Source organism: Eublepharis macularius, chromosome 6 (genome assembly GCF_028583425.1).
Source record: "Eublepharis macularius isolate TG4126 chromosome 6, MPM_Emac_v1.0, whole genome shotgun sequence".
Classification (NCBI taxonomy): domain Eukaryota; kingdom Metazoa; phylum Chordata; class Lepidosauria; order Squamata; family Eublepharidae; genus Eublepharis; species Eublepharis macularius.
This window is the reverse complement of record NC_072795.1, coordinates 44,718,078-44,862,256: the sequence shown is the minus strand read 5'-3', so window position 1 is coordinate 44,862,256 and position 144,179 is coordinate 44,718,078. Positions and strand designations below refer to the sequence as shown.

Genomic DNA, 144,179 nt, shown 5'->3' with positions numbered 1-144,179 from the left:
AACAATAGTGATATTGCAAGCCTGGCTGGTTTTAACTGGCCAGATCTCCCTTTAATGGTGGGGGGAGGGGGTGTCTACAATTTATGGCTTCAGAGCCTGGATCAGCAGACAAGCAAATATAACTCCTAAAAAAAAAAAGAGCAGGAAATCTTGAATGCATTGATTAACCAGCATATGAAGAGAATGGCAGGCAATTATTTTTATGGGACTAAAGGGCTTCTTAGAGATGCTTTACAGAAAGGGAAATGATAGAGGCAAACAATTGCCAGTAACCCACATGCAAACCATGCACAGATTTATGTCAGTGCACTAAACAATTGCCCAAGGCACCCCTGTGTATATTTATTACTTATTGTGAGATATCATATGTGACTAGCAACCACCAGTGTTTAGGTTGCAGAAACTTTGTGGACTGTCAATCAACATCACAATGATCTCTACTACTGAGTTGTGTATTTTCAGTTTTGCAAATGGATGCTCACACTGGCCCTTAGTTGATCTCGTATTCAGATTTTTGACAAACTTTGGCCCTTCAGTTATAAAATGTTGCTGACCCTCCCTGCTTTACACAAATAAAAAGAAAAATCAGCCTCTAAATGTAAACTAGAATATTTAAATCAATTAACACATGCAAATGATGCATGGTACCCTCCTCCCTTGGGGCAACAGCCAAAACTAATCCATGATGGCCCATAGCAAAGCTGATGAACCCAGGGGCAACAGACTTTTCTCCACTTGACTGCAGAGCTTTAGAAATTTTGTTCTCCTGTACTAAGGGTGGCTTCATCATGAAAGAATCTCTGGGGCCCAGCATGCAAACTGCACTTCAGTTGCAGAAATCCAGATTAAATCCTATTACTGGTGTGCCATCCTCACTGCTTCTCTCTGCTCTTCTGCTTCTTGTTTCTCAAATGGTTATGACTTGACAGGATAGACATAACAGGTATTGCAAAACTTCTTTGCAAATTAGGAGTGCTGTATTATAAGCAATATTTTGCTCACTTAGGAAGCTCCAGCAGAGTCTTCTAATTTAAACAGGAGTAAAAGTGATGTAACCATTCCTTGGAAATACCTGAATTTCCTAGATGCAAGTAAAACAGGCTCCCGATTCCCACAAATCCCTTTCCCAAGCCTATTGCAAAAAAGGAAACAAAAGATCATTCCGCTCCCAATTTTGCTAGGATAGTATGTGCTGAAAAGCAGCTCTCTGGGGAACTCCTGAAGGAAAAAGAAAAATCACACAATACAGCAATTATCCTATTATCAGTAATTGCCACCTGCTTCCCGTTTTCCTGCACAAGTTTCCCACGTGGGAGTATGTTAACAGCCTATCTTATTGAAAACTCTAATTTTCCTAAGTGTGAATGTAGTACAGCAGTTTGCCCTGTTTAGTCTGAGGGGTTTCACCAACAATGTCATGTGCTTTTGTACACAGAGCTTTATTCTTTTAGCTTTATACACTCCACACAATTTCTGTTCTTTCTGTGACTATTTTGTTAAAAAAAAACCCACAGTGGGATAGCGACAGAGGAATGCCTAATTGAAAAGATGTTTTGAGGCACGAGGGACCATAGTCCCATTATTAAAATACACGGCTTTGACAGCATCACAGCTCAAATTCAGTTTCAGGCATCACCAGCTAGAAAACTGAAGATTGCAAAGCTGAGAAATATTTGTCAAGTTAAAAATACTGGGCCAGCAGTGTATCCTACTTGTTACATATTTTTAACTCCCACATTCAACTTGCTCTTTTAACACATCCCTGTCCCAAAGTTAATTTTTCACTGCATGAAAAAAACCACTGATCAGCACACAGTCTGAGAAGGGGAATATGTTTGGGTTTTGTGTTATTACTGATTTAGTTGCCATATGTTGGGTCTTTTTCCATCTGATTCTGAAGCTACTTGCTTAAAAATGTAGGGTGTACTACCATGAGGGCAACACTGAATTAAACATAAAATTGGTAAAGCAATACTTCCTAGGAGCTGCAATTCAATAGACAGAACATAGCAAAGTCAGTTAAAGTTACATCAAGTTGTTAAAATGGTTCCTTAGAGCAATACCATTTGATTTACAATGCACAACTTTTGCATTTGTTTGTACTTAATTTCACTGCAGTGATTGCTGTATACTAGTCAATGTTTTCCTTGATCAAGTGATATTTCTCTATGTTTCTGTATCATCTGATGTTGTGTTTGAGTTCAAAAACAAAAAATAAGTTAGAACAACAATTATTTCATGCTTTAGAACAGAAAACTCAAGCTAGCCTTATGAGAAAAGCAAGCACCCCATACCATTTCAAGCCATTCTTTTGATTGTCCTTCAGCCCTCATTTTCACCCCATGCAACAGGCCTTGGCACCTTTTCCAACTGGTAATTTATATGACAGCTGGCATTGTGTGATTCTGTCTGTCCCTCTACGTTCTGCTTTAGTGGTTCACTGGAGCCTTAAACACTTGGCCTGGTTTCTGATTCTAACAGCAGCAACTAAACTCCCCTGGATTGGCCAGTAGACTAATTGGGAATAGAGGCCCCAAAGAATAAAAGACAGCAACATCTGTGTGTACAGTACTTAGCACAATATAATCCCATGGCCCAATATGGGATCTCTCTCTCCTGGGACATATCTCTAAAGTAAACGGGGAAAAGGAAACATATCACTTTCATATGGAAAGTAGCAAAAATAAGAAATTGTTATTTTCTCTCCGGTGCATAACTAAAACAGCACACATGAAAAAATATGCATAGATAGTAAAATAATTCAAGAGTACTGAGTGGCATTGGAAGATGTTCAGATGATCCATTTCCAGCTGTGTTCCTGAGTTATATCTGAAAAAAAAAGACTGCTACAGGAAAAAGTCAACAAGTAATTCAGTTTTTAGATAGCCATGATATTTCATAATGGTTGCAATCATATGGAAAATATGGCCTTGTGTACCTCCAGTTGCCCATAAGCCAAGAGTCACTTTATCCTGTTGCTAAGATTATTAAGAACATGCTTTGATTTTTTAAAAAAACTAAGTTTATTTTGTACAGGTGACATTACCTATACAAAATAAATGTTATAATAAAGAAGACAGTCAGCTGCATTGGTCCAAAGGAACCAAACCCATAAATAACTTTTTATTAAAACCAACCAAAATGACACAAAATGGTGTACTAGCTTTCTACAAAACCCTTCATCAGGCTAGATGTTAAAAAATAAGAAGGCAGGGATGTGGGGAAGCAGATGTAAGGAACTCCCCATGTCACAGCGCTTCAGAGATGGACCGCAAGGTTTCCATGTGAAAACATTTTAGTTTTATAAACTGGTCCCTTGGAAAGTCATGATCTTAAGACTTGTCAGTAAAATGCAAAATCCCAAGACTTTTTGCTTCCCAGTGTCTTTTTTCCCCCTTTTTGTAACATGCAGCCTGACAAACTTGTACCCTCTCATCATTTTTGTTGGTCCTAAAGAAAAGCATTAATGGTTTTTGTTCTTGATTTTGAAATCAAGTAACATATAGTACTACAGGAATGAACATGACCCCAAATGCTTTACAAACTATTTATTACAACTGACCAGCTTTTTCAATTTTGCCTACATTGGGCCAGATTCCTTGAATATTGTGTTTAGAAATTCCTTTAGTAAATGTTAAGAACTGCATTCGCACACTCAAATACTCATTCCTGAAAGTCTGAATCACCGAAATCTCCCAGCACTTTCAGTAAAAAAAAAAATCACTTGAAGAAAAATGTGAAATACCAATTCCATCAAAACAGAAAACCTAGCTAGCCTTTAGGCAGCTGGTGTCAAGACAAGACCTTTGTACTTCGCAGTCCACAAGAAGAATAAAAAACCCCTATTAATTAAAATTTTGGAACTAGTTTTTAAAGACTGCAGCAGACATCAAGCTTCTAGAAGCATATATAGTATAAGGAAAGATGACTTACTTGTGACAAATACTGTCAGTTCATAACAATACAAGCGGGGATGGGGGCGGTGAATGTGTTAGTTGTATGTAGCATTTGAAGGATCTATTTTGGCCAAGCCATTTATGTTTTCTTGGAATGCTTCCAAAAGACCCTTAGCAATGCTGCAAACTGATGTCACAATGGATCAAAGGAAGGTAGGAAGCATGGAAATCTCTTGCAAAAAACTTAGATGCCAACTGTGCCCTCACAGACATTCAAGCAACTCACTCACTGGATGGAAAATCAACAATATCATCTTGGCATCATTCACTTACTTATCTTGCAAAACACACATATGTCGACATTGCCCTTTGACTTGCTATCTTGGACAAACAAGTCAGTCTCGGTGCAAAAGAATAAATGGATATAATTAGGGACCTGGGATTATAACGCTTAATTAGGGACCTGGGATTATTAACACACTATAGGTGCTAATATCTTGCATATCCCACCTCTTATAAACATTAATTAATATATGCCATCAAGCTGCAACCAACTTATGGCAACCACTCAAGCAGTTTTCAAGGCAAGAAATTCATAGAGGTGGTTTGCCATTGCCTTCCTTTGCATCCCAACCCTGATCTTCCTTGGAGTTCTCCCATCCAAATACTAACTATGACCAACCCTGTCTATCTTCCAAGCTCTGATGAACCCAGGCTAGTGTGGGGCACTCAGTCTGGTACTGATGTTAATTACTTCTGTTATAACCTTGAAATTGCTTATTGTATCTGCATCTCTCATTGTATCTTGCACTAGACCTTATATTTTGCCTATCTCTCAACAATTGTGAGCATGTGACACCTATTCCTAATGACCTGTTCATATTTGATTGGCCACACTTTGTTACATCCCCCTCCGCCTTTCTGCTGTATATATAAATTGGCCCGATGGATTTATATGCACGGGCATCTGATGAATTGAGCTATAACTTGGAAAAACTTATGCTGCAATATAATGTCTTTAAAGTTCCCATTCCCATTTTATTCTGTTGTCAAGAGGAACTTGAAGGAGTCAGTCCAGTCTCTGTGTAATCTGGCATCTCAAAGATGAACCTGAACACACACTAACATAGGGTACTTGGGTCTGAGCTGGTAAGCGATCCTGACTAGGTATGCTTGCTTTATGAAGCGCATGGTTGGACCACAGGGATTTAAGGGGAAAAGTAGGCTGTGCAAGACTGGAGTCAGCCCATTGCTGCTTTATACAACCTAAAAGAGAAGGATGGTTTGCCTTTGACTGAAAGAGACGCGGGTTGAATGGTCACAAGCAATCATGGTCTTTCCCTCTGCCTTTCACACCACAACTGAAAATGTAAGTTCTCCATGAAAATTTAACCAACTTAGTTATCATCCTCAACAGAAGTTAAATTTAAAAGACATGACTGTATTTGTTAGCATCTTTTCCCTGCCACCCTAGCTTCTCTAAATTTAGATTGTAAGCTTCTTGGGACCACGACCTGTTTGTGGCTTCTGTTACTCTAAAGTACCATTTGTACCCAAAGTGCAGAATAATTTTGTTTTGCCCCATAGGTGGACACTTCCCTCTTAAGCATTTCGCAAGCCATCCTTTGATTCCTAAATAAGCACAATGCCACAGCAATGTATTGAGGCCCTTGTCAACTCTTTCGATCACCTCTTCCTCACACTTCATTTTCCTGCAAACTGTTCACATAGCTGCTCTGAGTGAGCTGTGAACAAGGAAACATTAGATCAAGTTAAACTTAAGTCAAAAGGTCACATTGCTCAAATCCCTGGGGAGAAGCCATGAATACATACAAGCTACCATAGTAACTGCTCTTTTTTTTTTTTTTTGCACCGGACAGGTTAGATCATCTAAAGAATCCATCACGTGACTCTTTCAATGCTTCTCATTTTACAAGCTATGGAATACTGGTTGTCTTCTGCAAGTACATTCCACATCTAGATATTTCTCAGTGAGAGAGAAAAGTAAATGTGTGTGAATGGCTGAGAAAGTAAAAAAGAGACAAAAATAAACTGTTGTCCAGATTTTTTGGGGAGAGGGAGGTTGGTAAATGAGGGGGGAAGGGCATAATTACTAATACAAATTTTAGGCTGTAAACTCTTCAGGGCACAGCCGTACTTTCTCACACTTTTTATGGGCAGTGATGGCACTAAGGAAAACCTGGAAGCCTTTAAAAATAATTATTCTGAACAGAGTCCAGAATACACCAAGATCGGAGTGCAGTGGCACCTCAGAGACCAACAAGATTTTAGGGCTATAAGCTTTTGAGAATCAGAGCTCTCTCTTTGTCAGGTACCATATCTGAAGAAGGAGCTTTGACTCTCGAAAACTTATACCCTGAAAATCTTGTTGGTCTCTGAGGTGTCTCTGGACTCAGATCCTGCTGTTCGACTGTAACCCATCTCGGCTCCCTGTCAGAATTCACCAAGTCACTAACTGAAGTCCCCTTTTCCTCAAAATGACAAACGTTCCACATGCAAAACACTTAGGGCTGCCAAAAACACGAGAGAAAAAAACTTTAAACAGAGGTTTAATGAATGGAAATAGGCAGCTGAAGTTTTTCAGGGCATGGAGGTCAAGAACATCAACTGACAAATAAAAACCCAGTAAGGCCATTTTCCCCTCCAGGCTGTTGGCAACCCTAAAGCAGTTCCCAGTAGCGCTTGACCTGGAAAGAAAGCGGCCGCTTCCAGCCTCCTTCTCTGCCCGTCCTTCAAGAGCCCCCCCCCCCCGCCCTTGAGAGAAGCCTCCAGCCTTCGGGGCCACCCCAGCTGCCGCCCCTCGGCTTCAAGCGGGCCGTTCCCTCCGGCCGGGCCAGCTTCATTTAAAAGGCAGGAAGGGAAACACAGGACCGAGTTCAAGGCGGGGAACCAGCTGCTCTCCGCCGCCTGGAAACCGCACAACAAACCATTCGCAACCGGCTGCCCCTCGCCCCCCGTCCCCGCGCGCGGCCCCTCGCCTACCCGGCTCCCGCCTTCATGATGCCGGCAGCCGGAGGGAGCGCCGGAGCATCCTTCGGCTCCTGCAGCAGCAACAAGTGGCCCCGGCCCGGCGCCCTCCGCCCCGCAGGCTCCTCCTCGGCCGCCCCCTCGCGGACGTCACGTTCGAGGCTGCGGAGTCCACGTGGGACGGCGGAGAGGGCGGTAAAGAGCCGCGGGCGTCGGGCTCGCGTCTGCCGCGTAACGGTGGGGTGGGAAGCACCCGGGGCTGGGACCCTGCAGACGCGTCTCTCAGCTCCGCGCCGTCTGAAGCCTCAAGCTGAGCGCCAAATGCGCCTCTTGCGGAGCTCTCGCTTTTTTCTGCGCGCCTGCAAGTGTTCCATGCACGTGTTCCCAGGTTGCCAGCTGCGGGTTGGGAAAATCCTGGAGACTTGGGGGTGGAGGCTGCGGAGAGCGGGTTCGGGGAGGGGAAGGATCTCAGACGGTATAATACTACCCTCCAAAACAGGGGAACCGATCTCTGTAGCCTGGGGATCGCTTGTATTTCTGGGAGCTCTCCAGTCACCACCTGGAGGTTGGCACCCATACAACACATCTCTCACTATCTAGCTTCTCACCTATATACAGGCTCAGGGATCTTTACTCCTCCTGGATCTGAAGAAGGGAGCTTTGACTCTCAACAGCTAATACCCTGAAAATCTTGTTGGTCTCTAAGGTGCCACTGGACTGGAATCCTGCCAATCTCACTTCTGTTACCTGCTGCAGGTGAGCATGTTCACTGCCAGAAGAGGCCACTTTGTAACAAGACCTAAAGTAGTCTCCGCTGAAAGTAGTTGTTTGTTTTGACTTACTTGGAAACCAACATCACTAAAGAAAAAACTCTGTCATATTTAACAAGACAGGGTTAACATACCTGTAACTTATGTTCATCGAGTTCTTCTGTGCCGACACACATGGGGTACTGCGCACGCGCAGGCCAGCCGCCGGAAGATTTTTTACCGCTTTCCCAGCTCCGAAGGGGCCGTTTGCCGCGCGCCTCAGCGACCGTTTCCCGCCCAAACGGTCACATGCTCCTCCAGCGGCCAACGGCCCCTTCCCTCAGTTCTCCCTTGCCGCCGCTCATCCAATACACAGAGCCATAACCCCGACTAAAGACTAGAGCCATAGCCCAAAAGTACAGCAATCTGCGTTGGAGTTCACAGCGGGGTAGGAGGGAGGGTTGTGTGTCGGCACAGAAGAACTCGATGAACATAAGTTACAGGTATGTTAACCCTGTCTTCATCTTCGTTCTTCTGTGCCTCCACACATGGGAGAGTACCAAGCTTCACACAATAAGGAAGGTGGGGTGAAATCCAACTCAATTTTATTATACAACAGGAAACAAGAACAACATATATACACATATACACATGTGGCAAAAAAACATACCAACCCCACAACATCCAACAAGTATAAATATATATATAAATACACTATATACAGCGCCTCCACCTCCCCCATTGGAGCATATTAATCAGCATTCTCCTAGGGAAACAAGGAATGGAGGACGGCCCTAGCAACAGCCACATCCTCATTGGCATTTACATCAACAGCGTAATGCCGTACAAAGGTATCAGCGGACGACCAAGTTGCAGCCCTGCAAATATTAGCTAAAGGTATACCCTTGAGCAGTGCCGAAGATGCCGCCTGGGACCGTGTGGAGTGAGCCCTGACACCCAAAGGACAGTCCACCTTAGCCGTGGCATAGGCCTTCACAATGGCTGTCACAATCCAACGGGACACCGTCTGTGCAGACGCCCTGCGGCCCTTGTCCTTCGCCCCGAAACACACAAAAAGGTAGGGACTGTTCCTGAACACCCTTGTCCTCTCCAAATAAAAAGCCAAAGCCCTCCGCAGATCCAAACTGTGGAGGTCCTTTTCCCCTTTAGTAGAAGCTTCAGGGAAAAATACAGGCAGAGAAATCTCTTGTGAAAGGTGGAAGGTTGACACCACCTTGGGCAGGAACGAAAGACACGGTCGCAAGACCACCTTATTCGCATGAAAGCGAAGGAACGGGGGGTCTGCCCTAAGAGCAGCCAGCTCGCTGACCCGTCTGGCAGAAGTGATCGCCACGAGGAATGCCACCTTGTAGGAGAGCAAGTCCAGAGGGCACGTAGCCAAAGGCTCAAAGGGGGGCAACATCAACCTAGCCAGGACCAGGGAGAGAGACCACTGGGGCACAGGGGGTGACACAGGCGGGTAAAGATTAAGCATCCCCTTCAAAAACTGGCGGGACTTATGGTGAGAGAAAACCGTGCAGCCATCCACCCGATCATGGAACGCAGAGATGGCCGCAAGGTGCACTTTCAGAGACGCCACACTAAGGCCCTGGTCCTTCAGCTCGCAAAGATAATCCAAGACCATCCCCAAGGGGCTATCCAGAGGCGCCACCTTCCTAGAGGCGGCCCAAGCCTCAAACCTACTCCACTTCGCCTTGTAGGCACGCCGTGTGGAGGGCTTCCTAGCGTTCAGTAGGACCTTCTCGACTGGCTCAGAGAAGCCTAGGGACGGGGCCGAATCCGCCAAGCGGTCAGGTGTAGTTTCCTGGGCTCGTGGTGGAAGAGCTTCCCGTGTAGGAGGAGATCCCTCCGGGGCGGAAGGGCCACGTAAGCTCGGCCGGACATCTCCAGCAGCTTCGGGAACCAGAGCTGCCGTGGCCAGAACGGAGCCACTAAGATGCAGTCCGTGTTGTCCCTCTCCACCTTGCACAGCACTCTGGGTATGAGAGGGAAGGGCGGAAACATGTAATGTAGTCCCCGGGCCCAAGTAAATTGGAAGGCATCCCCAATAGAGAGGGGGTCGCTTCCTGCCCGAGAACAAAAGATCTCGGCCTTGGTGTTCGCTGATGTCGCAAACACGTCTATGCTCGGGCGACCCCATTTCCGAAAGATCGGCCCAACGTACTTTGCGTTGAGCCCCCACTCGTGATTCAGCATGTGCACCCTGCTGAGAGTGTCCGCCTGCACATTGTCCGACCCAGCTACATGAATGGCGCAAAGCGTCACCCCATTCCTGATTGCCCATTCCCAAATGAGCGTGGCCTCCCTGCAGAGGATCATGGACACCGTGCCACCCTGTTGGTTCAGGTAATACTTAGCGGTAGTGTTGTCCGTCTGCACCAGCACCTGATGGTTCTGCAAGATTGCTGTGAATGACATAAGTGCAAAACGAACAGCCCTCAGTTCAAGCACATTAATATGGAGACCCCTTTCTCTCTCAGACCACACATCCTGAACACATAGCTCCCCACAGAAAGCCCCCCACCCTTGCAGAGAGGCGTCCGTGGTCACGGAGAACTCGGGATGATGGAAACCAAATGGGGTCCCTTTAAACAAATTAATATCCGACAACCACCAGTCAAGAGAGGATATAACGGCTCTGGGAACAGAGAATTTAGCAGTCGGAGGATGCTGTAAAGCATTGTATCTCCTCACAAACCAATTCTGGAGCGGGCGCATCCGCAGCCTCGCAAAAGGGACCACCGGGGTGGCAGCAGCCATATGCCCTAGCAAGCATTGAATCATGCGCACTGGCTGAAAACGATTTCGTTTAAACAAGGACACCAGGATCTTCAAGGAACGTGCCCGCTCTGGAGGCAATAAAGCCTTGGCCTCCAATGAGTCGAACACTGCCCCAATATAAGGCACAACACGGCTAGGTGTCATCTTAGATTTTTCAAAGTTAACCAGGAGGCCCAAGCGTTCGCAAGTGTCTAGCACCAATGCCACATCTTGCAGCAGCTTAACCTCCGAGCCCGCTGTTATAAGCCAATCATCGAGATAGGGGTAGATGGTACAGCCCTGCTCTCGAAGAAAGGAAACCACAGGAGCCACGCACTTAGTAAACACACGTGGGGCTGTGGAAAGGCCGAAGGGGAGAACCTTGTAACGGAATACCCGCTGCTTGTAAACGAAGCACAGAAATCTCCTGTGCTCCTCCAAGATCCCCACGTGGAAATACGCGTCCTTTAAATCCAGGACAGCGAACCAATCCCCCCTCTTCAAAAGGGCAATTACAGCAGGCAGTGTGATCATCCTAAACTTGGTGACCCTTAGAAAGGCATTTAGGCCCCTAAGATCCAAAATCGGACGTAGACCCCCATCCTTCTTAGGGACTAGGAAGAACCGGGAAAAGAAACCCCTCTCAGACTCCACAAAGGGCACCTCTTCCACAGCACCCTTAGCCAAGAGGGACCTAATTTCATCCTCCAGCTCAACCAAGGTATTATTCACCGCACTCAGCGGTGAAGTACACATCGGCAGTTCAGTGAATTCCAGCCCGTACCCCTTATCAACAATCGTTAGGACCCATGAGTCAGATGTTATTGACTCCCATTCAGACAAAAAAGGACTGAGTCTGTCCGAAAAGTTCAGGGCTGCCGCAGGGCCGGGTCCTCAGAACTGCCTTCCAGCCCCTTGCGGATCTTTTTGCTGGGGCGGAGGTTGAGACGAGCGGGGCTTGAATGGCCTACGCCTCCTGCCCTGGTGTTGCGCTGGGGTATACTGGCGCTGCGAGGTAGGGTACTGCTGATAGTACGGACGGGGTTGATATCTGCTGCGGTACTGGTAGGGATTATACCTCGAAGAGTACCGAGGCTTGAACGTGGACCTGTCCGCCGGAGTGACCCCCAGGGAGCGTGCCGTCTGCCGGTCCTCCTTCTTCTTTTTAAGCGCCTCGTCGGTGGTGGTAGAGAAGAGGGAGTCACCCTCGAAGGGCAGACGTTCAATCTTGGCCTTCACCTCCTGCGGGAGGGCAGTCGACCGCAACCACGAGTGCCTCCTCAGAAGCACCGCTGACGCCATACCCCGAGCAGCCGTGTCAGCCGCATGACTCCCGGCATTCATCTGTTGTTTGGACAATCGTACTGCCTCCGTCTGCAGCAATGACACCACTGACTTCTTGTCAGCAGGGAGGTCAGCGACATAGTGTGCCAGCTTCTCCCAGAGGTAGAGCTGATAGCCCGCCATAATCGTTTGATAGTTGGCTATCCGGAGGGCTAAAGCTGCAACCGAGTACTGACATCTACCCAGTGCGTCCATCTTCTTTCCCTCCTTGTCCGGTGGGACGGAGGAGGACCCCGACCTCTTATGCTGAATCTCCTCGGCTATCAGGGATGACGGTGGAGGGTGCTTAATGAGAGACTGCCATGTCCCCTGTTTAATCTTATACATCTGTTCGATGCGTTTGGACGTGGCAGGCAGGTCCGATGGAGACTTCCAGACCTTGTCGATGATCTCCTCCAAGCCCTCCAACATAGGAAAACCTACTGTAGCCGGGTTCTCCCCGTAGATTCTGCACAGCAACTTGTCCTTCGTCTTCGGGACCACAGAAGACACGTCAATCTCCAAGGCCTTGGACATGCGGGCCATTTGGTCTGCATAAATCCGCAGGTCCTCAAAGGGAGAGCTGGTGGAAGGGCCAACATTGTCGTCTGGGGATGGCTCGGAGAACGACTCAGAGCGGTAGCCGGACCTTGCATCCTCGTCATCCTCATCAGATGCTGGCGCTGACATTTCCCCTTCTGGGAAGGGTGGGGGCAACCATTCACGATGGCCAGATGACGATGGCCCCGGATCCGATGGTCTGAAGCCAGGTGGAGCCCCCTTCCATTGGCACCGATAGGCCTCTGGCATAGCTGAAGCCTGTTGGTGACGCGCAGCCACGGACTGCTCGGATCCTATCCGCTCGGATCCGACACTCCCCTCGGACCAACACCGTTGGCTACGGGCAGAGTGGGCAGGCGACGGATCCCTAGTCGCCGCTCGGATCCGACGACGCGGAGCCGGGCTCGATTCCGGTGTTGGCGAACGCCGTCCGCTCGACAAGACCACATAGGCCCCCTGTTCCGGCACCACTTCCTCAAGGAGGGGACGGTCAGGGGAGTCCAGGTGAGGTGATGGTGTAGGCGGGGACACCAGGACCACTTCCTCTGCAGAACGGCGCCGAGGGGACCGAGAGCGATGCCTGGTCTTCTTGGTCTTCTTCTTCTTCACAACCGGCTCGGAGGAAGCTCTCGGAACCGATGCCCTCTTGGTCGACGCCTTCTGCGCAGCCTCCGGTCCCGGTGCTGCCGCAGGCTCCTCGATCGATGCTGGGGCTGACCTTATCGGATCCGATCCGCTCGGATCCGGTCTCGGAGCCGACCTCCCCAGTTCCGACCTCACCGACGCCGACTTATGTGGCGACTTCAACGACCTCGCCACTGAGCTTGCCCTCGACGCCGACTTGCTCGCCGGGCGGGATGCAGCCACTGACTTGGAAGAGGCCACAGAGCCTGCCCGAGACCACCCCCCGGCATGGGTCGGGGCGCGGCCAGCCTTCTCCGCGGCTCCCGGCTTCTCCGCCTCGGAGGGCCCAGGGGCGTCCAAGACCCGCTGCCACAGCGAAGCCTTGAGGCGGGCGGACCGTTCTTGCCTGGCCTTGTGTGTGAATCCCTGGCAAATCTTGCAAGTGGGGACTACATGTTCCTCCCCCAGGCAAAGCAGGCAAAGGCTATGCCCATCCGTTTGGGCCATTTTAGCACGGCACTGGGCGCAGTGCTTAAACAGGGCCGTAGAAGCCATTCCGAGGGGCAAGCCAAAACGAAGTCAAATACAGTCCGGGTCAATACACACCAAATCAGTCAGTCCAAATCACGAAGCAGAAGAAAGGTCGAGTCCAAAATCCAAGTCAAGCACGAAAAAAGGCAATCCAAAGATACAAGAAGCACGGAGCTACTAACGGAACGTTCTCCTCAAGCGGCGGCAAGAAGAGAACTGAGGGAAGGGGCCGTTGGCCGCTGGAGGAGCATGTGACCGTTTGGGCGGGAAACGGTCGCTGAGGCGCGCGGCAAACAGCCCCTTCGGAGCTGGGAAAGCGGTAAAAAATCTTCCGGCGGCTGGCCTGCGCGTGCGCAGTACCCCATGTGTGGAGGCACAGAAGAACGAAGATGAACAGTTGAGAAATCGTTTATGGTACTCTGCTAAGTGCCTGCTGTGAAGGCTATACTGGGCATGACTTACGGTTGTATTCTGGCTGCTTGATACCAAGTGTGCACGTTCCTGAAATGGTTTATTGATCTCTTGTAATGGCTCAAAGTAATGCCTTTGAGGTATCATGTACACACCTGCCATTATGCACATACCTGTTAAGCACTACATCAACTTATTTTCCATGACAGCCATGCTGAAACAAGGACAAGCACAACATATACCTCGGATTAGACAGGTCTCGATTTAAAAAATGTTGGAATTCATGAAAATTCTACAGTGGGCACCAGATTTTGAACAATGGCCTTTGAGTTCTGGATGGTGAAGTTTCTTCCACCCAAACTGCAAGACAAGCCAATGCTTTCATCATGCCGAAGCTTCCATTTTTAAAACATGGCTGAAGAAGTAAGTTCAATCTAGTTCACAAAGACTTTCCTCCGTCTTTTAGGTGCCACAAGACTCCTCTGTTTTGGCTGCTTTATGCTAACACAGCTACTTCTTCATCAGTGATTCTGGCATCTGCCTTGTGAAATCAGTCTTGAGTCCCCACCCCAATAATCAAAAACTTATGTTGGGAGTACATAGATAAAAAATAATTAAGTTAGCAAAAAGACAAGGGCTTAGCAAGAAGTGGTTTTCACAATGTGTCAATTTAATTAGGACCAAATTGCTCATTGAAGGCAATTTCGTGACCCCTCCTCCCCCACCCCATTAACAAAGAAAGGGCCATAAGAAGGCTAAAATCTTGAGGAGACCTTTATGTTTCTCCGTGAACGGAAACAGCTGGGTGGGAGAAACTTTGGGCAGAAAAATAGGAGAACATTCATTCTCCCCACTGGTCCATTGGTCAAGAATCCAGTTGCACAAAGACACTTTTCTCTTAGAAAAATAGAAAACCCATCAATACTCAAGCAACTCTGCCTGCCATGTAGCTTGGCCCTGCCTGCCATGTAGCTTGGCAACTCTGCCTGCCATGTAGCTTGGCCCTGACACTCATAATACACAGAAACTGTTGTACTAGGTACTGTTCAAGTTTGCAAAACATAAAAACAAACATCCTTGATAGATGTTTTCTCTGGCCTGAGTCAAATATGACTGCAAATCCTACATTACGTTTACAGTGAAATCCTAAGCAGAGTTACTTCAGTCCAAGACTATTGATTTCAGTGGGCTTAGACTGGAGTAACTCCGCCTGAGATTTCTCTGTTAGTTGGGAATACTTTTTGTTGGACTTCGTAACAAGGGCTACAATGGATAGTTTATAAATTGGTTAGTTCATTTTAAGAAAGTGTTTCTAATTACAGGGAACAGATTAAATATTTATTTTTAACCAGGGCTTTTTTTCTGGGAAAGGTGGTGGAACTCAGTGGTGGAACTCAGGACTGCACAATGACACCACTTTGGGTCAGCTGGAACAAGGGGGGAGTTTTTTAAAGTTTAAATTGCCTTCGGCAAAAATGGTCACATGGCCGGTGGCCCCACCCCCTGATCTCCAGACGGGGGAGTTTAGATTGTTCTCCGCGCCATGGTGCGCCACTGGCCATGTGACCATTTTCAAGAGGTGCCGGAACTCCGTCCCGCCGCGTTCCAGCTGAAAAAAGGTCCTGTTTTAAACAAATATAATTGTGGATGGCAGGTGCCATTATCGAATAGACATTCTTCCTGCTTTTCACCTACTTGGGGAATGCTGCTTCTAGCACGTGTCTGTGCAGTGGTTTAATACAAGAGTACAATTTTCCTTTGTCTTTTTATTCCCACACAAATGGACAATTTTAATCAAATTAGCTCAGTTGACTAACAGTGAAATCCTAAACAGAGTCAATGGGCTTAGACTGCAGTAACTCTGTTTAGGATTGCATGGTAAGATTTCTTGAACTGTGCAACAGCTCCCGCTTCGGAGTAAATGGGCTTAGGATCATGTCGCATGGAGATCACCTTTCCTTTCCCTGGTTTCCTTGTTCACTGTGTCTTGTTCAATTCATCTGTAATTTTTGGCCAATAAATGGCCGAATCCACACTTCCCTACCTTCCGCTTTTCATGTGCATTAATCGCGCTGGATTCTATCCTGCAATGTCCCAGTCTGTGTTCACATCCCTTCTCTTACTGCCGCTGCTTCGTGCTATACTTCGTCCACATCCCTGGTAGAATCACACAATACAGGACGGATTTAGATCCGACATCGCCGATGATGACATTGCATTCATTTTTTTTTCAATTTTTTCATCAGATTTCTGCTATAGCATTTTTTTGCTAAATTGCTATGGTGAGGCCACACCCCTATGATGCCTGTGATTGGTTAATGTTATTCTGTGCCTTCTTCTTTGAAATCCATTGGACTGTTATTCTGGTGGGCTAATTTGAACTGATATTGGGGGTGTGGGGGTGATCCAAACTCTCCAAACGGGCAGACTAATTATTTGACGCTTGAATGTAATGTTAGAATGATGGATTTCCGCTATAACGGTAATTTCAACAGTTAAAAAAATAATTTTAACAGCCACCGATATTTCCGACTGTTCGACATCCTAAAAATGACACGGAAATGGAAATGACGCAACCCCTTGATGTCTCCGTGGGGATTTTGGAGCACCCCGATTAAGATCTATGGCCGGGATTGTGCAACAGCGCTGGGAAAGTACACCCCCCCCTTTTTTTAAAAAAAAAAAAAGGGAAATGGCGGGCGGGCAGGCAGGCATGCTGCAGAGAGAATGGAAAAGCTTGATAATTGCATGGCAAAGAGGGATAGTGTTCCAGAAAGGCTGCAAACACGGAAGTGAGGTGGTTTGAAGGGGGCGGTCTCCTTGTGAAATGCTTCTATTTGTCCCCATCCATCGTGAGAACCACGCAAGAGAAGCATTCGAATGCATGACAAATTCGTCTGAGGCGCAATGCAAAAGACATGAGAGAATGGTGGGATTGAGGTAAGAGTATGTAAACAGCCCTCTGAGAAGTGAATAATGGGCGCAGGGCTGGCTCCAGAGGTTCTGGTGCCCGCGGCGGCGCGCGCGCTCTGCATGCGCGCACACCACGGACTGCGTGATGATGTCATCGCAGATGTCATCACGCGCCGCAGGGGGGCTGGCCAGCGCGTGGAGGAGCGCCGAGCACAGAAGCTGCGAGCTGCTGCTGGGGCAGCGCGTGGAGGCTGCTCCGTGCACCGCCCCAGCAGCAGCTCACGGCTTCTGCGCCCAGCTGGGGTGGAGGAGCATGCAGCGGAGCTGGTGTGGCTGGCTGCAGCTGCTGCTGCAGCCAGCCAGCCAGACCCGTGCTTCCGCCGCCGCCACGCGCCCCAGCCAGGCGCAGAAGCTGCAAGCCGCTGCTGGGGTGGTGTGCGGAGGCTGCGCCCGGCTGGGGTGTGGTGGTGGCAGAAGCACGGGGCTGGCTGGCTGCAGCAACAGCTGCAGCCAGCCACGCCAGCTCCACTGTGCGCTCCTCCGCCCCCGACACCCCCTCCTGCGCCCCCCAGTGCCCTCGCGCGTGAGGCCAGTGCCTACCTGGCCTCAATGGGCGCGCTGGCCCTGAATGGGTGGGGAAAAAGCAGAAAATTTGAGACGTGGATTCGGCCAATCTTAACACAGAGAAGGTATCCTGATGCAGAAGTATGAAGTTGGCGCCACGAAAAAATTAGATTTAATATACATTTAAAGAAACACTCTATCCCCACCTCACTACAATCACTCGCCAGAGATTTTTGCTTGGCTGATACTTCTACAGCGTAATTTTAGGAGTCTTGATAGATTACTTCTCCAATAAATCAGCCTCTGTCATAATAGGATAGTATGTTCTTGTCATAATATTATGATGGTAAAGGACTGCTCTGTCATTTACACCGCCTCAAGTGTCATGTCAGGTAACTTTACAGGAATGTGAGTTCTGTGGAATGTAACAATGTTACTTTTATCTAAAACATTCCTGTTTCAAGGGGAACACGTCAATCAAATCTTAAAGTTACTGAAGCACACCTCTTCTGTCAAGGCGAAAGTGCTCAACAATTCAAATACAAAACCGAGCAGCCTTGTTAAAAAGGATTAGCAGCCTGTATGAATAATAAAATATGTTGATAGTTAAATACATAGAGAAACCGAGCTGTGATGCTTATTCTAAAACAATTCCATATTCTTGTGGAACTTATATTATCTATAGCCTACATTAGTCTATGCGGTTTTGAAATTCATCTGATTCACACAATTTTCCTATGAAATGATCCTCTCTTACTGAATGTTTTCAATTTTTTTGTTTTTGGCTAATGTATTTAGCAAGTATAGTATCATGGAAGTTTGACCCCACAACTCTTCTAAATTATTTGGCAATTCTTCCTCCATGATGACGAACTGTGCTCTTTGAGAGCTAGTAAGAAAATTGTAATGTCCTGTCATAAGTGTCCTGTTTGTGCAGTATAAACAGCACTGTAGTGATACCTAGGGGCAGAACACAAGCATTACATTCTATGCAAGCATCAGGAAGAAGCACCACATTCAAGTTCAGATCAGACACAGAACTAAGCCAAAACACACCCTGCTTCACCAACATGTTTATGGGATGAAAAGACGGGGGGGTAGTGCATTCACAGAGTGGCAAGCAATGGCACTCATCTTTCCCCTTGTAATCTGTGCCAGAAAGTGGAAACGATTGACCTCATCATGAAGCCACATCTGAATGATTCCTGCCTGCACTCTTGAACAGATGAAGATAAAAAATACTGCTGAGCAGGAGGAGGAGGCAGTTAGTTATCCTCACTAGACATTTAAATAAACAGCAAAGAGCCAACTAAGGGAGCTTTTATTTTTCATCCCCTATTTGAGTATAGGTTTGGCAGTCATCTAAATCTGCCTGGAAATCAGATAGAAAGGCAACTACATAAATTGGATCATACAAACCCACACTTTGGGGGTATTCAAAATATTAGTTTTGCATAGGATCACGTGTGGTTTTGGTGCACTAATATTCCCTGCACATCTCCTCACACACCTATGCATTTACCTTTCAATGGTTATTCTGACAATACGACAAGCTATGAATGTGCTGCAGGCAGTAAAGCTAAAGAAAGCATATAATAGTGCAAAGGAAATAAAGACGTACCTGCGTTTGGCACAGATCTTATGCCAAATTCTTGTATTATGCATGCCTAAGAGCAAGACAAGAATTTTAAAGGATTTATATCTGGATGCTTACTCTAGCAACGTAATTTGTAATCTGCTCCAGAACAGAGTTAACCCCCCCCCCACACACACACAAAACCACTCTAGGACTCATATCAGCTTTGTAAATGAAGAAATTGATTCTGTAGCTCCATGTTTGAACAAACTGGCAGATAAACTCCCTCTCCAATTATGGCACCATTTAAACATTGGAGGGACCATACCAGAGCCTCCTATCTGATGAGCATCACTCTTCATAATCTCAGAATAGCATTTAAAATTGTCCAGTTTCAGACCATGTCGACAGCTGTTTGACGGTCACTATTCCCAGAAACATCAGCATTATGCTTTGTATATGTGGCGCTCTGGTTCTGGAGGACTGACCCCATGACATTTTGTACAGTCTACTCTACTCAGAACTCTCAACCAAATTTCTTGCAGCACTTTTGAAAGGCTTAAACTCTTCCTAAGAAGCCGAGAAGCTTATTTTCCTTCTTTTGGATGCCAACCAATCCATATCATACAGAGCATTGCTAATTGCTTTGACAGCAAGGAAAATACAATAGAAAGTTGCATCTGGAAGGTTGTTGTATTTTAATATGAGAATTGTTAGACCTGGATATTTTAGTGTTGATATAATTTTCTTTTAACTTACTGTGTGTGTAATAGCTTTTGACTACATACAATAAATACTTTCATACTTTGTATTTTAATACGTAGTTATCTGATTGGTATTAACTTTGGGCAAAACAAGAAACTAAAAAAATTGACTTCCCAAGGTGCAAGAGTCCACTTGATACTGACATCCTCAAAGCACTTCATTTTTCACAGCTTTTAAAATGCATCAACTTACACCCAATCTTATGATTCTTTGCAGAGTGGGAAACTTGCCCTATGGTGCCAGCAGAGAGGTCCATCCAAAACCAATTGCTGTTGAAGTAGCTCTTGAAGTAGCTCTGCTTTTAATGAGTCGGATCATTGGCCTACCAAGGTCACTCACTACAGTCTATTCTGGCTGGCAGTGGCTCTCTTTCATATTACCTGGTCCTTTTTTTGAACTGGAGACATGAGGGATTGAAACTGAGACTGTCTGCATAATACTCAGTCTGGATAGGACTGTACACCCTTAGGAACTTTCATGGCTGAATGGGGATTTGAACCTAGGTCTCCTTAGCCCTAGTCAGATACTAATCACTACATCCTATTAGCTCCATTTTCACTACAGCTGCCAAATTTCAGACATATACGTCTACCAGACCAAATTACAGTTAAAATATGATGGCCCATTGCCAATCACGGGACTGTATGCATTTGAATTCTTACTGTACAGCAGAAAGCAGGACCCCCCTCTCCACCAGAAAAATAAGCATATAGTATGCTAACAAAGTACGTTAATTGGTAATGTTTATGACCAAACGACTTGCTTCAAAATAATGTCAACAGCAGCACCAACTTTAGACTGCTTCTTAGGCTGTGAAGCAGGCACCTCTTCACATCACATGGGGTAGTTCTGATGACTGAATGCTTCTCCACGCAAAACAATTTGCACACAAAACTAAACATTGAAGAGAATGGCTGTCACCTACACTTCAGCGTGCTTATTTTCTCACTCCCCCCGCCCCGCCCCCCCCCAGGGGAACACTGCATGGCATCTGAAGTGGAACAGCCCAGTTACAGAATAACCACTTCCTCTACCTGTTTGGGAGACGTACGTATTCTCATTAGCGTATTTATTCCCCAGGCTAGGATGGTGTTTTCCCCTGTAGACCAAATGGGAAACCTTTTGACAAAGTTAATAAAAAAACAAATTAAACTATCTGTACTTTGATTGTAAACTACCGTAAGTCACACATGTTGATCTTTATATATTTAGTTGAAAACAAACCCTTCCAAATTCAACGGGATTTAGTCCCAAATAAAGAGTGTTTACGATTACAGCCTTACTTTATTGCATTATTAGTCCAGCTTTCTCAAAAAACTTCTCAAATAACTCTTAAGTCTATACTTTTTTCCTGTTGGAATCTAATCTGAGTTTAAGCTTGCTTTAGACAGTCATCCAAAGCCCTTTTTTACAGTAACTGCATCCTGGGATCAGTTTTCAATTTATGAAGTATGTTAGCCTTTTTTGCACCCTCACTAGTTTGGATTTTTTGTGGTTCATCTTTCTTTTTAAAAAGAAAACTAAAGAGTTAATAACCTAATAGGGTTGTTCTGACTTGCTAAATATGTATGTCTATGAAGCACTTCAAATACTCGGAATGTACTATATATAAATTGCTACAATAATGAATCAATCAGGGAGTGAGGAGTCGTCAGCTTATTTTGTGTGTGGTTGCACTCCCTTCCAAAAGAGCAGGTTCACAGTTTGGAGATGCCATTATATCCAGGTCTAAAGACCGAGACTCGAGTCTCCTTTGAGGCTGTTGGCACCTTTAGTCAAATTTAGTTGGCTCAACAGCTGTGGGTCTTCCTTGCAAAGCATGATCCAGCTATGGTTGAGCTCTGAGTATAGCCAGGCAGGATAATTGTAATGTGACCTACAGGCTGCCCTTGAAGACTATTCAGAAGCCGCAGTTAGTGCAAAATACCATAGCATAAACGCTGACTGGCAGTACATTATAAAGAGTATCTGTGGTCAGCATTAAAAGAGCTACACCGATGCCAATTGGCTCCTATGCCCAAGTCAAAGGAATAGTTATTGAACAGCCTAAGAATAAAGTGCTTAATGGATTGCCTACTCCCATCTGAACATTATCTACAGAAACAACCTTTGGGGCCTTTGTTCTGTGCACACTCACCTTCTGAAGTGAGGTGAGGGACCCCAAAGGGTGGGCTTTCTGTTATGATGCCTTGATATTGGAATGCCCTCAACAAAACCACTCCCTTGGTGCTGACTATCCAGTATTTTCTGGACCATTTTTATCCAAGTCTTTTCTGATTTTTTTTTTGTGACAAAACCCAGTTGTACTTATAGCACCCGTTTTATGTTTTATACTGCAAACTTTTAAAAAATTATGTGTTTTATAGGATGTATGTTTGCTTAGATTTTAGTTACTAACGTATTTTATTGCTGAGAGTTAAGGTTTAAAATGTGTATTGTTTTATCATCGTAATGTTCGTGTGCTTGTAGGTGTCTGGTGGGTGGGTTACAATATTTCATGAAAGCTTAAGCTGAAATAAATTAATCTTTAAGGTACCCCAAGACTCTTATTTTGTTGCAGCAGAACACTCCCCCCCCAATAATGTCACTGTATTAAACAGGCATTTTTGCATATTCGTGCATACAAATATATTGCAGCAGTTACCTGTGACATATTCACAAATGGGCACAATTTCTCCTGTACCAGAACTGAAAACAGAGTTGTGCTTACCGTAACTACTGTTCATTGATGTCTTCTGTGCAGACACACATGGGACTGCGCCTGCGCAGGCCTGCCGACCGGATTTTTCTTTACTAGTCAACGTCCACTAGGGGGCGCACGTCCGATCCAATGCGCATGCGCGGCAGTTTCCCGCCCGAGCGACATTGGGCGACGTCGCCCCCTTCCCCTCAGTTTCTTCTTTGCCGCCGACCAGTTAGCAGCTAGCTGTCGGTTGTGAAGAAGTTACTTCTTTTCTGTGAGGAGAATCGAACTGTTTGAAGGAGATGGCTGACAAGGCCTTGTTTAAACGTTGCGCGACGTGCTCTACAAAGATGACGAGGACGGATGGACATTCTGTTTGTCTGGAGTGTTTGGGAGAAGGTCACATCGTGGAGAAGTGTGAGTATTGCTGGCGTTTTACACCTAAGGCCAGGGCTGAGAGGGCTAATAGGTTGAACGCCCTACTTTGGAAGAGGGCTATGAAGGCGTCCGGGGCCCCGGGTACCCCTCAAAAAGGGCCATCGCCGGCTAGTGGGACGGTCGAGACATCGGTGCCCGTTCAACCTGCCCATAGCTCCATCTCCACTCCCCGATCCCGTTCTCCTGATCGGCCCTGTCAAGCGCTGGCTCCGACCTCGGATCCGAACACCACCGTCGGATCCAACTCTGATCGCGGGAGACTGTTGAAATCGGATCCGACTCGGAAGCGTCGTCATCGGTCCAGGTCTCCCTCGAGGTCGGAACCACCTCCTCCATCGGCTCCGAAGGTTCAGAAGAGGACATCATCGGTTCCAAACATCCCTGCTGGGTCGGTTCCTGAGCCATCGGATCCGACACCGCAATCGTCCTCTTCGGTTCTGAGGCCAGCCGATCCGACTGGCCTCAGTCTCGCTTCGAACCTTACTGTTCGACCGGATCCGAATGCTTCCAATCCATTGACATCTTCGGATCCGACGCCATCCGTCCTCATCATCTTCGTAGAGCACGTCGCGCAACGTTTAAACAAGGCCTTGTCAGCCATCTCCTTCAAACAGTTCGATTCTCCTCACAGAAAAGAAGTAACTTCTTCACAACGGACAGCTAGCTGCTAACCGGTCGGCAGAAGAAACTGAGGGGAAGGGGGCGACGTCGCCCAATGTTGCTCGGGCGGGAAACTGCCGCGCATGCGCATTGGATCGGATGTGCGCCCCCTAGTGGACGGTGACTAGTAAAGAAAAATCCGGTCGGCAGGCCTGCGCAGGCGCAGTCCCATGTGGGGCTGCACAGAAGACGGACAGTGAACAGAACATTCAAAAAGCAATGTGGATTGCTAGATGAATTCAATGTTTCTAAGTAACAGGCTCATTATATATTAGGCAAAGGAGGATTTAGATCACTATTCCCTACAAAATCCAGAAATTCTTTAAGCTGCAAGTCAATTGGAAATGGTAAATGTAAAGATAGGAGGGGGGTTGTTTATGTTCTGTATGCCACAAAGGAAACAATTAGGCACACCCTACTATATAAGGAAATTCTAAGGTGAAGCTTTATCAGGTTACACTAATGTTACTCTACTAGCTGTTACTACCTATTTACTAAATCCTGTCAAATTGCAATTACTATTTTAGGAATCTCATGAAAAAAGGAAGAGATTTTGTAGCACATGGACTACATAAATGCCATTTTATTTTGGCATATACAGTATAATGAAAACTAGCACGATTCATATCCTTTGGGGAATAATTCTGGTCTTGAAAGCACTGGACCAAATCAGATCTTGCAGCTTCCTGATGAACCACCCTGAGAGGGGAAAACATTTGCTATAAGAACTGGAGATGTCATTAAGATCAAAGTAACAATATTTATTGCATTTTTAAGATTGCATTTTAAAACAGTAAATTAATAGTGCACAATGGCTTCACTTGAACCTTCTCAAAAGTGGGAAATAAAAAAAAGCCACAAACCTCCTCTACTTCAGGAATAGAGTGTAAGCTGATGTACTTCTCCTAGGGACAGTATCTAGTTTAACAAATTGCCATCCCTGTGTTCTAATACATTTGAATTAATGCTCTGTGTACACTAAATCCATTTATTTTAAATTTGTTGTCTACATTGAGTGAAATAAAAACATCGCTCTGTTAAGTCCACCATGAGCAATGAGTACAACAGCAAAAAATATACAGTTTATACACAACTGATTTCTTTTCCATTTCTCCTATAAAGGAACCAGAGTAAACCTAATCTGTCTATAATCTGGAAAACTCAAAATTACAAGAGGGAAGGCCAAATATTACAGCCCATAACTGTGCCCAAAAAAGATTCCTGATTGTATTATTAGCTGGAAGAGGAGTGCAGATGGAGAAGTAAAGCATGCTAAAACCATGTTCTCAGGTCTCTATAAGTTTGCCAAATATTTAAATTAAATATGTGTCTAAAGAAATGTTCAAAGCAGAACAGTAGTACTGGAAATTTAGTCTTACTAGCTGTGTTTTTCTTGTAACCCAACGTATACAATGTGCAAAGGGCTAAGCAACACTACAGAAAACACATTTACATCAACACTGAAGATCCGGGGAAATGAAATTCCAACAATTTTATTTTTTAATGAGCTGTATTTTCTAAATTTGTTTTTATTTTTTTCCTGTTTTCATACAGTATTGAAAACAAAAACGCGGCACATTCACATTTTCCCGAGGAACTGTAAGGATGATCTCTACAGGGATAAACGCTGAGAAGCTTGAAGCTCAATCAATCTGATGTCGAAAACTCCCCGAAGGAGAAAAGGCTCGATCTGAATGGTCTAGAACATGTATTGTAATTTAATAGAAGAGATGGTCGTCTTAATATTTAATGATTTAAAAGAACTTCCCAGTTCATGCGAAGAGTACAGTCCAAGAATAAATCATATGTGAGGAACACATTTTATGCTACGTAAGTGTATACTTTGCGGTCCTCAGGTGTTCGTGCCAAATATTCTCGCTCAATAAGTCCTTCAATACGCTTTTTAATAACAACTGGACTTGGTAGGAATCGTGCCTTCAGTTGCTGAGTTACCTGGAACATAAGAAAAATTGTAAATTGTTAGTAGTTAAAAGTACTGCAAAAATATACAGCAAACTGAACACTAAGGCTTTTCTACACAAAGCAGAATGAAGAGGGATATAGTATGCCTCTCCAGCTTTTTTCACAAAAGCCAGATGCCACAAAATCCAGAAAAAACAACCAAGCATTAATGTCAGGAGGTACAAGTGACATCTCCCAAATTTATCAGCTGTCAATTTACTTTCATGACACACATGAAATGGCTCAAACATTTCTAGTAACTTTGTCCTCTGTTTTTTCGAGATGATTCAGGTGATCAACATTTAACCAACTGACATGACCATGAAGTAAAATACTTCCTAATGGCAAGTCTAGCTCATAAATATCTGTTCCCTTCACCACTCTTCATCATTACATGTAATACACAACCAGAGCTCTCAACAGTGACAAACTAGGTTTTTCATGTTCTAACAAGATGTGATCTATTTTCAAGATCACACAAGGAAGACCCACAACTACAAAAACATGCTCAGCTGTGAGTATAACCACCAGTCTATTCGGCAAGATGGCTGCCTGATGAATTATAACACTTCAACAGATGCTATAGACAGAGCAATCACATTCAACAAGCAGCATGAAACAGGCTAAGGTTCAAAGTTACTGCTCCTGGAAATGGAATGAGATGTAGTTACTGCAGAGATTTGGAAGTTTCACATATAACAGAAGAGCAGATTATATTTAGTATGGATCATAAATTCAAGTGACAGAGAACTCTCTTTTATAGTGCTGTGACCTCTGAAGGATTACATCAGTTATGAATACTAGGAAATAGATTGGCTGCATCAAGTTTCTCTTAAGTGAACACGAAGAGGCTTCTAGAGGCAAGGAGGAGAACTGTTGTCAAAGAACATCTTGCCAGCTGCATATCATCTCAGCTGGGCCTTTTGTCTTCTTGTTTGCAGGCGTAAGTACTCAGCTGGCCAGGGGCATGAACTCTTATTCCATGGCTTGTAGCCTTTGCCTTCAAATGAGCCAGATGCTGTATCCAGGACTGGCTTAGGACTAGAAGATGGTTTGTTTACTGGTTTATTTATATTATTTGTCTTCTGTTGTAAACCACTTGGATCCTCTTTGAGGAGACAAGTAGGATTTATATTTTTCAAATAAAAATGTAAATTCTGTTTTGCAGAGCTTTTAAATCTAGCATTAAGAAAGTTCTGAGAAATGTAGGTCATAAGCACACGACAAAAATTCTTATACCGAGTTTATATCAGTTAAATTCTTCTTAATTCCTATGAAAAATCCTGGAAATTTTATTCTGCTAAACATGTTAAGAATTGTGTTCAATACCTGTCCACCTCACAGCATTATTCTCCAAAAGGAAAATAAATGATGATTAAGACTGTAGTACAGAAATGCAAAGGAATCTAAAGCAAACAACAGACTCTGCTTCCCCATCCACCCAGTGAGCGGGTTTACCTCTGCTACTAGCACATTATGCTGCATCTTCTTCCTAGATTTCATTATCCGCACTATAGCAGCCTCTATCTCATGTTTTCTGTCGTCATCTACTTTCTGTCTTGTTTCTTTTCTTTCTGGGTCCGATTCTCCTTGTTTGGCAGCAACTGAAGGAACAGCAGAAAGACCACCAAAGTTAGAAATATCTTTAGAATTTTTTAAGGTATCTTTTTGTTACTTGGAAATAAGTTAGAAACCTTTTAAAACAATTGTAGCATAGTGGTTAAGTGGTTGGGTTGCAAATCCCACTACTGCCACGAGCTCAGCAGGTGGCCTTGGGTAAGCCACTCCTCTCAGCCCCAGTTCCCTAGCTGTATGTGGGGATAATAATGACACTAACTTTGTTTACTGCTCTGAATGAGGCACTAATCTGTCTAGAAGAGCGGTATATAAGCACGCTATTATTATTAAATGATCATAGAACCATTTAGAAGAATATGGCAAAAAGTGCAGCAAAGCAAATAAATAAATCTGGAACATTTATTAATATAATAATCTTAACTTGTGTTTTTATGAAAGGCTGATGCTTCTTACAGGACTTGTTGCTTTGGAATACATTGAAGTAGACTTAGAGACGGCTTCTTTATCAAACCACAGTTTTGTTTAATACAGGGCTGCTTATATTAGTCAAAGATTATAGTATGATAAAGCAAAGGGAAGAATTAACTCAAGGGTTACACAAGGTTTTATGGGCAACTCACAAAAGCCACCCCCACGGAAATACAAAATCAAACGTCTTTTCTGTCACTAATTGTTTCTTGTAGTTCCATATGTCTGTTTCATTATTGCCTCTTTTGGTTAATTTCCATCCACTTAAGCTCAGTCATTTTGACTCTCAATCCATCTAATTGATACAACTCTTTTTTATTTTGTGAAAAAACTGTGTATCACTGATAATCAATTTAGCTGTTTATTTACCAAAGCTGAAATTAATCATGACTGTTTATTGGGATTACATAGACAGTAGACATGGATTCCACCCAAAGATTACAAGGAAGGTGAACCAACTAACTTGAAGGGAAACAGAGTCATCTGGAAACATTTTTCCAATCAGGCTTCATGGACTAAGGATAAAAATAAACATACCTGTTTGAATCTTGACTCTGTGCAGTTTTGACGTGAACTGGTCATTCACTGTAAATATATGTCCATTTTCTATTTCTTTTGATTTGGGCTCTTTTGTGAGAACTCGTTGTGTTGGTTTTCCACACGCAAGGGACTGTAAAGCTCGTACAAGCTCTCTTTCAGGGATATCTGTCTCTTGTTGTATTTCCTACATTAGAGACAGGATACATTTATGCGCCATTAAAAGAAGCTTTAAAAAAATCTGAGCAGCTTCAAAAATTCCTTCTCTCTCTACTCAAAACTGTGTATTCTCTGATATTTGAGAAGTTCAGAAAACATCTGGAGGCAGGTGTAAACTTATGGTGCATGCCTGGAAATGTGTTTTATTTCAAATCACCACGGTTGCCAGTTAGATAAAAAACAAGGAAAACAGTGCCAGTTCTAGAGTATTAAAAGCAGAATTGTTTTTACTTCAATTGCCCAAAGGGCATTAAAAAGTAGCCTTATCTACATAATGCAGTTACCAGAAAAGACTCCTAAACAGTATGCAATCCATAAAACAGAGTTTTATGAAAAACAGAAAAATCCAAAAATATAAACTGAACTCCATCTCAATGGAAAGTCAATCCAGTTGACCATATGCATATAACATATAAAATATCAACATAAAATTTTATTATTCTTTTGTAAACAGAGAAAGCAATAGAACGAAGCTGGTGGAGTGCTCCTTAGCACATCAATTTTAATCGCAATATGGGCTCATGCACATGATAGAACTATCAAGATTTGATAGAACTACCACCTTTGGTTTCACTATTAGTCTGAATTGAAGCAAATGAGAAAGGAGAGATATAGACAGAAAAAATGCCACATCCTCTTAAATGTCATAGCATACTCTACAATTTGTGAGTTGATGTAATTGTTGGAATGATAGCATTAACTGTTGGCAGAAAATTAAGAAATTAACACCATTTTAATGCCTCTATGATGAGGATCTCTTAAGCATGATTTGAAAACACACTTAGAAAACATTAAGATAGGGGAGCCTCAAATCTCTCTCGGGATCCCCTAGTTTCTTTAAGCATTGGAAAGAATAAAAAAAAAAGGGAGCATTAAAATTGCAATCCTCTACCTACAGTCCACAAACGGATCCTTTAATTTTGGGTAATGTGGAATCACTCTCTTAGTATCTATATAAAATTGTTTTTTATACAAAATGAAGTTTTATGACTGCTTTAACTTAAGTAAATGATAGAACTTTAAAATAAGGTACAGTAATTAGAAATATCAAATGGATTACATATCCACAGAAGCTGCCCTTTAAATAGTACATTTCAGAAATTATTCTGACAACTAAGCATCTATTTTCCATTCCATTCCATGGCAGAGGCAGAATTTTTGAGGAAAAAAACCCCCATGCCACACAGAATATGCTGTTAACACTAATATCAAGTATTACAAATAAAAACACTGATTTTGGCTTTTATCAGCATATTAAACAGAACAGAAACATTTATCTTGCCTTAAAAATATTCAGAACACACAAAAATATTTTTAGAGAAAGAACTCAAAATACATTTAAGTATACAATGAATTCTGAACACTCAAGACTGTCACAGGCAAGGGCTGATGGCACTGAACGAGGAGGGGCTGTCAGATTCACAGATGCCTCTACAACCAAAAGTTCAGGAACTTCCTGTTCAGCCACTGAAAGAAACGACTAATAGATGGGGGAAGAGATGAGAGCGTATTCAGGAGATAAGATGCACTTTTTACAGTCACCACAGAAAGCCACAACTCATACCTCGAAAGTGTATTTTTCTCTGTTGTTAAAGAGCATTAGTATTGTCATCTGGAACGTGGAGACTTGCAATATGTGCTTCCGTGTGTTAGAGCCGGTTACTTGGGCACCTCCTACACCAACTTCTGAGCCATCTTCCTGTTTTAATTTTAGAAAGTCAAACATCATTCAAGGAACATTATGTTTTACTCTCTGATTAAGCTTGCCTATGTACTATCAATTGGTTTCGGCACACAGAAAAAAAAAGAAACTGTCAAACTGTAAGCATATGATAACTAATCTTATGTTATAATAAGGGTTCCCAAAATGGAATGGCTAAGAGACATACTTCATACTATGGATGAAGGTACAAATGTGAAAGTTGATAGACGTGGAAGCAAAGGTTCTGAAGAGATCCCAGTTATTTAGTCAGTATATTATAGGGTGCAGCAGCAGGCCACTGTCCTCAATGGTATGGGGTAAGAAAGAGAAATCATATGCATATGGGCCCTGAACTCCAAAAAAAAAAGAAAGAAAGAAAAAAGAAAAGCTGTATAAAGTGAAGACTCCTGAAGACTGATACAGAATATACACTTACAATACTATTTATTCTTTTTTTAAATTTTCACTGTTCTCCCCCTGTGGGAACCCGAAGTGGCTTACAATATTCTCCCCTTCTTTTTTAATCCTAACAACCTTGTGAGGTAGGATAGGCTGAGAGTGTGTAAAGATAAATTTCCCCAAATACAACCCTTTAAATAAGGCAGTAAATAAATGTCAAGTGTTATGCTAACTAACTTGTACACAAAAGATGGAAACGAATTTGCAATCAAGCTGATTTTTCATGAACAGTCGATGGCACAGAATCTCTCTCTAGTGAGACTATTTACCTTTTTAACAGGACCATAGAAGGTGGCATTGAGGTCTGCTGATCCCATGTGATGCTGGAGTGTCAGCTGTCGTCCACTGTGTTTGGCTAAATAAAATCTATGGACAATTCAAGATGTGGAAAGGTCATTTGATCATTCGTATTTTAAAATATTACAAGCGAGCAGAAAACAAGGTTGCACTTAACTGTAACTGTTCATCCAGTGGTCACACGTGCAGCTACACATGCATACTGTGTGCACACAGGCCTATTGTGGAGAGGTTTCTGAAGCTCAAGAACACCTCCCCCCCCAATGCTGCTTCCCCACCTTTTCCAGGTGTTATGAGGGGAAGGAGTGCCCTTCCCCTCAGCTCCTTACTGACACCACCAGACACAGGTGGACTCACTCAGTAGAGCTCACAGCAGAGCAGGGAGAAAGGATGTGTGACTGCATAGGAGACTGCTTGATAACTAACAGTTATAAGTAAGTGCAATCATGTTTCGTTATTGTGATACCTGTGCAGTCACACATGCAAGAATGGCAAGCTGACTTACCAAGACCTGGAAGGTGGGTGGTGAGGGCCTAACTGAGTAAGGACTGAAGCACTGCTCTGCCAGCTTCCACATATTTCATGGTGTCAATGTCCATGGAGTAATACTTTGCAAATGTGCAGGAGGAGAACAAGGCAACACCCCTACAAACTGCATGTATAAAAAAGGCCACGACTAATTGCAGCAGAAGTCAATTATTTTGGGGTGGAACGCACATTGAGATGTAAAGGATAGTCAACTCACAAAAGTTTATAACATAAATGAATGCAGGAGACTATTCAACTGGAGATGGAGTAGGCTGAGACTTTGTAACCTCTGTAGGAAATGAATCAGTTTGTGTCTTTTCTGAAAGGTTTGGTTCCATTAAAACAATAGGACTATGCACATGGGCAATGTGTGGAGAGCATGCTCTTTATCATCAAGCGATTGAGGCAAGATGGTACCTTGGTTCAGATGGAATATGGAGATTACTTTAGATAGGAACTCAAGAGACAACTGTAAAATCACTCCGGTACTGAAAAGGGAGGGTCATGTCAAAGAGTCTGGTTTCACCAACTCTTTTGGCAGATGCTATTGCTACTAGAGCATGGTGAGTAGGTGAAAAAGTAGGTGAAAAAGGCATTGGTTCAAAGGGCTTACCTATCAGTTTTGCCAGTACAAGGACTGCACTCCAGTCTACTGCAGGACTGGAGAATGAGAACAGGGAAATAATGTAATAGTTCTTGTGAGAACAATTTAGACTCCCTTTGAGCAAAAACAAACTTCCCCTTAAGGGCACGGAAACAAGCTATAGCTGTCCAGTGGACCCTGGATGATAGTCCTGTTGGTTAGATGTAAAAGGTACTAAAAAATCTGCCCTAAGGAGCATGAGACTGGGTTAATGCTTTTTGGTTTAGTCCAGGAAGAAAAAATATCTCCATTTTGAAAACAGGAATGTCAGGTCACTGGTTTATTCTTGTTGAGTATGATTTTACTGGGTCTGAAAAAACCTGGCTTGAGCCATGTTTTCAAACGTATGCCAGAAATGTTTGGATGTAGGAACAGTCCCTGAAAGAGGAGACTGTTCTCTGATGGGAGGGCACGATACCAACCTTGGGACATTGTTAGGGGTGTGGGGAACCATGCCTGCCTCAGCCAAAATTGGGACTATCACTAATGGTCTCATGTGCAGAAGGGGGCATAATATTGACCTTCTGTCCCAGGCTGCTTGGGGCCTGAAGTGCCTGCACATTGTTTGCATTAGTGGCAAACAAGACTATCCTAGGTATGCACCATTGCCAGAGCATAAAGGAGAAATAATCTCCATTCAGTTCCCATTTATATGGGGCTAGAAAAGTACAGCTGAAAAAATTCTTCAAAATGGGTTGCTGGTACTCACTGTGAACAACCTGGATGGTGGCCCAATTCAGGATACCTCATTCTTATATCTGGGCTACTAGGTGATAGGAGTCAACAATCCGTGTCTCTTTGTTTGTTAAACTAATACATGGGTATGAGTTTGTTGGTTGCCACTTGAATATTTTTCCCTATCACATGTGAAGAATAAGCAGTCCTAGATAAATAGCCTTGATGTTTATGTAGGATAGTTTCTCTTGAATAGATCAAGCACAACTGACTGAGATGGGTCCTACACAGGAACCGCAACCTTTCAGGGATGTCTGTGTAGACAAGGGAGACCTGCACATACTTTGGTGCAGACTGCTGCATTGAAAGTGGAGATATCTGATGATTTTCTCAGATTTTTACACAAATGCATCTAGCAAGCCCAGAGTCACAAAGCAAGCCCCCCAACGTAATAGAGGACAGCCAGCCAGCGATTAACAACATTCTGATTTTTTTTTTACTGACAGGAAATTGTTCAAATTTCTCAAATCAAGAACCAAAACCCTACGTGCCTTACAGCCACCCTTGTTAATGCTTTTTTTCTGAGGGGGGAGGGGGAGCTTGACTTCTGTCAGAAGTTGAGGAGTGGGTGAATTGGGGAGAGGAGGAGGGTTGTCAGGGGATATCAGAAACTTTGTCATATACCCTCTGGAAACTATGACAAGAACTCAAAGGTCCCAGGAAATATCCTACCAAAAGATGCAGAAAAGGTTCCCTTCCTCCAAACTTAGCAACTCTGGGCATGGGTTGTGATTGTTAAAAGCTGCATAGAAGTGGGTTGATTTTGGGGATTGAAACCTGGATTTTCCACTGTGTTGGAAACTTTCTAGACTGAGAAGGTGATTGATTGAAGCCAGCTGGGTAACACCTTGGGTCAGTCACAGCTTCTAGCTCTCTCAGCCCCACCCACCTCACAGGGTGTTTTGTTGTGGGGATAATAGTAACATACTTTGTAAACCGCTCTGAGTGGATGTTAAGTCATCCTGAAGGGCGGTATATAAATCGAATGTTGTTGTTGTTATTATTATTGGTATGGAGGTCTATATGTGGGAGAAGAGTGTGGATTTTGATGGCCTCTACTCCAAAAACTTGAGTGGTAAGGCTCAAAATATGAACTAGATCTTTGTGGGGATGTTGCCTGAGGGTTCATACCTAAGGTCTTTGCTGTAAATTCATCCTCTCATTTTGTGCAAGACCTCATCATTTTTGCTACTGAATAAATCTGTTCCCTCAAAGGGGAGATCCTCAATCTTAGCACAAGTCTCATCTGGAAGTGATGCTGAGCATGGCCAGAAGTAACAATGAAGGAAGATTACTGCAGCAAGGCTGTGGGCCAAGTAATCCATCACATGCTCAGGTGAGGGAATTTTATGCTTTGAAAGCTTAGAGGCCTTCAGCATGAATTTTCCTTAGAAGTTTCAGGTAGGGAGCTATATCCTCCCATGACAACTACTAGTATCTGACCATTATGCATTATTCATAATTGGCAAACTTAAAGCCCAAAGGAAAAAAAAGATGTAAAATTTCATAGTTCATGCCATCACGTTTATGGCCCCATTGATGCAGGCTCAGTGCCCTTATGCCTGCCTTGAAGAGTCTTTCACTAATGAATTGGCTGTAGAGTGTTGAAAAAGAAAGGGACATTCCTCTTGCTTTGCTCTGTATTTGTTTTCTATTCTATGGGCTAACGGTGGAACCCATGCCTAGCTATGACCTCCAGAAAGGCATACATTATGGGGAAAATGAGTGGGCCAGAAGATCCTGGGTGCATGACTTTAAACACTGGATCCATAGCTCTTGGAGGAACACAGGAGATGTCAATTTCTAAAAAGCATATCACTCATATTAACTGTTAACTATAATCCTCAGCGGGTGAATATATGGACACAACATCTTGGATAGGTTCAGAAACTGGTCTTTCTGGAACAGAGCCTTGAGAACAAAAACATGTTGGGGTCAAGGTAGCCCTGGACGATTTCAGCAATATTATATCAGAACATTTATGCTTGCGTCCAGCCTTTTTGGTGGCAGCTCTGAGGCGATATGCCTCGGTTTTGCTGAAATGGGTGTCTGGGGCTTTGTGAAAGCTTTAGTTGGCACTGAAGGCCCTGGAGTTGGTCTTGGAACTGTCAGAACAGATGACACTTTATCTGCTTTATCTGCACCATTATGCTAGGGCGATTTTCCAAAGCAGTGCCAGAGAAAGTTGTCTCTCAAAAAGCAGCCTTAAAACATGAGGCTTGACCATGCCTCATCTTAGGCGTCAACTGTCTACATACCAGGCACTTGGAAGCTTCATGTTCTGCGCCACAGCAAAGCAGACAAAAGGTATGATCATTAGCATGAGGGATGGTTGTTGTGGGTTGTGCGTTGTGCGGCAATACAGCCCGGAAAACCGACAATACAGCATGAGGGATGTTTACTACGGAGACCATTTGCTCTATAATACATATATTTCTTCTGCAAATATATTTTGTCAACTTGTTTGTTGAACCAGAACCAATTTTAGGCTTCTTTCTTCTCAGGAAAAAATCTTCAGTGAAGGAGCTTTGGAAAAATAAACTTCTTGCAGCAGAGAGAAAACTGAGCAAAGGGCACTTCTCCCCTCCTTATCACACTGGGGAAGGCAGGAAAGCAGCACGTGGGAAAGGAAAGTCTTCTGGTGTTTTTGCACTTCAAAAACCTCTCTGTGGCAGGAGTGTGCATATGCAGTACCCATGTGGGACTGCACAGGTATCATGACAATGAACAGTCACTGTAAGCAACGAAGTTCGGGTTCATATATACATTGCTTTAAAAAACATCATGTTGGAGATCAAGGACAGTTCTGATGTCAAATAATTTTCCTATCAGTGTCGGGGCAATTTAGTCCACAAAGTCTTACAAATTCAGTACTAAGTACAGACTACTGGAATTCACTGGTTGGGAGGAGTTTCTGTACCAAGCCCTCTTTGGGGGACCCCTACAATGAGACAAGGTGCTATTTCAAGAGGGGATCAACAAAGCCCTGATCTGCATGAGTAGCATTTGGTGTAAACCTTTAGACTCTGAGAATATGTGGTATGTTTCAAAGCATTCATAGAAACTTCTTTGTCATTCCTTACCTCCTAAATATTTCAAAAGCGTGTCTGGGGGCTGGGGGGATGTTGCACTTTGGTGTGGCCGACTGCGTAGGCCAGTAGCCTGTTGTGAGAACCCGCACTGTCAGATCAACACCACCTAATGCGACCTAGAGAAACAAAGGAAAAAGGCATTGTATCCTCTTATGATGGACTAAAAGAGTTCATTTTTCTATCTTTACATACAGGAGGGACATTTATTTTCATTAAAGAAAAACTGAGGCAAATGTAGCAGCCCTGGGGGAAAAAATATCTTCAAGAGTGGATACGAAACTGGAAGTTCCATCAGATTCCTTGAATCCATCAAAGAACTGTGGAACTGGGTGACACTGGAAAAGAAAACTGAAGAGGAGAGCTTCTACTTACACTTCCAGCAACTGGGAACAACATTTATATCTCCAAGTAAAGAGTTTCAGCGAGTACTCTACATGCTATACAGATCTAAATGGAACACTTATTGGATATTATATACAGTCTAGCAAGAGATAGTAAGTAACAATATTCTTTGAATTATACCTTTTTAAAAAACCAGCCTAAAGCCTAAACATAATGATATTATAGAATACTATTTTTCAATTTTTTTCAAATTTTGTTTACTTTATTTGTACTCTGCCTTTGTCCCCAATAAAACCCAAAGCAGCTTACATTAATTTTCCTCTCCTCCATTGTGTAAGGTAGGCTAGGCTCAGTGTTGTGACTGGTCCAAGGTCACCCAACAAGCTTCCATAACTGAGTATAGATTGAACCTTCACCGTACCCGTCTGTTTTACGTAATTCTCCTAGGTTTCCTTGCATTATACTGCAACAGATTTTGAACTTCCAACAAATAAATCAAGATGGGTAGCCATGTTAGTCTGTCTGCAACAGTAGAAAAGAGTAAGAGTCCAGCAGCACCTATAAAACTAACAAAATCTGTGGTAGGGTATGAGCTTTTCGTGGTATCTGAAGAAATGAGCTGTGACTCTTGAAAGTTCATACCCTCCCACAAATTTTGTTAGTATTATAGGTGCTACTGGACTCTTGCTCTTTTCTATTCCAACAAATATGTCTTCCCCTCTATTCTTGAAAGGAACTGTATTAAGCCACATTTGATTTAGAAATACGTAATTTGGTCAAGACGTTTATTCTTTTTGATACCTTAGGTATAAAAGAGTTAAAGAATGCAGAATTGCTCAATTATACATTTCCTAGATTATGGCATTCAGATTTCCTAGCTTTACACCTAACTTTGCATATAACTCAGACCACTGCCAGACATCTATTCTGGACTCCAGAAACATAGGCAAAGCACTGGCTCAAATTAAGCTCAGCCTCGTGATGATGAGTAGAAGGATGAAAGGACATCTATGAAAATCAACACATAAATTCTCACATACAGTGAGATATGGGAAATGCAGCTCTGTGATACTGTTTTCTTCCATGACAGTATTCTGTACTTTTATTCTTAGCACACATGAAGACAGTATTATACCCTTTATAATGAACACAAAAATGCAGTGGGTTTGAGACTCGGCCAATTTAACCCTGACCTTCCAGTTCTTCTCACGTTCCCAAAGTCCCATTCTCTGTAAAGCCAGCTCTAATTTTAAGGGGAGTAGATATCACACAAAGGGTTTTCCCATTATAAGACAGATCTGCTACGCTGAGACATTAAGATTTCTAATAACAGCTGGCTAGCCATGAGGAAAACTTCCTTTTAATTCTTTATTCTCTTTCAGACCAATATGCATCCAGGCAAACACTGAGTAGGCTGCAGCAGGAAAGGGAAGTTCCGTTCCATAAGCTTCATTTTGCTTGCAGTTTATTGGATACAACTGATGTCACATTTATACAAGTCTACGATGCAGCCACACTTGGCATATACAGCTGGCTGCCAAACCTCAAAAATGGTATCACAGCAGTAGAACATGTCCAAGAAAGGGAAACACCATGGTCAAGGGATTAGCATACTTTCCTCAAGGTCAAAAGTGGGTCTGTTTAGTTATATACAATTAGAGTTTGGACTCACTGAAATAACCTGACTTGATTCAGGTCAGAGAATATTTTTCCACACAAAGTTACCAGATATTGTAGTGGCTGATATTTTCCATGCTTTTAATGCAAATTAGCTATTGGGCCTAATTGCTTTCCAAAGCCATCTGCTCCATGAATTTGTCTAAGTTCAACCTTCATGTTCAGAGGCAGTGTGCTTCTGAATGCCAAATATCTGGACCCAAGCTGAGAAAGGTTGTTGCCTTCATTCAGTTTGTGGGTTTTCAGGTAAGTATATAGATATCCATAATGTGAAAAAGAGTGCTTGATTAAGCAGAGATGTTCTTATGAAGTTTGTTTTTGTAAATGTAAGCTTACCCCAGACAATGAACAGTTCACCTTAATCCCACTTAACCAATGCACCATTAACAATGTGACCTGGTTTCCATTACAGGACTACCAAGCAACAGGAAAACACACAATTCCAATATTTAAACTGACTACCTACAAAAGCTACATCCACACAATCTTGTAGCTTTCAAAAATAATATTGCCATGTAAATTCAAAAGTAAAATATCAAATGATTCAAGGGCAATTTGACCAAATAATCTAGTGCATTTAAGGATCCATATGAAACTCTGATGACCTAAAAATTTGGATTATTTTTTTAAATGCACGAACTGTGAGCATATAAACCATGCAACAGAGACAGAGTGGCACAGGTCTTTTAAATAGCACACCAGATTACCTAAGATACCATCAGACAGTCAATTATTTAGGCTGTGTCACAAAAAGCAGGTGTATGCCACCTGGTGGTGAATCAGTTCTGCTAGTATGATTACTTAAGTAGCATCCCAGATCTTTCCCAAATCAAAATACTACAAATTTTGTACTGGACCCAATGGCCACCGATCTACCTCGCCTTGAGTTTTAAATGGCTTTCCTCATAAAATACTGAAGAAGACTTGCATGTAATGTATCCATGGTGCTTATCCACTTTTTGCTCTACTTGTTAGGGCTTCCCCACCTACTCATTCCTAGTTCAGCGTTCAAGTGTTTTCTCTCCCTCTGTAGCCCAGAAAGAAACAAGTGAGCTTTGTGGGGAACAGTTATCAGCACTTCACAATGAGCTTGATAGGACTCGTTTTCCCTTTCAGAGACAAAGGTTTTAAAGATTTGGGTTGGAGAGAAAGAGAATACCCTCGTTATGGCTCTTTGGATTGAGACTTATTAGCTCTACAAGGCAAAAGGAAAATAAGCAAAGTGATCAAGGTCAACCCCCACAACCCTTTCTCCCCAAGTCTTTCAATCTATTAGCCCCTGTATTATCCTCAGGGTTTGGTGGGTGCCTCTAGTGGTTTCACCATGGAAGCCATACCCATCATGGTTTCTTCCTCTTTGATGATTATCTCTACTTTGCTTCTTGGAGATTGCAACATCTATGTTGATACGTTCTTTGACTCAATTCCCTCTGCTCCCTAACCACCTCCTTTGACTTTCAAAAGCACCCACAGATTCAACAAGATTGAGAAGTCCTTTTCTACTGGATTATCTGAGCCTGCAAACCCCCGTCCCTGGTTGGTGTCCATCACAGACCTATCCTAGACCCTATTCCTATCTTATATCTCAGAGGTGGCCAAACTAAGGCCCAGGAGCCACCAGTGGCTCTTCTAGACATATTGTGCAGTTCCCGGTGATCTCTGAGTATCGCCATGGCCATACATTTTATTTTAGTTTATTTCCCTTTCTCCCCTATGTTCTTTCCATGTCTTTCCCCCTCTTTTCCTTTCTTCCTTCTTTCTTTCCATGTCTTTCATATTTTCAATAAAAATGTTCGGGTTGCCAGGTTTGACTCAGAAAATACCTGGGGACTTTGAGGGTGAAGCCTAGCAAGGATGTGACATCACTTTTGTGATATCACTTCCAAGTCAAAGGTCAGGTGATGGCTCTTCCCAAACTCCATCCCTTTTGATGAATGTCACTCCCAGCATACTGCACCAACCCCCTCCTTCCTGTGATGTCACTTTCAGGACACTCCCCCAAACCCACCTCTTCATCTGAAGTCACTTCAATGCATCATCTCTTGCGGCTCTCAAACATCTGACGTTTATTCTATGTGGCTCTTACATTAAGCAAGTTTGGCCACCCAAACTTATATATCTAATACTCAACATAACCCTCAGTGGGCAGATCAAAAACCAACTCAATGTGGCCAGGTACAGATGCAGTATTTTTCTGCAGACCATGAGAGATGCCCAAGTTTGCGAGAGAAAAAAAACCCAAAACCTCAACACACACACACACACTCCAAACTCAAAAAACAGATCTAGTAGGCCTGGATCACAAAGCATGTGCTACATGCTATCTACTCCAAACTTCTCCCCATCAATTTAGTGACTGGAGGAGGGGCCTGGGGCTGTACATTCCCCTTCAACCCACTCTTATCAGCTGACTGGCAGAACCAATAAAAGGCTTCAAGTGGAAAGTGATTTCCATACCAAACTTCCCATTCCCCCAGATGATCACTGTCTGTGTGTGGGGGGGAGGTTGCTCTAAACTTTCTACTCCCTCACCCAACTAAACGATGTTAGTGTTACAAGCACAGACCCCAAGCAACTGGGTGAGTAGGTAGTTAGAAAACAGCAGGGGAGAGAGAAAGAGGAGGTGATGGTAGGATAGGAAAATGTGGCAAGTAGAAGCACTGGGGAAGGAGAAAGGCTGCAGGGAGGAAGACTAAGAGGAGCTGGCAGAGGTGCTAGTCGAGTGTGTGGAGAAGAGGGTGGTGGCAGAATAAGAGGCTTGGAACACAGAAAAGGAAATTCCACACTCCTAATCAGCTTGGGAGAGCATGGAAGAGAAAGTGCATAGGATGTGCTTTGTGCTCCAAACTAGAGATGGGCACAAACAGCAATATGAACTAAAAAAACCCATGAACAACCCAATCTGCTGTTCGCGAACAAGTTGTTCATGAGGCCCCATTCTAAACGAACAGGTGGTCGTTGCAAGCCTCATTAGTTGCTGTTCGTCAAGCCAGACAGTCTGGCACCTGCAATCAATTTCACGGCAACTCAGGCAGGGATTGTCTGAACTCTGTCTGAACTCCTGCTGTTGCTCTGGAAACCCCAATCTAAACCCAATTTAGCTTGATAGCTTCCTTCCAAGTGTGGACTGGAGCTCCAAATTTGTTACAAGAGGAAAAGACCAGGGGGGAGGGGGGCTCTCGGCTCTGGCTTTCAGGGAGAGACAGCTGCTGTTAGAGAGACAGGGTGAGTGCATTGGAGCTTGAATTTTCTTTGTGTGTGGTGGGATAGGGATCTACCCCCTCAGGTTCCAGGCTGCTGCCAGGCTCTGGGGCCAAGCTATTATTTATTATTGGTACCTTTCCTGCTGCCTGCTCAGGTAGGGTTTCTGGGAGTGGTGCAGTAGGGATCTTGATGGCTGGAGGAGAGCCTGCTGGCCCCCATGAACAACGAACATGTTTGTGACAGGATCATGTTCGTCAATGTTCATTGTTCGTGGATGGCAACGAACACATTTGTTTGTTTTTCTGTTCGTGCCCATGACTACTCGAAACTCCACCCCCACCATAACAACAATTTTTGCACTCCCCACTTGTATTTCAAATCCCAGTACCATCTATATGCCAATGATAACCAGCTCCACCTTTCTACCTCACAACCCCCCTCCCAATCCAATCCCACTTTGTCACCTGGTTGTCTGATAACTGTTGCTTGAATGTTAGAAAAGAGCAAGAGTCCAGTAGCTCCTATAAAGCTAACAAAATTTGTGGGAGGGTATGAGCTTTTGTGAGTCACAGCTCTTTTTCAGATATGCCGTGACTCATGAAAGTTCATATCCTACCACAAATTTTGTTAGTCTTATAGGTGCTACTGGACTCTTGCTCTTTTCTACTGCTACAGACAGACTAACATGGCTACCCAATTTTGTTGCTTGAATGTTCATCACTAGCTCAAGTTGTGCATCCAAGACTGTATCTTTCCTCCAAAGCTTTGTTCTCTTCATATACTATCTGTACTGATACTGTGGAACATTCACCTTGCTGATCAAACACAGCACAGTGGCTTTATCTTTGACTTCTTTTTTGACAATGCTGGTTCACATTCTGATTTTCTCCCATGCTAACTACTATAATATTTTCCTCTTTGTCCTTCATTGTTATTCCTCAACTTTCTTACCTCTATCCAGAACTCTATTAAAGTAAGTACTCACTCTCATTGTAAAGATCATGCAAAACCCTTCCTTAGTCCCTATGCTGGTTTCCCAAATGCTCTCGGATCCACAATGTGCATCTTGTTTTTATTCCCAAAGTCTTCCATGACTCCCCCCCACCTGCTTATCTCTTTGCCTTCATAGCCAGATATATCTGTGCCCAGGACCTTTGCTCCTCCACCCTTGATTATCCAAAGGTCTCCTGCAAGAATTCTTAATTTTCTTCCTCCTTCCTTGAACTGCCTCCCTGAATACATGTGTGATGCTTCCCTTTTATTGCCAGAAAGCACACTGGCAATACAGATTTTGCACCCCATCTCTTAGTCCCTACCTTGCTACTGAAACTAAGCCTAGATACATATATTCTTCCACAGTTACCCTTGTTTCTATCTTCCTCCATACTTTAGGAATTAGATAAATTCACAGAGGGATAGGTCTACCAATGGCTATTTGAAATGACAGCTAAATGGAAACTACGGTCAGAAGTAGTTTGCAATTTAACTGCTGCTTCTAGGAGGCAACAGCTAGGGATGACTATCATCTTCTTGTAGATTTTCCATAAACAACTGATTGGGCAATGTGGGAAGCAGGATACTAGACTTGATGGACCTTTGGTCTGATCCAGCAGGGCTCATATTCTTTGCTTGTTCTGGTATTGACGGCAGGCCTTTATGTTATACATTTTTTGTATATGAGTGTGATTGCTTAGATTAAGGTTATTGCTACAGTAGAAGTTGAAATAGCACTATACTTAGTATTTCGAACAAACATACTTCAGAATAACTGAGTAAAAACTAAAATGAAAGTGTCATAAGATTCTGTCAGTGACAGGTATGCCTCATACAGCTGAAATCAAAAGCCATCTGTTCATTTCTTACCCCTGTAGCCTGTAGATGTTGCCTAAATTCATCCATTGTTGTGTTTGAGATGCTCATATCTCTGAACATTCCTTCCAGTTTAGATGTGAATTGACATCCACATTCAGTCTGCAAAAAGATATTTATAATTATATGACTTTATAATTATATACAAATTATTTAAGCCAATTATCTAAGAATCAAAGGATTATGAAGTAGAGCAGATTTATACCATTTTCCTCCAAATGATCCAAGTTACAAAAATGGGAATTCCATACTGCACAAACAGAATGCTTGGTTTTAGAAATTAGCTCAACACCAGGCATTAGAAAATACCTAGTTAGTAATGCAAAGGTACACTATGATTTTAACAGGCCCCAAATAAACCAATCAGCTTCAGAGCTAAGTGGTGTGGTATATACCAAATGTGGTATAGAAGGTAAGAGTGGTGACCTGGGATTGAGATCTAGGTTCAAATACCTAGATCTCAATCCCAGCTCACCACTCTTACCTTCTATACCACATTTGCTCTATAAAAAAACTAAAGGCAATACTGAAAACTTTATCCCTGAAGAACTCTCCAAGCGCTCTCAGCTAGTTTTACTTAGCGCATTCCACATTCTTGAAATCCCATTTCATATCCAGCTGCACTAGCTAAACAACCATATGCTATAACTTGAGATCTGAGGCTTGCTTCAAGGAAAACTATCACTGTAGTGAAGATCCTAGGAACTGATGTTAGACCAAATGGCAGAGTGCTGAACCGGTAACGATCCCTACACCATTCGAAACACAGGTACTTTTTGTGTAGAAGGAAAATGGGAATGTGGAGGTAACCCCCTCCTTGAGGTCTACAGATGTTATTAAGTCCTCGGTCTTTAGTATCTCTGTCTTGAATGGTTTGTAGACAGCAAATATGTTGAGAAATTTTAGGTCCAAGAGGGCCTTCCAGTCCTCGTTCTTTTTGGGAACAGTAAAAAAGCTGGAATAAATGCCAGTCTGCCCCTAATGCAAGAGAACTGAACATACTCAGTGGTGTAACCCTGCTTGATAGTGTGCTGTACCCAAGAGCCAGAAGCTGAAGCCCAGACTAACAAACTGTTAGTCTTTTCCCCCTTCCCCCCCCCGGCCCCAGCAGAGGCCTGGTATCAGATGAGTTATTGACATGGTTTGTTACTCCTACTGCCTGAGTTCTGACTCAGAATGGATTGAGAGTTGGTCCTGAAAGAGATCTTTGGCTTAAACCAGGCCGATCTTCTGTAGTCCGTATGAAATCTGGGGGGGGGGGGGAGTCCTATAGGTACATAACAACAGAACCAGACCCCTTCTGGTATCTATCCTCTTTTCTGATGGAAAAGACATGGCCTTTTTTCCCTTGGTCTCTAGGTATACTGTACAACGTACTGCCAAAAAGCTTACCCCCTAGAAAATGCCATATGGCTACACCAGCCTGTCCAATTTTTTTTGCCACTACTGTAGAAGCCAAAACTTTTGAGGAAGATTTCATAAGAGTCAAAATTTACATCAGCTATAAACAACAAAACCCTCTAAAGAGTCTGGAGAGGTTACCAGTAAGCTTTTTAAGTAAGTCAGGAATTTCCCTCAGGAGATGATGGAGCCACATGTTGAAAGCTCTTACCATGAGAGGTGGCAGCCAAAGCTCTAACCGAGTAGACCATTGCTTTGTGGGTTGTGTGCAAGTGTGACACAAATTTTTTTGTCTATAGAATCTTTAAGGAGCTTTATACCACTTTAGGCAAGGCCATGCCTAAAGCCAGGCTGGCCACCAGGGCATCCTACCACTGAAATTCTGAGAACAACCATGAATTTCTTGGTATGCTCATTGTGGAATTGTTGACCTGACTGTTCTGTCTTTTCTTCTTTTACCTCTTTAGTGAAGAAGCATAGAAAGGAAAAGGTAGAAGATTGTATCAAAGACCTCTGTAGCCCAATCTTCATTCTCACTGGCCTCTGGATTGCGCGTGAAGAATCTTTAGGGCTCTGTATAATATGGGAGGTAACTCATCATGAGATGAAAAAAGCTTATGAAACTGGGGGGGGGGGGGTCTACTGAGAAGGGTCTTCATTTGAGAGTCCCCTTCCTCTCTGTCCAAATCTGACTCTGAGTATTCAGAATCAGGGTTGTAAACCTCCTCCATAAAATGGGAAGATCTTGGTGATGAAGTCTGAAAGGATGGAATGGAAAAGCATTTTTGTGCCACTTTAATAGAGGTCTTTCTGGTAGGCTGAGTCCAGAGTCCCCTGGGTGGGATACCTTTCCCCTCCACCAGTAGGAGGATTCACTGAGAATCCTGTTACATTCTTCCTAGAATTGCTCACAAGAGTGGTAGGAAATCAAACTGCTATTCCAAAGCACTGTAGCTTAAGGTTTTCAAAATGGTATGGGAATACTGTCACTAAACAATTGTCCACTAAAATGAATATTTAGTTATCAAGCCTTTATAGTTTAGAAAAATAGTTAGCATCTCTCAGAATTTAAAATGAAGTAATGTTCACTGGTAAGTAACAAAATGAAACTGCAATATCACATTGTAGCCATAATTGCACCAGCAAGATGTTGGTTGAAAAAAAAGAAAAAAACGAACCAACCCACCCTAAGTACTATGGAACAGATGAGAGTGAAGAACTGACATTACCTTTAACTTAGATATCATATTTTTCTCCGAATCATCTGAAACACTTTTGTTTGTCAGAAGCCTCCTCGCCAAGTGCTGCTTATAATATCGTTCAAATACATCTTTTTCTTGCATGAATCGAAACAGAACCATTGCCTTATCCAATATAGTCTCTACTTCTTGCTCTGTTAACTGTAAACAAAAACAAAGGAAGGTATTATATTTCAAATGACTGATGTCAAAGTGACATGATAGAGAGCCAGCACTGAGCAGCTTCCTGCTTCATACGACAATCATGCTGTAACCAATTGTTTTATCCTGCCTCATTAAAGCTTCCAAACCGTTCAGTTCTGAGATTTATATCCCAATTCTGAACAGCTCCAAAGGCTTTAGGTAATGAGACCAAAAACAGGGATCTTTCTTTAAAGAATCTGTTATTTAGTACAAATAATTATTATGGGTTCTCCTTGTTTTAACTCTTTCCATCAGGGTATACAGAGATTTCTTTTAGAGTTTAATGTTTACTCTTTATTGAAATGAACTCTAATCTTCTTAATTAAGCAAGATACTAAAATATAAAGGATTATACTTAATGAAGAAGAACATGCAACAAGGATTAATTCTCCTAATACCGGCGCTCACATAAATCTGATGTAAAATCAGCTCTACTGTGAAATGCACTGAAATGGAGATGTGCAATTGGGGTTCAGTATTTAGTAAAAATTACTGAATTTTACCCGACTTGGTAAAATTCAGTGTTACCGAACTTCGATTCTGCCAACTAAATTTGGCAATACCGAACTTAAGTTTATTGAATTTATTCGGTTAAATTTGGTAGACTTTAGTAAGCTCAGCAGTGCTGTTCCTTTGCTAAGGAACAACAAAGAAACACTACTTCCTGCCTTTTTTACCAGATGTAAAAAAAGGTGAGTCAGAGGCAGAAGGGGGAAGGGAGGGGGAGTGAGTGACCAATCCTTGCAGCAGCTCTCCTTCTCTGGCCAATGAGATTCTCAAGAAGGAGAGTGTCTTTTTAAAACTGCTGCAAGGAGTTAAATTAGGAGGAAGTTAGCCTCCATTTTGCCCTGGCTTGGAGAGACACTGCCTGGCTTGCTGTGTACTGGCTGTTGCTTCTCCCTCTGTGGTCTGGGCTAGGCTTCTAGATGGCCTGCTTTAGCCTTCTGCAAGTGCCTGTATTTTCCTGCTGCCTGGATTTTCCTGATGCTGACCTGCACCTGGAATTCTGCACCTGAGGAACTGATTTGAGTCGCTAGTCTCACTGGGATCTCTCTCTCTTTGGGGGGAAGGGTTTGGCCTAGTGTCTGGGAAGGGAAAAGTTTTTTTAGTTTGCATTTTAAAACCTCCTTTTTTGCTGTGAGGGGAGTGGTTTGGTTGCGCTTTTGTGTAGGGAAGGTGCTTTGGTTTGGCCTTTACTTATAATTAATGTTTATTTTGCTGTTCTTCTGTTTTATCCTATTGTTGGAATACTTTGTTTTATAGGTTTTCCCTTGTTGTTGTGCTGTAAATTTTTGCAGTTCTCGGGGGAGGGATGTTTTCCCCTGTGGCTGGGCCTGCTCTTTCTTTCTAATAGTTTGATTGGTGTTTCTGTTTTCTGTTGTCGGAAGTTTGGCTTGTTTAGTGTAGATTTCTGTGAGTTGGTTGTTGTTCTTGGGAGGGGGGATGTGGGTTCACTTTTACTGAGTGGTGTTTGGGTGGGTGTACTTTGGGTAAGGGTTGTGTGCAAACATTTTAAAACTGTTTTTAAGATAGACTAGTTGTAAGTATTGTAAATCAAAACTTAATTGGTAGCTTTTAGGGACCAAAGACAATTTCCCTCTCTATAATATTTCTCCCCATAGGAATAATGGAGATTGGATGTGGCTGGGGGCACCTTCTTTGGGGGGGGCATACAATGGCTCCTGGGGTTCAATCTTTATGAAACTTGGGTGGTAGTTAAGAGGACAGTTACAAGTAGGTTCACCACAAATTTGGTCCAAAAATGACGCCCCCCACCCCGCAGGCTACCAGAAAATTCTGAATTGAGTTTCCAATAGGAAACAATAGCCAAATTTCACCCAATTTGCTCTATGTTACCGAACTGGAGAATAAATTCAGTATTCGGGGAATACCTATTTTTTCCCAATTTGGTATTACCAAACTGAATCAACCAAATACTTTTCCAGTGCACACTCATACACTGAAACTGCTAGGAGGTCATTGAGGGCTTCCACTGTAGGCTTCCACTATGCACATTCAGATGTCCCTCCCAATTGCAGCTGTTGGCATCTTTTTTTTGAGATTGGGAGTTGTGACATTTATGAAAAGAGAGTCCGACTTCCTAATCCATTCTGTCCTAGTCAGGTACGCTATGCGAGTTCTCTGTACATCGAGGTTGTGCCACTCCCTCCCTTTAGGGTGAGTTGGACTAGGCCAGAAAGATGGTAAGTAAATTTCCTGAGCCCTATGAAATCTTGAACTTGTTTTGGGAATGAACGTCAGGTCAGTACGTAGGACTACTTTGTCTTTGTGAAAAACGTGCAAGTCCGGCTTTATAGATTGGTTCAAAGGGAGGCCTAGTTAAGGCTGACAGGACTACATGTAGTCTCCAAGAGGGAAAATGATGAACCACAGGTGGACTTAGCGAAGTAGTACCCTTGAGAAAGCGCTGAATGTGGGGATGCGTGGATAAAGTGAAACCCTCAAATGGAGAGATGACAGAAGCCAACGCTGCTACCTGTTTTTGTGGAGTGGCTGGTTTGAGTCCGGAGTCTAGGCCATCTTGTAAGAAATGGAGGATGGCTGATAGCGGAGGCTGCAGATGGTTCACCTTCTTCCTCCTGGCCATCGAACAAAGGCCTTCCAAGCAGTATTGTAAATTTTGATTGTAGATCTCCGCCTTGACGCCAACATGGTGTGGACCACTTGTGGAAGGTAGCCTAGGTCAGTGAGTGAGGACCTTTCAATTTCCAAGTGGTCAAACACATCCACTCGGGATGTGGATGCCAGATCGGACCCTGATGTAGCAGATCTGGGATGGAGGGCAGTGTGAACAGGTGGGATGTTGCCAGCACCAAAATTGTAGAGAACCACGGTCTCCTGGGCCACCATGGAGCGATCAGTATCACCTCCTCTGTCTGATCGGCGATTCTCCTCAGAAGCTTGGGGAGGATAGGAATCGGCGGAAAGGAGTACAATAGTCCCTTGGTCCATGGAGAGTTGAGAGTGTCGATGCCCTCCACCCTCGGATGACTGTACCTGGAAAAGAATCTGGGTAGTCGATGATTGGAGGGGGAGGCAAAAAGATCCACTATTGGTGTCCCAAAATGTGAAGTCACTTGTAGAAACACTTCCGCTTTGAGGAACCATTCCCCTGGTTGCAATTATTTGCGGCTCAGCCAGTCTGCTTGCATATTGTCGATCCCCTTGATATGCTCTGCTTGAATGGATCTCAGTCGGCCCTCTGCCCAGGACAGGATCTTGACTACCTCCTTGTGAAGTCTGGATGAACGAGTGCCCCCTTGCTTGTTGATATATGTCTTGGCCGACGTATTGTCTGTCCGTATCAAGATGTCCCTGCTGGTCGAAATGCAAGAGGGCCAGGTGGATCGCCTGTATCTCTAGAAGGTTGATGGGAAGACGGGATTCCTCCTTCAACCAGATACCTTGAATCGGTTGTCCTTGCAGCGTCGCTCCCCAGCCCAAAAGGCTGGCGTCTGTAAACAGTTGTATCCGTTGCAGGGAGAGGAAAGCTTTCCCCTGATGTAAGTTGGTGTCTTTTGTCCACCATCTGAGGCTTTCCTTGACTTTCCATGGAACCCTGACCGTTCTGTTCGATTTGGCGATGATCTGGGCTTGGAAAGGACGAAGAAAGGAAAGGAGATCTCTTGTGTAAAGTCAACCCCAGTATAAAGCCTTGCAATTGGCGACTAGTGTCTCCATCAGCTTGGAGAGGGAGGAAGAACCTATTCTGAAGCACAGCACTGACGAGTTGCTTGGTCTTTTGAACTTTCTCATGAGGGAGGAAGAATTTTCCTTCCTTGGTGTCGATCGTCAAACCAAGACGCAACAGCTTCTGTGAAGGAGTGAGGGAGCATTTGCTCGTGTTTATCAAAAAGCCATGGCTCTGTGGGTATTCGATTGTTTCTGCAGTGACCTGGAGAGATCTCATCTTGGAATGCACTCTGATTAGAATGTCGTCTAAATACAGGTGGATGTGGAGACTTTTCTCCCTTAGATCCATGGTGGGATTTATGAGGACATTGGAGAAGACCCTGGGGGCAGTTGCCAGGCTGAAGGGAAGTGCTCTGAACTGGAAGTGACGACCACCCACACAGAACCTCAGGAATTGGCAGTGAGCAGGGTGCATCAGCACATGGAGATACGCCTCCAAAAGGTCTACGGATGTAAGGAACTCTCCGGATCATAAGGCCTTGGCAATCGATCTTAAGAGTCATCATGTGGAAATGTTTTGTCTTTATGAAACGATTTACAAATTTTAAGTCCAAGATTGCTCACCAGTCCCTGTTTTTCTTTGGAACGGTAAAGAATATTGAATACACACCACTCCTCTCCTCCTGAGGAGGAACTAATTCTATTGCCTTGATGTCTAGCAGGTGGCTTATGGCTTTTATGGTGATGAGTCTTCTCTGGGGGTTCTTGAGAAGCAGGGATTTTATGAAACAATCCGGTGGATAGGATTCAAACTCTATGGAGTATCCTTTGGAGACTACTTCTAAAGTCCATGCATCCGCCTTTGACTCCATCCAGGCTTGATGAAACTGAAGTAGCCTCCCTCCCACTGGGCCCCGATCAGAGTCAGGATTTTGGAGCTTTGGCTTCAAACTCCTGTCTTTCCCCACGAGATTGATTGAACCAGGTGGACCTGGCTCCAAAGGTGGATAGTTTGAAGTTTGGCTTGTTGTTCCAAGAGGATCGTCTGGAGTCCTATCGAACTCTAGCCAAGGAGTGATGGGTACGAAAGGACTGGAAGTTGACGTACGCCTATTGAGCCTCCTAAGCGACTTGGGTAAGGCTTTCTTCTTATCTTGAGTTTCCACAGGACTTTTTCCAGAGAATCTCTAAAGAGTTTGTCACCCTGGAATGCGTAGTCCATGAGTATGAATTTGGAGTGAAGGTCCACCAGCCAAGCTCTCAACCAAAGGATCCTCCTCACGACCACTGAAGAAGCTATGGCTTGAGACGAAAAGGTCAGAACGTCTAGGGTGGCATTAGCTGCGAAGGTGTTGGCCTTTAAAATCCTATTTGCTCCTTCCAGGAGACGTCTATGATTCCCTGGAATCAGCTGAATTAGTTTGTGAACCCAGACTACCGATGCTCTGGTTATGATCAAAGCAATGGACGAGGCTCTTATGGCCATAGCTGAGGCCTTGTGAGCCCTCCTGAGGGCTGCCTCAGCTTTCCTGTCCATGTTGTCTTTGACAGAAGCTTGGCCATCCTTGGCTAGGAGATGCGGCGACTGAAGGGCGGCAATCAGTGCATCAATGTGGGGAGCCTGCAACAACTCAATAGCATATGTAGGTAAAGCATACAATTTTTTAACTGCAGTCGGGTAAGATTTGCTAGTTGCTGGGGCCACCCACTAGGCCTTCAACTGCCTCTGGAAATACTCAGGAAAAGGGAAAACCATTTCTGCATTGTAAGCTCTAGGGAAAAATTCTTTACAGCCTTTAAGTCTAGAGGTCTTGCCCTGCTTAGAATCCTTCCCTTCCCCAGGAGGGGCTTCTTGGAGGGCAGCTAGAGATTTAGAAAACAGGTACTGATAATCGTCAACCTTGAACAACCTGTCTGGCTGATCTGGCATGCTAACTATCTCCTCTTCCTCCTCTTCAGAAAGAAACTCCCCATCTTCTCTATACTCGCTATCAGAGGAAGATCCTCCCCCCCCCCAAGTCTCAGTCCTGTCCCTGGTGCCGCTGGGGGCTGATTTTTGTGCCAGTTTAGTAGGCCACGTATTGGTGATGCGACGTTGTTTGGGGGGGGAGGGGGGAGAAGTTGCCTTGCTTGCTGACCTGGGTTGACCTGGCACAACCTTAAGAATTCCTCCCTCATGGTCTGCCTCAAGAGGGTCATGAAGTTGGGCTGGAGAGGAGGGGTAGCCCCGTCAGGCATGTTACCGTCCGACGCTGGGTCCAAAACAGAGGTCTGCGGGGTCCAATTCACCCTGAAAGGGCCCTCTGTGGATCCTCTCGCCGGGAGGATGGCAGGCACGACTTTGGATGCCGCACGCGGCTTCAAGTGGGCTCTGCCGCCATTTCCCTCCTTTTTGTTTGCCATCGCCTCTGCGGTCTTCTCTGCCTCCGCTGTCGATTTGGAGCCAGATTGCTTTTTATTATGTTTGAAAAGCGTACACGGCTCTGAGGCTGGAAAGGTGCCGGGATTCCATTCCTGCTGTGCAAGCAGAACAGTACCGGGTGGCTCGGCATCCCCTGCTGTTAACGCCACTGTAATTAGTCTCCCCTCCTCACCGTCCATAAAACTCCCATCGAAGTCTACCGGCTCCATAGCTTGTAGATCTTGCTGGTTGTGTAGATCAGCAGAGGCAAGAACAGAATAAGAAAAGCAAAGCAGAGACTGTATAATGAAGAAGCAAATAATGGAGAGAGGAAGGCTGAGTAAACGGAAAAGTGAAAATGAAAGTAGTGAAGAGAAATGGCAGAGAGCTCTGCCAGAGCTGCTGCTCTCCCTGGAGGCAGGAAAGAACTGAGGGAGAGGGTGTTCCCACAGTCAACAGGAAAGAGGAAGAAACTTGACTTCCTGCCTCCCTGATTGGGCAAAGGGAATCACCCAAGATGTCCTCTGCCTCAGAGGAAGAACCTCTCTAATCAGCAGCAAAAGAAGAACTGAGGGTCGGGGGTGTTGCTCCTCCCAGAGAGCGGGGACACATGACCCCTAAAGGAAATTTAGCTGAAGAACCTACGTACCAATCAGCAGGCTTGCACATGTGCAGTCCCACATGGGACTGCACAGAAGAAAGACAATGAACAGGCAATAACTGATTGCACTTTCTCAATCATCACGGGATCCAAAGGTTTCACACCACTAATAGTGGAACCTTTCTTCATGGAAGGAGTCTGGCTAAAGAAGTGTGCTCTGCTGGTGAAAAGCAACTTCTGACTGAACAAGGCTTCTCTGTTAGCAGAATAGAACCTTTGGATTCAACTCTTTATGTTCTTTATTTATATCCATGGTGGAGCTGAAAGCTAATTTTCTGATGTGAATGAAGTTAGACAATATACATTAAAAAGAAAGTTTAACGTGCCCCCTCCTCACAGATTAACATAGTTTCAACTGAAATTATACTTACTCCTTTGACACCTTTTTTCAACTTGTCGTCAATAAATAATGAGAGATATTCAGGAGACCTGGAGTTGAGGTTGAGGAAATACTCGAAGTCTCCTGCAATAGTTTGTTTGAAAAGCCTATCATTGTTGAAAGATTCTTGGAGGAAACGGTCAAACCGACTCTTCAAATCAAGTAAGCCCTTGAGCAAAAAGCAAACAAAAAACACCCCTTATTTTTTTATTTTCCATTATTTGTACAGAGATTATAATATTGTTTTTTCTATGTGATCCAGAATCTCAAACTGCTATGTTAGAATCCTTTGTTACACAAGGAACCAATAATTATTTTAGTGAAAATTCAGTTTGAATATTTCCATTAAAAGGATATACTGGTAAATGAGTGATTAGACTTGATCACTGCAGGAATACATGATACCCAGAATTTTCTCCTTGCTTGCCTCTGATGTTAAAAGCTATTAGAAGCACATTGGAAGCTCCCTTAAGGAAATTCTGTCTTTGGTGTGATAGGGGGGAAATGAACAATGGAGGAATCTTTCAGCTACCTGAATATAGTCAACTGGATTCTTTCCTTCACCCTCTTCAGATACAAGCGCTTTACCTTGTTCCCGCAGGTAAGAGCTCATACACTCACACATTGTCTTTAAACCATTTGGCACACGGCTGAACAACTTGTACATACAAGCAAGATCTGTAACAGGAAAGAAATTTGCTATTGATATGTACTATCATAATACTTTACAAATGAGCAAAATACAAGTTCCTAGATTTGTAACATTCTTAGTTCTCACTGCAACATGGAGTGTAACATGAGACTCTAGATCTTTTTTTGGCACAGACTTCTGTAATTTTTTCCAACAAAGGTATATGACATTTTAATATGAATATAGTTCTAGCAATGTATAGAACTCTGCAACTTATATTAAGAAATTTTTAGAGTATTTATTTATTTAAAAATTTATTAGTCATCTTTCCACATTGCAGGAACTCCACGGTAGCTTACAATATAAAGAAGATAATAAAATGAATTTTAGAAGTTTAAAAACACACTTTAGGACTGCCAATTAACAGAAACACAAAGTTAATTAAAAGCCATCCTAAATAAAAATGTCTTCAGTTGTCTCCTGAATATCAGCAGTGAGGAGTCAGGTACATCTCCCTGGGATGCTTTTCCATAAATGTATAACTGTCATTCTCTTGTGTACCCACCAAGTGAGCTTCTTTAGCTGATGGGGCAGTCAGGAGGACTCTCCTTGTGATCTCAATTCCCAGGCAGGAACATACGGGAGAAGACGGACCTTCAGATACTCTGGTCCTGATCCATGTAGGGCTTTAAAGACCAAAACCAATGCCTTGAATTGTGATTGGGAGTGAACTGGTAACCAGAGTAATTAATTGCTAATAATATTGGGTCATATGCTTTCAGATAGCTCACCCCAATCAGCAATCTGGCCATAGCATGCTGCACTAGCTGCAGCTTCCAAATGTTCTTCAAAGGTAGCCCCCAAGTACAGCACATCGCAGTAGTCCAATCTTGATATAACTAAGCCATGGATCAGTGTATCTAGATCTGACTGAGCCAGGAATGGGTGCAGCTGACATACCAACCAAAGCTGACGCACCAACCAAAAGCGCTCTGAACCTCCACAGCCACCTGGTTTTCTAAGGTGATTGCTGTGTCAAGCAGCTCTTCCAAGCTGTGAACCTGGCTTTTCAAAGGAAGTATAACCCCGTCCAAGGAGAGATCTCAAGTTCCTGTCTTTTGACTAACCCAGAGAATCTCTGTCTTGTCAGGATTCAGTTTCAGCTTGTTTGCCCTCATCCAGCCAATTACTGATTCCAAGCACTCGTTCAAAACAGTATCCTTGAGTGGAAAAGAAAAGCAGAGCTGGATATCATTTGCAGATTGGTGACACCACAGCCCAACCTTCCGGATGTCCTATCCCAGTGGCTTCATATAGATATTAAATAGCACGGGAGTAAGATTGAATATTGTGGAACCCCAGAGGCCAATAACCAAGTGGCAGAGCAGGAATCCTGCAGCTCCACTTTCTGAGACTGACCTCCCAGATAGGACTCGAACCACCATAACACAGAGTATATGCTGAATTTCCTTATTAAAGATTAAATGTCATGAATTCATTACAAGAGTTAAACCAAGGATAATCCCAAGTGACTGATTTTATATGTAAAAGTTGGTACAGTTTTGAATCTTCAGCTAAAATCTGGCTACTGTTAAGTAACCCTGACGGTTACAGGCTGGATCCTGACAAAATTTCCACAGGAACAGGGTGAAATTTTTACCAATTCTGCCCCTCTCACAGCAGACCTCTGACCATCTCCCCTGCCCCCATGTGTTCCTGTAATTCCCCAATATTCCATGAATACAAATTCCTTCCGTCAGTGGAAATTTTGGCCAGAATTCAAGCTAACATTTTATTTTATAGGCTTGGGAGATGTGCAACTTTTCTGAAGGAAACAAATGAAGTGAAATGAAATTGAGCTTTCAGTCCAAGTGAGCCATCCACAGATTAATTCTTTAAAATCACCACCTAGCATTTCCATGCTGCATGCCAAACTTTCAAAGGGCTTCATATTCAATATCTTCAGAGTCTTTGTAATAGCCTGTAAGGTAGGTTGCAGCCCTAATAAAATTTTCTTGTGTAGTACAGCATCTACATATTAGTTGAGTCAGATTCCATGAAGCCAAAAGGCTCACAGAATCATTCTGAAGAATAAGACTGTAAAGAAATATGTAGGGAAACTACAACGTTGACAGCTCATAGAAGGATACAGCATGCTGAAAGATAATTTTCTGGAGGGATGCTGCATTTTACATGTCAAAATTATACAAAGCTTCTGCTAATCTACACCAACTGATGAAAAGCTCTACAAAAGATTCATATTAGTAAACAACATTGAGAAGAACTAATAGCTTTTGTTAAGTTAACTGGCATTTCTAACAACGTAATGAATCTGCAGGAGTTATCTGAAGCCCAATTAATCACCATAATTAGACTCTTGACAGCTTTGGACAGAATGGAGATGCTGAGGAAACAGGAAATGCCAAGTGCCATACACTTTCATTCTCTGCCCTTTCTTCAAAACTAATGCTATCCAATAAAGTCAGAGTGTTCACATGACACATTGCTAACATTTCAGAGGCATCATTCAAACTTACCTTCAGTTTTTCCATTTTTCAGCATATGAACCAGCCCAGAGTTTTCCATCTCCACTATTGTTTTCATATGCTTGGAAATAAGCTCCCTCTCAACAACTTTTACAATTGGCTCCTCAGTTGATTTATCAAGGCAGTGCATCACACGTTCTATTTCTTCATTAATTCTAGCTTCTACTTTCTTTATATAAACTGAAGCACTATTTTCTGCTAAAAATTTCTGGCTTTCCATCTGTAATGAAATATATACATAAGGTAGTTTTACTCCACTTATTAGACTTTTACTCCTATTAATTTCTGTTGTTTGTACGATTCATATAGTTATATTTTAGATAACATAGCTTCTTTTACATTTCTTGGCCTCAGAACCAAGAAGCTTAAAAAAAAATTCAATATCTCGATGTATCAACACTATTTTAACCCTTACTGAGTCCTTTGGGGCAAGGCAGGATGTAAATTATTTCAGATAAATTAATATAAATAAATAATCCCATCAAAACAAGAATAGATTACAAAGAAATTTGAAACATACAGATATACTTGAAAGCTACAACATACCTGAAAAAATTCTGCTGACATCTCTAAGAAAGGAGCTTCAAAATCTTCTTCATAGACTGATCTTCCTTCAAGGCCTAAAATCATTAACATCTGGCAAGCATTTCTTATTGCTCCTCTGTCAAAATATTAAAACAGATTTAAAGATTGTATTTCTTTTAGAAGAAACAGAATTTGCAAAGTGATTCAACGATAGCTATGATTTACACATAAGAGCTCACTCATATCAAGAAGAGTGGCCAATACTGTTGTTCTATGCTAGTGAAAGACCTGATATGTAAGACCTACACCGATTTTTTGACATCTACTAGTCTGTTGGAATTGCCAAGTGATAGGAAAGTTTTTTTCTCCCGTTTGTCTTAAATGCAGATATTTGATACATGCTCAGAGTTGCATAATGAATGATTTACTTAGCATTATTAAATATTCTTGTTTATTAGTTTATATAACTTCCTTTGTGAGAGACTTTTTATCTTTGCATTACCTAGGAAATCCCAAATTAAAAACACAGAGGCTCTCATTAAAGGCAAGCATCAAATAAGAGAAGAACTAAGACAATGGCAAATACAACATTCTTCATTGTTATCCAAAAACTAAATAACATACTTCTGTCATGGAATTTAACATAAATGATGCCAAGTATATAGAATGTATGTATAATTATAGCCCTTGCTTCATTAGTTTGCATAAGTTAGTCTGAACAAGTAGTAGCTCATTGAATCTGCTTATGTCTTTCTGTAACAAGCATTTTTCATTCCGACTGCTCTGATGCATGGTTAGTGTCCTTGTGAAGTTTATTCAGTTAGCACCAGTGAGTTCTGCTAACAAGGGAAGTAACTTCTTATGAACAGGCACTGGCTGCCCATGCAAATCCTAAGAAACAGAACACTAACACTGAAATTAGCAACCTGTACTGTGTCTTCCATCTGCAAAAGGATCACTTGTAAGCGCAGACGAAAATCATGAAATTAAAAAATTCAACAGAAACATGTTTTTTCTCCCACACACTATATATGCTCCTGGCATTATGTGCCATATCAACTTCTTAGATCTAGATTCACTGAGGAGATCTCTTCTGCATATGGTTTTGTACCTTTGATGCATTAGATTTAATTTAGGTAGAATAGGAATTTCATATATGTTCATTTATTTTAATAGCTTTAACATATGCCAGCGTGATTTGTACATCTATAATATTCCTTTATTTTATATTCTCATGTTTAGATTACTTTTAATTAAAGTTGTTAACTAAAACAATTAGTTGTTATTGGGCTGGGAATTTTTTCCATTCAACCTGGAATGAACCTTTGGAAAAAACATAGATCCAGAGGAGTTAGCCGTGTTAGTCTGTAGTAGCAAAATCAAAAAGAGTCCAGTAGCACCTTTAAGACTAACCAATTTTATTTTATTGTAGCATAAGCTTTCGAGAATCAAGTTCTCTTCATCAGATGCCTGATCCGAACAGTTCGGATCAGGCATCTGATGAAGAGAACTTGATTCTCGAAAGCTTATGCTACAATAAAATAAAATTGGTTAGTCTTAAAGGTGCTACTGGACTCTTTTTGATTTTGGAAAAAACAGAAATGTATTCTCTTCTGACCTAGTCCAAAGGCTGAGGCCAGTAAGTGTTGAATGCCAAAGGGAGCATTATCACACCACATAGCATTGTGACTTAGCGGTTTGGACTGTTGCTAAAATTCAACCAAAGAGACTTCTTAAGTATCCATGTAGTTACTATTTTGGCAACACCCCTTCACAAGTGTTTCTCTTAGATCAGCACACTTTATTGCAAATACAAAAATGTATACCACTTCTGGTTTTCAAGAGGCAGTCTTTTGGCAGGCCACTTACAGGCTGTAATAAAGGACTCTGGAGACTGACAGTGCGCTGCCTGCCAATCTGGATTTGACAAACGTTGTGATTTTCAACTGCTAAGAGAACCAACATAATACGCAAGTTAAGTGAGCTGCTAACTTGGTTCAACTCTCTCATCCGCCATGAATGTGTCAGGTAGCTTTCAGCAAGCCATTGTCATTCAGCCTGTCTCCAATGTGGAGATAATACTGACTTACTGTACAGAGATTATATGGATCAATGAGAACTGCCACCAGAATTGTTCACTGGGCCCATCTCAATGATACTATTTTCTTACGTTGTGTTCTCCAACAACCTTAGCTCAATTTAATTATAAATATCACCCAGTCAAACTCTTAGCCTCCCAGTGTTTCTTAGAGGATAAAATAGACGGGGAGAACCATGTATGCAACAGAGAACAGTGGATGAAGAACAGGATAAAAATGTGATAAACTACCAGAAAGACAACCTTGACATTTACTTTCTATGATATTAAAAGCAATTATTTGCCCAACAGGAACTTGATAATGCTTCTGTAAAGTCTGGGGCACTTAGTCTACACATAAATGATCTTGCTCGGTGTCTTCACTACAGATATACAGACATACACACAAACAGAAATCCAGTACTTTCTACAATTACGTCTGCATCCTCTGTATCTAAATAGATAGAATGCTGAAGTATAGTATCTATTTGGTTATAAATCAGTATGCTTAGTCATAGCACTCAAAATAAGTACAGTAAGATATTTGTTACCTGGCACTCACGGGAAATGGAGGTCGCTAGTTAATCAAATGTGCCAGATACTCAAGCTTACTGTTCTACCCAGAGGTCTGCAGTAACAACTCCAACCCCATTAGGCATACCTTGGTAACAGCTCCTATGCCTTGTAGAACTCTTCCCCCTAAGCCATGGTACTATCCTACATAATGGGTGGACAAATGGTCCTTCGGCCCAGGAGCCCTCTGGTAGAGCTAGATCCCAACAGCCTGAGGCAGGCTGAGGGGGAAAGAGGTGCCCAAGGATGATACCAGCTAGCAACATCAGCTGGCAGAAGCCCAGCAAAAGCCAGCAGAAGTTATTGTTTTATTTTCAAATTTATATCCCACCTTTCTGCCCAATCAGGGCCACCAATGTGGCTAACAATAAAAAAGAGCATTATAAAAGTACATTAAACCAATTAAAACCAAAACTGAAATACATATATAAAACACAAAGATAGCAATTAGAAAGTAAGGCAGGAAGGAGGGCTCCACTAAGAGAATGACAGACGAAAACAAAAATGTCTTCACCTGGTGGTAGAAGATAGTGATAGAATGGGACAAACAATATCCCCCAGAAGGGAGTTTCAACATTTTGGTGCTATGACAAAGGCAGCCCTTTCTTGAGAATCAAACTGACCAGCTGGAGAGGCAAGAGTACACCACATCTGAACCTGAATATGCAGTCAGGTGGCTGAGGGAGCATTTGAGATAATCAAGTGTCAAATAACAAAGCTTTGACTGTATCGGCTGCATCCATCTTTCCTGCTAGTGCAAGAGGGAGGAGAAACAGTCATGCCTAGTTCCCCCTCCTTGATTCAGACTTACCAAATGAGGCTTTTGTCCACATGGGATCCCCAGCACAAGCTTTTCAGGAGTAAAGAATGATCTCTCCTCCGTTGTACTAAGAAAAATGGTGGTAGGATCTAATCCTATTACTTTTTATCTATGAAATATCTGTATGATAAAATGGGAAACCTGAATAGGATCTATATAATAGGCTGGAGATACCAAATGTATGTTCCTATTTTTTTATTTCCTATACTTACAGAAACACTTTAGGGCTGATGCACAGCACGATGGTTACGTGTTTTTATAGTTTAACAAAACTACAGCTTTTACAGTATTTAACAAAATACTAATAGCTACAACCACTCACTGAAGTTACACAAAAATAATTTGTCATTGGTTCTGCCAGGCAGTTAACAACAATTATTTGACTGTCTGAGTGATTGCTATTGTTGAATTAGTATACTTTTGCTGTGTTTTATTATGCTTTACTGTCTGATTTATTTTATATTTGGAAGTTGCTTTGCATGAAGAAGAAAATACACATTTTTAAACTAATTAAATAGCAGTGTCCTGCAAATGTAGAGGTGTGGACAAATTATTTCCAACCAAATGATTGTTCAGACTGGAGCAAAACTAGTGCCACAGGATGGGGAAAATGGCATGCAGCAAAATGCATGACACCTTAGCTTCATAATCTTTAAAACGGGCAAACTAGAAACAAGAGAAAATAAAGCTTAAATTTGACTTGAAAATGGTCAAGAAGGAAAGTTGTAAATTTAAACATTAGACTAAGATCAGTAAGCACATTAGCAGCAATAGGAATTCAGGAATACAGCAGACGTGACAGTAACAATTTTGTTGTCATACCTGTCTACAACTTCTCCTTTCCGTTCTCTTGCAATCATATCCAACAATGTCTGTCGTAGATGATCCCTAATACACCCATAACGTACAACTTGATCTCGAAAGATAATTAATCCCAGATTGTAGACATTTTCCACATTATTTTGTTGTACATATACACGGTCCTAATATTAATGAGAAAACAAATTTATATTTCACACAACTGCACAGTTTCAACGCAGTGATACTCAGTGGCTCAGGAGCCACATGTGCCCCTTTGACATCTTTGGTTCTTCTGAGCACAGTGCCCTATCACAGTGCCCTACATTCCCAGAAAGCGAGTAAGGCCATTCATTCCCTTGTCGGATTTGTGCTTGGCAGTGCTTCCTGCCTTGAAACAGCAGACACCACAAAGACTCAAGGACAGGTAAGCTGTGGGTCGCATGCCAAGGATGGAGGTAAAGGACCAATCCTTTTCTACAACATCTACACTGTCATTCCAGCACCCAGGAAGAGAGAGAACCACCACAATGGCAGTCACTCAGGAAAAGAGCAAGTTTGCTACTAGGGGTGTACACCCAAAATATATTCGGGTTTCCCGCTTCCACCCCCACCCTTAAACTCCCACCCCCACCTCCCAACCCACTTACCTGGTTAGGTGGAAGGCTGGAGCCAACGCTGCGCTGGCCGAGAGGGCCACTGCCACCGCCACCTCCAGAGGCGAGCGGGGAGGCAGGAAGGCCGCCTCCTCCAGCACGATGCCAGGTAAGTGGGGGTGGGGGGTAAGGGTAGGGAATGGGAAAGTTTAAAGGGCCCTGCCACTTGCGAAAGGGCCCTTTAAACTTAACCCCCAGGCCCCCAAAGCTTCCCAAAGTATTACGAATGCTTCAGGAAGCTTTGATTCGGGATTCTGGCCCGATTTGGGTATTTTACTTGAATCGGATTCCTGAAGCGCACATCCCTATTTGCTACAGTGGAGAGGTAATGATTTTACTCCTGTTTCTCCATGGCCAGATTGCTCACCTCCAGGAATTTTGTCCCTCATTCTGAGGAGAGAAAGCAAGAAAGCAGACATGGAAGCTCTTCTTCTCACTCCAGATACACAAAGGCTGGCTAAGGTTCAATAGTGGTGAAGACAGTCAACCAGATTTCCTTCTAAATAATCTTGCAATTAAGAAGGTTATAGTTATATATTTAATAGTTGTATTGTATATTATTTTGTTTGTATGTTTGGTGGGATGGCATAAAGAGTATATGGTAGTCACGTGGCAGTTTTGGTTCATAGTATTACAATAAATGAATGCGGGATACCTTGATTAACATACAAGAGGCACTAGACCCTGATAGGTCACCCTCTGTCCTGGAAACGAAGCCATAAACTCCTCTGATTTCAGGCTGAGAGGAGATGGTTTCTTTTTATGGAGACAAAGGGGTAGGATACGGATGACCATTTGCCCACCTGCCAGAAAAAGCAAGATAGATTGCTGTTTGGATATTCTGAATAAGGGCAATAAAAGTTGGGGATGCAAGCCTTGGTATGATTGGGGAAAGGTGCAGGGCAGCACACATGGGAACTTAAACTCAATTCCAGGATAGGTCAAGGAGAAACCCTCCCAGCTAGGAGGGAAAGAGTTAAAATGTTTAACACACTGTAAAAAAGGTGCAAGCTGGAGAACAGAGAGAAATGGAGTGAAATCTGCATTGGCCAGCCTCTATTTCAAAATCCAGTGAGGCTTGTGCCCATTCCTTTAAAAGGAATGTCAAGGTTACATGAGTGACTTGTACAATTTTGCCTCATGTTTTGCTTCTTTTTCTTAGTTTTGAAACACCTCAGTAACGTTCTGATACAGTCCTTCCAGTGCTCCTGTGCTCTAGATAAGTGAGATGTATGTTATTCAATAATATTTTTTCCCTGTTCTAAAGATCTCAGACTGTGTTCAAAGATCTCACCCAGAGCACCCAGCTGCTTGTCCACATATAGACCAAAAACTCCTGCTTAGGCTAATGTCAATAAACTGGCAGGAGAAGAGGCAATGTGTAAAATCTCTCTCTCTCTCTCTCTCTCTCACACACTCACACACACACTTGTACATGCACAAACAAATATACCAGCCTCTCTCTGTGATTCAAATTGCATATAGCAAAAGAAAGGGCAGAAATTGAGTGTCAGTGTCTACTCAAATAAGACCAGAAAGGATGTCACGGAAGAAATCCAAGCCCTCTCTCTCACACACACAAATTCTCCACGGTCTCCAGGGTACTCTTGGGAAAGAAGAGTGGGAGGCGGGGGTTGGTGGGTGGGGGGAGGGAATCATCACAGATGGCACCGGCAATTACGAATCAGGCAATTAAATTTGGCAGAGAGAATCTCACTGGTCTAGGACTACTGCTTAGAACTGTCTAAAAGATATTCATTGTTTTTAGAACTAATGAGAGGTGATACTCACTCCCAACAAACCTAATGATGACTGCAGTGTAGATTTAGTAATTTTGTTAAATTAAACACACCAGAAATCATAGTAATGCAATATGTCTAGAAAAAAATAATTTAATTTTGTAAAGTGTCCTAAAATTGAAACTTTGTAATTGTATTAATGATCATTGTTTTGTGGCAGGTGAAATAAATGTTTAAGTATTATGATTACAGGAGAGTACTTTGCTTTTGGGGGGGGGGGCTTAATTATTATGAGTAATGTAAACTTGCTCAAGACTCTACATCTACATGGCCACAACCTTATCAGCTGAAAGTAAAGCTGAAGCTCAGCTGCAGACAAGAAACCAATTGTCTCTGGAGTTTTGAGGCTCATCTGTTGCAGACAATTTGAATAATGTGTGCGTGAGTTATGGGGGGGGGGATTCATGCAGTTGTCTTAACTGGTATTCTGCATACTTTTGTGAAACTAGACAGGCAACAAAACGTGATCAACATCATATATGCATTCCTCAATCAAAACTCTCAGGATATGTCAGTGTCGCTACTTTGCAAACACTGGGCCAATTAACAAAATGTTTCTATGGAGACCTTATGAAGGCCACCAGACCACCAGAGTTTTGTCTTGCATTTTTGTCATACCCTATCTATGTTGTACTTTGGACTTATAACATACAAACTGTACCTGCAGATGAAACAAGTTAGTTCAAATCAGAGTACTGTAGTCAGATACAGCTAGTAAAAAAATTACAAATTCCCTAAATGAAAAAAGCCTGTCAGCTACAACACCTGCTTACACCATTCATATAGGGGTGTGTGCTTGGGGTTTCCGATTCAGAAAAAATGCCCGAATTGGACACGATCTGTAAAGATTCGGGTTTTCCAAATCGGGGCCAGCTGGAAAGGGGGAGAGCTTAAATGCTAGAAGGCTCTTCCCCCCTCCCTCCAGCCAGCTGGAAAGAGGGAGAGCTTAAAGGGTAGAAGGCTCTCCGTGCTGTTTGTGGCCATTTGAGGGGCAGGAAGGGGCTGTAGGAGCTGGCTCCATGCTTCTCCACTGCCTAGTTGGCCGCTGTGGCAGCAGAGGAGGCGGCGTGGGCCCCGCAGGAGCTGGCTCTGTGCTTCCCCACCGCCCAGAGATCGACCTCCCCTCTCCCTGCCTGCCAGGTAAGTGAGGTGGGGGGTTGCCTCGGGGGGGGGGGGTTGCTCCCCCTCACTTCAGTATGCTCCGAATCTTTACAGAGCATACTGAAGCGAGCTTAGTATCAGAATCTCGAAGCAGCTTGCCGCTCTGGGATTCTGGTAATTCCGGATTTTTCCCCCGCTTCAGGTAAACCTGAAGCAGGAAACCCTAATTTTTTGGTAGTGCACACCCCTACATTCATACATTGAAACAATAGGACTTACATAGTTTACAGGTAGTTGTTTTTTACAGGTAGTTCTGTTCTCTACATTATAAGATAGTGTCATGTATCAGCACTTACTGGTTCGAATCCCACTACTGCCATGAGCTCAGTAGGCGGCCTTGGGTAAGCCGCTCCTCTCAGCTCCAGCTTTTCAGCTGCATTGTGGGGATAATAATAACACTAACTTGTTCTCCATTCTGGGTGGGGCACTAATCTGTCTAGAAGAGCGGTATATAAGAGCAGTTATGATGATGATGGTGATGATGATGTGAATTGATGCTCTGGGTTTAACTCCTTGTTCACAAAGCTCAGTCTTTGCCAACGTGCTTTAATACCAAATCAGATGAGGCACTGAGAAACCCAAGCATTTTTTTAAATCGCTGGAATGAAGGACCCTAATTTGGATTGAGACTCTGGCATAGGGAAAGGTAGTTTAAGTCTTTCCCTCCATTCTGTTTTCCTAACCTGGAAAGGTCTTACAGAGCAGCTATTTGATTGGGTAAACATACATGATCTGGTGCAGGTAGATCGAAAGTGCTGTTTCAGGTTGAAAAAACAGCATGAGAGATAGGCATGTTCCATGCATTTTACCTTTTGTTTTGCACTTTCCAAGCAAAACATTCAATTGGGAACTTGTGTATACTGGTTTGGCCCTTAGTCTTGTCTACTACACAGGGCTGTTGTGAGAAAGAAATTATAAGGAGGTGCTGCCCTGAGCTTTTTGGTTCAAAGCAGAGATAAAAATGTGTATTACGTGCCCCCAAGCAGAAAGGAACTCTGTAAAAGACACTGCCACAAGGTAATGCCAGATGTTAAATCTGTTTTCCTCCATTTAATAATCCAGTTTACTAGATAATTAAACAATAATACTTTGCATAACACAGCATACCTTCAAAAGAACTGAATAATTAATCTGGGTGCAATATGTTTGCCCTTAAAACAAAAGGATACACAAATACTAGTATTTTATGCCCATAAGTACTGAATGATACAGCACATCACATAACAATGTTCCTTACCCCCAACCACAGGATTACAAACACAAACCCATTTAAACTTATGGATAGCAAATTCTGTGAGAATACCCCTCTCTTCAATAAATGTCACTCAGAGACTGTAACCCAGTCACACAACCTAGAATGGTGTTGTAAGGATGACACTGGAACAGAAGTGTGTAGTTCTTTGGCAGAAAGGCAAAATAAAAATATAACTTAACAATGGATAACATGGTACAAGAGATAAGATGATACTGTATCCCAAAAGTCTCCAAGATGAGGGTGAGACAAACCAAAACAAGCCTAGGGCCTCCATCTGCCACGGGGAGTTAAATGAGATCAGAAATATGATAATACTGTAGTTATGAGCATCAAACATGATCATCTTGAAGACAAAGGGGACAGTTCACATCTCCCCCCCCCCCCCGCACACATACACGCTGCGCCCAACGCTGCTGCTAGGAAAAGTCATCCAGTCCTCTGCCTTGGCAAAGAAAAATTTAATCCCCTTTAGGGACAAGGGTATGTACTATCTGGCCTTGGTTGCTAGGTAGCACACTTTGGGGACAGGGCTGTTTCCCTCACAGCCAGTGCAGAATCTTTAAGAGCAACAGCTGGAACTAGAGTACTGGGGAGAGTATGTTTTACATCGCTGTCTCTTACTGAAAATCTGTCAGGCAAAAATTTGGCACATAAATATTTAAACAAATAAAATTTAGGATACATTCTGAATGTTTTTCATGGGACATGTTCCAAGACAGTATCAGCATCAAATTTTATAATGTATGCGTGTAAAGTGCCATCAAGTAGCAGCTGACTTATGGTGATCACAGAGGATTTTCAAGGCAAGAGACAGAGGTAGTTTTGCCATTGTTTGCCTATGTATAGTAACCCTGGACTTCCTTGGGGGGTCTTCTATTCTAGAACTAACCAGAGCTGATACTTACTGAACTAGAGACCTATTGGCCATCTTCTGGGCCAGCATTTGATCATTTCAATCCACTCTGCAGAGATGGGATTAACAGGACCCTGCAAGTGGTGAGACCCACCATGTGCCTCCTGGACCCGTGTCCATTGTGATTGGTAAAGGCCAGTGCCAATGGAGTATGGAGTCATTTGGAGGCCATTGTCAACTTGCCCCTGGGCTCTGGAGTTTTTCTTCGGGTGCTAAAGGAGGCCATGGTGAGGCCTTTTTTAAAGAAGCCATCTTTGGACCCCACCAACACGGTCAGTTACCGCCCAGTTTCGAACCCCCATTCCTGCGTAAGGTGATTGAGCGGGCGATGGCAGAACAGCTGCAGGGGTTCCTGAATAAAATCTCAGCCCTAGATCCCTTCCAGTCCAGTTTCCGCCCGGGGCACGGGACAGAGACATTGCTGGTTGCCCTCAAGGATGATATCGGCAGACACCTGGATTGAGGTGGATCAGTGTTGCTGATATTCTTAGATTTGTTGGCAGCGTTCTATACAGTCGATTACAAACTTCTGACTCATTGCCTCACCGACATGGGGATACGTGCGGTTGCCTTGCAGTGGCTGGCCTCCTTTCTCCATGGATGGGGACAAAGAGTGGTGCTTGGGAAGAGACTGTCATCCCGCCAACCTATGGTACACGGTGTCCCACAGGAGGCAATACTCTCTTCATTGCTGTTTAACATTTATATGCGCCCCCTTACTGAGTTGGTGCGGAGCTTTGGACTTGGTTGTCATCAATATGCAGATGACATCCAGTTATACCCGATGATGGACAGCCAGCCTGGCTCGGCCCCATATGTCCTGGAGCGTGCGTTTGATACTGTAACTGGTTGGTTCAGAGTCAACTGAAATTAAATCCTACGAAGACGGAGGTCCTGTATTTGAGCTGCGGGGAGTTAGGTGCCGGATTCCGACTCCCCACCCTTGATGGGGCGCCGCTTATGCCAGTGTCATTAGTTAGGAGTTTGGGGGTGATTCTGGATGCCTCCTTGAAAATGGAGGCTCAGGTCGCAGCAGTTGCCAGGTCCTCTTTTTTCCACCTATGACGGACCAGGCAGCTTGTCCCATACCTCTCAGTCAACGACTTAACTACAGTGATCCAGGCAACGGTCATCTCTAGGCTGGACTACTGTAACTTGCTCTATGCGGGGCTTCCCTTGAGCCTGACCCAGAAACTGCAGCTGGTTCAAAATGTAGCAGCGCGTTAATTGTAGAAGCGCCAACTGGAGCACATATAACACCTATATTGCGCCAGCTGCATTGGCTGCCAGTGGAGCACTGGATCAGGTTCAAGGTTTTGGTATTAACCTATAAAGCCCTATGTGGACTGGGACCAGCGTATCTGCGAGACCGCCTCTCCCCATATATGCCCCAGAGGACGCTCCAATCAGGAGAGAAATCTCTATTGGTGGTCCCTGACCCCAAGGAGGCCCGCCTGACCTCAACCAGAGCCAGGGCTTTCTTGGTCCTGGCCCCAGCCTGGTGGAACTCTCTGTCCACTGAGACCAGGGCCCGGCAGGATGTGTTGTCATTTTGCTGGGCCTGTAAGACAGAGATGTTCCACCAGGCATATGGTTGAGGTGAGGCCTGGCCTCCACCAGCTGAAAAATTGAGAAGTATAAAATCTGAATCCCTCCGTACTATGGCTGCCCACCACCTTATTGTGTCAAGTTGTTTCTGCTGTTATTGATTGCTGCCATCTGAATGTATTTTTATATGTGAATATATTATATTATATTTTTAACAATATATTTATAGTTTTAACTGTATAAACTAATTTTAATGTGTTTTAATTATGCTGTAATCTGCCCTGAGCCCTTCGTGGGGAGGGCGGAATAGAAATCCAAATAAATAAATAAACAAAATGGACACAGCAAGCGAGGATGCCTACCCCTGAACAGGAATTCCTACACTCTAATAGATATTCAACATACTCCCTTGCTTAGTTACAAAGCTGCCTCCTAAAAACTTTAATGAAGTTGTTGCTCAGTAATTAGGGGAAAGCCTTTCCAAGCAGTCTGAATTATGTAGTTTTTTGAATATTCACAGAGTTGAGACTTCCATGATTAGGCAAAAATGTATTCTTAACTATAATCAGTAAATGACCCAATTGGTGCACTGTGGTCCACAAAGCCGCTTCTAATATTTATGAAACAACTGGGAGGGAACTATCTCAACCCCACCAAGCTTGAACTTTGCAAGATTCTTTTTAACATTTGCAGGCTTGCTAGTGTTTGGATGCTGTTCTTTTCATTAACATTTAAGTTCCACAGAGCCCCGATAACACAACAACAAAACAAAACACAAAGTGAGCTAGAAAGGCACAATAGTAGAAGGCTCATTAAGTCCAGATAATATCATGAGCCCTCAAAAACAATTGATAAAGAGACACATTCCGATTAAGTAAGAATAGAAACAAGGACCACCACCACAACAAAAGACGTTTTTGGATATCTGGAAAAGATAGTTAGCAAATGTTAGTTTTCAAACAAAGGAACAAACTGGACACCCTCACCTCCATCACAAGCCTAATATTATGCAGGGATGCCACACAGTGGCTGACATGCATATTTTTTCTCCACTTCTGAGAAAAAACCGCTGCTGAAACACAAGTTATTAATGTCTCTCCCCCCATAACTTTCCAATGCCACTTCTTTCACCTGTGCCAGTGGAACAGAGGAAAACAGATGGTGACAGACATACAGCTATGAAACACTGTGTACAAAGTGTAAAAATGTCAAAATCTCATATGTAAATTTTCTATCAACATGAAGGGGTCTGAGCTTTTCCCTGAGACAGAATAGTTCTAGCATTAGAATAATCATAATACCAAACATTTCTCACCATATACATCAGAATGTCTCTAATCATCACCATAGCTGTCTGATGATCATTCCATGCTTGGTTTAATGTTTGGAGAAAGTTGTTATTTAATGAGTTTAACACATCTTCTCGCACCTACAACAGAACAGAAAGGTTTCAAGTTAACTTTCTCAATATAGATTATTAAAAGTTCAGTGCGCTCTGAAGTTTCTACTTCAGTTTCTGCTTTGCTACAATTTCAATTATGGCTGAAGAGACTGTCTCCAGAGTTTATCAATAACCGCACCATCATATCTTCACCTTAATATCCCCATAAATTAGTTGTCAGAATGCATTCCCTGCATCTCATGTTCTACAACAGATAACAGTAAATATTTGCCTATGTGGTGTAGTATTTAGAACAGGAGCGTCAAACTCATTTGTTATGAGGGGAGGGCCAAATCGAACATAAATGTCATTTTGTCAGGCTGGGCCATGTGTACCATAACATTTAATGCCAGGCACCAGAGAGATAAATTTTATAAAGGACACAAGCAAACCCAATTAATGATATTCTTTACTCAGAATACAAACATGCTTTAGCATTTTCTTTATTTAACAGTTTCTGATAGCTGACACCTCTTTACTCTGAACTACTGCACCAGAAGCTGGAGTTTTCAAGTCTGTGCTGTAGCAATTTTTAGTACGCTGTTCAGATGCGTCTCTGTAAACTAAGAACTAGGGGTGTGCAATTCGGATTTCCGATTCAGGTAAAATATCCGAATCAGACTCGATTCAGGAAACCCCAAATTAAAGCTTCCTGAAGCAATTCATATCGTTTCGGGAAGCTTTGGCTTCCGGAAAGGAAAGGAAAGGAAAGGAAAGGGGCATTTAAACCCCAGGATCAGCTGTTTGGCAGGGAAATCCCCCCTTACTTCGGTATGCTCCAAATCTTTACGGAGCATACCGAAGAGATTTAAATACTTGAATCCAAAGTGGCTTTCCGCTTAGAGTTTCCAGTGTTTACGAAGCTTTTTCCCGCTTCGTAAACATTTTGGGGAAACCCGAAGCGGGAAACCCAATTTTTTTCCTGGTGCACACCCCTGCTAAGAACATATTTTTGATTTACTGACATTTATTACAGAAAGGAGCTGTTCACAGATGTATGCTCCCCCAAACAAAGACAGTATTTTCAGAAACAAAAGCTTTAAATTGGAGGTAATCCCACCCCCACCCCAAACTGGTAAAATTTGCTAATGCCAACAAAAAGCTTATCCATGAGCACAGCATCACAATGCAGATCAATTATTTCCATCTGGAGCCTAAGACAACCACAGAAAATGGATTACAGAAGGCAGAAAATCTTCCTTGGAATTCATTTTTGTGTTCAGAAATTTTTCTCCTGTACTATTCTGTGGCTATATGATCAATAGAGATCTCATGGTGGGGAAGTGAGTCAAATTATTTTCTTGAAGTTGCTTTTCCCAAAGTGGAACCTTCATCTCAAAGGCACAAATGGTGTCATAAAACTCTGTCACAACTTCGTTTTGAGTCTGCATCTTTGTGTTGAGACACTTCAGGTGTTCTTTAATATCTACCATAAAAGCAAGATCTTGAAGCCATTCATTATATTGTAATCCAGGCACAGCCCTCACTTTCTTATTCATAAATATCTGTACTTCACTTTGTAGTTCATAGAAGCATTTCTGTACAGCTCCACAACTTAATAATCGCACTTCCATATGATACGGTACCTCGTGTCTGATTATGCTTTCCTTCAGAAGAATGTTAAATTACCTATGCTTCAGACTTCTGGCTCAAATAAAATTAACAGTTTTTATGACCACACTCATCACATTATCCATGTTCAATGTTTTATTGCAGAGTTTCCTGGCACAAAATGCAATGAAAATTGAAAAACTGGTGATGTGGGTTTGCAACTACCAAATTTTCCTTGAGTTTTGCAGGAACTCAGCTTTCCCCTTCACCATCCATGGTGCTCCATCTGTGGCCAGACTCGCCACTTTTGCCATCTGACACCTACTTTATCTAGAGCACCTACCATATTTTTGAAGATATCATCACCTGTGACTATGCCTTTCATTGGAACTATTTTCACAAACTCTTCCATAACATGTACCTTTTCATTGATTCCATGAATGAAAACTGCATGCTATGCTAAATCAGTAGTATCTGTGCTTTCATCTATTGTAACTGAAAATGCAACAAAGGACTTAGCTTTTTCTGTAAGTTGCCTGTTAATATTCTCAGATTTTCTCAAAATTTTCTCAAATTTCTCAAAAATTTCTCAAATTTTTTCGGCAATCACGTTTCTTGAGACTTGTATTTGCAAAAGCCTGCTGCCCAGATCTGGATAACAGCCCTAAAGGGACCAGATATGGCATGCGGGCTGTATGTCTGACACCCTTGGTTTAGAGTGTTGGACGAAGATCTGGGAGACCCAGGTTCAAATCTCCCCAATGGAAGTTTGTCAGATGACCTTGGGCCAGTCACACATTCTCAGCCAAGCCTACTGCAGAGAATTGTTGTAAAGATAAAATGGGGGAAATAAGAATGTTGTAAGTCATTTTGGGTCCCCTTTAAGGAGAAAAGCGAGGCATAAAGGCCTCAGAGCCAGGGCACCATGCCAGCACTGCTGTGTCATCCCTCTGGATGCACCAGTTGCTACCAATCTTCCCTGGCCTTCCTCTGGGACATCCTCCTTCCTCTGGCCTTCCCACCCATTTTGAGGCCTGTGCCTCTCCTGGTGGTCTGCCTGGTGGTTCCTAGCTCACTGCTCAAGCTGTGAGCCATCACATTAGTCACACAGCAGTTCCAACTGTGCCTCGGGCTTATTTATGTGATATTTACATAAATAGGAAGTAGTGGAAGACAATTTTTTTTAAAAGAACCAAATTCCAAATTCAAAAGCTGCCATTACTTTGAGTTTGTGCTCATATCAAATGAACACTCCTGCACTATTTCCAGTAGGTGATAATCCCAGAGTACTTCTTGCCTCTATTTTCTACTGTGCAGGTAGCCATAGTCACTGTGGTAAACACGGGCATCTTCAGAAGGAGAACAGCAGGCATCTCTTCTATTTTTTTTTTACATAAACCAACAATTCAGGATATTATTTCTATTTAAACTCTTGAGCGAATGGGCCACTCAGAAGGGTCAGTCAAGAAGTTTTTCTGCTCCTAATACACAGAGACTCGTACAAAGAGCACTTGTGGTACAAAAATTGAACAAAGAAAGCCAGACAGGTATCCATAAGGCAGAGCGTCTGTTTCTTTACTTTTTTATATATACATCTAGGTTTTTTTGCCAAACAAAGCAGGCAACTAATGTCGCTACTGCTGATTGTGTTTGATCTCCAATGCCAGCTTCTTATCATAGGCAGATGAAAGTGTCACCTGTTCTATGCAAGGAAAAACAAGTAGAATGTTGCAACATAAAAATTTTATACAAAGCTCCTCCATATACAATATATGCATCTCCACCTACTCTTTCCAAGGCAACGACAATTCACAAAAACAAAGATCTTAATGGAATGCACTCTACATTATATAGCAAAGTATATGAATAGAAAAAGCTACCTTAGAGTTAGCACACACTAGATATCAGTCACTCAGCTTTTCAGTTTAAATTAGACTCCAAATGAGAATAAAATGTATTTCAGCACTTTAATTCTGTCACACACACAACCAACTTACTCTTTTTGTTTTTGAATACACTGCTTATAGGTGACGTTGATTAACTGGCAGGAATAATTAATGGATTTAATTATAACTAGCCAACTTGAAAAAGAACAGCTTGTTGGTAAGTGTGCTCTCTTTACTATATTACATAATATTCTTCTTAATCTTCTAGCATGTGAGAGAAGATACCATTCAGCAAAAAAATCCCAGAGATTACCGAGAAGCAATACTTACCTGTGCCACAGTATAACCCACCCACCCCAAACAATACAAACTTCCTGTTTACAAACATGAATGCTGCTATTTAACATGATATGCAGAGATTAGTGTGTAGAAGTTAAATAACCTTTAAAGTGAGACTATGCCTTATTGTGTATTTGCCTATACCTTTTAGTACATTTGAAAAGTAAAAGCCAACATCTTTATCCATATATCTTTATGACACCCTTTGGATAATACATGAAAACGACAGGTTGCAGCATTGGGTGGAAGAGGAGCTAATAGACTGAAGCCTAATGACAAGATGGAAGTGCAACTGGTGAGCAGAAAGCTTGACCCAGGATTTAAGGTGTCATCCATTCTGGATGGGTTGCACTCCCATCAAATGAACAGGTCTGTAATCTGACAGTACACTTGGAGCCAGGCCTACTGCTGGAAAAGCAGATGGCAACTATGACCAGGCAATACTTGGATGGGAATCCACCAAGGAAGACTTTGCAGAAGAAGGCACAGGCAAACCACCTTGGCTTCTCATGTGCCTTGAAAGCTGTTTGCTCGGGTCCCCGTAAGTGAGTTGTGAGGGCTGCTCTTGTGAAGCGTTCAGAAAATTCAATTGGTACAGAATGATGCCACTAGAAGTTGACTGGAATGGGTGACAGGGACCTTATCTCTCCAGACTTGGCCCATCGGCACTGGCTGCCAATTTGTTTCCGGGCACAATTCAAGGTGCTGGTGTTGACCTTTTAAAGCTCTACATGGACCAAAATACCTGAAGGACTGCCTTCTCCCTTATAAACTTGCCAGATCACTACAGACATCTTTGGAGGTCCTGCTTCAGATGCACCTGCAGGGCTTTCGTATTTGGGGCAGCAAAACTACAGAACTCTTCCCCCAGGGAGATTCATCCATCCCTTTCTGTTGCCATCTTCCCCTACAGGGTAAAGTCTTTTTTGTTCCGTTTGGCATGCTCTCAAAGATCTCTCCTTTCCTACCACCCAACATTTTAATTGTTTTGTATGTCTTCGTATTTTTATTATAGTTTTAATTGTTTTAATGATGTGTTGTTCTTCTTGGCTGATTTTAAAGTTTTTAAATGTTATTTTACTACATATGTTTTAATTTGTTAGCTACTTTGGTGGCCCATGTAGACAGAAAAGCAGGATATAAAGTCTGTAAAATAAATATAATACGTTCTGCATGTCCATTCCCATAAAAAGGGTTAAACAGCAAATAGTACAGAATTCCCAGTTTAATCCTTGGTTCTCAAATTCCACACTTGATAAACTCTCTATCAATATCATTACAGAATGTAGTATCTGAAGATATCCTCATATCTGAAGAAAGGAGCTCTGACTCTCAAAAGCCTATACCCTAAAAATCTTGTCAGTCTCTAAGATACCACTGGATTCAAATCCTGCTATTATAGATTCTGTACAACTTGGCATCCGTTGACATTTTACCTTTGCACTACTTGGAATTTATATCCAGTACTATTAATATATGGCTAACCTCCACCCTGTCAGTGGAGTGAACACCTACTTTATCTCTTGAGGCCTATTCACAGTTTTAATATATCGAACTATCCCCTAAAATAACCACAGTCAGCCATAGAAACCTTTAGCAGCAGACAGCTTACACAACACACAGCAAAATCCTGTGGAAAACTGGAACAAAGAGCCACTGTAGCTCATTTCAAAAACAAGATGGTGGCAATCCAGGCAGAAATTCTATCCAGCTACAAATTGACCATGTCAAGTGGATTCTTGTTCTTCGTTCTACTCTCATTACGTTAATAAAATACCCTAGTTAGGTTGCTAGCATGAACAAAATCTTGTTGGCAAAAGTGCTCTATGATCCAGCCATAAGTCTTACAGTGTTATTCATATATTCTGTGCTCCTACTAACACTACAAAATTAACATCACAAGGGTAACTAATTTTGGGATACCAACTGCATATGATGCTTGTGAATTAATTTCTAAATATTAACTTGACTAAAATTTGTCAACTTCCTATGGTGTCATAATGATTAGCAACTTTAAATGCCACAAAGACTTAAATACTGTCACTTAAAACACTTTATAAAATTAAAAATACAAAGATCAGAATCAGAGTACCCAGGGCTTTTTTTCAGCCAGAACGTGGTGGAATGGAGTTCCGGAACCTCTCAAAAATGGTCACATGGCTGGTGGCCCCGCCCCCTGATCTCCAGACAGAGAGGAGTTTAGATTGCCCTCCGCGCTGGCAACCCACTGAGCTTCACCACCTCTTTCCCAGAAAAAAACCCCTGAGAGTACCCATTTAGAATTTTTGCTAACACAGAAAGCACTGGAATTCAAACTAACCAAGATTGGGAACATAAATCTCCGAGGACAGCCACACGCCTAAAGTGCGCATCTATTTCTTCTGAAGTATTAGCTACGTGCTTTCATCTTTGCTTCAAATACCTTGTTTATAAGATGCTCTGTAACCACTTCTCGTAGTCCAGTGTAAAGTTTCTCTCCATGTTTGTGTAATACCATGGTATATGCATTCCTATACAGTTCCTCAAAACTGAGACCACTGTTGTTCTTTCGTTGAATCTCTTGGATAGCATTTTTCAGGAGATCCCAAATGCTGTTGACATATTTTTCATCCATGGTCATCTGTAAAGGCAAAGAAAAACTAATTCAGGAATTATTGACGCTAAGAGAGTTTTCTAAATGACTATCCTTTTTGTTACATCATCCATAATTTCCCAAATTATCAGAAGTTGTTGCTGACAGGTTAAACAGGACTGATATGAGTTACATAACTGAGTTTCAAGCAATCTGTACAAATTACCTTCACATTGCAAAATACATCTGAAAAATGGCAGGCATTTTTTCCCATTTAGCATACAATACTGGGAGGAACCAAAATGCTTCTTGTAAAAATGCTCCTTGTATCCTGATCTGGATGGCCAAAGGCTAGCCTGATCTCAGAAGCTGAGGAGGAGTGGCCCGGATTAATACCTGGATAGAAGACCAGAGTTGCCACACAGAGGCAATGGCAAACAACCTCTTTTAGAGTCTTGCCTTCGAATAAATTGGCTGCAACTCGACAACACTTTACACCACAACCCCCCTTATTTATTTATTTATTTCATTTATGCCCCTCTTTTCTCCCAAAAGGGGACCCAAGGAGGTGTATATTGGTGTTGTCCAACCGGTAGGTCAGGACCTAAAAGTGGGTCACAAGCCAGCCATCCCTAACGGCAGCTTCTGCCCTTTGCAGTCTTTTTTCTCTCTCTTCCTCCTCACCAGCTTCTCCCATTCTCACCTCACTCTTCCTCTTTTCAGTAATAAGGGGAATGGGAACTGTCTGGCAACTAATAGCTGGAATAGTAGCTGGAAGGAGGAGGGGAAAGGTTAGAGAAAAAGTGGTAGCTGTTCAGATCACAGAAAGTGAGATGAAAGAGGCATGTGCAAGCCTAGGCTCTATCTTGGTGCTGCTCTTTAAGCATCCCAACCTCTTGTCCCGTCCCTTGCAGTACCCTTCTGCCCTCTACTTGCTATGGGAGATGTATTACACTGAGCCACACCACCCATTTTCTACCCACATTACCAACATCTGCCATCTTCCCACATCTCACAACCCAGTGACCCCCGCCCCCAGCCCTGGATGGGTCACCATAAAAGGTAAATTTAGACTTCTGGATCACCATACCAAAAAGGCAGTCAACTACAGGCTTACATAATTCTCTGCTCTTCCATTTTATCCTTGCAACACCTCTGTGAGGTAGATTAGGCTGAGAGTGTATGACTAGCCAAAGATTGCCCAGTGAGCTTCCATGGCAGAGTGGGGATTTGAATCTGGTTTTCCTAGATCCTAGTCTGACACTCTAGCCACAAAACTGCACAGGCTTTCAGGCTACCACACATAGCAGCAGCAATGCTGTAGCTTACTGGAGGTATTAGGTGTTCATTAACTGTTACCAGCCCACAGAATAACCAAAAGGTACTAAACTGGGTCATAAGTGAATAATTTGTTTTCAGCTTACTGAAATATTCATAGGGCCACAGTAATGTCTCAAATATACTTAAAATAATAAAAGCTTTGCCATTTCATACCCTACCATGGGAGGAAGACTATTTTCAACTGAATGGAACTGAATGGGAAGTTTTCCATTAATGGAAAGTTTTCCATTTAAAAAAAATATGGTACACAAAATTAAGTGCTAACAGTAAATGTAAGTATTTTGGGATACTGGAAAAATCTTTTGAGAAATGCATATAGAATGTAAAACCAACATTTAAAAAAATGTTTATTATACACAAGTGACTCAAGTTATGGATGTTTCAGAAGAGATAAGTAAAAAAACAGTTGAAAATTCTATCTATACACTTCATACACCCCACTTTCTAGCTAATTCCCAAATTGGCAATATACAAACAACTAGCCAGTTAGCAGCCCGATCATTCTGTCCCTGTAATACTTATTTCATGCAGTTCTGAATTTCACAGTTCAGTTTCTGTGTTTTGTTCTTGTGTCTAAAGCATACTTGCAAATGATTATTGTTAGCCAAATAGTTTCCAGGCTCATTTCAGAGATCTATTACTGACCTTCAAAGCCTTGACCAATTTAGGGCCAGGGTACTTGGAGGGCCACCTCCACCCACATTAACCTGTTCCTGTTTTCAGATCAGCTTCTGATACCCTGCCCTATGTGCTTGCTGAAGTCACGTTGTTCAGTTCTTCCTGCTGTGGACCTCAGACTATAGAATTTTCTGCCCCAAGAAGCCTCTTTAATCCTGAGGAGACTAAGAGTCTCTCTACACAAGACCTCTTACACGAGGACGCTCAAGTGAAGGGAGAGGCAGTGTGAGCTGGAAAGCCGAGTTTTAAAAGACAGATGGAAACGCTTTGTCAATTTCACCTCTCTAGGGCCAGCAGAGATAGCCCCTCAGAGGTTTTTTAAAATTTCCTCTTCCCTTCCAGAGGGCTCTGTCAGTTTCACCTTGCCTTCTGGGAGGTGAAGAGGAAATAAAGGAACCCTCTGAAGAGGATCTCTGCTAGCTCTAGAGAGGTAAAATTGACAAAGCCTTCCAATCAGTGTTTTCAAACTGGTGTCCTGCCTAACATTGTGTCTCCCTTCACTTGAGCGTCCTCATGTAAGAAGTCTTGTGTAGAGAGACTCTAGGTCGAGACTTTATGCTGCAAGGCTGCTGTTTCTTCTCATGATGTTTCAATTTGTACTAACAGTTTTATCTTACTTTTGAAAGTTTTGTTTACCATTGAATTTGTCTTCACTAATTATACTAATTAGGTTTGCTGGCTCTAGATTACATATTAATAAAAGTTTTTAACCTGGTAATTATTGTTCTTTCATATTTTAGTGTACTTCAGGCTGCTTTTTAGTGTATTGGGAATGTTAAAATATATGAGTATAAAAAGGAGACCTGCAAGGACTTCTGGGGGCATCTCATTTCCCCTTCCCCAATATTTCCTTTTCCCTTCCCTCAAAGCCTTCCCTCAAAGCCTCCTTCTCCTCTTTTCCTGCTTTAGTCTCTCCCACCCACCAGCCAAACCCAACCAACCTACCTTTATCTGCCGCCTGTGTTCCTTCTTTCCCTACCCCAGCAGGCTCATCCTGGGAAAACTACAGCCCAGGTGCAAGATACCAGGCACTGGGCCAGGCTCAGCTGCATGGTGGGGAACCTGCAAGGACTTGAGGGGGCACCTCATTTCCCCTATATCACCCTCCCCTCCTCCTGGAAACCCCCATATCCTCACATTCCCCTGTTCCCTTCTCTCCTTCCTCTCCAGCAAGCAGCCTACCCTTAATCTGTCACCCATCTTCAGCTATTATTCCTTATTTCATTTATACCCTGCCTTTCTCCTCAATGGGGAGCCAAAACAGCTTACATCATTCTCTTCTCCATTTTATCCTCACAACGACCCTGAGGCACAGGATAGGCCGAGAGTATGTGTCTGGCCCTAGTCACCCTATGAGCCTCCATGGCAGAGTGGGAATTCAAACCTGGGTCTCCAAAAGCATACCTAGGAACTCTAACCATTACACATCATGCAAAGCAGCTAGTCCTAGGGACTACCATACAAATGGCATGGTATCAAGGCACACTGTGGTTGCTACCAGGCCTGGCCCCAATGCTTCTTCAAACACCAAAACAGACCTAGAAAGGGCCTTTACCCCCCTCCCACCCCCATCGTCAACTGACAGAAAAAACACATGGCTTGAAAGACTGGCAGTACTGTTCTGGTTGCTAGCAATGGCCACAGAAGATATTGTGCTGCTTCTATCACTGGGAGGGATTAACCTCCCTTTTTTTTTTTTTTGGATTTCAGATTTTTCTGCAAACCTGAAGTGTTTTTCAGGTTTGTAGAAAGATATGTCTTGTCTGTTCATGGCTCCAATCTTGCATTTAAACATTCACGAATTTGGCCACATTGAGAATTAAGAAATGGTGATGATGATGAGTATATTAAACACATTAGACATGTTTTTAAGGTTTTACTATTTACTGCTATGATTTTTACTAATGCAACCTGTCTTGGCTCTTATTTATAATGTTCTCAGCCTAACCTACTCTCAGCCTATGTCTGTAAGGGGGGTATTGACCATCTACCCCCCATATATGAGCGACCATGCATGGTTAAGCCGCACCTCCACCTCCATCAGATGCTATATGGTTTTTATAGTGTGAGCAGCTGTTTTATTAGAAGGCTGAGTTGAATTATTGTGATTTTATCTCTGTATATTTTATTTATTGTTGTAATCCGCCCTGAGCCCGCTTGCAGGGAGGGCAGGATATTGATGATGATGATGATGATGATGATGATAGAACACATTTTATAAATATATAGATGAGTGGTAGAGTTACCAAACTTAGGTAAGCTTCTAAGTCCAATTCAGCCAATAGCTGTGCATTACCAGTGATATTAAATGCTTTGTCAACTCCCTCCCCTCCTTCCATTAAGGCACATGAGAGTTGCATCATAGTCATGAATTCTGTTTTAAAAAATTGAAAAGTCATAATGTATATAGAAATTATTTATGGCCATTTCTAAAAAAAATTCTCTCTGCAGGCAGGGTCACACTCCTCCAAAACATATTCAAGTTCTGTAAATTGTACGCTCATTCTTGTTGTAGTCATTAAAGTCTCATTTGGAAGCTCAAAATCTCTTTTAAACACGTAGACTGTGATGTGCCAAAAACACAAATGCAGCAATAATTGATGGTCAAGTATTTACAGGATTTCCCCCCTATTCAGGAATCCGTGTTCAAAATTAATTTGATTATGTTGATTCATTTACTAAAGATTAGTTCGACTAGCACATTTCATTTGATACTTTCCTGTTCACGTTTTGAGCTACAGAATTTCTGAAAAATGCAGGAATCCCACATATTTACCCACCTACATTAGTATGCGCCCAAAGAATTATAATGTTCAAATTGGACTTGACTGATGGAACTCAGAACAGCATATACTATTCCCTCCCCCTCCATTTTGTCATCATAACTACCCTGGGAAGTAGGTTAGGCTGAGAGCATGTGACCAGCCCAAGGCCACCCAGTGAGCCTCAAGACAGAGTATGTTTAGTAACACCAAGCAACTCCTTGAACTATGTGGAAAGGCAAGGTATAATGTTTTAATTTTAAAAAATTAATAAGTTGTTAGATTCCAATTCATTATATTTTTAAATTACTTAACTACTGGGAATATACAGCGCAAATAAGTATGAACATGGCATATACTGTGAATCAAATTATTTAAACTCAGACATCACAGATCCGCCATTTTAATATGTATTACAGTGGTACAAGTGCCACTTCTGTACTTCAAGGCAGCATTTCTTTACAAATTCTGCACGTTTCTGTAGATTTTGGTTTAAAATGTCTGTTTAGCTTTGTTACTACTGATTGTTTTTGAAGGTATACTACTCAACTAAAGCATTATAAAATTCAATAACTGACACAAATTTTTATGTATAAGGAAGAAAAGGAAGGGGAATAAAAAAAACTTGAGTGTAATAATTAAGGAGGAACTGTGTTATAAACAAGGTTAACTCAGTTAAAAATAGACACTACAAAGGAAACATTTAAAGTTAGTGAATGTACACTTAGCTGCTAAGGCCAGTTTGGTGTAGTGGTTAGGAGTGGCAGGATTCTAATCTGGAGAACTGGGTTTGATTTCCCACTCCTCTGCTTGAAGCCAGCTGGGTGACTTTGGGTTAGTCACAGCTTCTCGGAGCACTCTCAGCCCCACCCACCTCACAGGGTAATTACTGTGAGGATAACAACAACACAGTTTGTAAACCGCTCTGAGTGGGCATTAAGTTGTCCTGAAGGGCGGCATATAAGTTGAACATCATCATCATCATCATCATCATCATCATCATCATCATCATCTTTATGCCAAACAAAGCATATCTTATTAATATGAAAAGAAGCATGGGAAGCCACTAATATGGTCATTAGCTAACAAGAGGATACATATAACAAAGTAGAGAAGATTCTAGCATCTTGATTAGATATACTAATCTATAAGGATGGAAAACATGGAAAATTCAGAATCAGGTCATCCATATTTTTATTAACTATAAGATTCTAACCTCAATAATGTCAAATAGACTGAATGTAAAACAAAAAATATATTGGAACAGCAGATTTTTGAGAGGAAGAACATCAGAAAAATGGTAAATTTCTTTCTTTACAAGGGACAGAAACATAATGAGAAGTTTCAGGAACAAAATATCCCATTTATGCAACACTGAACAGTTCACCATCAACTGAAAGTATATATCAAAAAGTTCTAAGGAATGTATAAGTAGGAAATATATAAGGATAGTATAGATGAAAAAGACTGAGACAAGTAAGAATATTCAGAAGTCTTAGGATATGTATTTGTGAAACAATGGAATCGGCACAATTTGTATTGTTTTGATACACATTTATGGATAAGAGTATATTGATCTCTGTTGAATCTGGTGATTTTTTTAAAAAAAATAAAAAGTGAGTAGATTAACTACATTTAATCAACAGCATATTACATATTCACACTTCTTTGCACAGCACATATGCAATGATTCATTGTGGTATGTTGTGTCTTAGACCAGTTTTCATTTGCATTATTTTCCCAGTTCGGTAAACCTAGTTCTACTGCATTGTTTACTGGAGGTCTTTGCTGTATGACTTAATAGGTTTTCATATTTTGTAAATCACCCTGAGTTTCGGTGAGAAAACTGGGCAACAAATGACATTAATAAATAGAATAAATATGGTAGCCCTGCAGGCAGAGCACATGTAATGTTAATATATATAATGGATTGGAATATCAAGATTTTTCATGAAGTTACTAAACACATCTAAACTACCAATCAAATGTATTTTGAATATTATAGTACTTTGCACATATGACAACTGGGTGAGGGCAGAAGCTGGGGATGTTTACATTTTTCAGACATTGACCAGCTCAATGCAACATGTGTGCATGAGAATATCACAATGAAATACACTTGACAAACTGATCACCAATAAGTTAATCAATAAAACAAAACTAATTACACATCTACTACCAAAGAGGAGATAAGGAGAATGGAGATTCCTGGAAACTAGGAAATTTCTGAAACCTTTTGAACATTAATTACAGCAGTATTTTCACTAATTCTGGGGAAAACATATTACATTTTTGAAAGAGATTTTGTGCTTCAAAATGAGATCTTAATAACTAATACCTTATTCTATAGCAACAAGAATGTGTACATGTTTTATGGGAAATGTAACTTGGAACAAACTTTCAGAGGGGTACGGCCCCACCCCCAGTGATATGAAGTAACATGTATAACGACACTGGAAACCTCCAACAAAATCCATAACTACAAATAACACCTTTTAATTGATTTGACATGGGATACTCCAGCATGATCCAACACAGAGAGCATATGAAGATGTCTTATACCAAGGCAGACTATTTCTTCATCTTGTTCAGTGCTAACTATGCTGAGTGGCAAGAACACACTAATGTATCAAACAGAGGACCATCTTTCCCCCACTTGCTTCTCAAGTCCCTTTAGCTAGAGACACCAAGGACTGGATCTCTTGCATGGAAAGCATGTGCTTCTTCAATGAGCTATGACTCCTCCCCCAAACAATAGAACATTCTAGCACTACTACCATTCACAGAGATAGAAGACACTTGGTAATAATACCACCACAAACACTAGATCAGCAAGTTTAAGTGCTATGAGCAACAGGCTGTATAATGCATCATACCAGACACTTCACTAGTGACCTGGGTGGAGTTTATGCAATTTTGTAGGCAACACATTCCTTACTTTTGAAGTCAAAGATGTGCAAAAAACCTGTTACCTCTAATTGTTTTCTTTACAATGCTTTCCTTTTAATCCTTTGAGAGAACTTATTTCAAGTATTTTGCATTGCTTTACCAAAAGTGCTTCATTAAACTTGTATTCACTGCTCTTATACAAGCTCAGAATTCTAATATGGTAACCAAGGGGCCCCAAGAATAGTCTGTGATGTCATTAGAATGTTCACACATCTCTCAAATTCAAAGTTTACACATGGCTGCTTGTATAAGCAGCGTCCATCACAAAGATTAATCTAATCCCCAGTGTTTCAGTGTAGCTCAGTGGATATTATTTTAGGTTTCAGATGTGGAAGTGAATCTTACAGTACCCACTCAGCCATGAAGATTATCAAATGGTTGGTCCATGGAGAAGCTCCTGCTTTACAGTCCAGGCTAGGGCACAGAATCAGAGAGAGCCTAAGAAAGGCAGACTGTAGAGCGCTTCTTTTCTTCAAAGGCTTGTATGTGACTAACAAAATTCTAACTTTTAGTAGCCATAGGAAAGTTATCAGTTTGCGTATAATATTGGGAGAAAACAAAATGCTTCTTGTATAAATACTCTGTGTACCCTGACCTGGAGGGCCCAGGCTAGGCCAGTCTCACAAGACCTCAGAAGTTATTCAGGGATGGCCCTGGTTAGTACTTGGTTGGGAGACAACTAAGGAAGTTCTGGGTTGCTATGCAGAGGCAGGCAATGGGCAAACAACCTTTATTTGTATCTTACCTTTAAAACACCATGGGACTGTCATGAATTGGCTGTGACCTGACAGCACTCTACATACACATAAATGTTCCTTGAATTCAGCCTTTTAATTAAGGTATTGATCTTTTACTATAGTTTTATAGTCTATTCCTAATTTGAACTGTTTTGAGACTCATATAAAGCTGCTCAATGTTTTAGGTTCTGGTTGGGTTTTTAACTGGTAGTAACTACTGCTCTCTGCCCTGCCCCTCCCCTGCTGCTGAAGCGATGAAACAGAAGAGGGGCAAGGAAAGAGGCATGGAATCCCACCAGCCCTCCCAGCAGCTGAGGAGGAAACAGTTTCATACACACCAACACCAAAGCACAGCAAAAACTGGAGGTGGGTAGGGGAAGAAGCAGAGAACCTATAAGTCCTCCCCTGTCAAGATGGAAAATCTTGAGATGGGCAGGAGGGGGACCTGGGGCTTATCTGTTGTAGTCCCCTTGTGCGTGTGCACACTCCAAGAAATGCATAATGATGTAACTTCCTGAAGTGACATCATTATGCCAGCCATGGGTGTGCTTCCATGCTTCGTGCAGTGGTAATTCTGGCCCATTTGGAGCCAAAACTGGGCCAAACAAAGCACAAAACCACACCTACAGTCAGCACAATGACATCACTTCCAGAAGGGATGTCGTCACATCCCATTGGTACGCTTTCCTGGGTTGCCAGCTGGTGGAGGGTGATTGTTGGGGGGTTTGCTACCTCCCACCAATTGCCAGAGATCAGTGGGCAACCAGGCAACCCCTGGGAGATTGCCTGCCACTTGAAGGAAATTAGCAAGCCTAGCGGGGGAGGATGCATGAGACTCCCTGTAATGATTTCAAGAAATGTGTGCATGTGTCTTTAAATGCTTGGTGTGATATAGGTGAAGAGTGGGGGTGAAAGAGAGGGATGAGTGAGTGATATGATTGGTTGAAGACACAGTGTGGGAGGAGTAAAGACAGTTTTAGACTGAGAGTGAAGAAAGAACATTCAGTCAGGGAAAGAGAGGCTAGCTGTGTGCTGCCTGAGCATGTTTAAGTATTATTGAGAGAAATATAACCTGTGCGGAAACCCGAACTGAGAATGTTTGTGAAAGAATATTCAGTCAGAAGAAAGCAGGCAAGCTGTGTGCAGCCTGAGTAAATTTAAGCAGTTCTGAGAGAAAGTTTGAGTCAAGAGAAAGCAGGCAAGCTGTGTGCAGCCTGAGTAAATTTAAGCAGTTCTGAGAGAAAGTTTGAGTCAAGAGAAAGCAGGCAAGCTGTGTGCAGCCTGAGTAACTTTAAGCACGTCTGTGAGAAATATTGAGTTAGAGAAAGAGGCTAACTCTGTGTGAAGCCTTAGAAGAGATCTGTATGAATGAGTTTAAATGAAGTAACTTTAAGAACCGAGAACTACTTTTATGAAACCGATACGCTTCTTGACAAAATAAAAGTTTATTTTGTTTTGTTATATCCCAGAGTAGCTGTCATTGCTATATCCCATTCCTATCCTCAGGGCCACATAGAACCACGAAGGAGCCTGACACTTAGGCACGTTAAAAAAGGGAAAACTTAAATAAAATATCTTGGAATATAATATTCCTGGTGGCAGCAATCTACCCAGAGGGTGTAAGGGAAAGATTAAAGGCAAAATCTACCCAAGAGAAGAAAGGGGTCATAACACTCCCTAGTCATCCCTGCAGCTGAGGCAATAATGCTGCTTACCACAGGCAGGTCCTATCTGTAAACAAAATATGTACAACAAAGTACAAGGGCACGAAATCTGCGGTAATTAGCCGGCCCCGAATCGGGTGTGATCTAATTATTCCTGTTGAACTATTGAAGAATCTACCTGTGGAACATCCACTTTGCATGGTTTCATTTCTGAGACATCCTGTACCTTTAAGAATCTACTCATGTAAATTCATTTACTGGACACTCAAAGTATACAAGAAAACACGGAGCATATTGTACTTTATTGTACATATTTTGTTTACAGATAGGACCTGCCTGTGGTAATTGTGTTATGCATGATTTATTGTAACCTTTATAAGTTTTGGAGCGTAATGCCATTGTAAATACCTGTGATATAGAGTTTATAGAACAACCTTTAATTTTTGTTCCTCCCGTGTATTTCTCATTTCGTCACACACTACCTGTTCCCCACCTAGGCAGCAACACTAAAGGCAGGAGAGGGTGCAGGAGTCATTGCTGCTTGCCATCACCAAGACAGCAGCACTGGAGGCGTGTGGGGGAGTAGATACCCCAGCCATAAGAGAAGCAGTGAGAGAAGGGGTGGAGGGAGGAAAAGGAGAGGGAATAAGCAACAAAGAAGGGGGGGGAAGAGGAACGAGTGATAGAGAAGCAGTGGGGGAGAGGGGAAGAAGCAAAGGCAGGGGGAATAGGATGTACTCATTTGCTTACTTCTGTGTGTGACTGATTGCACGTATTACGAAGCCTAGAAGGGCTGTACACATACAGCTGTAGGACTGTTAAGAGTTAATCCGTTACAGAATCGGAGTGTTTTGAGTGACAGGCTACTTCAAGGGATCTGACTGGGTAGCATGGAGATGGAAAGAGGAGGGTCTGTTTTCAGTGCAAGCAGAGAGGGGGGGAGGGAGAGAGGGGAGTGTGAAGAGTTAGAAGATGGTATCCTAATGGAGAGCAGTTTTAACTGGGAGGACAACTGAGGAAAGTTGGCAAGGAGGTTTGGGAAGGAAGTGCAGACTCCCAAATGAGCCAAAGAGAGGGGTTAGATCTTCTAAGGAGAGGAGATTTTCCCTATCCACTCAAGCAGGGAGGTAGCTCTGGAGAGATCCCTGTTCAGGTGTGGTTGGAAACTGCCTATGAAGACCTTCAGATTCAGTTAATGACTGAAGGAAAGCACTGGTGTGTGAAAAGAAGGGGACTGGGGTACTAGAAAGTGGTTACCAGCATTCCTAACTCCAGAAGAGAAAGAAAATACTAAAAGAAAGTATGCTAGAGTGCTTGAGGAAAAGCAAGGAAACCAAAGCTCAGAACATAAGCCTTTAAGTATCTGTGAACAGCAGATTTTACCTTAGAAATTTTCAACCCCTAATTTCACCTGACCTTTCCCCTCTAAAGTAAATAAACTAGTTAGTTATTTTTTGGAATTTTAAAAACACCTCTGGCGTCATTTCTGTTGGTCAAGGATGCGAGAATGTCATATATGCATTCTCTGCTAACAGCTTTGCCAAAATCAACATGTAATTTTCACAATATAAATATATAATATGAATATCAGTTTAAACTTAATGATGTACATACTACTGATATGTAAGAGACAGCAAAATAGACTGAAAACATTAAGATGCTCTTAGTTTTGTGCATCTGCCTCCAATCTAAACTGTGAACACATTAAAGTATTTCGTATATTTCAACTTAAAGAGATCCACAGTTCTCTTTGTCAGATGCATCTGATGAAGAGAACTGTGGTTCTCGAAAGCTTATACTCCAAGTTGTTAATGTTAGCTTCTCTCATATGCCACTGTTGTAATATTTAATTATACAAGTTTGTGCCATTTGTAGTATCTGATTCAGGTTTGTTTAAGTAAATTACAAAGCAAAGTAGTTAACATAACTTCTGCAATGTGATTAGGATGTATTCTTTCCCTTTTGCATATTGCTTTGACAGAACCAACATAAATGAAGAACACCTTCTATACAGAACAAGTCAAAGTACAAGTCAAAAGTGCTAAAAGCAAAATAAAACAGCATACACACACTCTACAGACTTTGCGCCGATTCTAAACTTCCACCAGCAGCAGGAGTTTCTGTGAAGAGATCGTCTCTACATTCACATTTACCCAGAATTCCTTGTGTGCCCTGAAAAGCCAATACCAAGAGCTGGGGGGATCCCAATGAACAAAATGTGGCATGGTGGGGGGAGGGTTTGCAGGAAGAGAGATGTGAAGGACCCCTCCTCATTTGAAAAATAAGGGAAGCATGGAAAATAGCCTATGCATTATTTTTCTTCTGAAGTGAGAGAAATACTTTTTAAGACAAGGTTTTACTCAAAATGTATAGCATTCCATTTTTCTGATGGAAAACTTTGGGGGAACAGTGAAAAAAAGAGTCTCTCAAACCTCAGCATCAGCATTTCAGGTCTTGCAGTGGCTACCAGGTATACAGAAGGGCAGAACTAACTTTCTTGCCCAAAGAAATTAAAATCCAGCTATTTATTTATAACATTTCTATGATGCCTCTCAAGGAAACCTCCACAAACAGAGGCTGCAAACTTCTGAATACCAGTGTTGGGGTAGCAAAAGAACACTCCCTCCACGCCCAGTTTGTTGGCCATGGGGTGAAACAGGATGCTGGACTAGATGGACCTCTATCCAGCAGCGCTCTTATATTTGAACTGATCACCAATCAGCTCTGTTTCAGATCAAAAATATCAATCTCAGACATTGGTTTTAGAATGTCCATTAATGTTAAAGAGTCCAGTAGCACCTTTAAGACTAAGCAACTTTATCGTAGCACAAGCTTTCAAGAGCCACAGCTCTCTTCATCAGATGCATTGAGGGTATGAAGAAACCTGCCAGAGATATATAGGTGGTGAAAGAGGTGGAATGAACAATCCAGGCTGAGTGTGATCCCTCCCCTCCATGGTAGAATCTGAATAGAATGCCTGAAGGCAGTTACTTTTGGTAATGAGATAACCATTCATAGTCTCTATTCAATCCAAGTCTGACTGAGTCAAATTTACATACAAATTCCAATTCAGCAGCTTCCCATAGGATTTTGTTTTTGAAATGTTTCTGTTGAACTATGGCGACCTTTAAGTCCTTGATGGAATGTCCTGGTAGACTCAAGTGTTCTCCCAATGGTCACAAATGGACACCAATATGACATTAAAAATGGCAACATCCAGAAACCAGTGGATTATGCATGCCACTCTTTCATGACTTCCTGTAACTTATTTACATTTACATGACCCTTATTTATATTTACATGACCCTTATTCCCTGCACCCTCTCCCCCCTCCCCTCACCACCTCTATCGGTTTCTTCATACCCTCAATGCATCTGATGAAGAGAACTGTGGCTTTTGAAAACTTATGCTACAATAAAGTTGGTTAGTCTTAAAGGTACTACTGGACTCTTTACTATTTTTTCTACTACAGACTAACACAGCTAACTCATCTGTATAAATGTTAAGACACTTTAAGAACAGATTTCCAGAAAACTAGAAGAACTGTACATTAAAAATCTGATACCGTGGTGCAGAGTGGTAAGCTACAATACTGCAGCCCAAGCTCTGCCCATGACCTGAGTTCAATCCTGGTGGAATTGTAGCCAGCTCAAGGTTGACTCAGCCTTCCATCCTTCCGAGGCTGGTAAAATGAGTACCCAGTTTCTTGGGGGTAAAGTGTAGATGACTGGGGAAGGCAATGGCAAACCACCCCGTAACAAAAAGTCTGCCAAGAAAATGTCGTGATGTGACATCCCCCCATGGGTCAGTAATGACTCAGTGCTTGCCTACTATATGAAACAGTGTGATAATGGAACGAGAAGAAAATTTTCTAGTATGCTTGCCATCATGTTCAAATAATCAAATGGATATTTGACACACAACCTATTAGGTTGAGAGTAAAAAAAATCTGCTCACACACTCAAGCATACACATGCATCAATATGCAGCAAGTACCATCTTTGCAGCATACCCTACTATAAGGATCCTGGCTCAGACCTCCAAATTCTGTTTAATAATTTGTCTATATGGCCACAACATAAGGCCTTTATACTATGGAAAGTAATCAGGATTCAAAAGCTACTTCCTTTGTATTATGACTTTCATAACTTATGAGATTTTTTAAATAATTCATGGAATATTTAGTTGCTTATTATCACATTTTTAGCCTGCCTCTCACCAAGAGAGCTGGGAAGGTTTTATCTTACCTTACTTAAAGATCCGAGCAAGTCTGTTAATAATAGGATGTTTTCGAGGTCTTTTATTCATAAGGGTCACCATAGGTCAGAGACAATGGCACATAACACAGAAACACACTCAAAGTAGCATGGGGCCGCACACATGGCTGCCCCCAATCACCACACCAACTCTCATTAGTTTCTCATCCACTACACTAATCTACTCTTCAAAGTATAAACAAAACCAAACTGATTGACTGGATTTTAAACTCATGAAACTTCAACCCATTCCATTTTACAAGCTAAATGAATAACCTGCCTCAGTTTCTACAGAATAGGTATGAAAGTTTCCCTACATAACACAGCCCAACCAGAAAGATTTAAGTTGTGCAAGTTATGCATAGAGTCAGGTGGGGTCAGAACAGAACTAGAAATTACTAGATGCTGACTTGGCAAGATGCAAACTGTATACTTTGGAATGTAGGAAGAAGCTCCACTTTATACACAGTTTACAATCTATAGTCATGTTTATGTATTTTAAAAGTCTTAAATTGACATTAGAAATGGAAGCATATGCACTTTATTTTTTTCTTCGAGAGAAACCAGTAACAGTCCCTAAATAAACTAGAATACCAAATGCAGACAAGGGCTACAATCCAATGCACAAATAAAGCAGGCTTGCCTGTGTAAGAATAAGAGCCAAATAAAATTTATGAAGGCATGGCTTAAGAGCCAGTTCAAAGGCTTAGAAGTGTCACGACTCCCTTTCTGCCATGTAGTTAGATTTTGCCTTTAACCCTCTTCTTCTTACACCAGGAATTATAGTCCAAACTAATTAATTTAATTTTTCCCCTGAATAATGTGCCCAAGCATCAGGCTCCTTCATGGGACTATGTGGCCCTGAGGATAGGCATGAGATATATGGGAATCACATATATTCTGGGGTGGATAAAACAACAACAACAACCCACATGCAGAAGGGTGAATAAAAAAACCAAATTAAACTTTTATTATTAGAGGAAGCATATTGGTTTCACACTATTTCTTAAGCTTGATGGTTTTAAAGATAGTTATCTGTACTAAAAGTTTCTTTACATAGGCTCAGTCACACAAAGTAATTTTCCATAGAGGTCTTCTTTAGGAGAACATTTAGTCTGGGCAAAGCAGGCAGCCTGTGTGGAAGCCTGAGGAGATTCTCATTCTAGTTCAGTTAGGCAACTTCTGTGGAAGCCTGAACTGTGTGTTTGTAAATGAGAGACTGATCTATCTGAAGCAGGCAAACTGTGTGTGCATCTGACAGAGAAAGTCTGTGTATACCTGAGTGAGAGATTGGTGCGTCTAAATCAGGCAGACTGTGTGGAAAGACCTGAATGAATCTATCTGTGTGCATGTTTGAGAGAGAACATTTAGTCTGGGCAAAGCAGGCAGCCTGTGTGGAAGCCTGAGGAGATTCTCATTCTAGTTCAGTTAGGCAACTTCTGTGGAAGCCTGAACTGTGTGTTTGTAAATGAGAGACTGATCTATCTGAAGCAGGTAAACTGTGTGTGCATCTGACAGAGAAAGTCTGTGTATACCTGAGTGAGAGATTGGTGCGTCTAAATCAGGCAGACTGTGTGGAAAGACCTGAATGAATCTATCTGTGTGGCGTTTATTCTCTCTCAAACATGCACACAGTTCACTCTACCCCAGAGCGCTGCCACTGTCTTCAGGTTTCACTCCAGTCACATTTCTGAAGTCCACCTATACTCTCAGTCATCAACCAATCATCTTATTCACTCATCCCTCTTTCACCCCCATTCTTCATCTGTAACACACTGAGCATTTAAAGAAACACACACAATTAAAGCATTACAAGGAGTAACTGTATTTTCTATTTACCGCTATCACAAAACCAAATCCTAACCTCTTCACAGTTTCTCGTAGTTATTAAAGCTATGACTAAAGTATATAAATAAACTAGCAACAGAGCCCACTGTGAAAATAAATACAACGAGCTCTAACAGCGGGGCCTTGAGACAGCCATGCCAGCACAGCTCGCCCAAGGCCCCACAGCTGCCACAAAGGTGGTGGGAAGGCTGCGGGGGGGGGGCTCCCCCACACTGTGCCACCCTGCCAGCTCCGCAGCCCCTCAGAGGCCTGCCGCTGGGGGCATAGGAGCCCAGGATGGACCTCCCAAGGCCCCGCAGCCACTGCAGTGGTGGACGGGCTCCCCTGCGCCATGCCTCCCCACCAGCTTTGCAGCCCCTCAGAGGCCTGCTGCCAGTGGCCCAGAGGCCCAGCACAGACTTCTCAATACCCCATAGCCACCATGGAGGTGGCTGGAAGTCCACACAGGGGGGCAGGCCCCTCAGTGCACCTGCACCAGGATAGAAGGTGAGTTGTCGCCAATACAGCTCGCCTTCTATGTAGTAAGATATAGGGTAACCCTTGATGCCATCAAAATTACCTCTAAACCTAATGTCTCAACTTCTTAATTTCATTACTGCTTTAAAAAGCTTCCTTTAATTGACTACTGGAGTCAGTACAGGAAGCAACTAGTTAAGAAATGAATTCATCCATCACCATTCAACGGTGTTAAGTTTTAAGTGTAAACAAGCAATTACACGGCCTTTATGGACATGTAATTTTAATGACATACAAGAAAACATGCCAATGCAAAATAAGCAAAACATGCACGGCAAGACAGGCTGAGAGTATGTGTCTAGCCCATGGTAACCCTGTTAGTTTCTATGTCAGAGCGAGGATTCAAATCTGAGTCTCCAAGACCCTAGCCAGGAACTCTAACCACCACACGAAACAGCCAGTTCTGGGAAAGTCATGACAATTGCATGGTATTAAGGCACCTGTGGTTGCTGCCTGGCCTGGCCCCAATGGTTCCTCTCTCAATAGTCAAAACAACCCTGGAAATGGCCACTTCCCCCTTAACCTTTCACTGACAGAAAGATACCAAGACTCGAAAGGCTGGCAATACTGTTCTGGTTGCCTAACAATGGCCAATGAGGGCATTTCTTAAAAGTACAGGCACTACTTCTATTACTTCACTTAGGGTGGACCTACAGATAGGGGTGTACGATCTGGGATTTGTAAACTAGCAAAATAGCCAGATATATACTAATCCAGCATGATTATGTCAGATCACATAAGAGAATCACAGATCAGATCCAGGCAGCAGGCAGAGTGGATTCCAATCCTGTCCCTCCATCCCTGCCCAAGCTCCAAAAGAGCACTTCAAGCCACCGCCACCTTTTAAACTTCACAGCCCCAGCAAGCCTTACCCACCCCACCAGTTTGACATTGGGGTCCTCTGTTTTGAAGTTGGTTCCTTTGCTTCACTTTGGTTCTGTTGGGTTTTGTTGGTGAAGTTTACATGAGAGTGGGACTTGTACTGGGACTGGCTTTTGGCCAGAAAGTATTCTTTCTTTGAAGAAAAAATGCAAGTATACCCAATACTTGAGAAAGAATTGCAAACTACCACAACCTATGCTACCACAGAAGATGTATCTTCAATGTCTGCCATCTGAGAATAAGAAAAAAAATGTTGAAGAAACAAACAAAAGAAAATGTATTATTTGGGCAGAAAGTCTGTATAAGTCACAATAGGTAGAACTGCCAAATGTTTCAATATTAAACGTAACTTTGTAAGCCTTCTAGACTTAGATGGCAGGGACACCCAAAGCAAGGCCTCCAAAGATGACCAGAATGATCACATAGGTTCATAAGGGAGTAGGCAACCCTTTAAAGTATGTAGGCCTCATGCCATACAGGGCTTTAAAGGACACTATCAGCCCCCTGAACTGAACCCAGAAGCAAGTTGGGAGCCAATAGACGGATTAAGATTAGAATGATACAAGTGGGGCGGGGGCAGCAATGATTTGTGTGGGGCATATCATTTCTCCCTCCCCCATCATGTCCACTTTCCCTTTCCTGCCCCCCATAGCCTCTCCCTCTTTTCCTGATTTCTGTCTTTCTTCCCACCCTCCTTAGTCTAATTCCCTGATTTTACCGTTCCCCTCCCCCACCCAGCACCCTCTCCCCTATAGCCCAGTTGCATGGTAAGGTCCAACAGGGACTTGTGTGGGATAATTCACTTTTCCTCATATCCTAGCGTTGCCAAAAGATAGGGTGAGTAGGCGGGCGCAGAAGTGCAGCATTTACCTTTTTATTCCGTGTGTGTGCACCTCCATATCCCACCACAATATGACATCATAGTTTGGGCTGATTCTTAAGGATCTGGCCCTGGTGTGAAGTGCGCACACGCTTCTGCCCTTCATGTGACATCACTTCCAAAAGTGAGCGTATGGAGGCTACCAGGAGAAGGGAAAGTGATGTCAGGAGTTTGGCACTTGGCAAATCTACTGTATCCCCTTCCCCACACTACTACCTCTTTCCCTTCTCCTGGTAGCTTCCATACGCTCACCTTTCCCTACATCCTTCTCTCCTTCAACACTAAACAACTTATCTTTTACCTGCCCCCATCTTCACCTAGATTTATTAATTTATTTCATTTACATACTGCCTTTCTCCACAATAGGGACTCAAAGCACGTTACAGTAGTCTCCTTACCTCCGTTATTATCCTCACAACAACCCTGAGAAGTAGGTTAGGCTGAAAGTATAACTGGATCAAAATCACGCAGTGGGCTTCCACAGCAGAATGGTGATTCAAACCTGGGTCTCCCAGAACCTATGCTGAAACTCTAACCATTGCACTACACTGACTTTTATCAGGTACCTGCTGTGGAACAGTAGCAAGAAAATACAAACCGCGGAAACAATCATGTGCTTAAAGTGTGCCGTGCAGTAATACCCAATCATATCGCTCTTTAATTCAGGAACCATAGGTTCGCTATCAATACCTTAAAGTGCACAGTGCCAGGGCCGGATTGAGGGGGGGCAGGGGATAGCCTGCCCCTGTTGCCGCCAAAAGGGCCGGCTGCCAGCCGCGGGAGGTTGAGCGCAGGGTTGGGAGGCCCTCGCCTGCCCCGCTGAGACAGGGGGGCTGGCTTGCCGCGCATGCAGGACCTTCCAGCCCTGCGTTCAGCCAGCCACCCCAGCGCACGTCCGCACCACCACTGCCAGCTCCACGGTGCACGGTGCGCTGGGGCAGCCAGCTTGCCACGCGGGCAGTACAGGACAGGTGAACCACGCGGAGGGCCTCCTAGACCTCTGCTCAGCTGCCCGCACAGCAAGCCAGCCGCCCCAGCACACGCCTGCGCCGCCGACAGCTCCGCGGCACACCGGGTGCTTAGGCGGCCGGTATACCTCCTGCCTCTGCACTTTCATGATGTCATCACGCAGCGCCGGGAGCTGTGTGCACATGCAGAGGGCCGGACAAGGGTTGCACTGGGCGCTGGCAACCCTAGATCCAGCTCTGCACAGTGCAAATTACACATGAAATTCGTAATGGCAACTCCATCTGTTCATATATAATCACATTAGGTACCCACCTAATGTGATTATATATGAACAGTTGGAATTGCCATTACAAATTTCATGTGTAATTTGCACTGTGCACTTTAAAAGGTATTGATTGCGAACCTATGGTTCCCAAATTAAAGAGCAATACGATTGGGTATTGCTGCATGGTGCACTTTAAGAACGTGATTGTTTCCGCGATTTGTATTTGTTTGCTGTGTAACCTTATCGCTGCAGTCCCCCCTTTTTGGTTCAGTGTGGAACAGCAGCAAGCAGTGTGATTTGGATGTGTCATGCAAGTCACGAGGTATCAAATTATCCAGTTGTTGCTACTGGGCCTGGCCCCAATGAGTCCTCTTTCAAAGACCAAAACAGCCCTGGAAAGGGACCTGCCCCTTCCTTGCCTTTTACTGACAGAAACCAAGTCTGGAATACTGGATGTTACAGTTACCTAGCAACAGCCACTAGGGGCATCTAGTTAAAGCTACAAGCACTTCTCTTATAATTTTGGAGGTTTTTAACCACCACTCCATACGTATTTTTTAAAGATTTTTTCTGCAAACCTGTGGCATTTTTCAGGTGTTTACAAAGATCTGACTTGTCCTTCATGGCTCCAATCTCCAGATTTAAGTATCCACAGATCAGGGTCACTTGGTTATTAGTATATAAGATGGTCCCTCTGGCCAACCCCATTCAACGTTCTGGCTGCAGCATTCTTTACCTGCTGAAATTTTTGGACACTCCTAAAAGGCAGCCACATGTACAGTGCATTGAAGTAATCTAATAAAGATGTGAGCAGAACATGCATCATAGTGGCAAGATCTTTGATGTTCAGGAAGGATTGCAGCTGGCTCACCAGTCAAAGTTGGTGAGACGTGTCAGTGGCCACCGCTGGCCACCACTCAAAAGATGCCAGGGTCCAGCAGCATCTCAAGTTGCAAACCTGCTCCTTTAGGGAGAGTGCAATCACTTCCAGAACAAGGGATATCTCAGTGGTTGAGGCTGAGTCTCCTGTTTGGGGGAAGGGGATAGTGTAACCTCTTCCCCAGTTTCCATCAGTGAGACTGCTGAAGTTCTCTCCATCGCCCACCCACAGAACTGTTTATTGCGGCTGGGTAAATTGGGACCATCATCCAAAGTTATTTTATGATTGAACTGTATGTTATTTATTATTTTAATGTATATTTTTATGTACCTTTTAATATATTATCTGCTCTGAGCCCGTTCAAGGGGAAAGCGGACTAAAAATTGAATAAATCAAATCAATCAATTTCTAGACCAGACCACCCCCACCCCCAGTAGCACCATTGTTTTGTCAGGGTTAAGTTTTAGCTTGTCAGCTAGGATGTGCACCAAAAAATTTGATTGATTCACTATCCCTGAAATCCAGGTAAGATTTTCTAATGTGGTTCAGTACTATTAGAGAATCCCGAATTTATCTGGTTATTATTTCTTAAGGGGAAAAATATCTGGGAAATGCTGGGAGTGGCATTTTTCAAGCAAACAATCACATTTGCAAGGAACCTACTGCTTCTCATCCGCTAAAGACACTCCAAGTGCCTTTGCAAGTTTCAGGAAGACTGGATCCCGGGACCCAATTCTATGGGCCCTTAACAAGGTGCTCCTAGCCACTCTCCATTGTTTTCTATGATGGGGGAAAAATCCAAGCTAGCTCTCAGGCAAAAATACTCAGGGGAAAGGCAGCCACAGGCCAAAGGCACAGTTCCAATGCAAGCTGAACCAAGAGACATTCCAAGAGAACAGAACTGAAGCAAGGGAACCCCTCCTCAGAACCCAAGCGCCCTTTGAACCCAGCCACACTCCCGTGTTTTCTATGGTGGGAAAATTTCCAAACTGGTTCTCAAATACACACAAATGCAAGGCAGCCACTGGCCAAAAGCACATTCCCAAATGCAAGAGAAAGCCCAACAGAACCAAACTGAAGCATGGGAAAGGAATCCCCCCAGAACCAAAGTGATGCAAGGAGATCAACATCAAACCAGAGAATTATATCAAACCAGTGAATTCCACCCAAACCAAACTGAAGCAACATACACTGTTGCAAGCCCCCGAGTTCTGCCTCAATTATGAGGCAGAATTCAGGGTCAGTGGGGAAATACAACACGACAGAACCAAGTACCCATATCGTTAGCCCTACAGCAGCAGAACCACCAAGCACAAGGCAATGGTAAGCAAACAGCTCTTGTGATTCGATATAACTGATCCCTCCCCAAAGGCCTCAAAAAGAAAGAGGGAGGGTTAATTTTGGGAAACCCAGGCCATCCTGTTCCCTCCCGCCCCTGCAATAAAGAAAGCTGACATTACGTAACACAACAGCATCCTCTGGCTTCATTTTGAATGTTTCTGCAGGTTGACCTCTGATTGCTCATGATAGTTATGTAATGTCAAACTCTCTATTTTTCCTAACATCTCTCTCTGAATCTTTCTGTTCCTGCAGCAAGAGAATATTTCTGGTGCTGCTTTTCTTAATTTTTTACACAAATTCATGCCAAGGCCCAAGAGTATGCTGGCTGGACTGGAGTGTTTTGGGCGGGTGATTCTAACTTGGAATGTGCATTTTATGGTGTGCCAACTTGGGTCACCATGTATCCCATTGTGACGCCCTGCCTGCATTTTGTAACTGCATTTTGTAACTGCATTTTGATGGCAGAAGTGATGTTGGCTGCCATATGCTCCTCGTTAAGAACCTCATGGAGCAAAGCCTTGCAGTAGCCAGCCCAGTGACCCTCCGTCTGGCCCTGCCTGATGCTGGTTGTCCCATCCCTACCCAGAAAGTCATCATGCTGCCACCAGGGCACAGTCAGTGAGAGGTATATATGCTGCAACTGAGGGCAGGTCCAGATGTCTGATATGACGTGCACACTTGACCCAGTAGTGTGGTACAACTGTGCCTTCATGTACTCCTTGGCAGCACTTTAAAGGGAAGGCATCACAGTTCTGCTCAGTATAGTGCAAGCAGGGGCTGTGTACCAAGGACAGACTTCTTAGAGCAGCCTGTGGAAGCTGATACCCTTGACTATGGGAAAGGGATGTCTATCTATAGCGACCAGCTTGGCGATTTTCTGAATGACCCACTTTGTTACCCTCTAGATCCTCCATCTGGGCACACTTGTGCCACCCTCAGCAAATATCTCTGTCAGGGAGGCTTGGCATCCCTTCTGTATAGAAGACCCGAGGGGAAAAAGCGCCAGAGGCGGTCACAGGATGACTCCCCTCCTGGCTCGCTGGTGGCGCCAGCCTCTCTCTTCCTCTGAAGAAGCACTGCCTGGTGGTGCTTCTTTAAGAGGTTCCTGAGGCTGTTAGTCAAGATATGATTACTGTCTTGTCCTTGACTGACCAGGGCCCTACAATGCTGGCACTATGCATGACGGGAATCCTCTGTCCTTTGGAAGCAGCAGACGGTAGAGCTGCAGGGGCACCCATGCTGCTGGCACCCCTAGAGCCACCTCCTGTGAGGTGCTTAGGGCAGATACACAGTGGGCAGAAGAGATGGCCAAAGGCAAATGGGTTGAAGTGTGGAGGCTCTTCATCTCTTCCTCTTCTGCCACCTCCATCCTATCCTTCTGCCTCCACTTGAAAGGCTTCCTGCTGGCCTCAGAGGAAACCTGGGAAAGTTCACAAATGAGCCCCTCCCCTAGTTCTTCCAACATCCTCTTAGTCCCTGGGGTAGCTCAAGGACCAGAAAACTCATGTCCCACAAGTTCACTCCAAAGGACACCTCATGATGCTGGTGCTCCCCTCCTGCTGCTGGGTTTCAACAGTTGGAGGAGAGGGAGCCTCAGCACTAGCCCCTGCCCTGAGGCATCTGTGGGGGTGGCGCTCCTGCAGTCACCTCAACAAAGAGGATCTTGTGAGCTTTCCTGCTGTCACCAGCCAAGCCAGAGGCAAGGCTGGTGGAAGGCAGCTGTGCTGGGACAGGCCTCCTCTGTGCAGATGAAGAGAGCTACAGCCCTCCCCTCTACCCTGCTAATCTTTGAATTTGCCCCAGGACCCTGCTACACTCTCCTCTTGCTCATTCTGGCCCCTTAGTACTGTTTAACCTAGCTGAATTGCAGCCACATTAATTCACTAACCCACAAACATTTACCAGCCCCCCAAAACACCTAGACAAAAATCAGATTTTTTTTTAAAAAAAAGCTACTCTGACTAGTATCTATTTACTCTAAAAGTTTGCTAATTGTTTTGGCTCTAACGTGGAGATGGAAAATCTTTTAAAAAAACTCTTATTTAGGTACATGCTATTAACTAACTACACAAATAAGAAGCTCAGTTCCTCTTTAAGAAAAAAGCAACTCACTGAAATCCACAGGTCAGCCTATGGCAGTACAAACACTAGTTCTAATGCTCTGGGTCAAATCCCCACTCCACCATGGAAACTTTTGGGATGATCTTGAACCACTCACCCCTCCCAGCCTAATCTACCTTGTAGGATTATTGTGAGGATAAAATGGAGGAGAGGAGAATGATGTAAGCCACTGTGGGTCCACACTGGGGAGAAAGGTGGGGTATAAATGAAATAAATAAATAATGGCATAAGCTTTTGTGGACTAGAAGCTACTTGTGGAATCTAGTCTACAAAATGACTTGCCATAACAGGACTATAAAGACTTAAAAAGTCAGAGTGCCCTGTTTTAACTCATAGCTGCCATTTTTTCCAGTTTCCTAATTGTTTTGGCTTCTGGGGAAAATGTCAAGAACTGTTCACTCTTGAATGCTATATACATTTACTTGCAAAATGTTAAAATGCTATAAATAGTGTTACAAGTGTTTAGAATTTAACTGATTCATAAGTTAACTTTTTAGTATTAGCATAATACTTATATCTCAAATTAATGCTTTAAATACTTGACCACTGATATAGCAATATTTTACTAGCTAGGTAACTAACAGGGAAGTGTTACCAGGAAGCAGGGTTCCTGGTAGAGATGTGAAAGCTCAGATGCTGGAGACAAACAACTGGATCATGCTTTACATATCTAAAAACACCGGGTACCAGGAAAGGTGTCAGTGGGCGCCTTGGTGCCTATGGGGACCATACTGGGGACTCCTGGTTTAGAGATAAGACTACTGGGACCAAGATGGACTTCTGCCTTATCCAGCAAAGCAGTGTGTTCCCATCAACTTCCCTGCAGTTTTGCTGCACAAAATGTTAGCTTAAGTACTGATTTAGACCTGATTAAACCACACTATGTGATATGTCATTGTTACCAATTGCTGTAACTACAACCTAGGAACCAGAACAAAAATGATTAAATTTTCTTGAAAAAATGATTCACTCTTTTAACACCGGTGAGATTCTTTGCTTCTACGACTGACCATTAAAATAGAATTCAGTCATTCTCAGCAGATACCTGCTCACTATTCCTGTGAAAACTGCAAAAGACTTCTTAAATTAGCTTTGTGTACTGCTGACTGCTCATAAACTGCTGCTATGGTTGGGATATTTACTACTGTTTAGCCCTAATATACATGCTTATAATTTTAACTCACTCCGCATTCTACTATCCTGGTAGGTAGTGTGAACTGTGCCCTTGGCATCAAGCTTCAGTTACAGGTAGCTAAAAACTGGGAGACTAATAATGTCAAGTCCTCTCCATAGACTAAATTGACTCAATGGTTTTACCCTTTCACCAATTTTAATAATTTACCATCATTTTAGCCTTATTCTTTGTTTGCAAACATTTGTCTTGAACTGTGGGGCTTACAAACAATACAATAGTCTGTATGAATTCTTGTCAGCACTGAGCATTAACTACTCAAAAGAATTATTGATCCTTTATAAAAGGATCAAACTATAGCAATCACTGCTCATGCTGAGGCTTTGTTAGCCATCATGAGGCCCAACTTCTCAAAAATATCATCAGTCCTGTTGCCCAATCTCAAAGTTAGGTATTTAAGTTTTTCAGTTTTCAGAATATTACTTCACATTTTCCTTAATAAATTTCATTGCTCTCTCCAGTCAGATTATTTTTTTAAATTCATCTATATTCTGAACTATCTGTATTATCTTACAGTCCGCCATCATCTACAACATTTGCTATTAGGGGCGACTGGAGTTGCCTGTTTAACGAAGTGCCAAATAGGCAGTAGCCATGGACCCAGCCAGCAAACAGAGTGCTACTGCTGCTGCAGTCATGATTTAAACCAGGTAGGAACATGCTACCTGTTCCTCCACAACCAGATCTCACATGAGTACATTGTTTCCTGGCCAGCTTCTAGTCACTGATATTGCAGGCTTGGCAGCAGCTCAGACAGACAGAACCCACAGCCAAGCTAAGAAGCACTCCCTGCTCCTCCCTCATCTGTTTGCATTTGAAAGCAAGCAGCAAAACAACAGGGAGTGCTTGTTGGCTAGTTCTCATCCATGGGTGCCACCCACACATGCAGCTGTCAAGTGGGCACTGCCCATGGCTGAGAAGCACTCCCTGCTCTCCACCACCTGCTCTTGTGTAAGGGAAAGCAGTGGAGCAGCAGGGAGTGTTTCTCGTCTGGCTCCTGCCATGAGCACTGCTGTCTTGGCAGCAATCCAAGCCAATGGTGCCCATGGATGGGATCTTGAGTCCACTCCTCCACTACCTGGTCTCACTCAAGAGGACAGAGCAGGCTGCTGTCCAGGATGCTGGTTAACCGGGTGCCTGTAATACAGGAACACTATATGAATATGGCATACAGAGCCAAAACCTTGCAGGAATTAAACATCAACTGGATTTCTCTCATTTATTAAATCATCTCACTTTATTGCCAATGGAAATTAGTTTAAGACACATAATTTTCCATAAAGCTACACTGACTGCTAGTACTTATTCTATTTTCCTGCATTTATGTTAGCTGCTCTATTTTTTAAAAAAAATAGAAATCAATCTAGAGTTCCTCAACTTCCCTCATGCCTTTAAAAATATGGCACCATTTACTATGCAGCCTGCAATCCTATGCAAACCTACCTGAAAGTACATGATGTGGCTTACTAAATAAGCATGTACAGGACTGCACCATTAGCTTCCTCTGAATCTCCAAGTACTCTTCGAAGAGAATCATCTTTACCCTGACCTATAACTTTCCCTTTCCTTCCTCTTGAGATGAATGTCATCAATTTACTCCAAGCTGCTTTTAGCATACTTTTAAAATCTACTTGGGGCTCATTGCTAAGTTACATCCTATGGCTGGTCGAGGTGTTACTTCTGTCACAAACAGGAAGCTGGAAACAGACTCTACAAGGCAGCTTTTCTATGCTACTGCTACAACATGCAATATGATTGATCAAAGATGCAGAGAAGTTAGCCGTGTGGCTCTTCCACCTGATGCCAAGCAGCTCTACAAGAGCAGCAGCTACCACAGTAAGGAGCAATTGGAGCTAGCACAGAAACTTTTTGTCAAATGTGAAAGAACTGTGTGATAACCACCATTAAACATAACAGAAGTAAAAGCTATCATATGTAGCACATACACTGTAGTCCTGTACATTTGTTTGTTAATGTCTCAACATATTCAATCTAAGTCAATAAACGTATCCTTAGTAATCAACCTTTTGTTTCATGAAGTGGTTAAAATTATCAGTTTCAGCCATTTTATTAATTTTTTATTTGGGAGATTTCTAGGCTACCTCTTCAGAGTCTTGCTCTAGGCAGCTAAAACAAGACTAACAAGCCATTTTGATTCTCTGTGTTACTTCCCATTCTTAGGCTGATGCAGACTGTAACAGAGAAGGGTTTCCTACCACTCCCAGTGGAAGTATGGTTGAGTGGCCACATGGGGATAGGAATTTTTCAACATGTGTCAAACTCCTCCACAGAAGGACTCCCCTCATGTTTTCCCTGATGACATGCTGGTATCAAGCCAAAACAGGCCACATTTTGATCTGGCTGCTATTTTTTCTCTTTGCTGTTATTTTATTGATTTTTCTTTCTAATGGCTTCATTCTGTTTTTATGTTCAGTTACTTGGTCCTACCACAAGTAATTATTGCTTTTAACTGCAGGCTTATTTAAGAAACAATAGGAGCTTTCTATTTGAAAGAAATACAAATATTTTCAATAAATTAAAAGGGCTAGAGCCAAAGAACTGCAAGGAAATGATTTTTTCCTGGCTCTGTCTTCTGAAGCCTTCCTTACCACCTCAAAAGCTGTCCCTGAGGGTTACAGAATCCTTGTGAACAGTGTTGGGTACAACTGAAGAGGGCACCAACTCAAGAGGAAAATCCTGGAAATCACAGACCCTCCCCTCCTTGCATGAAATACAAGCACCTTCCACTTGTACTAGGGGATCTTTGAACCCAGCCCTCTTTATTCCCACCTTTACAAAGCTAAATATATTTATAGTTGTTGTTTTTTCCCTACCCTTTTACCAATGCATCTCTTTGAAACCACATATTTACAGTACATCCCTACTATCTGTCTGGAAATGCAGGTGAGTGGAAGCCCTCCAAGCCTCATCAGGCAGGCCATTCGTAAGGTGGGAGCCACAACCACAACACTGAGTGTGCATGTACAGGCAGCTGCTGATTTTGCTCATTTGCAGGGTGGCAGCTGCAAAAGATCCTATAAAGATGAGTGAAGTTGCCATGGCAGAGCATAGGGAGAAAGGTGGTCCTAAAGATATGAGAGATCAAGACCACGTAGGTGTTTTTATGTGAATTCAGCCTTGAATTCAGCTCAGTAACTGATGGGGAGCCAACATGCATGCTTTGCGTAGCTCCTGATAAAATCCAAGCTGAAGCATTCTGCATCAATTTGAATAACAGTGCAACTTGCATGGACTTAGGTTAACTCTGCATAAGATTACATTATGAATTTAGTAGAGCTGGTCTGAGAACACTTTCACTGCAATAAAACTAGATTTGTTTTCAGAAGAGAAAGCTTCTATAACACTTACAGAGCTACTACACTTGCCTTCCCAGTTAGAATCCCAAAAAAATTAAATCTGACATGTTCAAGGTGTTCTAACTTTAGCAAACTGATGGAAAATGCATTTTCTTACTAATCTTAACTCAGCTTTTCCCCAAAAGATTTTCCCAGTTACACAGCCACACCTATTCCCCTCATCACACTCCATAGTAGAAAAACAAAAATCCCTAGAATGATTAAACCGAGGGAGAGCAAACACAAAGCTGACCAGTTATTCAGGCTGTTTCTATAATACTGACGATGGGGGGAAAAACCCAAGAGACACAACAGAACTTAAAGCAAGCTCTTGAATTTCCTTTCCCCAGTTAGAAAACAACACACACACACACACATTACCAATAATAATACTTTCTACACCAAGAAAATCATGCAGGCAAGGGTAAAACGCCCTCTTGCCTCACCTCCTCACACCCCAGGGCCTTTCTTCCAAACCTGACTGTACCCTCCAGAAGTGACCTGGGCTGCTTGTAGCCAAAGCATGGAGAAAGCAATGTGCAGAGAGGAAGAGTTCAGCTCCTTTCACCTGCTTGTCCCTTTTGGTGTTAAAGACATAGTACACATATATTACATGTCAAATGTGAAGGGTCATACAACAAAAATTGTGGCTTCTCCCATCATGTCTAGTTTGGTCCCCTATCAAACCCCCTCAAGGCCCTGAACAATTTGACTTGTATACTCAATGTTAACAAACAGAAAGCTGTGGAGATGCTGAGAAAACACTCAAGTTAAACACTGCTTCCTGTAACATCAGAGTGGGAATTTAATTCCGAGAGTGGGAATTTAAGCCAATGGATCTAACAACATAGGAACCCTAAAACCTTGACTATGCTTGCAGTTAGAATTTTTTTGTAAAGTAGCTTGTCAAACCTTTTTAGGGATGTACTATTATTAGTGTCATCAATGAACACACCTAGGTGGAGGAAAAGGATCCTTGCTGGGGTCTAGCTACAGGGGACCTTGGTTGGCTGACTAACTTCCTTTTAGTCTGCAATGCAGAAAACAGGGGCTTGCAAGGGCCGTCTCATCACACTTGAAAAAGACAGGGTATAAATGATAAAGAAACCTGGCACTTTCTTTTGAGAATCGTAAGCAAAAGACAAGCCCCTGTCCTAACACCTCAGAATCAGAAATTAAGATGAGGGGAAGGAGGGGAAAAGAGGAGGAAACTAAATTAGAGTGGTAGCAATGCAGAAACACTTCACTTCAGCAAGAGCTGAATAAGTTATACATCTAAGAATACTCAAAATCACATTATGTTTTCTCACTCTCAAACTACAGATTACATTTAACGTATAATCCCAATGGCAGGGGGCAGGGAGTGTACCAGTAGTGGGGTGCCAGTTACCAGTTCTCCATGGGAACTCAATTTTAAGGCAGCTTAGGGGGACTTCTTCAGTTTACGATAGCAGCATGGGGCAAGGACAGGCTCTGCCTATATTTATTTGATCTATGCATTTAAAAACTTTATTAGCTGCCTTTCCTCCAAAGGTGCTCAAGGTGTTTTACGATGTAAAATATAAACAACATAAACAATACCAAATAAATAGCTAAAAACAAAATTAAAAACAGAGTTAAAACATGTTAATAAAACTAAAGGTAGTCCCCTGTGCAAACCCTGAGTCATTACTGACCCATTGGGGGACATCACATCACAACGTTTTCTTGGCACTTTTTGTTACGGGGTGGTTTGCCACTGCCTTCCCCAGTCATCTACACTTTACCACCAGGAAACTAGGTACACATTTTACCAACTTCGGAAGGATGGAAGGCTGAGTCAACCTTGAGCTGACTACCTGAACCCGGCTTCCTCCAGGATTGAACTCAGGTCATGAGCAGAGCTTAGGCTGCAGTACTGCACTTGCCACTCTGCACCACGGGACTCCCTAAAATATGTTAATAAGCTGTCCTAAATACAACAGTCTTTAGCTGCCTTCCTAAGCTAGAGAATGAGGGTCCAGGTGTACCACCCTGGAAGACTGGTTCCACAATTGTGGGATTGCCCTTTCACCTTGTATCATTTTGCCTGATCCAAAAAATCCCAGAGTGTTGTTTGCTCCCTGGGGGCGCTGAACATGCAAGCACTCAAAGCACAATGGGGTTGTTTTGAGTCAGGAATATGGTGCAGGGGGAGGCTGGAGTCCTTCCACTGTCCAAGCTGTAGCCCCAATTTGAATTGGGCTCCTGCACACTTTAGAAATGCATTCCCACAGGGAACTTGCAGCTGTTCTATGACTACAAGCATCAGCGGTGATCACACGTCAAATGAAACATGCAGTGTGGCCCGGAGAAGCTAAATTTCGACAGGATGCTATATTTTTACTGACATTTATATTTTCTTCAAGAAATATTTTTTAAACAAAACAAAACTGTATTATTAAGTAAGACGAATACAGACATGGGGACTAGGGATGTGCGCTTCGGGTTTCCGATTCAGGTAAAATACCTGAATTGGGCCCGATCCATAAAGAATCGGAAATCCCGAATCAAAACTTTCTGACGCATTCGTAATGCTTCAGAAAGCTTCGGGGGGGCGAGTTTAAAGGGCCCCTTTCCTGCTGCTTGCAAGTGGCAGGGCCCTTTAAACATCCCCCCTAACCCCCAGTCCCCCCCCACTTACCTTGGCCCTGCTGGTGCTGGTGGAGGCGGTGGCAGCTCCAGCCCTCCCTGCTGCCCTGCAAGGCCGCGGAGCAGCGGAAGCCCTTCCCGTCCCTCAAATGGCCACTGCGGCAGCTATTTGAGGGGCAAGAAGGTCCGGCGGAGGCGGCTCCAGCCTTCCCCGCCACCCTGCAGGCTCAAGGGAGGCGGTGCGGCAGCAGAGGAGCTGGCTCCGGCCATGCTGGCCTCACACAGGCCATGGCGGTGGCAGAGGAGCTGGCTCCAGGCCATCTCAGCCTCACGTGTGGTGCTGCTGCTGCTGCTGCCGTGGTGCTGTCCTTCCACCCAGCTGATCACCATCCCCCACTCCCTGCCAGCCAGGTAAGTGGGTGAAGGGTGGAGGGGTTGCCCAAGGGTTGAGGGGTTGGAGGTGGGGATGGGGGTGTTGCTCCATCTCACTTCAGTATGCTCCGAATCTTTACGGAATTCTGGTATTTCCGAATTTTTTTCTTTTCGGGATGCACACCCCTAATGGGGACAAATCATCAGGCTACTAAACAAAGTTGCCAGCTTACCCCCAAAAGTATCATATCACTAGAAGATGGTTAGGCTGGTCATGCTTTACTTTCGACAAGATCCTTTCTCCACCTCCCAAAATACAATTACATTGTTTGCTACTTGTGTAATATAGTCACAAAATACTCCAGAGTACAAACTACCCTCTGCTTCACACTGAGAGTCTCCCCCTACTCAGCATAGATAGCCAACAAATAAATCTTGCAATTAGTTCATGTGCAGTCCTATGCAAACTATCTTGTAGAGCATTTTCTGAGGATCTGTTCACGTGATTTATGAGATGGGCCCACTCTGAGATCAACAAACATGCACTAGAATTTTATACAGGAATTAGCCAGATTAAGCACTAGTTTTTACCACTTTCAAATGAGGAAATGCATTGTTATGGAAAGTGAAAATGATAAAAAACTATTAAGTGTAGTTTAGAACTGCTATTGTTTGGTGCTGGCAACAAAACAAAGCAAGAAGCTAGAGGGTATTATGAATGTGGGACCAAACTGATGTTCAAAGAGACAAGAAATATCTAATACTAATATGCCTCTTGCATCAAATATTTTACTATTATAAGACCAGTAAGATTTTACTTCTAGCATCTTTAAAAAAAAACTTTTAAGAACTATATGACACAACATCCAATGCTACACTGATCTATGCTGATAATTATAAAATGAAGGATACCTCCTTACAAAAATCAATTAAAATATGATAAAGAATGCTCAGTTTCCAGGTACAATGGAAGACCTAGTTTAAAAAGCTAGATTCTACAATACTTTCAATCTCTTTTGGTATCCAATTATCATTCAGACTTCAGATCACTTTGAACATCTTGCATAGTAATTAGAAAACAGATTTTCATCCCTCCCTCTCTCTCACTTAGTCTGATTTTCAAGTATTTGAGGAAAAGTTATTTAAATGTATAAATGAGCCTAAACATTTTGGCCTTTTGACTTACAGGAACTCCATACACCACTATTATCAGATTCCAGGCTCCAACATGTGAAATCTGGTAACAACTCTGAAGAATGGACATGCATGAGTGGACATATTTAAAGACTGCATATGTTCCCCCAATCTTATATAATAAATGGTAACTTGGCCCTTTCCCATGTTGGCTGCCTTCAAGCTCCATAATGTACAACAATGCTGGCCGAATCACTGTGCTTCTTATGGTGGCCCAAAAGAATCTGATCCTTGAGGGTCAGCAGGAAAGGAGAATGAACCAAAGTTCCCCAACTAACTACACAATATAGGCACTAATGCACTTCACTGCTGTCTGCACCTAATCCAGTGCAGAGGCAATAAGGGGAAGGAGGAGAAAGCATGGTTAAGAATCACTGCTGGCTGGGGCAGCTGTGGAGATACACCAATACTCTTCACAGGAACCAAACTAGATTTTTTGAAGCTGCTCCAAAAACTGCTAACTTTTCTAAATCTCTGATACCTTCACCATAAGGATAGAGTCATACTTCATTTTAACAGATTGGAGGCAGATAAAAGCAATGGTATCTACCTAGCTTTGTCAAAACTACAAAATGCAGCAGTTAGCTATCATGCCAATGACTTCCTTCAATGACAGGCATCTTATAATGTCTTACAGCCTAACCTTATGAAGAGTTAAATTCACCTAATTCTGCAAAGGACTGGGTGTTAGTTTTGCAGGCATTTACACATTTTGTAAACTGATTTATGTATTTAAAATGTGCAATTTAAAATTTTAACAGATCTACAAGTAGTGACCTGATTATATGTGACAAACTGTTTTCAAATGGTTTCTACTATACTGAGCTGAATCCCACAGATGAGGATGCTGTGTTAACCCTGGGGCCTCATACTTGTAAAAATGTGTTTTCAGCCTGCGGTGTAGATCACTTGTTAATTATACTCAGGGATCACTTCTGAACTCTGAGTATCTACATCTATATGGCACTCCAACATTTCTCTTGATTTTTCAATGCTGCTCTTTTTGCCGAACAAGTTGCTCTTGGTGTACACAGCTCAATCAACCACAAGCCTCCTGATCACTGCTTTAACATGCAGACCCACTACCAGCAACTCCTTCAACCCAAGGTACAGAGTTAACTGCTTGGAGGCTAATGTGCACTACCATATTAGCTCAGAAGCTATGTCACCCCCCAAGAACAAAAATATGTCAGCCAGGACAAAAAAGGCTGTTTCTGTTCAAGGAATGTCACTTTTCTGTTCAAGGAGTTTCACTTGCCAGGTCAGCAATCACATTTGCATAGTGCTTTTGGCCTAGGCAGTCATGCTTTCAAATGTTGTTTCTTTGTAACTGGAGGAGTGAATTTTACCAGGGTAAGATGTGGCCAGAGAGTAACCAACCTTGATAGATGGTGAAATCATTTTCAACAACATGTATGAACCACAATTCAACAGGGGAATAAGGAGTGACTGCTTTACGTAGAAGATAGCCATTAGAAGCTATGGGCTATTTTGGTGATCCTCATCTTATCATCACCACTTAGGAGGTATTTCTGAAGAATTCTAAACAACTATTTACTTATTTCTTAAACAACATTAAAAAAGGAAACCATTATGGCAACTGCTAACAAGAACCAGTTTCATAGTGATAAACATTAATGCTCTGTTTTATGAAAGCTATGTGAACATTCTTCACCCACTAACATTTTACATGTAGATGTACAAGAAAAAAGCAGAAAGTTAAATAAACTAAATATAATATAAATTTGGTTCCAGTGAAATTATTTTAGGTACTGTAAGAAACTTTGTCACTGCTGATCATCATCACTGCTTAGGCAGCCAATGCTGTCTTTAAGCATTTCAAAATGAACTAAACTGGCATACTTAAAATCTAACCCTCTACAATGACTCCTAACACTTCTTTAGAAACGTCTCTCTTGAAAATACATATTCACTACTGAAGTGCAGTTGAGTTCCATGAACTGACGTTATGGAAAACCTCCAGCAGATCTGCTGAATCTTAACAATGTTTACTTGGAAATAAACAGTACTGGCTTTATTGGGCCCCTTGCTAATTAAATAGTTAAAATAGAGTGACGAGAATCTTACACTTTCAAGTTCAAAATGAAAATTTTCTTTAAAAGAATTTTAAGTTGACAGAATGCTGACAGCAATAGTTCATTCACACAAACAGGTACAGCCACTTTCTTTGTGAAGGCAACAATTACTTGCCACTAGTTTCCTTACTCAAACACAACAAAATACTTCTGCTGAGGCCTAAAAACTAACAGTGGAACCAAGTGTCTCCTTTTAGATATATACAGATATACAGATATACAGATATACAGATATACAGATATATATATATATATATATATATATATATATATATATATATATATATATATATATATATAATCATGTCTATTGGTTATCAATGAAAAATTCAAATATCAACTGTCAGGAGACACAGGGCAGTTTAAAACATAAATAATCAGGAAAATTCCTGCCAAAGGACAACTAACCCCAGAGAACATGAAACCCAAGGCTTCAGCAGGAGAAAAAAAAAAGAAGAATCTGCTGTTGTTGCTATGGAGGATCGGAGCTTTTATTCTTGGATGGTAAACTTCCTATAATATTCACTCTCAGGTTTTTTGACACTGGGAAGTCAAAACAAAAGCCACAAGTTCGGAAAGGTGAGCCCCAAAAACTCCAGCTTGTTCAGTCGGTTGACTGAACGGCAGCATATACACGACCCTGAAAAATATTCCCCTCAAAAAAACCCCAGACTTTAAAGGGTTTTCAAAGGCATCTGAAGCTCTTTTACAACGAAAACAACCCCTAAAGCAGCAGCAGCAGGCAGGCCATTGTCAAGGGCCTGGGAGAAGCCGAGCTCTCCCCAGGCCCCCCTTCCTGGGAGGGGGGGCAGGCCCTCCAGTCTCTCTTCCTTTCCCCGGAGGAGAGCCTGCCTTCCCCCTCCTCTTCGCCGGCGCTGACAGCCTCCCTCTCCTCGATGGCGGCCCCAACGTTGGTGCGCGAGAGAGCCCCGGTGACAGGCCAGGTCGGGAAGCGGTCGGCCAGGCCAGGCCAGGCCGAAGCCAGCGGCTTGTCTCGCCTCTCTAGGCCGGGCCAGGCCCGCGCCGCAGCCTCTGCTCCGTCGCACTCACCGGGAAGGCACGGATCCGCATCTTGGTGTCCTTCCGGCTGCCCGTCCCCTTGCTCAGGTTCGACATCTTCGGCCCGGCGGGAGCGCAGCCCCTTCCTAAGGGGCGGGGGAGGGGAGAGGGAAAGGGCTTGGGGAGAAGCCCCCTGGGCGGCGGCGGCAACCTTCACTCCGGGCGGCGGGCGAGCGAGCGAGCGAGCCGAGGCAGGCCCAGGCGACGGCGGCAGTCTCGCTTCTCAGTGGCGGCGGCTCCCTCAGCCTCCTTCGCCTCCTCCTCCTCCGCCGCGATGGCGGCCAAACATCGCTCAGTGCGCAGGGCCAAGCTGCCCCCCCCTCCCCTCGCGCGAGACACAGACGGAGCCGGCGGGGGCGGTGGCGAGAGAGAGAGAGCGCGCGCGAGGGGGAGGGAGGAGGAAAGGGGAGGAGCGCGGCCGGCAGGGAGGAGGGGGAGCGTACTGGGAGAGAGGGAGGGGGGGTGTCCTGGGAATCTCGCGAGAGCTGCACCAGCTCTTGCGAGAGTAGAAGAGGAAGGAGGTTTTTCTTTCTTTCAGTTGACCCTCTCGAGCCTGCGAGGGGTGAGCGGATTGGTGGCTTTCGAGAAGAGAAAGAATTCGTAGACACGTGACGCAAGCGTCGGGGAGGAACGACCTCGGAGTTCGTTTTCGTGTTGCTCGACGTTCGCTTGAGCGCAATTCGTCTTCTGCATTGTGGCTGTTTATGCGCGGGTCATGTTTCTGCTAGTGGATGAAGAGAACAGAAACGCGCAGGCTCGTTAAGCAGGCGCGAGAAAAGGCGCTCCTTATCCTGGGCCTTCTGCAGTCGTAGTTCTCAGATTGTAGAAGAGTCAATTTGACAGTGCGCTGCTTAGAGGGTGGAATTGGGATCTGGGAGCTTGCGGGGCTACCTTGAGCCTGTCACAGTTTCTCAGCCTAACCTACCGCACAGGGTTGTTGTGAGAAAAAAAAGGAACAAGGGACAACGACGCAAGGTACTTTGGGTCCTCATGGAGTATGGACAGATGGAATAAATAAATACACTTGTGCTGAAAGCAAACTACAGCGGTGTTAGCCTGGACCCAAAATGTGTGTTGGGTGTGAGTAGAAGTTAAAAACATTTTACGACTGGAATAGCCAGCTTCCTGCAAATTATATTTTTTAAAGTTTACCGTGGTAAACATCTATTGTACAAGCTTACTCCCACCCCCAGAAGTATGCACATGATTCTCTTATTTCCATTTTATACTCACAACAACCTTGTGAGATAGATCAGGCTGAAAATGATTGGCCATTAGGTGAAAAAGGATTGGAAATATAGCTAATGTAAAACATGGTTGTGTGAGTACAAACCCCTCCCATGACAAAGGAGTTGGACAGAACTCAGCGCAGCATCTTTTAAAGAACCTGTAACCCAGAGCCCATATCTGGCACATTAACAATACAATCTTACACACAGTTAATCTGGTTTAACTCCACTGAAATTAATGGGCTTAGAGTTGAGTAACTGCACAGGACTGCGCTGTAAATCATATACCAATTGATGTGCATTTTGAGAGAATCAGGTTGCAAGGATTGATAGGTATTTAAAAGTTGTTAGAACTTACTTTCAGACTGTCAATCGTTATGTATGCTCGAGAAATGAGGATATAGCTCAAGGCAATCCCTTCACTGTAAGAGGCTATATACAGGTCACACAAATGGGAGTGTAACTAATAAGGACATTTTGTTAATAACAAAATTTGCAGGCCAGTTGTCAGCATGACTTTCCAAAAGTTCTGGACTCCTGTCAAGAATGTAAATATTTGGGAAACCGAGGAAGTTTTCACTATACATCAAAGTGCCACTATGTTGAACTTTCACAACATGATCTTTACCTGTAGTAGCAACATTCTTAGGGCCAACTATATGGTCGAGTTTTTATCCCGGCTCCCAGCACCCTTACAGCTACTGCAAGGAACAGCTTTTTTAAAAATAAAGGAGACACTAAACTCAGAAGGCCACTGTAGGATAAGGACTGGCTCCTGCCTCCCCCCAGGCTATTTCTGTAATGAAATAGCATGAGGGGAGAGGAGGTTTATTTTTTTTCAGGTGGTTTGTAGTAGAAGAGCAAGATTTAGGTTCCGAGGGGGCTCTGTCTCTCAAGAGCTCATACCCTGGAAATCTAGTTGGTCTTTAAGTTGTTACTGGATCCAGATCTTGTCTTGAATAAAGATAATGTGGGTCAAGACAGGCAAGTGAAGATCACAAATCATCCAGTTTGCAAAAAGTAAATTACACATACAAACAGTTCTAGTTCAGACTGGGTTTAGAACTTTTCAGTTTCTGTAACTGAAACCAGGCAGTTTAAAGTAAAAAATATGATTTTTTTAAACAATAAAAGAAGTGCTATTCCAGAATAAAACACTTTGGAATTTGTAAATGTTATTTGATCAAGACTTTAGAAGATTAATTAGTTGATCAGTTAATTAACCTATCACCATCAACAGCATGACACAGAGTAATCAGATATGGTTCTTATCTTTAAGATCCTAAATGGCTTGGGGCCAGGATGCTCAAATGATTGACTCCTCCCTATCCAGACCACCAGCTAAGATTTTCTTCACAAGTTCTGCTCTCAGGTCTGGGGGGGGCTTCACCTGCGGGATTCCCTTCTCCATGCTTGCCCATCTATGTTTTTTTTTTCTTTTCGGTGCCAGGCGAAAATGTTTCTGTTCACCCAGGCTTTTGATGAAGGGCATGATCTTTTAGAAATTGTTTTTGTAGTCTGCTTGAAGCCTAAGAACTGTTTTATGAAATTTTTAATGTTCACTAGATTTTTAATGCTGAGTTTTAACCATTATTTTTACAGTTTATTTTTTATGTTTTATTTTGTAAGTCACATCTGACAGATTCTCTGGAGAGGTAGCATTGAAATTTTCTAAATAAATATTGATGTAAGCAAGCCAAACTAAAAACCTGCATCAGCAGCTTGCCATAGCCATTTTGAAAATAGGGAAGACAATGGAAGGAAGGGGACGTGCTTGATTTTTTAAAAACATTTTAAAAGTTTTCATCCCTCACAGTTGCAGATACAATTCTGAAAGTCTAACACTGAAATGTTAAGCAGAGTTACACCCTTTTGAACCCACTGATTTCAATAAATTTAGATGGGTGTAATCTGCTCAGGATGGGAAGTCTAGAAGTCTCAGTAACTACTCAGACAACAATCCAACACACATTTTGTCTTCAGATTTTCTATATTTCTGTTCAGTGATTTTATGGAGATAGTAGATTTCTGCTTGTTTTTCAAATTTCTGCAATCGATAACCTGTTGAATTGTTTAGCTGTTGGTCATACTGAATTTCACTGTATAATCCACCTTGAGTCTTAGAAAGTCTTGAACTATAAATAATGAAAATAAATAAAAATTTATGAACACTTGACATTCATAGCATTTGTAGCTTGATCATCTAGATAGACTGGAAGACTGAACTTGTTTAACACCATAAAAAAGTTGTCGCCCTGCGGTACATTTGTATAACAAGTTAGTCATGCTTGTAAATATGATCCTGCAGAATAATAGATGACATCCTAAATACTGATCAATATGAATCCCTTTTAGTTCAATAGTCCTTCCTTTCTTCCTAACAAGGGTGCTAAATTAGGGTTCCCAGATGCCAGCCTGTGGCGGGCAAACTCCTGGGAATTTGCCCCCCTGTCTGCTGATCACCTAGCAATTGGCGGGAGGTGGCACGCTCCCAGAGGTTGCCTGCCATCAGCAGGCACCTCAGGAGTGCGCCCCATGTGCGTGCTCCCAACCGGTACAGCAACATCACTTCCAGTAATAACGCCACCATGCCACCCATTGGAGCATTTCTGCACTTCCTTTGGTGCTAATTTAGGCCCCCAACAGGCCGAATCAGCCCCATGCAGAACACAGGTGCATTCGTGTGGGCAGCGTAGTGACGTCACTACAGGCAGTGATGTCATCACACCAGCTCCAGGGCACGTGAACGCAAAATAAGACCTTGAGCAAGGCACAAGGTAAATCCCAGTTACTCCACCTTCCCAATGGGTAGCACTGGGCCATAGATTATATGACCACTAGATCTACAAAATGCAGTTAGGGACAGATGGGGAATTTCTCTACAAATCTGAAGAAAATTCCAGGTTTGCAGACAAGTCTGAAATCTAGCCCAAAATATGCTAGGGAATTAAAACTCTCCAAAATAATAGAAACAAAACCTGTAGCTTATAGAAAAGAATAGCCCCCGGAATTCTCAGTGGAGGGTTGTTAGGCAACCACAACAATATTATCGAGCTTTCCATGCCTTGATTTTGTAAAGCAAGGGCAGGGGGAGAGCAGGGATGGGCTGGAAGGCCAAAAGGACGCTGGATGATAGAGGACTCTCTGATAGAGGACTCTCCATACCTAGCTGCCACATTACAATTTGATTAGACTTTTCCTGGGGAGAGGCTACCACGAGGAGGCAAGGAGAGAATGCCAGACTTGTGGGGCGGAGCTAAAGATAAGTCATCTGGTGGGTGGTAAGGAGAAAAGGAAGCAGAAAAAGGAATTCAAGAGCAAATGAGAAACACCTGCAAGGCCCTGCCCCATCTTATTTATTTACATATTTACTTCATGTATACCCCACTTTTCTCTGTTTACATAATTTCCTCAATTTTAGCCACACAACAATCCTGGGAGGAAGTTTAAGCTGATACTGTGTGACTAACCCAGGGTCACCAAGCCAGCTTTTATGGCAGACTGGAAATTGAACATGGCCTTCCCAGATCCTAATCCAGCGCTCTAACTACTGCACAACACTGTCTCTCCATTAAACCTAATTGTATTTATATTAATATGTTTAAATATGTGTCACTGGACACAGAGTTGCTACCTATATTTATTGTATGAGTTTATTAGGTTAATAAACTCTTCTGTAAAAATCTGAGCAATAGCGAGAAGGTTGGAAAAAGATGGACTTGCACCTTGTACTCTACAAATTCAGGTTCAGAATCAGAATACTTATCTTCCTATATTTAAAACCGTCAGTCTAGAAAGCCCTGATATTTAGGTTAGAATCCTAAGCATGTTTTCCTGGGAGTAAGCTCCATTAAATAAAATGAGGCTTACTTCTGAGAAGATGCACTCTAAGCTGTTTTTCTCCCTTTCAGGGACTGGCCTTAAGAATACATTGTTTGAATCTCCATTCTGCCATGGCAGTTTACTGGGTGACCATTCTCAACTTATCTCACAGGGTTGTTACGATGTTAAAATGGAGGAGAGGAGAATAGTGTTAGTCGTTTCGGGTTCCCCTTGTGAAGAAAGGAGAGGTATAATTGAATTAAATAAATAATAAATATCTGAAGTGGGCGGCAGATAAATGTAGATAGGTGGTGCAAAGAAGCAAAGGAAACATTAAAATGTGAGGAGATAGAGACTGCTAGGGGAGGGGAAAGAAAATAGTATGGGGAAGGGAATGCAGGGGAAAACAAGGTTCCTGTTGTGGGTTCACCACTGCACAATTGGGCCATAGTTTTCCCCAGGTAGAGGCAGCCAGAGGGAAGAGAAAGCTGAAGACAGAGGGGCAGATAAAGGTAGGTTGGCTGTTGGGTGGAAAGGAAGCAAGCTATGGCAGCTTTTAGGAAAGGGAAATAGGATAGGGGGTTGAAAAATGAGATGACTGCCTCTCAAGGCTTTGTGGGTACCCAGTTTGTACTGTATGTAGATACTTCAAAGCTAGCATCCTTCTTTAATGTGATTCATTTCACTAATGTAAGTATCCACATAATCTGGCTTTCTTGGTGATTAAAATATCATATAATGCCACTGCATGGTGAAGGTAGCTTTGAGGCAACTCTCCTGGTATCAGTCAAAAAAGTTTTCTTGATAATCCCTAAATATGGTTAGCTTTGCTGAGGGATTAGTCTTTTTTGTATCTCCCAGTAATGCAACATACACACCCACTTCCTGAAGTAATGTGCCAAATCTCAACCCACTTGACTTTCAGGAAAGGCTGTAAACCTCGACGGTTCCAGGGGGCCCTTCTTGCTGGCACTTACTGAGCAGTGGATGGAGTCTCTCATTCTTAAGGGTGTGGTGGATAATGTTTTAATGTGTGTTACTGTAGTTTTCATTTTAAGGTGTAGTTATTGTTTATGTTATATGATTACTTGCTATTTTTTAAAAAAATTGGATAGAAATGTAAATAAGTGTATATCTTAAAGACATCTTATGGATTGGGCATAATTTCCTCCGCCAATTGCTGGAGGAAAGGTACAGTACAGCTGTCTTTACCCTGCTCCCTAACTCAAGTTTAAAGAAGTCTGGGACCATTTTCAGTTGGGAAACTTGCATAGGTGGAAGAGTTAGCCCCCTTTTTATCCAGCACCTGTTCCATATCAGGAGCCCACCAGATACTTTTTACAGACAAATTACACATTGAGGATCTGATAACAGGCCATTACCATCAAATGTAGTCTAGCTAGATGATATTTTTAATCTATATCGAAGGCTAATAGTAAGATAGACTCAGTCATCTTCAAATTCCAGGGCACCTGTGAAACTCACTGTGCGACCTTGGGAAAGTCACTGTCTCCAGTTTATTCTATCACATAGTTAGGGGCCGTTTTCACATGTCTTACCTGCCGCTGGAACATCGCGCTGTCATCCGGGAGTTTTGCACAAAATTGCATCTTCCTGGTGCGATTTCGCGCAAGACGACGCTGTCTTCTGGGTGTTTTGTGCCATGTTCCAGCAGCAGGTAAGATGTATGAAAACAGCCAGGGTTGCCAACAGCCTGGGGGGGGGGGAATGCTTTGTACCTTTAATAGAGTCTTAATGGAATGTTATTTGTTAAGTAATGTTATTTACTTCTATGCCATGAAAACTTCAATTGCCCATTCCCACATACTAAAGGGATAAGACATTTTTTTCTTTCCACATTTGCAACCCTACTCATAGGATAGTTCTGAGAATAAAATGGAGAGAGAACGCTATTTTTTCCTGAAGTTATTGGCGGAGGGGTGGAAAAAGACAAAATAATAGAGATTTTAAAAAAAATCTTCAGTTTAAAAGACCTGTTTCCTGTGTTTACTGAGTTATGACACCTATAGAACATTCACTTCTTTACAGATATCAGATTGATTTATATCCCACAATATATACCGAGTTTTAACAATACATATAGAAACCACATATAGCTCATAGCCAAACCACTTCTGTTTTCTTGCTTTCCATTGTAAAGACAAGGCAATAATTAGTTTCTGTGTGCTGATGCAGAGATAGATGGTATAGGTGTAAAGCAAATGAGGTGTTAATAGGATGTCAAGTGTAAATTGGTGACTGAGTACTCCATGGGGAAGACTAATATTCCTACTGAAATTTATATAAAAAAGAGCCCTTAAATTGTGAAAGGATTCTTTTCAGATATTTCAGAATGCGATAATAAAACTGAAATAATGAGAGAAGACTCTGGTGAATGTATTTAAGGATACAAGCCAAAGCAAGTCTATTCAGAAGTGAGTTCCGTTTTATTTGCTGGGGCTTACTGTCAGGATCAAAACCTTATTATTGTAGTTATTGGCATTCTGTCAGTAGGGAGTTGGGGAATTTGTGTGGGAGTGGGATATTAAGAAACAGCTGAAGAACTTCCTGTAATATATAGCACCCGCCAGAATGTCAAATGCTTCAAGACAGTATGGAGTCCGAAGTGTGTACATATGTCACAATAAACCATGGCTTGATCAGACCTCGCTTAAGATGTCTGAATACCAAGGGGCAACAAACTAGCGTTGGTTGGGTGCTCCAAACTGGAATTTCGGACTAGATTTGTAGCTATTTTAACCCCAGCAAATTGAGCAATACTATCCATCTCAGCATCCTGACCACAGTATAGGCTGGATGGCCTCCTTTCTGGGAGGTCGTTAGGGTTGTCAACAACCAGGAGGAAAATGCATGGAAATGGGCAGCTGAAGCCTTTCCTGGCAGGGAGATAAATAACATCACCTGGTAAATAAGATCCCACGAAGTCTCTATTAAAAAGACAGGACATTTTTTTCTCCAGACTGTGCAACACAGTAGATTTGCAATAAACAAACAAACTAGGATTTACATGCAAATCAGGACTTGTTACTTATGTCCGGTAGATTAATCAGTGTTTATTGGGCAGACCATGATGATTTATTATGACATCTGAATCCAGCCACAAGATGTTTTTAAAATGCAGTTTTGTCAATGATATAGGAGATGGGATTGTAGGAAGGGTTTAATGACTAATGTTGCCAACTGCATGGAAAGGGGGGGGGGAATTCTTTTCATTTACTGGGATGCTGAAGCTTTTCATGGCATGGATGTAAATAACATTGTGCATGCGTGCCGTCAAGTTATGGCAACCCAGCAATGGGCTTTCAAGACAAGTGAGCAGCCAATGCCTTTCTCTGCAAAGTCTTCCTTGGTGGTCACACATCTAAGTACTGACGTTGCTTAGCTTCCAAGATCTGAGGAGAGCAGGCTGTACCCTGCGGCCCTCCCTCCTGTAAATAGAGTCACCTGGTAAATGATATATTTAGCCACCATTAAAGGCACCGGACATTTTTCTCCAGGCAGCTGGCAACCTTATTATCAACTGATATAAAAGCTGATTTTCAGTTTGTTATACTCCAATTTTTCTCTTTATTAAAAAAATTAAATAATAATAAAGGTGCGTATTCAGTGAATCATGCATATGAAAGGTTTCTTACTACCTACAGCCAATGTAGAAAAATGCCTACACTGGTTAGCTATAGCATGAGAAATGTTGGATTAAGCTAGCAAGGGAAGATAAAACTTACATAGAGTGCTTTGTTTGGTGATTCCTACAAATTGAAAATGCCTGGAGTCTATTCTATCTCACCTCCAGTGTGGATTTCAACATCATTCTCCTCTCCATTTTATCCTCACAATGACCCCGTGAGGTAGGTTAGGTTGAGAGAGACTGACGGGTACAAAGTCACCTAACAAACCTGCATGGCAGAATAGGGATTCAAATGTGGGTCTCCCAGATCTTAGTCCAGTATTCTAACCAATACATTTCTCTCTGGGGAGGGCCTCTGGCTCAGTGAAAGAACGTCTGAGTCAAGTGGCATGCAGAAGGTAGTAGGTGATATGAAAGACCTCTATCTGCTTGCAGAGCAGCAGCCAATCAGAGTAGACAATACTGACTTTGATGGACCAATGGTCCAGTTCAGTATAAAGCAGCATCATATGTTCACTATATGGTATTGCATGAAAAAGTGGCCTTCAGGCTTGTGAATCTGGATGTGCATGTATCATTCATAAGACTACTATGGACCAATAAAAACTTTCATTTGGCTGAACAGCATACTTAATTCTTTGTCAATCAGGACTGGTATGTTGTTCAAAGCCTGACTTCCTGTTACGTGTTTGAGTATGAGGGCCAAATGACATGTTTATGTTTTTAACAAGTTGGGTCTGGGCTCCCCACAGAAACAGCACTGAGGGCTAGTTGTTTCCTCTTTCTTGCTGTTCCATGTGCACAGAATACTCTAAGTGGATCAGCAAAAAGGGAAATAATTCCTCTCACCCAGTGCTGATTCTACACAGGAAAATGTCTGGGATGGGGGAAGTCTTTCCTCCTCACTACAGCGGCATTCTTGGCCTGTTTGGGCTTTCTTTTATTTTTTAAAAAACATTCCTGGCAGCTGCTGTGTGACTGTGGAGAACCCAAGCTGGGTCCAGGCTACCTGGAGCCAACTCATTAAAAATCTGAGCATATAGTTTAGCCCTAAGTATGCATTTGAACTACTTGTAGTCTACATTGAGTATCCCGAATTCATTCATTCATTCATTCATTCATTCATTCATTCATTCATTCATAACATTTCTCAGGTACTTTCCATCTGGATTCAAGAGATACTAGGCAATGATCCATTACATTATCTAGAGCAAATTTCAGTTTTAATGTAGCTTCATTCTCAACTACGTCCTCTTCACTGCTTCTGATAAAGGCCAAATCCATACTCACTCACCATCCGCTTATGGCAATCGGGTTCATTCCGTTACCATGCTGTGCATCATCACATTCACCCTTCCAGTGCATCTTCATGGCGCAATAATTTCTCCACACGCCACTGAGTAAAGCATTACAGTGGGCGGTTCCATACTCTGCCGTCAGATTTGACAGCGCACGTCACCTCTTTATAAAAAAAAAAAGTCAATTTTCCGGTATACCGATATTCTAACTTTTAAGAAATGGCAATGTACCCTCCCCCTCATCTTTGATTGGCTCATTTTTTGCTCGTCACAGACCACTTTCTAACAATTGGCTAGTTGGTATGGCGGGCAAATTTGAAATTAGATTGTCACATTAAAGGCATTGTCTGGAAATTCTGCTGCTCAGAGTGGTTTTCTGCTTTTAGTAGTTAACAACATGGATGCTCAGAGTGTGATACTTGTGATGATGGCTCAGATTGTGGTTGGCATGCTTCGCAGTACAGCCACGCGACACCATGAGATGATGCATTCTGTCTTTCGCACATGATAGAATCTCCTAACTGCATCCTAAGCTTTCAGGAATATATTTGTTTTCCACACCTGCTGTAAAATGGAGACGATTGTTGTGGGAAATACAGGATTGCTCGGCTTGGCTCCTCAGGCTCTTAAAAATGGCGGGACACAGTAGGGAAACGGTCCCCATGTGACATGCGCATGCTCCGGTGACAGTTTCTTTTCCCGCACAAACCGCTGCTCACTACAGTTGCTTTACCAGTATACCGACCTTTCTGCACTGTGCAAAAAAAAAAAAAAGCAGGGAGAAAATGGATTTCCGCCACTATCACATGGTTTGGAAGGAAGGCGCAATTGTGGCTTGGTGATGGTGGGGAACACGCAGAATGGGAAAGCATGTGAGTATCTGCATGAACAGCACACCGCTTGCGAAAAAGGCGCAGAAACAAAAAGGAAGTGTGGATTCGGCCAAAGTGAGCTCAAGCCCAGCAGAACTTATGCTACAACACATATGTGAGTCTTTAAGATGTCACTTGTCTCTTTTCTAAAGTAATGTGTAAACGCAAATAGTGAAGGAAAGGCAGCATGGAAATGGAAGGTTATAAGTCACAGACAAGGCAGTCTATGAGGCATGCAATATTTTCTCTAAATATAACCTATATGGGACTTGAGGGGGGGGTGGAGTTGAAAGGAACACATATTACATTCTGTGGAGCAGTTATATAGCCAAGAAGAAGATAGCTAAGTGATCAACCGGAATGGTCAGGGAGAGCAGCATGAAATTATATAGAGCTGGATGAGTCTGGGCATGGAGCAGGGGTCACTGGGGCAGTCAGGGGGGGTAGTTGTGCAGGGTGTTAGACTGGATGACCCTAGAGGTCCCTTCCAACTCTATGATTCTATGAGTCATTGTCACCCATGAATAGAGTATTTACGTCACTCAGCAGAAGGAGAAGACCCATTTCTTTCAGTTCCTAAGTGATTCTGCATGTGTTAAATGACAGGAATTAGCAGGACTGTGCACAGTTGCATGCACACACCTATGTCTTTCCAGATTGATATTTCACGTGGATGACAAATCTGGTTAGAATAGACTTGCCTTGCTTTTCTTTATTCAAGCTGTGGCTTTAGCTTCAGTTTAACTTCTTCATTCAACTCTGGGTTAACGGTTTCTGTTGGAAAAGAAAGAGCAGACAACCTGCCTTGTCTCCCACCTTTATTACTAAAGAATAGAAGATAGAGGGCATCCCTCAGCTTCCCATAAACAAAAACAAAGAACCCCCACTACTCCCAGTCTGACTTCCATGTTGACAACAGCTGCCAACATTTGTCTGTTGTTCAGACAACTCCATCACATCTTGGGTATGGTGTGATTGACCCTGTCGTTAAGTCCAGATAAAATAACAGATCGAAGGCCCAATATAAAGGATCGGGGTACACAAAATCATGGTCTCACTTTTTGGTCAAAGACAGAGTAACATTAAGAACTTTCCAACAGCAACAGGCACTCAGAGGCAGAGGGCATCAGCTTAAGCATCAGTCGTTCCTTCAGCACGTGTCACTCATCCCCTGTGACAATAAATCTGATGTTGCAGATAAGGCCTTTGGATTGGAACTACACTTTACATTTTTAAGCCCAGAAAGAGAGTATAACTGTTTCTGGGCTTTTTGGTTCTGGAGTTCAAAGATCAGAGCAGAGGGTGGAGCTGAGTTAGATCGCACCGCACCAACTCTGCACTGGCTTCTGCTGGTGGCTCCTTCTCCAGTGAAACTTCAACTACAGTTCCAGCCTATGTAACAAACAAGCTACTTTTCTGATGGTTGTTGCGGATTTTCCGGGCTGTATAGCCGTGGTCTTGGCATTGTAGTTCCTGACGTTTCGCCAGCAGCTGTGGCTGGCCTCTTCAGAGGTGTAGCACCAAAAGACAGAGATCTCTCAGTGTCACAGTGTGGAAAAGATGTTGGCAGGTCATTTATATCTACTCAGGAGGGGTGGGGTTGGGCTTTTCTCTTCATACTGCAAGCATCTGCCAAAACATTATTTAATGTTTTGAAGTCTTTGGGGCAGCTGTGACTGTTAGATTATGCACATTTTGCTGTTGTAGGCATTTCGGACAGGGCATGCTTGTTAATTGTGTGACAGCAAGTAGATCAAAGCAGCCCTTAATATTTTAGAAGTATCATCCAGATACTGAGTACGATGGTGATCTGTGTTGAAGGCCCCTCTCTGAGTGGCCAAAACATTATTTTAAAAAAATTCACCGTGTCAAGTTTAAGTCAAACCCCCAGTGAGCCACTGGCCTTCTCTGCTTTTTTCAAAAGCAATCCTGCTACAGCAAAAGAAAAAAATTATGGGAAAACCCTCGGTTTATTTGGGTGGCCGGCATTTTCAAGTAATCACACTGCTTGTCTGCCTACACCTGGGCAATGGAGATTGGCTGTGATCAGTGTGAAATTTCTCACACACTGTTTTCCAGCAGAACACACCGCATCAAAAGACAGGATAAAATATGCTACATACATTCTATTTGCAGTTTATAGGTATTCAGGATTCTATTGCACTTGAATGTTCCCTAGAAAAGTAACTATAGAACAGATGGTAAATGCTAATGGTAAAAAAGCTGTGAATGTGCATTTCTCGTGTGTGGCTGAAGGTACAATCCTGTCTACAAAAATTCAGCTATGGGAACTTGGATTATTGAATTCAGCGGGGCTTAGCTCTGAATGCACAGGTATAGGATGATGGCGCAAGCTTCCTAATTACGTGCTGGACTGTGCCCATCATTTTTTATTGGCACATCTTGTCCTGGTTTCATTGACTCGATTTGGCAATATGAGCTAATCCAGGGTGGAAAAAAACAACTTCCATCTTGTTCTACTAGATCTTGTTCTACCAGGCGTCTGACATATTCTGAACAATTCCTGGTGGCCTGCTGCCATTTGGTGTAGCCTGAAAGGAAAGACTTAAGATCACAAGGTTGCTATAATTATTGCATTATACCGTGACACATTTTTGAAACAAGTCTAGCTGGAGAAACTATGTAACATTGAAACACATGGGTGGGGTTGGGTGTTAGCATGCTAACCTCCATGACTTCCTATCACAGATGTTTTCGTTGCCTTACCATCTCTCTGTCATGGTCCAGTATACAGACTCCTCCTCCTCCTCAGATGAGGAAGCTGAAGACTCAGAGGGGGAGGGAACTCACACCACCTAATACCATCACAGAATGAGGCAGCTGGAACACCTCCAGGAGCTCACTGAATTAGCCTGCTGCTTGGGAAACAGCCCTGTCTTCAGAACCGGATTCTGAACCACTTCCGCTGTGTCACCGCACTCGCTGCTAGAATCAGGCATGACCCCTTTCAGTACCAGTAGCCTGCTCCTGGAGGGGAGTGGCCTATATCTCCACCTCTTGGAAGTGGTATTTAAGACCTCAGTACATTTACAGCCTTTGCTGGAACAACTTATATCTGATACTGTTGACTCTATTTTCTGCCTTAATTCCTGCACCTCAACCTCAAGGATGACGTATTTGCATTTAATTTATATCCTGCTTTTCTTATCACTTGGGAACTCAAAGGAGCTTAGAACATCATTCTCCCCTCCTCCATTTTTCCACAACAATGATCCTTTTAAGCAGGGCTTTTTTTCAGTGGGAACACAGTAGAACGGAGTTCTGGCACCTCTTGAAAGTAATCACGTCTCTGGCGGCCCCACCCCTTGATCCTGTTTCATCCCGTGCACAGCCCACCGCTTTTCAGCTGATGGGAGGGGGATCCCCCATCAGCTGCAAAAAAACCTGCTGGCCTTGAAAGCAGCTTTCAAATGCCCGCTTGGGTTTTTCAGCTGGGAGGAGGGGGGTCCCTCCTTCCTCTCTCCTCAGCAGGGCATTTGAAAGCAGCAATACTTTTCTTCTGTGTGTTTCTCCCTCATTTCCCTCTTGAGAGTTCCACCACCTCTTTTCCCAAAAAACCCCCACTGCTGTTAGGTAGGCTAGGGTGAGAGTTGGTGACAAGCCCAAGGTCACCCAGTGAACTTCCATGGTAGAAGTAAGGATTTGAATCTGGTCTCCCAGAATCCTAGGCTGAAACTCTATCCATTACACCATTCCGTATCTCAAGCAGGACACACTCTCACTGCACAAAGCCTCAGCTCTGCTTCAGCAGCCTTATATGCCATTCTTGGGCCAAATCTAGAATGCAGCCACCAGTCTGTTCTGGCTTGAAGGTCCATGTTCTGGAGGAAGAGTTAGACTGTTGGAAGTGAGGAACAGACTCATACGCTGGGTACACGGTGTGACAAAACTCCAGATATGAAGCACTCTGGGGGGGGGGGGGAGACGGCAGCACCACAAAAGCAGAAAAGCGACTTCCTGGCTTCCGCAGGAGGGGCAGGCAAGAGCCTAGATCACGAGCACAAGTCCTGTGTAAGTATGAACACAGCGAGCGAGTGTCTCTCTGGCACACTTGTAAATCCTGGGGCAATATACACCACCTAGAGCGGATTAATAGTCTCATAGCAGGATCCACCACGGCATTTGCCAGCACTTCGCAAAGTTGGTGGATTTGTCTATGGCACGACAGAGTTTCTTGCTTGTAAGACATATGGAAGAGATCTTTTTGCCAAGACAGGGTGATTGCATATAAACGAGACTATCATAATATGCCACTGCCTAATGTTTCAATGAAGGACTCGTTTGTCACTTGATTCATGCCACAATCTTCGGCTTGAAGGATGCTTTTGTGGGACACACCTGTGCATAGGAATGTATTAGAGCTACAGTCTGTATGGAATCAATCAGTTATCTGAATAGTTAAAACACACAGTTAATTAGAAATCTGGGTAAACAGGAAGGCTATTTGCATGAAGGCTATTTGTCATTGGGCATGTTCAATTACATGACTGTTTCCCACAACAATGATCCTGTAAGGTAGGCTAGAGAGAGTGCTGGTGACAGGCCCAAGGTCGCCCAGCGAACTTCCATGGTAGAAGTAAGGATTTGAATCTGGTCTCCCAGAATCCTAAGCTGAAACTCTATCCACTACACCATTCTGTATCTCAAGCAGGACACACTCTCACTGCACAAACCCTCAGCTCTGCTAAAGCAGCCTTATATGCCATTCTTGGGCCGTAGCAGCTCTCCCTAACCTGTTGTACTTTGAGAGACAAAGCTGTACTTTGAGAGCGAGGAGCTCTGCCAGGTGGGGTTCTTTTGGGGAGGCTTTGGGTCAGTGGTTGTTCTTCTGCATTTGAGTAAGCCTTCTTTATCCTGGAGAAAACATGTGATTCCCTTCTCCCCATAGGCTATAAGGGAGAATGGCTGAGGGGGACCTTGTTCAGTGGTCCATAGAATTGGGCCCCTTGGTCCAATTCACTTGAAACTGGGGGGGGGGTCTTTAAGGAACATGCAGCCCTCACTATACTGTGATTTTGGTGTAGTTTGCTTTAAAAACAGACCTTCTTGCCTGCCCTGGAAAGATTCCCCCATCCCACTATATAAAAGGCTAAGCTTATTCAAGACAATTCACTTCCTATCCTGCTGCACCTGCAGAGGGCGCTGCTGTGGAGGGAAGCCTAGATGAGGCAGCCCGACCTCCAGAGAGCATGCCACAGCAGGAAGCCCAGGCCAAAATCAGGTGCAGAGCAGGTGGCAATGCCTGCCCCCCACCTCACCCCGCCTTCACCCAGCTGGGATAGAGCAGAGCAGGCAGCAGTGTTCTCCCACCTTTCACCCAGCTGGGATCAGGAGCAAAGAGGGGGCAATATCTGCCCCCCTCCTTTACCCAGCTGGAAGCAGGAGTGGAGCAGGAAGCAATGCCCAACCCCCGCCTTCACCCAGCTAGGAGCAGGAGTGGAGCAGGTGGCAATGCCCACTCCCACCCCCACGTTCACCCAGCTGGGATGAGGAGCAAAGCAGCCGGCAATGCCCACCTCCCCTTCATCCAGCTGGGATCAGGTACAGAGGAGGTGGCCATGCGCGCCCCCCTTCCTTCATCCGGCCAGGATCAGTGATGGAGGAGGTAGGAATGCCCACCTGCCTACCCTCCCCTTTCTAGATCCTATTATATTTTTTTCCCACAACAGACTTTTTTGCTAGTAAGGAATAATAGACCTGATTAATTCAGAGTAACCAGGAAGCCAATACAGGTACATTCGAGAATCCCAAACTTGATTGGGATTCCCAAATATACTTAAAAAATACTGATAATGTCGGTAAAGCTCCTACTCCCCTAGTTTTCTGCAAACTATGCAGAACTATTTATTCAAGAGGGCTTTGCTACACAGGATTGTATAGAACAGAATGGTTTAGAAAGCTACTTAGGTAAAAGTATACAGTACTATATAGCTTGTGCATAGCTTGTACTGCCTGTTGCTGTAAGTATGATCCTACAATGTAATTTTTGGATCATTTAACACATCATATTAATACTTATGCTTTGCTTCAGTTCTCTTCTCAGATTTCTGTTTGGCTAGAAATTTCTGCCATACAAATACTATTGCATTGTTTATAGGATATTCCAATCCTGCTGACTGCATTGACTCTCTCTTTTTAATCCACCTTGAGTCCTAGTGACAAAAGTAGACTATAAGTAAAGTAAGTAACATAAATAATTATCTGCTCCTGTCTTCAGCTTTCCCTCCTTCCCTCCCCCAGTCACCTCTCCCTGGGAAAACTCTGATAGTGACTGGGCCAGGCCCACTTGTGCAGTGGGGAACCTGCAAGGACTGGGGGGGGGCACTTCACTTTCTCCTGCATCTCCCTCCCCATGCTATTTCCTTTTTGTCTTCTGGCAATCCTCATGTCCTCACCTTTACATGCTTACTTTTTCCCTTCACACCCATCCATCAACCAACCTTTTATCAGCCCCCCATCAACAGCTATATTTATTATTTTTTTACTACATTTATTCCCTACCTTTCTCCACAATGGGGACACAAAGCAGCTTATAGGATTCCTCTCCATTTTATCCTCACAACAATCCTGTGAGTAGGTTAGGCTGGGAATATGCAGCTGGCCCAAGGTCACCTAGTCAGCTTCCATGGCAGAATGAGGAATCCAGATCTTAGTCTGAAACTCCATCCACTACAACACATTAGCTTTCTTGGGGTGGCTGCTGTTAAACAATAGCAAGCAGCTGGGCCTGGGTTAGTCATGGAAGTCCAGTGGTAGCAAGGTACTCAGTGATTACTACCAGTCCTCTCTCATTGGCCAAAACAGCCTTGGAAAGGGCCCTGCTCCCTCCCCCTGACTTTTACTGACAGAAACCAATGCCAGAATGCTTGCAATACTGTTGGGGTTGTTTAGCAACAGCCACTGAAGGCATTCATTTCTTAAAGCTACAGGCCCTGCTTATATTATTTTGAGGGGGGGTTGTTATCCTCCCCCCATCCACGTTTTTTATTTTAGATTACAGGTTTTCCTGCAAGTTTGGGGCTTTTCTTACATTTGTAGAAAGATATGTTGCCTTTCTCCTTATATCTCTGCAACAAAAAGGGCTAAACGTTTAATGTTTTTAAAGCTGGGGATTCAAACATCCTGGTACATTGATTTGTTTAATATTATATCAATATAAGAATATTAAACTACAAATTCCAAAAAGCCCCCTAGTGGTGTGAGAGGAAATGGTCACCATAGGGACAGAGTCCAAGAAAATGGCTGCCGTGTGTGTGGGAAAATCCAAACTTTCCCACGAATTCAGCAGCCATCTAGGCTTACTGCAAACTTTCCCAAACTTTGCAGCAAAGCAGGTTTGAGAAAGAAGGAAGACAAGCTTAGGAAATTACAGGAGGTGCACAAATGCAGCAACACAATGCTGTGGGGAAGCTGAAAAAAGCCACTTCCCAACAGCAAATAAGACATGTGGCAGTGGCAATTGGCGGCGGGGGGGGGGGGGGGCGGGGCGGGGGCGGGGTGCTGCTTAGTTTCCTTTGTTCTCTCCTTGTGTTCTGTGTGTAAGTGGCAGTTGGCTGACATCAGAACAGGGTATATTGGTTGGTTACGTCTGCATCTCACGGTCATGAGGGCATCACTGGCATGCTGTGCCATGATTGGTGGGTTGCAGTTGAATTGATATGGGCTCCAGTGCAATTACTCCGTTCTCTGCAGCTTGGAGGTACAGCTTTTAAAAATATAAATTTCCCCTCCACTGAGCAAACAGAATAGCAGCCCTGTTCACAAGTTACAGAGAACACATGCACAATCTGTGTACAGTGTACACTTGATTTTTTATCCTATGTTTATTGAGTAATACTCATACTCAATGTGTGTGTAGCTGAACGTGTGATACCAACCTCACATTTATTCAGGTAGTGGTTCCTGGTTTCAGTTACAAAGTAAACACACATTGGCACTTTTTTACAGATATATGTAGTTAAATGCAGGATGTACATGCATTCACTGTAACATGAGAAGAAGGCTATCTAGTAGCAGCATTAGAATTGAGCTGTGAGTTATTTTATGTGACCAGCATTTCAGTAAGCATAGTGTAAATGGTATGAATCTTAAATTCCTTCTGAAATGACACATTTAGAAAACAAATTTGCATGTTCAAAAATCTAAGAAACTGAAACTGAAATTTGTACATTGATTGTTAAATTAAGTTCAATCAGAATCAGGAAATTCATGCTATGTTTTTTAACTGGAAATCCATATATTCAACAGCATAGGGGAATGTAAATTTGATATATCAGTATGCTCCTCTGAAGAAGTTCATCAATTTAATTTTTCCACCATATAAATATGAATATGTTATTTTTACCATCCTGTCATATTCCCAGCCATCAGCACAAATTAAAATCTTCATTCCATGCACAGACCAAAAAAAATCACTGGGTAGTGAAGATGAGGACTGTAGTTGTTAGAGTGTTGGACCAGGATCTGGTGGGCCAGGTTCCAATGACCACTCTGGTAAGGGCAACAAGAAAGGGGGGGGGAGAACAACCCTGCAGCAGAAGGGTAAACAAAAGAGGCTGGAACAGAGAGAGAGAGAGAGAGAGAGAGAGACAGAGAGGTAAGTATAACTAAAAATGTGATACAAATAATTAAAACCGGTATATAATGTAATTCAACAAATAAAAGTGCGTACATTTGATTAAAAACATCCACAGTGCGGTTCCATCAATATAGCTAATAAATCAAAAATACATGACCCAGCACAAAATAGATACGAAGATGTTATATAAAACAGCTTCATTTCTGGTTGTTGCTCAGCACTCCATCTTGGATTTGTATAATTTTAACTTGGCTTAAGGAGATCTATGGACAAATGAAAAACTTTAATCTGGATGTATTGCCCTTATAGCATCTTAACCAGTTCTCTGGGGAATTCGAATGAATTTACACCTTGCTGTTTTACATATATCCAATGGAATTGCATTTTTCTTTGCAGAAGAGAGCATGTTGATTTCAACGGTGATTTCCATTGATTCCCTTCTCCCACTGGAGACCCCATGCTGGTTCTCCATTGACCCTTGAACCAAAAATCAGGGGGGGGGGGTTCAGTGGACTGCAGCAGGAAGGGGAAGTGGGTAAGGCAGGTCCCAAACCACAAACTCCATGGATGGTTGGACAGATGTAGGGTTGCCAGCTACAAGTTGGAAAATTCCTGGAGATTTGGAGGGTGAAACGAGGAGAAGGCAGGGTTTGGGGAGGGAAAGAACTTCAGCATGGTATAATTCCATAAAGTCCACCCTCCAAAGCAGCCCTTTTCTCCAGGCGAACTGATCTCTGTGGCCTGGAGACCAGTTGTAATTCCGAAGATCTCCAGCCACTACCTGGAGGCTGGTAACCCTAGACAGATGCCGACGTGATCTGCATGATCTCTTTACCTGTTGTTGCTGCTACAGGATGGGGGTGACTTTGTTTCCCTAGTCATAAATAGTGTTTCCCTGACACGTGTGCTAATTTAGTTTAGCGCTCCGTTTTAATTAGGGATACTGCAAGCCTCCTGCTAAAGCTTTCATGTTGCTCTTTGAGCTGCCAGCCACCCTTTAAACCTTAATCTTTTGCCTTATGCAGAGGAGATAAGGGAGGCCTTTTATCAATCACATTATGAAATCCCCATGGCATACTGGTTCACTTTACATTCCTGAGAGTCTGTGTCGATCTTTTTCAGACCATTGCTCCTCTTTGAGCTCCTTTAACTTCTGTCTGGCAGTGACTTGCTCATTTATGCATCTGTTTTATTTATGCCCAGCTGACTCTGTTTCTCAGAAGGTCAGGCTGTATTGCCTTTTGGGGGGGGGGGGTTGGCTTGTCCATCCTTAGCCTTCAGCAACAGAATCTGCAAGACGTCCTTGGAAGACACCAGAACACAAGGAAGCATCCTTCACAAAGGCCTTCATGGGTTCAAGTGTTCCATCTATATACTAAAACAAGTTTGCACAGGTGTGATTAATATAAGAGGAATGCATGTTAGATGCCAAGGGCTATACAAAAATTAAGGAGAATGAACTGATTACACTAAAATTTATATTTTAAGGATGTGTTGCTAAGCCAGCAAAACAACATAAACTGAGCATCTCAATTTTGCCATTTTATATATCCAATTCGGAACATGACCTCAGAATGCAGATTAAAAAAATATGCAAAATGGGTCCAGGACCCTTATGCCAGGTACAGTAAGGGAAATAGTTTCTACAGACCTGAGAGAACACACAGGTTTACAGAAAAATTTTGAAGTTAAAAGAGAGAGAGAGAGAGAGAGAGAGAGAGAGAGAGAGAGAGAGAGAGAGAGAGAGAGAGAGAATTAGAATTTTGCTGCACTTTCATTTTGAATCTTTAGGCAAATGGGAAGGAGTAGAGGCAGGAAAAACAAGAAGGAAGGTTGGTGTGGGAAGGAAGAAGTAAGGGAGAAGAAAAATGGAGCAAAAGGGTTTCAAGTGTGAGGGGGGAAGACTGCAAGGGGAAGGGAGGAAGAAGGGAAGGACTAGAGGGAATATAGCAGTTGGTGAGAATGGAGAAAGGTAGCTGTGAGGGATCGAAGGGAAAAGGGAAAGTGGAGACCCGACAGGGGCTGTGTGGATGAGGAAGATGGACCTGATGGGAGGGATGACATTTCCCCTCCCAAACTCCTTGCATATCTCCCACTTGTTACATTGTATGTCAGTTCAAAATACCAAATATCATAAAAACCAGTTCTAAGAAATGAGTTCTAAATTAAATAATGCTGTAAGTAAAGCAAAGATGGCCAGCCATTAACAAAGCATCACTAGTGACACGGTCAGCGTGTGTTCTAAGTCCTTGAATTGCAAACGTCCTTAGAGGCTTCAGGACAAAATTTTGAACCACACAGGAAACCTCTCTGGAATTATTAACAGGAAATTATGTATCACATCTGAAGAAATCAGAAGAGTCTCTGCAGTGCTGTGATACCATAACTTAGGTTTAAGGAGAAATTAGTTGGGAAAAGAGTGTGGGCAGAAGAACAGAGATTTTGATTTGATTATTTGTTTAGTTGTCTCTCTGTGTGCACAGGTGGGTTAGATTATCTAACTTAGATACAAAGAACCAAGACTCCTGTTTTGTTCATGGCAGGGCCGTATTATTCATAAGTCTGACTAGACCCTGCAGGGACCATCAATTTTTTTTTGCTGAGGCACACCTCCACATAAATTACAATTAACTGATTTTCTTATATAACTTCTATTAATAAGATAATTAACTGTTTCCTTATTGAAGAGAAACAAATTGTCTATTATATTAAAACAATTATCCATAAATTATATATTTTTAATAATAAAAATTTTATTCACTTCAAAATATTACAATATTGAATAATTATACTCCCAAAATGTTCTTTCCTGAAGAGTTCTACTCATGCAATAAAAATATTTTCAAAATTGTAAATAGAATTCTTCAGGAGACTCTCAAAATGGATATATATGTACTGTGGTCTAGTACCTACCATGCCAGGATGAGGCTGTGAAAGACTGAAGATTGCTGGAGGGGGCCCGAAATACCTGAAAGCCTAGGGGCCCAGCCATGGGTTAATAAGGTCACGGCGCATGGAACATGTTTTTCTTGCCTCTCCTTCTCTTCTGCCAATCCCACGCAGGGCTGAATTAAGACAAGCTGAGGCCCTAAACTATGTCAAGGTTCAAAGGCTCCATACAACTTCAAAGAATTGCATTTCAGTATTTTTTGTATTTTTCAAATTCATCAGCCCCTCATAATTTAAAGCCTTAAGCTGTAGTAGTTTATATAGCTTGCCCATAAATCTTACATTGTCCCCATGCTACTTATGCAATGGGGTGATGAGAAGGTAGTGGAAGCAATCCAAGTGGGAAATCCACAGAAATCACTGACACTTCCCCCCCCCTCATGTCTCTCAGATGGGTGGGTGTGTTGGATTCAAATGGAGAACTTTTGTGCAACTCTTTCAGCCTCTCTGTTCCCTTTTCATTCTGATTAATCTCACTTTTACCATGTGCTGACTGAAGTTCTCACTTAAATCTCACTTATGCTTGCACGGTATTCCAGGAACACATCTGGTGCCCAAAGACAAGCTATTTTCAAAAACTTTACGCTACTATGACTAGTCTTCAAAATCCTCCCGTCATTTCAACCAGAGTAATCGCATTAATTTAATTGCCATGAATCCACAGTTAGAAATTTCAGGATAGTAACCATAGCCTGACAAATAACTTTCATTACCACAGCTAAGAAAAAAATACTTAAAATAATAATATGCAACTTAAACCTAGCAACAGTGAAAGAATTGTGAGAGAATTGGACAGCTGTTGCATGTAGCCCTAAAGAAAAGCCACATGAGAAACAGCAAGCCGGTGTCAATTCTGTTTGTGGAGTCTTGCCCAAATAATTTTTTTGGAGAGGGAGGTGGGATGTATGTGTTCACTGGGTCCATTTTAAATTAGTGTGTTTCTTCTGTAGGTTTAACCCAGAGCAGATGCTATGTTCCAAAGAGTAGTGAAAGAAACTAGTACTTAAAACTTTAAAATGGTGGGGAAGGCAATTTTTGGAATTAAAACCAGCAGATTATATGTCTTATAGTTGCTTTCATGTATCTGGTGTGCTGTGCTGGTTGGTGTGTTAGATTAGGATCTGGTTGACCCAGGTTCAACCAGATAGAAGCTTGCCAGCTGACCGCCGACCATTCATACTTTCTCAGTCTAGGGTTGCCAGGTCCCCTTACCCTCCTGGAGGGAGGAAGGGACCCGACACACCTATCTTCTCTAATTTGTGCATGTGTGCTCCTGGGCCTGTGTGATGATGTCACTTCCGGGCAATGATGTAATTGTGCAGGCCCAGGAGCATGCATGTGCTTCGCTCGTTTGGGGCCCAAATTGGCCTGAAGTGAAATGCAGGAGCGCTCCCAGGACGGCATGATGACATCACTCCCAGGAATGGCATCATTGCACAACCCCAGGAGCATGCCTGGGTGAGGGGGCGGGAAGGGGGGGATCCTCCACCCCCACTGGGGGAATGGCAATTCTCAGCCTAACCAACCCTCACGGGTATTGTGAGGATAAAACCAGAAGTCCATCGGCTTTTAACCACTTATATGCAAGGAATACAAAGTGCTGTTTAAGTGAACAGCTATCTCCCAATTTCTAAAAGTATAACATTTACTTTTTAATAATAACAATGGAGTCTATCTATTTATGCAATTCTTCAGTAAAGCAGAAGTGGCATCTAAACAGCATGTGTCTGTTCCTCTGGGTCATCTATATTTCAAGTCAGCTAATTTATTCTGACTTTAATTATAACATGAGCAATTAAATGGACCCATGTGCCCAGTCTAGACATCCAATTCCTTTACTTGGTGAAGAATGACTCTGTACTATCTACATGGAAAAGCTGGCTTTAAAAATATGCCAAGATTAAGAATCCTTCTCCTAATCTCTTTGCTTTTCCCATATAGAAATCTGAAATGATATTGCTGCCAGTTTTGTCAATTATCTTTAGAAAAGTTTATAAGGATTAATTTTAAAAATTAAATTCTATTTACATGTATAACTCTTTAAGTAGTGCAGGACAGTTTATCTTTAAAGTTCATTTACTTCCATACATGATTGTTTATACTCCTGAATGAGTTGTTCTCTATGAGGATATTTGAGTAGCCTGAATAATTAGAAAGAAATCTCCACTGTGGTTTTTTTCACTGCAGCAACTTTTAAATGGAAGCTAGATGAATATGTTGTCTCTCTGTGTGTCAACACTGAGTAATATGGAGGTGAATATTAGATGACATATGAGCCAGTTTGGAATTGTCCTGGAAATGAAATGTGTCCAGTAAAGGCTGGGCGGATGTCAGTATTCCATTTGAAGGGCTTGCTGAACTCATTTAGAAGCAATTTTGTCTTCTCTCTCTCTGATTGTGGATTGAAATATTCAGAATGTGCACTGCTTAGACAGTTGGGAGATTTGGGAGCGACTGTTACAGTTATATAGAGAGTACTTCCCAGAGTATCTGTGTGTGTTTGTGTGTGTGTGTGTGTGTGTGAGTATAGAGAGGAACTATTTATTTATATCAACACACAGGACACTTTACAGCAGTCATGAAGACAGGTTTCTGGCTCATGGAGCTTTTAGTCTAAACTTTGACATAAAGCAGACAACAAAGAAAGGAAAAGAAAAAAATTATGAATTAATTCCAGTTACAGGAGCAGTTTTGCCAAATAGCTACGGAAAGGACAATACACTCAAAGCTGCCTCTGGACCAGTACACCTAACAACTATTCACCGAAGAGCCAATTTGTTATACAGTTTTAGTTATTAGAATAGTTTTGACTCTCAAGGTGACTGACAGAAAAATAACTGCAAAATACATATTCGATCTTTAAAATATTAAATCGCAACAACAGGCAATAGTTAATCGTCCCAATAAAAAGAAAATGAAGCAGACCCAAATATAAAGCCATTCTGTGCCACACTGTAAAAGAAGCATATTAGAAAAAGCAACATAAAAACGAAAGACAACAAAACCAGCACCAGCCAACTGAAACTGGGCAAGTATTCCAGACAACATCCCTTTGCTGACAAAAGTCCCCTCCACATTGGTGGATCTTCACCTTATTTCCTATTTCCTGGCCTCTTATGGATGCATTAGGCAAGTCTCATTTCTTATAACATCAAAGCACAGAGCCAAGACACTTGGACACTTAGGACAGGGAATCTTTCTTTTACATTTCTTTGCATTTGAATTGACCCAGGATAGGGTCTCAAGGACTGGAACCATCAAACTATCATGCCTCTTTGGGTTTTTTTTGTCATTAAGTGTGAGCAGAAAATCTGTAATGTGAATTTCACCACAGATCTTGCAAAATGTGTTTTGCTTGTAGTCCTATCCAGAGAACAAAGCAGGTTTGTGGGGGCAGGTTTGGAACCCAAATCAGGTAAATGATGCATAATCTGCAGCAGCAGATGGGACTTTAAAGCACACTCATGTGGCTCAACAGTCTCATCCCTCGAGCTATTATATAATTTAGTTGTGCTGTTATATTTTCTGACTATATCTATTACCTTAATCTAAATTCCAATGTAGTGCTTGTATAAGTTTCTGTGCACTTTCTATTGTTGTATCTTTTCTTTTAAATAAAATCTTTACTTAAAAAAAAGTCTCTCCCCTCTATTCGTTCAAATCAGGGCTTTTTTCTCCGAGTCCTACTCACTGGTACTGTGTATTGGCACCTCTCTCCAGGCTCTCTCAAGTCCTGTGGGTGGAACTGATAGAAATCAGCACAACCTTGTATATGAGCTCTTGCATCTTTAAACAAAAAGTATGTATATATTTTAACCAAAACACTGAGTTTTGTTGGTGTGACTGGGAAATCCATCTGGCCTTCAAGTTGGGTATATGGTCCATAAAGAAAGCCGCAGTCACTGTATGCAGCTTTTGCTATTTATCACATAGACTGGTGTAAAAACAAGTTTTAATCCTAGTCGAATGAAATGAGATATACATTTATACAAGAACAATGTTCTGTCATGCCATAAATAACTCTCATGACATTGTCTGCCTCTTGGCAATGAAGATAGTGGGGAAGATCCTACTTGCGCAGTGCTCCCCAGGTGCATTGGAGCTTCAGGAGTAGCATGAATGTAGGTGTGCTTTTATTGCAGTCTTGCTAAAACAGCAGGCCCAGAGCAACTCAGTTTCCAAAAAGGCCTTAACCATTTTAAAAAGGGCGGCAATGATTTTCTCTTCTGGCCTGGACAGCCCAGGCAGGGGTCAGCATAAAGTCGGCTATGACTTGATGGCAATTTCTGCCACCAATGATTTTCTCTCATTTTTCCTCCACTTTTCCTCCAAGGAGCTACAGCACATATGGCTTTCCCTTCACACATTCTATATTCACAACAACCCTGTGAAGTATGTTGAGCTGACAGATTGAGTAGTCCACAATCACCCAGTGTACTTCCTGGCAGAGAAGGAATTTGGCCCTGGTCATCCCTGGATTTAAACAGACATTTCAGTCTCTTCTACACACTGATTTCCTCATTTTTCTCAAGGTAGATTCCCCCCCCCCATTTATGCTGAAACTTTGATCTGAATCACAAGAGCAAAATGCCAGTATACACATATGCTGGTTGCTGCAGCTCCCTCTGTGACAAAGTGAAAAGCTGTCCCCTTCTTGCAGGTTTCATAGAAACTTCTAGCACAATCAAAGAGCTGTGACCTGGGGAAAGAACAGAGGAAAATCTTAGTGCATCCAAGGAAGCATTTGCTAAAACACAGGGAACATACATTCCTTAAGGAGCTCTTTATATCAATACACGTAACTAAAGAATGAGTGCGGAAGAGGTCCATGCAAAGTTCAGCATGGAACAAAATCATATAGTTGCTGCATCATTAGACATGGGCCTGGACCAGGAAAAAATCATGGCCCATTGGTCTGAGGTCTGTCACATTTCATGGACCACGGACCACGAACTCTTCAGGGATCCACCCTAGGACCGCCCCCTTCACAGAGATGCCAAACTTGCAACAAGTCTTCAGCAGCCGCCCTCCAAATTTGGCCAAGATTGCATTTCGGAGGTCCATGTTACAGACTCCCAAAGTGGCCACCCCAGGAAACTTCCAATAGATTGAATAGGAGCCGCAAATGCCAATTGATTTGCATCAGCTTGCAGCAATTGGCAGAGCCCTAGGCTAGCCCAACATCCCACAATCAAATAAGAATTGAAAGGGGGGGGGGAATGAGACAGAAGCGTGAGCCCTCAAGGAACCCAATAAGCTTGGTCCCAGAGCCTGATTGCAGCCCTGAGACTGGGTTGGGGCAGAGCTGTAAGCTAGCCCATCACCCCACAATCAGAAAGAAGAAGAAAAAATAGAAGCGTGAGCCCTCAAGGAGCCCAATAAGCTTGCACCCAGAGCCTTACTGCAGCCCTGAGACTGGGTTGGGGCAGAGTCCTAGGCTAGCCCACCACCTCACAAGCAAATAAGAATTGAAATAAAAAAATATTAAGCAGAAGAGTGAGCCCTCAGCCAAGGAAACCCGCTTGTTCCCAGAGCCTTGCTGCAGCGCAAGTCCCAAGCCTCCCTCTTGCACAATCTAAAAAAACTCCCACAACAGGTAATTCCTCCCTCGGTAACCAGCTGGAAAGTGAAACCGTGGTTCAGCGCTGGGTGTTATATATACTGCTTGCTCTCGTAGAGAATAATGGGAGCTCTCTGGTTGGCAGAGAGCCAGAGCTGCCTATCAGCATTTTCAGGGCTAAGATTGGTGTGTTCCAAAGGCAACAGAAGGTCTACAGGTGACTCCCCTATGTTGCCTAGTTAACTGATTGTGAGGGAGGAGAGAGATCTTTGTGACCCTCAATATGGGGCATATCCTATCACTCACCTGGTGAAGGATATACCACCTTTCCACACATGTGAATGTGTGTAGCAGATCACACAGTGAAGTCCAGTGAGAAGAAATATAATTTAAGATAAATTTGTTTAGTTAAAGAAGAGTTTAATTTAAGAACTATTTACAATAACATGTACAACAAACAGAGAGATACATATTCATCACTTATAGAGGAGAAAGAGAGAGAGTTTCTGTAACAGACATTTTACAACTGACACAGACAGAACAGAATCTTCACTCACAGCAGGGAGGGGCTACTTCAGGAGCTACAGATAAACAAACTCTAAAAAATATCAAGCCCTTCACTCTGCAAGCACCCTGCACATTCAAATGAGACCACAGTGCTCCATTCCTACACTGATTGCTCGGTGCCGGGATGTCTGGTTTCACGGACCAATGAACCAGCCCCAAAATTGTTGCGTCCGTGAAAAACGTGTGTCCCACGACCCGCCAGTTCGCAAATGCCGAACCAGGCCGGTCTGTGTCAAATTTTGGTCCGTTTTTTGGTCCGTGCCTTCATCATGCATTCCGCTCTCAATTCAAGCAATATTTATTGAATGGTATTTAAATATTGGCTGCTTGGTATAACATAAACTGTGAGATGTTGTAAGCAGGATAGCCAGGACACCCAATATGGATCACTTCCCTCTTAATGCACCTTAACTTGTACATATCACAAAGGAAGTTAAAGAATAGTGGGGAAAAAGGATTTGCCTCCTTTTTCTGTTTCGAGATGGGAATCTAAACTAAGTAAATAGAAGATAGTAGAGACTTCAAAATGAGAAGCATGGATTTTAATTAATTCATCTGGAGTAAAAAGATATAATCTGTTGTCTATGATTTAATATACAATCCTAAGAAGAGTAATACTCTTCTAACTCCATTGAAGTCAGTGAGTTTAGAAGGTTATAAATCTGTTTAGGATTGCACTGCTAAACAATCACAGCCATAGATTAGATGAATTTCAGAATAAGATTCACTGAAGTCAATATGGCATTCAACTGAAATTTGCAAACGAGCATGGTTTGTATTACTTCAACAGTACCTTAAATCCTGAATTTTAAAATCCAAATCTTTATCTACACATCAAAATAAAATAGCCTACCAGTTAAAAGATATGAGACTTAAATGTTTTAGAATCTGGACCAGAAAGTTTTAATGTTTTTAACATAAGAAAATAAAAATTCTCCTATGATATTATAACCAGAATTTAAAACAACATGTAAAAATATATCTACCATTGTAACTTAAAAAAAACCCTTGGAACTGTTAGTATTTTTCTTAAAAAATGGTCTATTTAACATTTGGAAAGAATGCCCTCTAGTGGTAAAATTGTAGACATTGTTAATCTCTAAACTGCAGGCATTATTATATTAATGTACCTTATTAATATGGTTCCACAATAAGACGGACCCATTTATTTCAAAAACATTTTGAATAGACTAAAATTATTCTAAATTATTATATATTTTTTCTGGTGGTGTAGGTTTTGACCCCTTGATAATGCAGTAACAGTAGATCTATCCTATTCGTGATCAAACATTTCCAAATTGTGCTTGTACCCTGAGCTCTTAGGCGGTCTCAGAATGTATCCTTGCAAACCTGGGTTTTAGCAATCAATGCCTTCTTCAGTCATGAATGGTTTCATAAGAAAGTCCTGGGACTGATATTGCTGTTGACATTGCAGGCGTCAGTATTGAAGTCATCCTGTAAATTGTGTGTGTTTGCAAAGCACACAAACACGCACGTGTTGATGTATTGTCGAAGGCTTTCACGGCCGGAGAACGATGGTTGTTGTGGGTTTTCCGGGCTGTATTGCCGTGGTCTTGGCATTGTAGTTCCTGACGTTTCGCCAGCAGCTGTGGCTGGCATCTTCAGAGGCGTAGCACCAAAAGACAGAGATCTCTCAGTGTCACCCACAGAAATCTCTCGTGACACTGAGAGATCTCTGTCTTCTGGTGCTACACCTCTGAAGATGCCAGCCACAGCTGCTGGCGAAACGTCAGGAACTACAATGCCAAGACCACGGCAATACAGCCCGGAAAACCCACAACAACCACGCATGTGTTGGTTTGGCACGCAACTAAAGAACATACAGACCTAGAGCCAGCTACACATCAGGCTTGCTGAATGTACAATTGGCCTGTGGATTGTCAATCACACCCATACTGGCTCCTGAAAATATGGGGAAATGTATCATGTATTATAATAAACAGTAATCTAATATAATGAGAATGAAATGCTAAGAAAGATTCTGAATAATTATAATGAATGCATGTTTTGCCTGTAGGATATGCAATTGGCTTTGGAACGGCAGCTGTTTTGCTAGCAAACTAGGAATTCCTTAAAACAACAAAATGACTCTATTTAGTTTCTGTATCTGATACAGTCATGAAAAATGGTGCGAAAATGCACTTTCTCTTCACTCTGGTATTTATTAAGGTCCCATTTTAATTGTATTCTATTTTTATTATTTTAATAACTGTATTTTATGCTTGTAAGATAGATTCCTATTTTTACTGTTCTTAACTTTGTATTGTGACGGCCTTTGGTCATATACAATTAAACCTACTCAAGGGAGTCTCTTTAGTTTCTGTATCTGATACAGTCATGAAAAATGGTGTGAAAATGCACTTTCTCTTCACGCAGACACCTACAAATTACAGAGTATATCCACAATTTGGAAAACCTTTTACAAACTTAAAAGATGCAAGGCACAAAATTAATCTCAACTGCCGCAACTGTACCTACTGCAATGTAATTGTTGCTATTGCAAATGCCATTCATGTCAAAGATAGATATTCTAGTTTTAACCACAAGTAGCCAACTTTTGCTCCTGACTTGTGTTTATGTATTCTGGTAATGAAATAACTAAGAGTGTCAGCAGCAGAAAGTAAACAGATCATTTTGGGTGTGGAAAGACAGATTTGATGCCTAATGAATCTTTTCATACTATGGTTATGGAATGTGAGATTAATGTCTGAACTTTTTTAAAACCTTGAATTGGAAACATGAGGGTGCAGGACAAGTACATATTTTAGATGAAAGGAGAATATCTGAAGACGAATTTTCTGTATCAGAAGAGGAAGAAGACAAAACACAAACCATGCAGTAAAATTTAAATTCACAGGGACCTAAAGCCCAAGATAATGGTTAATTTGCATGTTAATTTGTCCAGGGATTTCTAATAATGAGAACCACTATATTATTCTGCTTATATAAATGTAATGTTGTGCATTTTCAGCTTCTAAAATCCATGCTTATTACTGCAGAAAATTGGTGGGATTTTAAGGCAGTTAATAAAGTTCGTAAAAAGAATGTAGAAATCATCACAAAAAACAGACTCAAATACCAAGATCCCATCAAGCTCTAACCCAGATCAAGATTGTTTAAAAAGATAGTTCAGAGCTTTCTCAACCATCGTCAGACTGTAGCCCACAGTTCCTTCTCTAGCCCATAGTCTGGACCCAATTTTAAAGTATTTAAAAGGAACTATCTCTGTCTTTCAAACCTGGTGTCTATCACCAGTTGTTGAACTCATTGCTGTAGCTGGTGGCTTAGGTTGATCAGATTCTGGGACCTTGTATTATTTTAATAATCAGGGGAAGGAGTCAGGGATATTAAACAGTGGTTTATGTGGGAAGCATCGTTTCACTCCAGGCATGACAGGGAATTTGTTCCCACTGTCATCTCATTATTACAAACTTGATGAATAATCCAGCAAGTACTAACCTGATGCATGATAACTGGCAGACATCAGTGTTAAAGATATGGATTGAAAAATATCACCCTATAGTGACCACCAATTTGTTTCCTTGGGCCTGCTTGCTTTTTGAGTCATGAAGGTAAAATCTTCAATGGAACAGGTCGAGGAAAGGGAGCTTCAGGTTGCACTCTTATCAGCAGACAGATTAGGAAATCACTGATCTCTTTCCAGAAAGGCTATGCACCCTCGGTTTGGCCATAGACACTGACTTCTGTTGTTGTTCTGGCCTTGCACACATTTTCTATGGCTGTGTAGGGAGCAGACTCTGTCTTTTTTGGGGGGAAACTGAAACCAGAAATCCACTCATCCTCAAAGCCAAGAGCCAGTCCCCCAGAGTAGCCATTTTAT

General features: G+C 42.6%; 2 protein-coding genes across 2 annotated transcripts in view; both read right to left on the bottom strand.

Annotated features, from left to right (window-relative positions):
- Window positions 1-6,952, bottom strand: part of FAM124B (family with sequence similarity 124 member B) — a 15,790-nt gene extending 8,838 nt beyond the window's left edge. The window contains exon 1 of the mRNA XM_054982178.1: window positions 6,900-6,952. The gene's annotated coding sequence lies outside the window, so the exon portion shown is untranslated. The remainder of the gene's footprint in view (window positions 1-6,899) is intronic.
- Window positions 6,953-24,940: 17,988 nt separating this feature from the next.
- CUL3 (cullin 3) lies at window positions 24,941-112,135 on the bottom strand. The gene is made up of 16 exons (XM_054983264.1): window positions 111,764-112,135; window positions 75,655-75,852; window positions 69,331-69,444; window positions 60,708-60,868; window positions 56,437-56,551; window positions 55,882-56,110; window positions 53,246-53,391; window positions 52,706-52,882; window positions 45,406-45,576; window positions 42,770-42,877; window positions 35,675-35,799; window positions 30,658-30,754; window positions 29,792-29,926; window positions 28,009-28,195; window positions 26,884-27,029; window positions 24,941-25,416 (listed from the first exon to the last, which is right to left on the bottom strand). The coding sequence occupies exons 1-16, from the start codon at window positions 111,827-111,829 to the stop codon at window positions 25,285-25,287; spliced, it is 2,307 nt and encodes a 768-aa protein (XP_054839239.1). The 5' UTR covers window positions 111,830-112,135; the 3' UTR covers window positions 24,941-25,284.
- Window positions 112,136-144,179: the final 32,044 nt, after the last annotated feature.

What these genes read in the sequence shown, in the direction of transcription:
- CUL3 (XM_054983264.1), bottom strand. Translation starts at nt 111,829, where the DNA reads ATGTCGAACCTGAGCAAGGGGACGGGCAGCCGGAAGGACACCAAGATG. An exon ending in TGAAAAAAGGTGTCAAAGGA is followed by an intron (nt 45,577 to 52,705) that starts GTAAGTATAATT and finishes TTTTGTTTACAG; the next exon opens with TTAACAGAGCAAGAAGTAGA. An exon ending in ATATGATATCTAAGTTAAAG is followed by an intron (nt 42,878 to 45,405) that starts GTAATGTCAGTT and finishes ATCTTTTTGCAG; the next exon opens with ACTGAATGTGGATGTCAATT.